We start from the raw sequence: 144,179 nt of genomic DNA, 5'->3' as shown, positions 1-144,179 counted from the left end.
TTGATCACATTCCGTGTTATGCCTGTTTGCTTTACTGGTATTTTACTGCATTTGTGATTGTGCAATACTTCTAATATTCAACTATACAATGAAACCTGTCCAACTGGATAACTGTATAATAAGGTCACCTGATTTTAACTGACCATTGTAACAGTCTCCTAACTGTGTCATTTGTGTATACAGTGACTTTAACATGTTTAATGCAACCACCTCCTTAATAAGGCAGGCCTGGCAGAGGTGGCCAGAATGAACAATTCCGCTATTACTTTTATGCTAAGCGATTAAGTAAGTTAAATTAATGTAATCTCATTAACTAAATGGTTTTAGATATAAGTAAATTGTCTAAGTTCTGTTTTCAACATCAGCTTGACTTTCTGCCTTCAATAGAGCACATGTAAAGTAGTAAATGATGGGATCCATGCCAAAATAGCCAAGCTGCAGACAGAATAGCCAAAATCCCCAAGAAATGGCTCCTGGACCAATAATTTAAATTTTAGCTAGACCAATACTTTTTACTTTTAGTTTATAGCTAACTCTGAATGATACAGTTGTAGTACCACTTCACTCTTTGCACAGCTTGACTGCTATGGATTTGTTGTAACCGAGCACTGTCCCTATCTATTCACTTCATAAAACACCGGCTGTATATGTACGTACATGTGCGCATTCAGCATGCACTATTATGAATTATTTGTAAAACCAAATTTGTACCGCATACGTGTGCCACACACATACATATGGCAGGCTGTTGCTGACCCCAATATATGCTGTTGATAAATGCAAATCATTAGTGGAGCAAATAGGTGGCAGAAGAAAAGACTAATTTTGTTTATGCAATATAATGTGATGGATGCTCTTATAGGCTGGATTTGTGTCTTCCACACGAAATTGCCAATTGTATAAATAACTTTGTTTCTGAATTTTTTTCTTCCTCCAGTGCTCTATGTTATGGCTCATAGCTGACAAAATTTCAATCAATAACTTATTTCAAATCTAAATAAGTTATGAATCATTATAAAGTGGTAAAATTCGGTGTGTGGAAGACCTTTCTTGCAAATTTGGTCACAAAATGGCTGGTACATTAAGCACTTTTATATCATTGAAGTTCTCTCCTGCATGCCAAATTGTAAGGTTACCAAAATTCTCATGCAAGAGGAGCAGCATGCAAGTGTAGGAGAATAGCACACCTTAAAGAATTTGATTTGATAGCCATTTCAGTGAAAATAACAAAAGGTACAGACAGAAGTGATTTAGTGAGAACAGGGCATGTCATGATCTATATACTGTACATAAAAAGTATTGATTAAGAGGTAGCACACAGTCATACATACGTGTGTGCGTATCATATATAAAATACAGCCAGAGGCTCTCACAACACTATTCTGGGAACCTTAAGACTCCACTATACTGTTCTTATTGGAAAGTTGTCCTGATCTCAGAGGCTTCAGAATAGTATTGTGAGAGCCTCTATACTATATACAATATAGCTGGGGGTTCTCACAATGCTATTCTGAAACCTCAGAATAGTACTGTGAGATCCTCTAGCTATATACAACATAGCTAGAGGCTCTCACAATACTATTCTGAGACCCCACTATACTGCTTTTATTGGAAAGTTGTCCTGATCTCAGAGGCTTAATTGTATGTGTGTTTTATACAAATAGGATTTTATACAAAATAATATTCTGGTTATCATGGTGTCCACATTTCAGGCTATATAGGGGGTACAAGAGGCAGCTGCTGTACTGCATGGATACCACATATGATGCCCCAAATAAAGCATAACTTCCATTATTTCTTGAAAATAAGCTAAGTGAGCTAGATGATAGCAGAACTGGTATGAAGAATCTAAACACCAGGCAGTTAATAAGCATAGATGAAGAACACACATATGCTATTCACTGTATAGTGAGTGCTTTATGACATACTCCACAAGTATATAGCAAGTACTAGTTATTGAGCTTATACAATTGATGATCTACATACATGTACATTAACTTCTTTATGTATAAAACTCAAATTCTATCTTTAGCACCAATGTTATGGAACATTTTATAATATTGCATCTTATACACTTCATGGACTTTAGCTGGAGAAAGGGTGTATTAACTGAGCTTTTCCACACCAGCAAAACCATAAAGAGGCAAATCATTATCACCGAGACACTTGATTCATAATGATTTAGAAGCATTCAACAGGAAAAGGCCAGAATTAAATTTCCTACCAGAAAACTGTGTTTGTTCTCTCAAGTCTAAAAGTAATGGTAACCATTGTAGTATAGCTTAAGCTGAAACATAAATAAGCAAACTAAAGAAAGTCAAGAGAGCAAATATGACTGGGCCTGTGAAGATATTATAGGGCATGTAGGCACTTAAAATTTGCCTACTTTTCAAACTTTAATCGTCCATAACTTTATGTACCAATGTGCTTTGAAACTTTAAGCAGGTATTAAGCAATTGATTTGCTTTATAATACAAGTAGCAGAATGTTACTCCAGTACTGAGATATGTCCTGTTTTGTGATTGGGTGTAGTTTGTGTCCGCAGGGCCTATGACAGTTATTGAGACATACGTAACTACGGTATGCATAATGATTCCTTCAGGGGTTTATGGGACTATTTAGTTATTCAGTTTTTTCTGACATTAATTGTAATATCTCAGATTTGTTAAATGGTCAGGTTATCAAACAATTTTGGGTAACACTGAAACCCACAGAAGCTATTTTGTGAAATTTGTATGGTTACTATGCAGATAATTAAACTTTGGTTGCTATGGCAAAATGCCCAAGGCTGACACCTGTCCAGCAGGTGGGATATTGTTTTAGGTATACAGGACAATCCAAAAATGCATTAAAATAAACTATAGACCATTTTGCAAACTTCACCCTGCTGTCTACCAGACTATTACTATTAATTAAATCATAGCACATAACTGTAGCAGCTCCTCCCCTGCCTCATCACCATTCCCCACCACACTCCTAATTAGAAACAAGGACTCCAACCCTAGCATGGAGTCTTCAAGCAGCACCAGACTAGAGAATCATCTTGGGGGACAACATCAATGGTATACAGTTCCAAAGATCACATCTAAACCTTCTGGAGGAGCAGCAGCAGTAGGTGCACACACACACACACACACACACACACACACACACACACACACACACACACACACACACACACACACACACACACACACACACACACACACACACACACACACACACACACACACACACACACACACACACACACACACACACACACACACACACACACACACACACACACACACACACACACACACACACACACACACACACACACACACACACACACACACACACACACACACACACACACACACACACACACACACACACACACACACACACACACACACACACACACACACACACACACACACACACACACACACACACACACACACACACACACACACACACACACACACACACACACACACACACACACACACACACACACACACACACACACACACACACACACACACACACACACACACACACACACACACACACACACACACACACACACACACACACACACACACACACACACACACACACACACACACACACACACACACACACACACACACACACACACACACACACACACACACACACACACACACACACACACACACACACACACACACACACACACACACACACACACACACACACACACACACACACACACACACACACACACACACACACACACACACACACACACACACACACACACACACACACACACACACACACACACACACACACACACACACACACACACACACACACACACACACACACACACACACACACACACACACACACACACACACACACACACACACACACACACACACACACACACACACACACACACACACACACACACACACACACACACACACACACACACACACACACACACACACACACACACACACACACACACACACACACACACACACACACACACACACACACACACACACACACACACACACACACACACACACACACACACACACACACACACACACACACACACACACACACACACACACACACACACACACACACACACACACACTGTACAGTAACCTAGACAGTAACTCCTACGATCATAAAACGCATGTGTTCACTATTACTTCCAGTCCAGTGTAGATTGGCTACTTGAAGTAACCCTCACCAGCTTGTCTCCATGCATGCTGTGTGCAACAGCATCCTCCTCAGGTAGGGACATATCTAGCTATCCAAGTGGAGAAATCTGTCAACTGGCCAAACATCCTTACCAAACCACTTGTCTCCTGAATACCTGCAACACATATTTGCAAAGATGCATGACTTACGTACCATGCATGTCACAGTTTAGTTGATTGATTGGAAAAGAATAGCTACAGGTGTCAGTCTTTCTTGCATTTGGCTACTGATTGCTGAATTGGTCTAGTGCCCAGACCTTCCCAGTATTTCCTAGTTATCAGCTTATCGATTGGAAAAGAGACGCTTTTACGAGACTATTGCTTATTTATTTATTTTTATTATCATTAGCTACTGTACAAACCGGCTCAAAATTGAGTATAATTGTACAAAAAGAAAAAGGGGAAAAGTAATTAAGTAATTAAGGTAGTTACAATTGCTGAATAGTGTGTAAGGTATGTGACGTTCTTTTTACTGTAGCAGTGTAGCTTGAGCTTGTACTGAGGCTGAGAAACGTGTGCCACTTCCGTTCATTTGTACGCTGCCTGCTGGACTAAAAGGCGCCGCGCACTTTGATCTTTGACCTTATTAACTTCAAGGCGGGCCTGTTGCAAGATGGTCCTGAACAAAGACGTTGCGTTAGGAGCGAGTTTAGTACTATCACTAGTTAGTCTAGTTCTACTGTTTGGTGTGACTTGGTACTTCCAGTCATCACTGGATCTACTACAACAACAAGTAGAGTTTGACAGGGAGCAGTTGTTGAGGTTACAGGAACAAGTTAAAGTTAGTAGTGTTGTGTATAAATTTTAATGCATTGTTTGGTGTGTGCTTTACTTACTTAATGGTGCAAAGTCAATTGCATGTGCAAACCCAATAAAATTAATTTGCGGCGGGCGACTTAGCTGCATCAGCATCAGCAACCACTTAGTTTGGCATGCATAGTGCTTTAAAACTACATTTTTTTCTCCAGGGCTCCCCATACATTTCAGAGAAAAAATAAATGGTTACTTGAAATTGCAAGCAGTTGCACATTTGTACATGTACGAAGAGTAACTTTGACCTTTGTAGCTAGTGCCTTGTGGTGAGCACAAATGTTTCACCTACTGGTACACTTGTCTCACATAGGTAAGTGGCCATCTCAATAAATAAAAAGATTGGAAACTAGCAGCTTTAAATGTAAACAACTGAAGTGGAGGCATCACAATGATGCAACAGTACCTATGCAGTGGGGTTGCGGGTTTCAATTGTCTCATTGTTATACTGACTTTGAAGTAGTTTAGCTATACTTTTGGGTTGGTGACACAACCATCAGAAACAAATATCTGGTAACCCAGGCAAAGTAAATGTCACACTTTAAAATAAGCTCTAGTGAATGCCTTCCATCTAATTGTACGTTTTTAAAGTTTAAGTCTCTGCATACACTACTGGTTCTTAAAAGATTACAAAGCTTTCTTAAAATGTATAGTATACATAATAGATTTCCATAATGATCAGCATATCTATGGACAAACTTTGTATCAAGTTTCTTATTTATAGGTGTTCTGATGGCAGAGCAACCACAAGTTGAATATGCGTTAATATTTATGCTGCTATGGGAATTTACAAAAAAAATAATCAGATACTGGAATGCCTATTTCTTTACTGTCTACAACATGACAGTGGAACTTACTTACATTGTCAAATCTAATGCAGCTGAATTGCTCTGATCAACGCTAAAAGACTACTAGGCACTCAACTGTTATTCTAACTAATGGCCCAGCATTCTGCAACAATATCACCACATTTTTTAAGAGCCAGGCAAACTCGATCCATATACTGTAGATTCCCTAAAATTTTGGCATCTCTAAATATTCGGCACTCCCCGTGCTTTGAACGCAATGTGCTCTAAATTTCGGCAAGCGCAGGAAAGTTTCTAGTTATAAGCGTGCTAATTTTTCGGCGCTTGGAATACTAGTTGATGAAGGTCTCTTGAGTACTGAGGATTCCCAGTGACCTCACACAATATTCTACCTCGATGCTGGATGAAGCACCAAGTGTGAAATTGTTCAGGGAACGTACCCAATGATATCATCGTGTGACATCACTCACAACTACCGCAAAACGATCGTTTCTGTCCACAGAATAAAATCTTTCCTGGCTTCACATCTCCTTGTATAACATGATATACCCTCAGATAATGTTATGTTAAGTCATGGAGCACTTCATGCAGCACCTGCATGGTAGCGAGATTTATCATGAGATAGTTTAATAATATTACTGATTGTGGTTTCTATTTTTATTGTTGAAATCCTTAATATTACGTCTGGGCATAGATAATATATACTACGTACCTAGTATATGTTATCTATGGTCTGGGTGATTGTATTAAAAAGCGATGTAGTAATGACATTGACCATCCCTCCTGGATAATGTAGACAATCATAGTAGCTATATAGCGCTGTGGCCAAGTGAATGCTGTGGAATCGTCAGCTCCACCTCAAGGCGTTCCTGTTGGTTCCTGTAGAAAGAAATCCAGAAAGTAAGCAGTAAACGGATTGCAAATAACATAGCCATGAAGCATGCAGACTGTATTAGGGATAGATCCCTAAAAATTTGACAATAGCACAAGGTTGGTACATTTTTTTTCTAATTCTTCGGCCAGACACGAACTGAATTAATTTATTTCTGCCGAATTTTTAGGGAATCTATGGTAATATTATGTAGCTTATCATTATTACTGCTCACAAGGTATTTCAAGTTGCGAAACGAATTATTAACTTTGTTATCATGTGGATGTCAGATCTCTTAAACTATTCATACATATCTAATATTAATGTAACAAAAGCGGCTTGATAAGCTGATGGAGTCTTAGCCATTTACTTCTTTGTAAGATCAAGATTTACTCTAATACTGCAGTCATAAATGTTCTAATAAAATAGTCAGGTTATGGTATGTACAATTACAAGGTAAAACTACCTTACATGCATGCCTATGCTATAGTACGTTCACGTTGAGCTGAATCCTCAAAAACATTTAATAACTCATGGATGCAATTACACACGATCTTGAAATTTGGCTCATTTGTAGTACTGCTTGATCCGCTAAAAATATTTCAAAATCTTTTTGTTCAAATGTTTGACATAATATTTATGGCCAATCAAAATTTTCACAGTACATTTCCTATGGGGAAGCCATATAAGTACAGTATCCATTACAGCCCTTTCCCGAACTTGTAATGGAGCCAAACCGTACGTGTCTGTTGTTGACACCTTTGCTGTTACCAATAATCATCTGGTTAGCTGAAATGTTAACTCGGTTGAGAAAAAAATCCACTTTTAATTTTTAGCTGTTTTTCAGGATTCAGCTCAACGTGAACATACTATATATGATTCTAAGATTCACAAGTTATACTATTAGGGTCTTCATACTGGATAAACATTGTGTTTCATTGTGTTATTTATTGTATTCTTGCAACCAATTTACTCTGGTGCACACTAAGAAATCAACACTCAGGTCCAAATATAGATGTCAGGTTCACTGATTAATTTAATTCCTGGGCTACCAATCAATAGAACACTTCAAACAAGAGCTTTTTGATTACACAGATATTAACTTAACCAGGCCAGTAAATTTTTTTACCAATTCTAGAATACATTTTCATTGGCAACACGTTGTAAGTGGGCCAGGTCATCCAGATTATCTGGGTCATTTGGCACGTTTTGTCCGGATCAAGTGGGTCTTATCCACTTCACTGAATATGTAGGTCTGACCAGGATGAGATCACATGTGACAAGCTCGATTGTATTGGTGGAAATGAAGCCTTGTTGTAAACACTCAAGAAACTTATGTGGAGCCACACCCATCATTCAGGAATATGCTTTGCATCAGGAATATGCTTTGCTGTTTGTGTAGAATATGTAGATCCATGCCCACTGATCGGAATTGTATCAGCTGTTCTCTGTGGGCATGCATGGCATCACTGGATCTGTGTTGCTACTTGAAATGTAGGTAACTAACTTCTGGACATTCCTAATTGCTGTAACTGCATGTAGACTTACGTAGAGCCACACCCACTCTATAATATGTAGCTACTCGCTTCTTGCAGACAATACTTTCAATAGTGTAAAAAAATGCAGGGCTAACTAATGGAACTTGGAACTTGTGGACTTTTAATCTAGCTCTTGAGGTACACCTCTATTTTAATTAAACCGGGTCACATGTGGGTTAGATCCGGGTCCCATCCAGATTACTATTTGGGTCAGTGGGTGAACCCGGTCAACAGTACTGACCCACTTACAACGCTGATTGGAAATTGTGTCATCACAGTGCTTTAGCGAATGGCACAAAACATGTTATTATGCAGAAAGTCGGGGACAAGGACAATCACGGTGTATTAAGGAGGCAGGTCTGTGAGTGTGATCAAGGACCTCCCGGCCCTCCTGGGCGTCGTGGTAGAAGAGGTTAGTATTGACTGTGCTATGTGGTTACATTATAATATCAACAGGATTTCTGTGGTCAGTATTTGTATCTAGTGCTGTATATAGCTGGACAAGCTTCTAATGTGTAGCTACTTCTGTAGTAAATGTTCTGTTGTACTTTATCTACTATTTAATTGTCATTGGGAAAAAGGGTGTCTTTTATTTTCCACAAGGTATGGTTTATCTGTACAATCATCACATGACTTAGTCTTTAAAATGGTAGCTATACAAAACTATATACCACTGCAAGCCCATGTAGGTTGGTTTCTCAACACAAGTTTACATTTTGTTGTGTTGTTGGCCACACTTTAGGCTAAACTCACAAATAACAATTGAGTAACTATATTAACTATTCATTGCACTGCATTTTTTTCAATCGTTCTTCTACAGTTTTCAGTAAATTCCTAGTGTCAAGTATTGATTGACAGACATTTATGTAGTATTGTAATTTAATCTTTCATCACGTATTGCTGTAGATCATATGCGCATAAGACAGACTTTTATTTTGTATGCAGATACTATGTATACATACTTTAAGACAGACTATTGCGTGAACACGTGTTGCAGCTTTCCTTTCGCTATTGTCAAATACATCCACTATACTTCACACCTAGTCATCAGTTGGTACTAGTTTCTCCCAGAGAGACTGTAAACATACACTGTGATGTTCCAGGTCTGTATAATATTCCTTAATTTCATCCTACCTGGATCATCCATTAAGCCACAATGCAATAACAGGTAGGTTTTTGTGGTTTTGTTTGAAACTCCCTAGCTCAGTAACTATGTGGACCAAATTCAGTATAGCAAAAAAAAACAAAAAAACAATGTTACTCTATATCACCTACATACATGCAGTTACATTTAACTAACATCCATTATAGCTACTAAACCCTCAGCAACACTGCACTTTTTATCTACCATTTAAAAACAATCTAGTTACTCTAATAGAGCAGTCAAGTGAATATATAAAGCATTAGTACAACTACACTGTATATTGCTCTATGGTTAGTTGGTTTTGCTTTCAGTTTAAAGCACTGTGATTATTAACTAAAATCCAATCTCAGAGCTTTTAAAACCTCAAATTTAACTTTCTGCCTGTTGGATACATGTCCTTGAAATTATTTCTTAGCTATAATACATTGTGTATAAATTTCAGAATCCCCCCTTTTTAAAATCCTAGATTCACCACTCCAATGTACACTTATGCTCTATGAACAAAGATCACTCAAAGGTGATCCTTATCCAGAGTACAATATAACGGTTGGCCATCGGCCATTTTCCGACCAAGTGATGCTGTTGACCGATCAATGTAGCCATTGGTCGGTCATTTGTGCCGATCAAATTTTTCACAACAGTAATTATTTATTATTAGTCTTTATAACATGTATTATTACAGCTATCGTTATTGTCATATCGTTACCTTTCCTTACCGAAGCTATTTAATTGCTGCGTGAAGTCTTGATCCCGTTGAAGCATCGACTCGATGCACATGTGTAAGCTAGAGCACTGCACCTGGTGTTTACCACAATTATCGATTGTGGGTTACAGTCGATGTTGTGAAGAAGCGATCACTACAGGGGCGGTGGAGCAGGCCAAAGAGTGAGGGAGCCAGGCCAGCTGTAAGCTGAAGACCAAAAAAAAAAAGATAAGAAAAAAAAAAGGTAACTACCTACTGACGACAATAGCTGCCCTCCACCAACTATATCTCCTTATTTATAACTACACATATGTAGCTAGCTACACTGCTTTTCTGAATACTGTGACTGCTCTATTAGAGTATCTAGATCCTGACTTCTATTAGAGTATCTCAATCTTTGCTTGCAAACATTGTCCCATAAAAGTGGGGGGGCCACGGCCCCTCCGTCACCACCGCCTATGGATCATTACACTGACTACACGAGTGGTGCTTTCCAGGAGAAGAAAAGAAAGTAATGTTTGTGAAGTGGAGGTACGATATTAAGTATAACATGGCCATTTCGTGGTTAGAATGTGTAGAGAATGTACTGGCTGGAGAGAGTGGAATGAAAGTTAGGTGATAAAAGTGTTCTGCACATGGCAAGTCAGAGAGTAAGTGTTGATCTATTGCTATTCACAAGAGAAACTTTAGCATAGCTAGTTGGATAGTTATAATTCAATCTGTGCTGACTCAATGCCACTTGTAACAAACCATTTAGCCCAGCTATAAGTCTACAAACTGGCTGTACAATACATTGATTCATAGTTGTTTTTGTAAAATATGTATGCAGCAATACAAATTTTGTACATGTATTACTATTAAACACAATTAATTGTCTGTAAAATGCATGTGCATAAAGTTCAGTGATAAGTAGCTGAAAGTGGTCTCAGATTTAATCTCAGAGTGATCCGTTTTCAAAATTTCCTTGGGGAGGGGGCATGCCCCCAGACCCCCCTAGAAGGTTTGTGCTTCGCACTGCGGGGTGTGCTTTGCACATCAGGATGGTACACCTCTATCTTATGGCCATACAATTTCAGAAATGGCCAATCAAATTTACTTTTGATTGGCCATTCGGTCCAAGCAATAATTTTCCCTTATATTGTACACTGTTATTCTAATATTACACTCAAGCCTCGTACTATAACTTTCATATTGAATTGCTTTAGCTATTATGTTGTTGTGTCAACTGTTTGCGCGACAAACCAATTTAACAACTATTGAATTCAATTCTCCTTATCAAACACTGGATGTCTGTGTACAATTCCCACAGGAAACGACAGATAAATACATTGTATAGGATAGCAGATACTATGTATACAAAATAAAAGTCGTCAGAAATTAGTTGGTGTTCTGCATATACAGTGTATATATAAATACTTGTTAGTAGCAACAATTGTGTTCATATTTTTTGCAACAAAAATGTATACAGTGTACACAGTGTTACGCACTGACACACTCTGTGTGTCTTGACAACATGCTAGAATGGACGTGGTGACTGACTGGTAACTTTCAGCATACTGTGCATGTACCAACTTGTGCATTATATTGGAGCCTGTACAAGATATTGCACAATCTTTGTGTTCAGTGATATAGTCAGCCTTACATAAATACCATGCAGATTTTCAAACATGCAGGTCTTCAAACAGTCACCTGTGCTCTTGGATGACACATCACATTGATCTATAGTTATCAGGGCTTATGCTGTGATTACCTGGGCTATAGACCTAACTAGTTAGCTACATCACTGTCTGTGTTATGTTTGAACTGTTAGACTTGTCTACTTAATCAAAATGAGTAATGCTAGTTAACTTATTTTGTGCTCCACAGGTTTCAAGGGAGAGACAGGAGACGTAGGTATATCATTGATAAAACTGTCATAATAACTTGTTATACTGACATTTGCAGGTCCTGTTGGTTTTCCTGGTGTGAAAGGTCGGAAAGGAGAGTTAGGTATATATAGATGTAACTATAAAAACAATTACATTAGTTCAACAATAGGTCCTGCACCACCTCCCGGTATTCCAACCCATCCTCCTCAGAAAGGAGAGAAAGGTGATCCGGGTTTTCCTGGGGTGCCAGGTGCACCTGGACCAGTAGGTATGTGGTCAGAACACAGCTGGGAGTTGTCTGGTATATATAACTAACCAAGGGCTATGAGTCTAGAGACAATTATTGTAATAGTAGGAAAGCTTCAGTTTATGTTTATTGTGATTATGTTTCAAGCTTACTGGAGCAGCATGCCACAACAATAAAGTAATTGCCTTGTGTACTATGTGGAAAGTAAAGCATCAAAGCCAAGTGCTGTTATAGCTAGCATAAAAGAAGCAATAGAAGCAATATAGTGCTTTTTGGAACTTCTCTATGCATTATGGGTTATGAGTTTATAACAACTCTTTGGTTATACGTGTTAGTTGTACTCTCACATGTGTTCACACTATTTAGACTGTGTTTGATTAGTAAATATTTGCTAATTTACTATTGACTTAGCTGCTGATTGCTGAGTTTTGGTATTAATGTTGGTACCGTACTGTCCTGGGGGCTATTGACAACTAACTGCTGACACCTCTCATTAAATTACTATCGTACTTTATTAAGCTTTGAAGTTTCACAACATACAATTGATGGAATACACTTTACACCTCAACCGTACTTTATGAAAGATAAAGTATGGTTCTCCATTTGATTACACCCATGCAACATTCAATAAACATACCTACACATTCTTTAGTTATACTAATTGCCATGTGTTACAAAGATAGTACAAAACATCTTATCCCATTTACTGCCTTTGAGGACAATTGCTATGTAGTGCATACACTGAGTATAGGGCATAACTTTCCAAAAGTGAAAATAAAGTGCTGTCTGACATTGTTATAATATAGAAATCTCCATGCAACACTTCATGCTTTAATTAAAAATGGGAATGGAAATTGGCAAGCCACCTTTGAATTGGTAAATCTTTCAACTATATTAGTTATGTGATGGTTATAGGTGCTGATGGTGTCCATGGACAGAAGGGTCAGAAAGGTGATACTGGAGGACCACCAGGTATATAACTGCATGCTGTTCTTTATACCAACTGTTTCCTAATTTATTACATAATGTTTTACCCACCAATCTTATCCCATACAGCTACCTGCACAGTTTAAATTTTTTGAAATTGGCATTTTATATATATATAGAGTTAAAGCACCGCCGCACATGTGTACGGAAAATACAGTACAAGGGTGTGTGTCAAGAGGCTAATACAGTACAAGGCGAAGCCGAGTGCTGTATTTGCCTCGAGACACCCCCCCGAGTACTGTATTTTTCGTACACACAAGCAAGGTGGTGCTTTTAGTGTTATATTGTACTTCATGGTCACGTCTGGCTCGGAGCAATTTTATCTAGTACTCAAACTGCTGCAATTTTCGGTTATAAGGATGTCAGTAAGTGTTCATATAATCTATTTCTAGTCATAGAACGAACTAATAAGATTAGTTTGGTTAGTTTTAGCGATTTACAATGTCACACACGTGATCAATCGTGCTGTCTTAGTGGAGTCATGTTTAAAAGCTTCGTGATCAGATGATCAGTAAGTGTTTATACAATCTATTCCTAGCCGTAGAACAAACTCGTAGGATTAGTTTGGCTGGTTTTAGCGATTTACAGTGTGTTGTTTACATAACATTCCTTAAATAAATTCTCCGCATAACTGTACTGCATTTGCCCAAGTGTGCTGTATTTGCCCAATTGAGTGTATAACTGTACTGTATTTGCCCAATTAGCTACATAACTGTACTGTATGACTCGTACAGTACAGTTATGCAGTTGATCAGTACTGTATGGACAATACGATACGCGGTATCACTTTGATCCTCCCACGCAAAGTACAATATATATATTAACAATTTATGTATTTCCTTGCACTATACTACAATAACAATTAATGCATTATGAGCTAATGATATATTACTGTATAATTTTAATACAATTGCTGGACATAATTGATGGTCATGAACACAACAGGGTCTACTTCTTCTCCCTCATCTCAAAAAGGAGAGAAAGGTGATAGTGGAGTGCCAGGTGAACAAGGAGCACCAGGGGTTCCAGGATTACCAGGACCAGCAGGAGCACAAGGACCAGCAGGAGTACCAGGACCAGCAGGAGTGCCAGGACCAGCAGGAAAGCCAGGTAGTAGCTTATCGTGAACATTAGACTATTACTGTTTGTAGGTCATGGTCAAAAGGGAGAGCCAGGTAATTAACACAGTATCACCAATGCTGTTTATATATACAATAGATAGTGGCCCCGATAATTATCCCTTTTTCATGCAGTGACTATTGTCAGATTGTTACAATGTTATTGCTAAAGAAAATATTTTGTAACACATAAGCTAGTATGTTGTATTTAGTTGGTGAAGTCACTCAATGAATTGGGATAGGCAGATAGCTAGGTTGCATAATGTTGTAGTGGCAATCACTTAATGCATCACACATTCTATGAAAACATAGCACTTGAAGGTGTCTCAATATAAGTGCAGCGCGTGCCTTTGACCTCAGGCCATGTTTATTTGTTGATGCACTCCTCATACTGTATTTCTGTCTCCACTTACAGCAGTTCTTGAATTAGTAATATTGTATATTGCATGAGAGGATTAAAGTGTTGAAGTGTGCAGTATTTTCCATACTGTATATTGTATGGGGCGAATATAGTACAGTTGGTGGATTATGTTGTACAGTTGGGCAGATGCAGTGCAGTGAGGAAAATGCTAATTTTTGTATGAAAACAACCTCACTAAGACTGTATGGTTGATCAACACTTTCTGATAGTCTGATTGATGAAAACTGAAATGGTTTGTGTAATCAACTGAAGATGACTATAAAGCATAAATTATAATTTTTAAAGCACTGCTTATGCATTCGGATGTCTCGAGGCTTATAGAGCACTTGGCTTTGCCTGGTCCTGTATTAGTTCCCTTCCGTATACTTTTGTACACACACACATATTGCTGTAATTTAAAGTCATCCTCAATGTTGCATGCTTGGCTAAAGGCATCAATCAGTTAGTCAGTAGAAAGTTCAGTTTCATTGCCTTCATCTAACCAATACTGCCAAGCTTTTGTAAAGGAAAACTGGGGCTGGGTTTTGTGTGATATTTTTAGAAGGAAAATGCAAACCTTCTTTATCTCTACTTTTGAGATATATAACCACCTAATAATTTGATGATCATACACACAACAGGTTCTGCTCCTTCCTCATCTCAGAAAGGTGATACTGTACCAGCAGATCCAGTGGGGCCACGGGGACCACCAGGACCACCTGGTGCTCCAGGTTTTCTAGGGCCACAAGGACCACCAGGCAAACCAGGGCCAGTAGGACCATCAGGGTCAATAGGACCACGAGGAGCTACAGGTATAGTGGTTGATCAATCATGAAGTTGAGATGTGTATCACGTTACTATTTGTAGGTCCTCAGGGTCCAAAGGGAGAGTCAGGTAATTGTACAGCATATGTTGTTTGTACATATAGAGCAAAATATCCCCTTTTTCCTACAGTGACTATAATCAGATCATTGCACATTCAGTTACCCCAATACCATTGAGCAGTCATTTTTTTAAAAAAAGGTGCCCTGTGATGTGTGAATGCATCAATAATCAGGATATTTTCTGGCTGTCTTTGTGTAGAAGTGTGCATGTACATATGGACCCTGGTTATGGAAAAGAGTGTCCACTAGCTGTACTTCATTACAGCATTTTGACATATAGTATAGCGGCACAACCAAAAAATTGTTCACTTTTTCATAAAGCCATGAAACTTTCCACATAAATAGTAGTCCTCAATACATGTAATTTTAGATATAGTGCCATCGCTGATTTGACCTTTGGTGACCTTTATGGCCATTTTTGTACAGAAAATTGATCATTTTTGTCTTTAACTCCCTGAGGCAGTAATTAACTTGTTAGAACATGGTACCAAGCAAAAGATCTTGCTGATAGAAACAACTTGGTTTTTATTTGAAGTCAATAGGTGATTCATTACAAAGTTATGATCATATTTATTAGCTGCAAAATTTGATCTATTTACCTGCCCTTGAGGTGTGAATTACCTGTGGGCAGATAATTATGCATAAATTTATCAAATTTTGCAGCTAATAAATATGATCATAACTTTGTAATGAAATCACCTATTGACTTCAAATAAAAACCAAGTTGTTTCTATCAGCAAGATCTTTTGCTTGGTACCATGTTCTAACAAGTTAATTACTGCCTCAGGGAGTTAAAAACAAAAATGATCAATTTTCTGTACAAAAATGGCCATAAAGGTCACCAAAGGTCAAATCAGCGATGGCACTATATCTAAAATTACATGTATTGAGGACTACTATTTATGTGGAAAGTTTCATGACTTTATGAAAAAGTGCACAATATTGCCAATTTTGGGGGCTACGCCACTATACTAATACAGCTGATTGGATGGTTAAATACAGTGAAACCCTATATTACGTTTGTCCACTGTATGACATCCACTGCTCTATCAGCTACATACCGTACTTGGGAAGTTTTCGTGGTATGTAATTTTCACTGATTTCATGGTTAACACAGCAACCATGTAAATAAGATTTTGCAGAATGTAGTTTAGGTCAGGGGGCACAAGACTAGTGCTAGCTATGATTTTTTGATATATGTCCTGGTGCAATACAACATAGACGATGAATTCAAGCAGTTTCACCATCATTAGATGTCATAAATCCTCCATTTGGAGAGACACTAATAAATATGAATTGAATCTAGAAATACAAGGGACCCTACCCTTTCAGTAGCATGAAGAAGGATAAATCTGGGAATAAATTGATTGTAGGCCCCATACCATGATTGTTGGCAGCTGCAATGCTTGCTTTTTTGTTAAAGCCATATTTGCATGTTTTGCAGTGCAAAGTAGTAAACGCCAATGGGTAGCTCTCCTTGACCACCATCCTGGCTGGCAAAGTGCTTGGCTTGGCTGGCTTAATGAGTTTAGCTGTACTTATACTATCGTAACTTAGCAATGTGACATGAGCTTGAACACACGAGAACTCTTCCAACCACAAAAACTGCAGGTACGTGATTCATGAAAATAAAAACATGAAAATGTAGCACTGGACTGTATTATATAATGACATAATATGCATGTAAGATCAAAGTGCTAGTGTACCACAAACATAGGTAATTTTATGGGGGGGCAGTGCTCCCTGTTGAAAATTATGTTTGAGGGAAAGTTGCAGCAAGATATTAGTATAGTAAATATGTTATTTTTAACACAACAGGTTCTCAAAAAGGGCAGAAAGGCAAGGAAGGAATACAGGGGCCTCCTGGCCCACAAGGTGAGAAGTTGTATACCATTACCTCACAGTCATGCTAATCTCCTTTTGTGTCCGGAGTCGTGTTTAAAAAGCTTCGTGATCAGACGATCAGTAAGTGTTTATGCAATCTATTCTAACTATAGAACAAAGTCGTAGGATTAGTTTGGCTGGTTTTAGCAATTTACAGTGTGTTGTTTACGTAACATTCCTTAAACAAATTCTCTGCATAACTGTACTGTATTTGCCCAATTAGCTGTGTAACTGTACTGTATGACTCATACAATGCAGTTATGCAGTTGATTAGTACTGTATGGAGAATACAATACGCGGCATTGCTTTGATCCTCCCACGCAAAGCACAATATATGTATGTGGAGTCCTAGCTGTGCAATGTGTGTGTATGGTGGAGCATATTTTTAAAAATCAGGTCACAATTGTCGTAATGTTCATTTCAAATGTTTTTAAACTTTTATTGCTTGTCATCTTGATCAGTATGGCTAATACATGCAATGGGTACACACAGTTGGAGCAAGAGCTTATAACCTTTGAAACAAGTAAAACTAGCATATCATAGTAAAACACACAAACCCCATTGCTGTCTTGCCCTGCAGCTCTGTTTGAAATGCAAAACAATATAGTGGTCATGAGGTTGAAAGGGATGAACACATATAATAGCATTGCATATAGCCTGTCTGAAAGTGAGGAATAAGCCACTTTGATACTATAGCATGCAAATTACCATATATGTACAAATTTTCAAGGGATGTGATTTTCACGGTTGCTTTGCTTTCCGCAAAATTTTTATCCTTGAAAATTAATGATTATCAAGGTTAGCTTTATGCTTTCTAATAGATAACCTCAGTGAAAAACAACTGATCCTCGAAAATGAAACCACGAAAATTCTGAAATTTGTTGATCCGCAAAAATTACGTACCTCGAAAATTTGTACGTATGCAGTAATTTTGTGATCCATTATTGCTACTAAACAAACACTTAAGGAGTTGGCTTGGCTAATGTTTGTTCATTGAAATAACTTTAACTGGTCCTAACTTTAAAATGTTGAAAGTATATATATAAGAAACCACTATAGGTGTTCCTGGAATGATATTTATGTAATTGTGATGGCAAACTTGTCTATATAGGTCGTCGAGGACCAAGGGGCGGAAAGGGTGAGATGGGAGAACCAGCTGCAGGTTAATTAAAAACTAATATGCAACTATGCCAGTGTTATAATGTTATGATGTTACAGGACCTGCATAGAGAGGAGGATTTTTACAGTGTTGTTTTGTACTAGACATTATTTTGCATGCACATTACTATCTACTATATACAGTTAGTCTAACATGCTTAGTATAGCCAATTTATCTGGACACTCCATGTGCATATAGTTATAGCCACATTACATGCAGATGTATGTGTAGCGTTAGATAAAATGCAATAAAATTACATCACTCAGTTTTCAGAGCAGAAATATTCAGCCAGTAGTTGTAGTAATATTTGACTAGCATCTATTAAAGTACATGCCAAGGTGCTGTTTCTTGTCATCAACAGGTCTGTTATCACCCTTATTTCTGCTGGATTAGGAGGTGACTATAGTTGTATTAATATATTTAATAATCACACAACAGCTACACATTACCAGACTGAGGTCTACTCCATCAAACCGTGGACAGTTGACCTCTGGGAGTATTCCAGGTAAACCAGGAGGGCCTGTAGGGCCACGTCTTCCTGGTCTACCACATTCTCCTCGTGAACCAGTGTGACCAGATAATCCAGTTTGTCCAGGATCTCCTCTTGGTCCCCGTTCACCTGCTACTCCTGTAAATCCACTTGGTCCAGGCTGACCAGAAGCACCTTTAGGTCCACGTAATCCTTTAACACCCTGATCGCCCTTCTCTCCTTTACTAGGTTTTGGGCAAGATACCCCACCTGAATATGACTACATGTCAGCAGTATACACTGTAATGTGTTCTTACCATATGATAAAAATCTTGCTTGTCGTTGATAACGCTGGGTGTTGCAGTTTAATGATTTTCCTGTTAATCCTGGAGAACCAGCATCACCAGGTAAACCGGGAGATCCTGGAGTACCCCTAATTCCAGGCCTTCCTGTAAAACATGTCTGTTATGGTTTTAAAGGATGCATACCTTTATATCACCTGTACTACCAGCTGACCCATTTATTCCTACATCACCAGGTATCCCATCCAGTCCTTTTGGTCCCTTGCTTCCCATTTGTCCTGGTTGGCCGCTTACACCAGAAAAACCTGTTTGACCTTTTGACCCAGCACTTCCTTTTATGCCTGCTCTTCCTGGTATATAAACAACAATATGATTTTGATATTGTTGAAACTGACCTACCAGGTATACAATAGCTATTAGGAGATCTCCCAGGTGGCCCTGGTAAAATAATATATGATGTATTCCTAATGACTGTTTCTTCCATTACAGCAGGATTTTGAACTATGAAGCCAAACTGATCTAGAAGATTTTTAAATATTCGACATGTACATCCTGGGGGCCCAGGTGGTCCAGCAGGACCAGGATAGCCACGAGGTCCTTCTACTCCAGGGTATCCTTTTTGCCCTGCTTGACCAGTCAGACCTGTTTTTTTTTTGTATACATTAGTGGTAAGTGAGAGGTCATATAAACCTTGTGGTCCTCTAATTCCTTTATATCCTTTTGGTCCTTGTGGGCCAGTTTGGCCTTGGCTACCACGAGCACCAGTGTCTCCTGGATTACCAGTGTCTCCCTTGATTCCTTGATGACCTGGGTCACCCTTGATCCCTTTCCTTGAAGCTTGATAGTAATCAGTGACTATCTATATATAGAACACTTGTGTTGAATATTTCATTTGAACCATGCAGCAATGCGTGGTGACCTTCTTGCCATAAATACATTCTCCAGGAGCTCCCACATTGCCTGGCCTGCCTTGCCTCCCAGGAGGTCCCCTAAGACCAACAGCACCTTTTGTTCCACTAATACCTTTACTGCCCTTACTGCCTGGAGCACCCCGTACACCACGATGACCAATTGATCCTGTAGTAACATGATCACAGCCATACTAACACTACTTCTATTACCTGGTAATCCAGGATGGCCCTGAACACCCTGTACACCATCCACACCCTTAGCTCCAGGTTGTCCACGATTTCCAGGCAAACCTTTAGGTCCTCTTGGACACACCGATGATATGGGACGAACAGGACGAATATTTCTCTTGTTAAGATCACCAGAAACACTATTAAACAAGTCATGAACATAATAGTATTGTATATCATTCTTACTGTATTGTAACACAGCTGTGTAACTGTGTATCTTACATGTTTTCTGTCTGTTTGTGGATACTTCTTATGTTTCTTTTAGCTTCATCTTTGCTGTTGGCCCATATTGATATTGTTAGACCTCTTCTAACTTTAAACATATTTTCATCATTAAAATGTTGGCTGTTAGCACCATTATTGTTATTTTCACCCCTGTTTTCATTTGTATCAAAATAATGCCTAACAACAAATCCATCAGGTGGTGGATTGTTTGCTCCACGCCATGAATCAAAAAACTCTTTATTATCTGTGATGTCAGGACTTTTCCCTTCCAAGTATGTGTACAATTGGTCAAGGTCTCGTTTGGAAAGTTTTCCAGTGCACTCAAAGAGACCAGGAGGACCGGGTATACCTGGAACACCAACAGGTCCATCTGGACCTGTATCACCATCTTCCCCTTTAGTACCCGTTAGTCCAGGCAGACCACGATCCCCTACAAATTGTGATGCAGTAGTGTTGACCATGTTGTCATTGCAAGAGTACCTGGTGCTCCCTTCTCTCCAGTCATCCCTTTATTACCAGGAAACCCTCTAGGTCCTTGATATCCAGGAATTCCTGGATCACCTTTCTCTCCGGATAAACCTTGATCACCTTTTGATCCTGCTGTAATGTCATCAGGTCATGGTATGATACATATTTCTGTCTACCTGATGTGATGCACACACTGCTAGCTTGTCTACCATGTATGGAATGTATTCTGTATTCTTCACATATGCAGTCTCTGCCTGGTGGACCCATAACACCTGCAACATCAGTCATTATTTGGTGTTGTTTCTTGTCACTGAGCTACAGTTATATACTTCAGCATTACTCAGTTATAAGTGTGTGTCAGTTAGCATTCATGTCCATCGGGTTTTACTAAGTGTGAGCTCTTAGCACTCAGAAAAAGTCAATTCTTCATAATGGCTTTGTGCATTATTAAAATGTATTTATATTATTAACACCATGAAATGGCTTCCACCTTTGATTTCACAACTTTTTTCACCCAGGCTTTTGAAGGCTACACCCTTCTAATACAGCTTAACTGATTTTGCATAGATACACTCATACATACAACATAGGTATGCATACAGCTGATACAAGCAGTACACTACATAGAAGCAAGTGGAATAAAGGTTTGTCACAGCTATTCTCACTAAACATATATACATACAATCATCCTACTCTATATACTCTTTGGAAATTTTTATCATATTTCAGGTTGTATTTGTTACAATGAAAGGTTCCAATTATGTCAACACAATAGTTTCCATTGATATATCAGCAGTAAAGCCCACTACAGCAATTACTTACTCTTAAGTTCATTAATCCTGTCACCTACATTACACATAAGGAAGAATTTTATTTATTGTTCTTGTAAGGTGGCGATGCGTTACAGTGTATTGATTCTATTGAAATACTGTCTATGTAATAGTATAATAGTAGCAGTAATCGCAATAAAATTGTAAGAAGATAGTGTGAACAAAACTTTAGTCTATTGGACAAGACATGACACTGTTACACCCAAAACTAACAAACCCTTCTTTCCTTTAAATCCAGTTGCACCTGGTTCACCAGGTTTACCAGGATCACCCTGTCGCCCTTGGTTACCAGTGATTCCTCTAAGTCCTTTAGGGCCTTGATCTCCTAAAGGTCCTCTTACACCTTTTAACCCATCTTGTCCAGTCTCTCCATTGTCTCCAACTATTCCTAGCACTCCCATTTCCCCTTGGACACCAGCTTCTCCTTCAAACACTCTCCTCTAATCAAGACATGAATTTCAATGATGCTATACTGTATAGCTATGCATAGTTTACTACTTGTTTAACTTAAGTTCATACCGATGATGGATACTCTGTAATAAAAGTCAATCCACCACTCCTCCTCCCACTTGCATCAGACCTGAACTCTGCTTTAATATCAAGTGGAGTAGTTTCTCTCCCATTAATATTGTTGTCAATACCAATTCCACATGTAACAAACTCAGAGCGACCATTACGGAACAGATGTCGATATAAAAAGCAATCATTACATCTTTTATTGCTTCTGTCTTGCTCTACATCTTGGGCAGGGTCTTGAAAGTACGCAAGCACACTGTCTGCTCTCACTTTTCCAACATTGTAGAAACATGCTTGATTATTGGGATAAAGTCCTCCTCTTCCCTCAGGATTTTTAATATGTTTAACAATTGCCCCATCATTTAAAATATCTGTTTGAATATCAACTACTTGTCTTCTTCGTAAAGAGCATTGATTTCCTGTTATGGTTGTAGTGAAACAAGTTCGCGTTGCATCTCTATAAACATTGAAAACACCATAGTTTATACCAACTAGTCACCATACTATTGACAAAATAATAACAGTTAATATAACTGTTCATGCATTTATTCTTTAAGGGCATAATAAGTGTGCCACATCAGTTACGCATAATCAAGACACACGGTAGTGTGTCGTGCGGCCCAAGAAGCCGGCGTGTCACCCGTGAGTATATTAACAGGAAGAAAGAAAATGCAAATTTTCACACCTATGTAGCTCTGTGATCCCTTATCCGAATGAACCAAATTTGCTACAGACGTGCCGGCCAGCTAGGGGAGTCTACACACCAAATTTGAAGAAAATCGCTCCAGCCATTTCCGAGATACGAGCGAACAAAATTTCGTTTTAATTTCTTCGTTTTTTTTCGTCTACTTCTTCATTTCGCACACTTCGCAAAATCCGACATAAAACACGAATGCGTACTCGGATTGGGCTAAAATTTGGTACACTTAAAGGGCTCATTAAGGCAGATCTCTGTACCAACTTTGGTAGAAATCCGATGAACATTCACGGAGTTATGACCGATTATTTGCGTAAAATAAGGTCGAAGGTCTGTCACGCCTACAGGGTAAACTCCTTTGAGGAATCAGTTGAAAATTGATATGTAGATGGAGCAACCATCGTAGGAGTGCCTTTTTGTGATTTCAAAGGAATCGGGATAAAGACCATGGAGATATGACACAAAACCCAACCTGTGTCAAAATTACGCGATCGATTTTTATGAATAAAAAAACTATTAGTTTTCGTGTCTACCAGGCAAACCGCTTAGAGCAACGAGCTGAAAATCAGTATGTAGCTGGAATAATCATCATAGAAAGTCCTTGCTGTAGTACAGAAGAATCGGATTACAAACCACTGAGTTATGATTCGAAAGACAACTACGTGTAACAAATGCGAGATCGAGATACTCTAATAGAACAGTCACCCTAATAAGTATTTAGCTGCATTTATAATTTACTCAATTATATTACATTGCAAGTTATTCTGTAGGGAATTCAGCTACAAACAAGTCACCCTGTAGTCAGATCAGCCAGAAGAAGGTACCTAATAGAGAGTTCAGCCACAAAGAAACCATCATGTAGAGAGTCCAGCTTAAACAAATTTCCCTGTAGAGAGATCAGCTAGAAGAAGTTACCTTGTAGAGAGTTCAGTTACAAAGAAACAATCATGCAAAGAGTTCAGCTGCAAACAAATCACCCAGTAGAAAGTTCCGCTATGAACAGATCACACTGTAGAGAGTTCAGTTAGAAACAAGTCATCTTGTAGAGAGATCAGCTAGAAGAAGTCACATTGTAGAGAGTTCAGCTACAAAGAAACTACCATGTAGAGAGTTCAGCTGCAAACAAATCACCCTGTAGAGAACTCAGCTACAAACAAATATGCCCTGTAGAAATATCAGCTAGAAGAAGTTACTTTGTAGGGAGTTCAGCTACGAACAGATCACCCTGTAGAGAGTTCAGCTACAAACAAATCACCCTGTAGAGAGTTCAGTTACAAAGAAACCACCATGTAGAGAGTTCAGCTGCAAAAAAATCAATCACTCTGTAGAGAGTTCAGCTAGAAGAAGTCACCTTGTAGAGAGTTCAGCTGCAAATAAATCACCTTGTAGAGAATTCAGCTACAAACAAATCACCCTGTAGAAAGATCAGCTAGAAGAAGTTACCTTGTAGAGAGTTCAGCTACAAAGAACCACCATGTAGAGAGTTCAGCTGCAAACAAATCACCCTGTAGAGAATTCAGCTACAAACAAATCTCCCTGTAGAGAGACCAGCTAGAAACAAGTCACCCTGTAGACAGATCAGCTAGAAGAAGTTACCTTGTAGAGAGTTCAGCTGCAAACAAATCACCCTGTAGAGAATTCAACTACAAACAGATAACCCTGCAGAGAGTTCAGCTAGAGTCAAGTCACCCTGTAGAGAGAATCCTGTAAAGAGCTCATCTACATACAAGCAGATCACCCAGTAGAGAGATCAGCTGCAAATTATTCTTGTGGGGATTAATTGACATGTAATAAATATATGCAAGAGTTCATAATATAATGAACTCTTGATATATGCATTATATTATAATTTGTACATTTACTGATAAAATCAGAATGAGTTAAAGTATTTATAAAATCTGCTTCATCTTTTTCTTTTTCCTGTGGTAAAGAAAAATATATAGGTTAAAAAGTCCCAAAGCTGGCCATAGGCCAGCTTTGGGGTATACAAATACAAAAAGAAGTGAAATCTAATCCAAAACAGCCAAGCTGTAAAAAAAGTGTGCAGCCCTCAAAAAGGCTATGGTGAAAAAAGATGTGAAATCCAAGGTGGCGGCCAAGAAATGGCTATGATGGTAGGTTAAAGGTAAAAATTTTAATAACGACAATTCAGGTGAATTTGTGCCAATTGACCAAGCGGAACCAAATTCACCTGAATCGTCGTTATTAAAATTTTTACCATTAACCTACCATCACAGCCATTTCTTGGCCGCCACCTTGGATTTCACATCTTTTTTCACCATAGCCTTTTCAAGGGCCGCACTCTTTTTTTTATTACAGCTTGGCTGTTTTTGATTAGATTAGGTTTTGTTGAGTAATTGTGTACAAATATTTGTATACTATATATATACATAAGAAATAACAAACAGATTGTTATGAAAGCTATCACAATGTGTACCTCACCTGCGACTAATTCTACGTCTAGCAGCTTGCTCACAAGATATCAAACTACTTCCAGTGTGTTGAAACTGACAGTTCACAATATCAACAAACAAAATTAGAATAGTAACAATGCTTAAAATTTCCATTCCTGTAATAATGGTTTTGTTGGAGGATGTAATGATAAGCGCTAAAGATAAGAGTATACTTATCAAGACAGCAAATTTATCAACATGTTACTATATTGGTCAGTGACAACAGTCAATACAACAAAAACCTACACACTTTTAGTCTATATTATAGAGCTAAAAGAATATATGATCTTCAGTACTATCCAACCTGATTTGGGCACACACACAGCAGCAGCAGCAAAGGTCTGCTGTTTTTGCTGCTACAGCATTTTAATCTGTGATGCATGTAAAAGCTCTTTGTAAATATACAACTATTAAATTTTGTATACTGAGATGTTTACAGAAAATCAAAAAAAAGTTCATCAAATTATAACCTACCAGTATGTAAACCAACAATCTTCTGACCAACTGCCCATCACTTACCAACACAATAGATCACTCTCCCTACTTCACTATGACACCAGCACCATTTCACAATCATGTCATCACACTCAAGGTGCAATCATTTATACAATGTGTGAAAGTCATAATAGCAAACTGCAGTGTGATTGCTATTCAATCTCAAGACATAACTTATGTCTACATGTAATAATAAATCTTGTAAGGGTTAATAATTACAAGTCAGACATTGACTTTCAATAACACAATTACTTGAACACTTTCAGTGTACACAGTTGCTGTAGTAATGGTTGACTATCATGTAACAGCATATTCACTTTCCTACCTGACAATCAGTTATACAATGACAGCCAACTCAGATTGTTTCTGCTGGACAACTGCTAATAGTCACATGTGCAGACAACCAAGCTGTATAAAAAGAGTGTGGCCTTCAAAAAGCCTGGGTGAAAAAAGTTGTGAAATTAAAGGTGGCAGCCATGAAATGGTGTTGATGATAATAATTTCATTAATGTACAAAGGCCACTATTAAAATTTATTATCATCCACACCATTGCAGTGATTTCATGGCCACCACCTTTAATTTCACAACTTTTTCACCCAGGCTTTTAAAGGCTGCACCATTTTTATACAGCTTGGCTGTTTTTCCGTGGATACTCACTGCTGTAATTATTGTAATCATGTAGTGATTTAGTTTGGCCATACATTAGTTCCAATAATATGTAGCCAATCAAATTGACTGACAATATAAAAGTGTAATATTTTGAGTATTTGTTGACAGTAGAAGCCTTTATGTGCAACAACTTGTGATATCACAGTAGCCAATCAGATTCGGAAGCCATTAAAGTACTGAAAGAATGATGCTATCACCACTTAGAAGCTGTTGGCCACACAGAACTGGATACATGTTCACTACAAAACATGAAAGATGGTCACTAAATATGATTAGTAATCAGTGACACACATTTGAGGAATATTTGGACTTGTAACAGCCAAAATTGCACTCAGCTTTGCTAGTGCAATTTTGACTGTTACTCATAACCTAAGACTAAAGCTTTTAAATACACAGAGTCAGAATCTTGACATCACAGCTCAATGTCTCAGACCCAATGGTGACTTAATGCTTCAACAACATGCAGTCTAGACACATCACAGTTGAAAATCAAGCCACAACAGCTCTCTAAAATTGTGGCAAACTTAATAATGGTACTATAAGGTGTATACGTTTTTGATACAACAGACCATGATGGTTCTGGGAAAGGCACAGGAGATGCTGTGGCACAGTGGCCACTACTCTTTGCTGCCCTGGCCAGCACCAGACATGTATAAACACAAACATTTTAATGTCCAAATAAGAGGACCCATTTTATAGATTTCGTCTGTCTGTAGAGTTGGACATCAGTAAACAGGCAATAATTAAGTAAAAGCGTATGTAAATGCTATAATCAAGCTACATTTAAACTCTCTTTTTTGTGGCCACATTTACAAATAGCACAACTTCAACACAAATTAAGAACAGTTTTATTTTGTTAAGTATGCCCCCTTGTTCTTGTGCTGATTTTTACTAAATTATACACTCCTTAGTCTACTTTCTGTGACCATGTCTCTGCAGACATACAATCCACAAGTGTTAATCAGCTGGCATATTTGGCACTGTTGGTATAGATTGGCCACGCACGCTGGCAGCAGTTGGCTGGTTACAATCCTTTAATTCTTGTGTGTTTCTTACAAGTATTATTTTGCATGGGCCTTAAACTAAGTTGATGTACACAAATATTGCCACACATGTGAAGGTTGTACAGAGGAGCTTTAACTGAAGGTAAGTGGGCGACATGAAGAATGCTAATGCATCCACATTGAACCCACCCTAACATGTGCCAGCAATAGGCCAGTACTGCTATCAGGTAGTTAATATATGTGTTTCTGTACAATGATTTGTAAATTAATTTTAGTGTATAAATTCAGTGTCACTGCTGTGAAACCTACTACCAGCACTGAGGAGCATTGCTATCACTGATTACATTATACAAGCCACTAATATATACGCTGCCATGTTGTTGTATATCAATACCACAACGATGAGCTGCTTTTCATTGGCCTATAAATAATGATCTTAGTTAGTTTTAACTTTGCAAAATTTGTCCACATTCAGTTTTGGTCCAGAAACACACTTGACACATCCAACATCACCTTCACAATGGACACCAAACCCATTGCTACTGCTGAATGTGTTAAAGATCTCGGAGTGCTAGTGACACAGGATCTATCCTGGGATAGTCATTGTAAATTAATATAAGGTAAAGCATACAAGATGTTGGGTCTCATATGAAGAAGCTTCTCAGTTAATTGCCCAATTTCAGCTAGAAGAAAGTTATACATCAGTCTTGTGAGATCTCAGCTCCTATACTGTTCCCAAATTTGGAGACCCTCGTTAATCAAACACATAAACATTCTTGAAAGAATACAGAGGAGAGCAACAAAATTTATTCTCAATGACTTTTATTCAACATACAAGTCTCGACCCTATATATATATATGAAATCAATGATATCTTATTTTTCATCAAGTCGTACAAGTCACCAACTTCCCATTTCAATATTAAAAATTATCTACAATTTAGCTCATCGAACACTAGATTTGGTTCATCTGCAAAGTTGGTTCACCACAGGTGCTCCACAAACTTAACTCATCATTTCTACTTTCACCGTATACCCCGCCTGTGGAACTCTCTACCTACAGTGGACTTAACAGCTCAAATAACATCTATCAAGCCACAAATTGTACATCTATATGTGTAACCACTTCATACAAGAGTTTAATGACAATGATGTACATACCTTCCACTACCTCTGTCCCTGTAGCCAGTGTGTTAGAACAACAAAACTTCCACTTTACGACAAACTACCATAACTTTACCTCCCCACTTTTCCTATAAGAAACCAATCAGTTCTGTAACTAATTAATTATCTAATTTTATGCTAGTGTACTTCAAGTTTTGTAGTTAATTAATTTTATGTTAGTATAATTTAGCCCTTGGCAGTACTTGCCATTGGCTGTCAGTACTTATGTGTTGTAAAACCTAAATAATAATAATAATACTAGATGTACAGTTAGCATGTGCTCAACCTCTATACTCATAATAGTATATTATAATTTCACCACAATGGTCAGGATTTATACCTTTCTCCACACTTGTGGGCCTGTGTCTTTGTTTCTTTTGCTGTTTTTACCTTCAGCAACTGCATGTGATGCCAACGCTGAGTGATATTGTTATCACAGCAATTAAAACACAAGTATAAGCCACTGTCTGTCTACTAACTGTCAACTGTTTGTCTGCCTGTCTATGTAACCAACTGTCTCTATACATACTACCATCTCTATATTGAAGCACAAGTGTACAGTAGCCTCTACTGGAACATGAGTGTGTAACTGCCTTATATATAGCATAGAGAGAAATAACATGATACTTTGATTGTATAGCTATCTATTCCATTGCTGACAGTGTATCTTAAAAGACTCCTCAGTACCATACGACTTCATTTTTAAAATAAATCATGAAGCCTAAGCTATTAAAGATTTCATTTTCTGATGTTTGCAGTAAAATTGGGTTACAGTATACCACCCATGCAGGCAACGTAGAAACAGTCATTAGTTCACAAGTAATACTTTGCAGGGTTGGGCAACTTGAAGTATGTTCACTTTACTGTTGTGTATATAATTAATTGTATACTCATTAGTGGCCACTGTAAGCACAGACAAGTATAATAATGTGAATAAAATAACTTTAGACTATTAAGCAAGACATGACTAAAATATAACACTGTTACACCCTCTACATCAAAAGTAACTATATAATTCAGGTTTAGCAAATTTTACAGGATCAATCTGTTGTCCTACGTTACCAACAATCAAAGTTAAGCAGCATTTTGATCCCCTGTAAAATTTCTGAAACCCTCCATCTTGCTCAGTCACTTCAGTGTCATCCTTTTCTCCTGTACATTCCCCTCTCCCCTTCAAATGCTTTCCTATAATTATTGCATAGTTGCATCGACTACTGTAAAACTATTTAGCTACCTGTTGCAACATATTTAGACCATACACAATAAGGCAGAACTTAATATTATAGTCATTTTATTAATTGACATGCACTTTTACGGGCTACTGATAGACAATATATCAGTACCAATGGTGCATGGATATTACATATTTTGCAGTGTGATCCTGTTGCATTTTTTTCAATTGTTGTCACTTGACTGGAACTTTGCTTTTGACAATATATATTGTTTCTTTTCCATGGGTATTTTAGTTGCACATGTTCAGGGCGACCATTAGGGGTATAATACATGCATGTCAATATCATGAACTTGAATTAATCATGCATGGTACCTATTGACATTTCACTTTAAATCTTGATCAGAATGTTGCATGTATTAAGTATACTAGTTACTCTTATTTATTACTGTGGATACAAAAATCATGCATGCTTGATCATATGTTGCCCACGTGTTTTTTTTCCTCTTTCTCTATAAGTAACCTCTTGCAATGGCTGTATAGTAAACCAATAAGACATGTTAAATGATAAAAACACCATTGTTTGTGAACAGTAAATTCTAGAGTAATTCAATCTTTAAAATGGTAAAGCAAATAGGTACTCTAGCTGTATGCACATGCAGATCTTGTTTCTGCATATAATTATATGCACTTTATTAAACTCTTAGATAGCTACATACTACTGGCCAATTTAATTTTTATTATCTATGAACATGATGGTACGTGTGATTCAATAATTTAATGTATAGCAAGCTATAGTATACATGTGACCTATTGTTTCAGTGTATTCTATACTTAAGGTGTGACACATGTTGTATGATAGCAAGAGTAACTATTCATACTAGTGGTTACTGTACCTGTGTGGCAGAGAACATAAACACTGGCATGTTCTGTACATGAATCTATACACTGCATTAGTCAAATGCTCTATGATGACATACCATGTACGTAGCTATTATATTGTTTTATCTTTACTTTTGTTGAGGCACATCATTACATTTGAGGAAGAATGTCATATTATTCAGAGGAACCCCCACCGTTGCTTTGTGAAGAGGTCTCTGTGTACAAGCTACTAATACTGTGTTTTGGGACCTAGATAGATGTCCCTTATAAAGGGATTGTGGGTGTACAGTTTATGACGGAAGCATAAAAAATCACAGTGGAAGTTTTTTAATGACACTCCTGAATTCTGGATTATAAAGGACATCTAGTGTCTAGGCCCCAACTCAATAGTACTACTAGCTTGTAAACCTTTTATCTGAGGACACCTCTTTACAAAAGACAAATATTAGGCCCACAATGGCTAGTGTCTTAGTGGAGTTAATATACTGACATCACCGAAAGTACTGAAAGATAGACATAAAATTTCCCCCAAAACTACATATAGCACCACAAATCACAGTCACAACATTGGTCACAGCTCTAAACAGCAGGTTGATTTTCCATAATTTTACAAGAGGTTAATTGCTATCCCACTATATATACATATACAGCCAGAGATTTGGGATCTCCTTTCCATTCAATCTATAGAGCAGCTACTATACATAAACTGATTGCTGAAAACAAGTCTAAAGAGTCAAAGATATGATTCCACTTGCCACTGGTAGCAGGGCCGCCCACGGGGGGGGGGGACTGGGGCATTTTTCCCCGGGTCCCAGCCTGAAAGGGGCCCCAGAGGCCCCATGAAGGGCCCCTTGTTTAAAAGATCGATATACTCTAATAGAGCAGTCACAGTATTCTTCAGAGGAGCAGTGTGGCAAGCTTATAAATGAGAAGATATGGTTGATGAGGGGTAGCTATTGTCATTGTCAGCATGTAATGACTTTTTTTGGTCTCCAACTTACAACTTGGGTGAAGTTGTGATTCAGAATATAAACCTCCTTGCTCCTGGGGCCCCACTTTAACTCTTTGCCCTGGGCCCCCTAAGTTCTCTGGGCGGCCCTGACTGGTAGTCACAATAGGTTTTGACCTTTCACTTTAAGTTGAATTTGCAAGATAGCATGATGCCATCTGTCACAGGAACTGCTTATCTTGTCGCTCTGATGAAGTGGCAGTTAGTTCAGTATCCATCTATGTGGAATTTTATGAGTGATTGGCATGTACTGTAGATGCTAATGTGGACTGATGGACTGGACTGGACTGGACTGGACTTGTGAACTGGACTGTGTGTGCGGACATTAGTCATTTGGACAACACTTATCCCAAAATTACACTTTGGAGGCTAGACACTCATGCAGAGTAATAGCAATATACCACAATACTGAACCCCTCATTAATATATTGAACAGAGCATATGCGCTCCTATCAGAGTGTCTTGAATAATCCCTAAACACACACTTATACAGTATGGTTATTGATCAATGCTTTCAGCAACTCAGCAGTGATTTACTGCAGTCATGTCTCTTAGGAACATTATTAGCTACAGGTATAACTTTCAGATATACTTTATGCCTTTTTAGTTGCTAAGAGTCACATTTCAGTACTCTCATCTACGTATGCAGTAGTCTATGTAACTGAGTCAGCTTGTAAGGACACCTTGTAAGAATTCTCAGTACTAGCAATATATCTGCAGTTACATCCATAGGCGGCGGAAAGGGGGGGCTAGGGGGCTAAAGCCCCCCCTCAGAATGATATCACACCGAAATTATCTTTCTTGGAGTGGGGCTGAAAACCGTGATAAAGATCGAGATACTCTAATAGAGCAGTCACTCTAATAAAGTAGTCAGTGTGTAGCGAGCTATGAAAGGATTTTTATGTAGTTTATCAGCTAGAAATGGTAGTTGGTGAGGTGGAAAGCTCTTGTCAGTTAGTTGGTTGCGACCTTTTTTTTTTTTTTTTTTTGGTCTCACCTTGCCAAACCATAGAAATAAGTCTGGGTCAGCCCAGCCCCCCCCTCATATTAACTACTTCCTCCGCCGCTGGAACTTACATCACATAGCTTTTCACAATTTTTTTGCTTTCAAGAAATTTAATGTCAAGACTTTGATTCTCTGTACTTAGCTAGGCTTTAGCTTCTCACAGGTTTCTATATAAGTGAATATGCCTCACATGTAAATCAAGCACACACTAAAGAATTGTCATACACAATAGAACTGCAACTTCTTCATATATGAGCGATCACAACTGTATCAATGTTCAAACATCCTGCTGCTAAGCCTTTTGTAACTGTAGGGGCATTATGGCCACATAACCACTAGAATGATTACCACCTGTCGTGATTTGTCTTATTATGATCGACTACCCTATTTAAATTTTACCATCTTTTCAGTACCAAAGGCTCAGAGGAGATCTACTATTTTTGTACCAAATGATCAACAATTTCTATAACATATATATAAATACAGAGAGCTATTTGTCATTCTCCACAATTACAACAACCACAACAACAAGAGGAATTCCCAGTTGACAAAGTAAAACAATTATACTCTAATAGAACATGCATTTAAATGCTAAAGCAGATTCATTAATGCGAAAAGTAATGTAGTGTTAAATTTCAGGATGTTTCACTGAAGAAGGAATATTTCTAGACTAGATATTGTAGCATTATAAATGTAATGTCAGTGCATGATGCAAAGCTGAGCTATAGGTTTAGCTATATATTAATGGTATGGAAATAGATGGACCTTCAGTGCTCATAATATTATACTATGTATCCTTGATACATTTCATTTTACTGTAGTCAATTAGAAATCATAATTCATTCCATTTTTGTCAGTGGATTCACATATATATGCACTAGCTATGTAACTGTGTCCAGGGGGGATTAACTATCACAGGGGTGGAGAAATAGGGAAGGGGGGGGGCAACTGCCCCCACTTTCAACAGTGGAGGGGCAGTGCCTCCTCACTTTTTCCAATTCCCAGTTGCCAAAGTAAAGCAATTATTGTAGCCAATATTTCTGCTCAGATTATGCAAGAATGGAATACTGCATGAATCAGTATCGATATACCCTAATAGAGCAGTCACCTAACTACTCTAATAGAATATTCAGCGGAATCATAATATAAGCTATGAGATTAATTTGATATGTCTTCATTAACACATAATTATATCTATACGTAATCAAGAGCACGAGTCTATCTGAAATGCCTTCACTTACTGCCGATGTATCTAACTATACAGTATCTTAATGATAGTCATTGTATTTATAGGAGTATTCTATTCAAGTACACATGATTTTTTTTATGTTTAAATACAGGTAAAGGCATAGCCTGTATACCCAATGTATTATACAAAAATAAATCTTGAATCTAGTACATAACTGTATGACAACAATTTAAAAGTATTAATTACAACACATGTACCACTAAAAATGCTCTCAAATTCAATCTCAAAGCATTCAAATCACAAAATTTTCCTCTCTCTGTGTGTGTGGGGGGGCATGCCCCCAGACTCCCCTAGTATTGGCATGCTTTTCATGCTACATAGACACTAACTTAAGGTATAGTTAATGAATTTAAAACACTTTGTAACTTACCCACATGACTTGCTCCCTCCCCCACTTTCAAGTACTGTTCTCCACCCCTGAACTACTGTATCATATATGAAATACAGCAATCTGTTGAGTTTTGGACTATTGAACTATTCAGCAGCTGTGAACTGTACCTCTAGACCCCTGCTGCTGGTAACTTAATGAAACTCCTCCTAGCTAGCTATATCCCTGCAGTTATGGACAATCCCTAATTGTGTTTGTACGCATAGAAATTTCATCTAACTAGTGACTTGGTCATCATTTTATTCCCACCCTTAGGGGCATAGGAAAATGGGTTTCCTGGGGTTTTGTAAACCCTTTTGAAATTTGTATTTGTTTGTAGCAGGAACACTTGTAAGTGTCAGGGTTTAGTAGTCAATAGCAGAACAGAAAAAGCAAGAACAATAAATCTAACATGAATCTTACATTTGACTTTTCAGGGTATAGTGGAACTCTAACACTGAACATGATTAACCCTGAACATAAACCCTGAAATGAGAATTTACTTTTTGTCCTTTGTCAAGAAGAGTCCTCAGTTAAGGGGTGTATATGTACTAATACAGTGGAACCTCTCTTGAAGGACACCCCTGAATTCTGTACAACCTCTTTATAAAGGACCAAATGTCTGGTCCCAAATCAACAGTGTTAGTAACTTCCGTACCAAAGGACCAATGTTGTCCATCTCTGAAGAGTTATAATGTGATACTGTTGATTTAGGACTTAGATAAACGTCCTTTATAAAAGGACTATCCAGAGTTCCAGGGTGTGGGTTTTACTTACAACCAAAGGGGGTGTCCACTGACAAGGAAAAAATCTGAATAAAGAGAAATACTCTGAGAAGTGAAGTACGAATATTCTCTCACACTAATGGTCAACAGAAGAGTCCTTGTAAGAAAGGTGTGAATTTGGAAACAATTTTAAATGATTAAGATATCTCTAGTTTTTCTTATTTTTATTCGCTAAGAATCAGAAATTGTGTGTTTGCATTTAACTGAGAAGTTCAAGATCCTTTGGGATATGCTTAGACTGTGTGTTGGAGTAAATAGTAGCTATTATAATGCACTTAGTTGGTTAGGTCTTAGTGATAATTGTAACTGCAATTAATTTTATTAGGTTAATATGATGACAATAAAATAAATTTTGAATTTCAACAACACACAATTATTTTAGTATGATAATCTATACATCAGTACAGTAATAAGATGCAATCTGCTGTAGCAATGGCTGACTAGCATCTAACAGTGAACAAGCATATTCACTTTCTTTCTTGACAACCAGTCGTATGATGGCATCCAACTCCACAGGATTAGGTTGAATCTGTTAGACAATACATAGTAATCCTATCGTCTATTATAATGGCAAGAAAATTTCATAAGCAAAGAATATTTTACATTTTATACTTGCTCTAAAATACTTGCTCTAAAACATGGTAATAGCCTAGCCCCATGTATGTATTTTCATAAAAAATAGCAATGCTGAAAAAAAATTTCTTAAAGCATTAATGCAATAGTGCATAACAAATATGTTACTTGTGACTATAAATTTAGAAAAAAGTTTACTGGTATGGTACCTTAATATGTGTATATACTAGTTCACACATATTGTTCATAGTATGACTATAATTGTAATAACCAGAGCAGGTCAGCAGGCAGACAACAAATGTTACAAACATGCGTATATTATTCCGCTCCTGGTGTAGTTTAACTGCCCCCAAAACTATTAAACTTCGTGTATAAGCATGCATATTCTGAAGAGCTTGAGAACAGTCTCAGAATTATTCTGCCCGGAATGATAGCTACTACCTTGGGTCTACCACAATAGGCAGAACTCAGCGGTTTGTTTCATCTCCTCATGATTCATCAAATAAACAATAGAGTAAATCAACAGTCAAGCTACTAGCTATATACATCTGTACATGCAAGTATAGAATGCCATCATAGGTCATGTATATAGTCATTTAATAGATCACTAAACTTTGTATAATGACAGAGCCTGCTCCTACAGAGTTCTTATAATAGACACAACAATGTGGAGTAGAGGTTTAAAGTATACCAAATAATTTATCATGTGCAACATGTGTACGTACCAAGCTTAAGTCAATCCCATCAAATTCAGGACACCCATCCCTGTTGCCAATAGGGCCAGGTAATCCAGGTGGGCCCCTTGGTCCACGTTCTCCATGTACACCTGTACGACCTCTTCTGCCGCGACGTCCTGGGGACCCTATTTGACCTTTAGGTCCCTCAGCACCAGGAAGTCCTGAGACACCTGGCAATCCCCGAGCACCAGGAAAACCAGGACGTCCAGTGTATCCACGAACTCCTTTAATGCCTTTGATTCCCTTGCTTCCAGGAGGACATGAAGCTAAGTAGCAATAGTTTGTATAATTCCATATGTGTCTTATGTATACTTACTGGCTCTAGTGCTTCTCCTGTTACGATAACATACTATGTTAGGACCAGGAGGACCAGTAATTCCTGCATCTCCTAGGGAGCCTCTGTCACCGAATAGTCCATTATTTCCCACAGACCCTACAGAAAATGAGCTAGCACTCACCAACAATCATAAAATGACTTAATTAGAATACCTTCCACACCGGGTGGACCTCTGTCCCCTTTGTTTCCCTTTATACCAGCAGGACCTGGCAGTCCTCTAACTCCAGTAGGACCAGGTACTCCCCCATCACCATTGTAACCAGCTTCTCCTTTCTCTCCATGATAACCAGGACTCCCAGGAGGACCTGTGAGCAAGTTAACATTAGCATATACTATTAGAATTTAGCATACCTTGAACACAGTAAGAATTAGCAACAGGGCCAGGTGGTCCAGGTAATATGATTTGTGTTTCTGTATTAATCACTGTCTCATTGGATTTATCATCAGGAGGTACAACAAGACTAAACTCATCTAATAGAAACTCAAATACTTGACAGACACAACCAGGAGGACCGGGTGGTCCAGGAGGGCCAGGGTACCCTGGCTCTCCTTGTAATCCTAGAAATCCTTTAGGTCCAGTTGGTCCATCAATACCTACAGGTTGTGTCAAGATGCATTACCAACATATTTGTTGGATGCATGCCATACCAGGCTCTCCTTTCCTCCCTTGTGGACCATCATTCCCATTTAGTCCGGGGAATCCAAAAGGTCCTGGGATTCCTCTGTGACCAGTAAAACCAGGTGGACCATGATTGCCCTTCTGTCCCTTTTCTCCTTTCCTTCCACCATTTGGATCATAAGGTGGTCCAACTTTACCAGGTGGCCCTGTTTGCCTAGTACTACGGGTACCAGGGGGACCCCTTGAACCAGGCATACCAGGCACTCCAGTGGGTCTCTATGTGACACAATATTTTAACAATTATTACATAGTAATACAGTGAAACTCCTCAAAAATGACACTGGACACCTTGACAATCAGAGCAATTGACCTTGGTGCCTTTGTATTACAGTACATACATTTAAACCACTGCAATTGGGACATCATCTAATAAAAACACTTTAACATTGTCCCAAAGTGTCCAGAATAGAGACGTTTCACTGTATATCATTATACATACTACTCTAGTGATACACAGACCAGGTGGTCCTTGTGCTCCTGGTGCACCTGTTAATCCTGCTAAGCCTGGAGGTCCATCAGATCCCTGAGAGCCAGTAGGCCCAGGATACCCACTGTCCCCATTTTCACCACGTGACCCATGAATGCCTTGTAGACCTACATTGTATTGTACAAATGATACACAATATTGTTCCTGTGTCAAATACGTCTTTGACTTATGATCCCTATTACTACAGTCGGGCATATACATAGCATTGGACCATAGCTAGGAGAATACAAGTATTCATGCATCCATACCATGTGGCCCTGGATACCCAGTATATCCAGTCTTTCCTTTCCTGCCACGTTCACCTGACTCTCCAGGCAGTCCATGTGATCCAAGAGCTCCTTTGTGACAAAATGATGACTGGGATGGAAACCCTCTCTGATTTGCTGTTCTACGAATCCTTTGTTCATTGACTGGTGCAGAACTAAAACAATATCAATAATAAAGCTACACACACACACACACACACACACACACACCACACACACACACACACACACACACACACACACACACCACACACACACACACACACACACACACACACACACACACACACACACACACACACACACACACACACACACACACACACACACACACACACACACACACATTAAACACACACACACAAACACACCACACACACACACACACATTATACACACACTCACTGAAACTTGTCAACTATTTCTCTCTTGTTGTGGTCTGTCCACACTGATAACACAGGTCCCCTCCTAATTTGAAAATGACTCTTGTTAACCAGGTGCTCAGTAAAGTTGTAGATATTTTGTTTTTCTGTTTGCTTTGAGTACTGTCGTAAAATAAATGAACTATACTGTTGTGTGTTGTGATTGCCTCTCCATGCATCAAAGAAGCCTTTACTCATGGCTATGTTTGAAGACAATACATTACCAAAATGTTCAATATCTCTCTTAGTGATGCCTGGACAGTGAGATGGCCCAGGTAGTCCTGGAGAACCAGGCAAGCCTACTGATCCTGTTAATCCTGGATTACCACGTGATCCAGGACTGCCTGTTATTCCTGGAGAGCCAGATATACCTGAACAGTATGTACATAGTAAATCAATAAATTGTAAACATATACTATATCTCACCAGGAGGTCCATCTATACCATCTACACCTGGAATACCACTTCTTCCTCGTACACCATTAGCTCCTCGTTGCCCTTTTATTCCAATATCACCAGGTGATCCTTGGTCCCCTTTCCCTAACAATTGATGTCATTTACATGTAACTACATGGAGTCTCCTCTCACTAGCTGAACAGATGGATCCTTTAGGTCCAGTACAGGAACATGTTGTTATGCCAGGTGGACCAGGGATGCCTATGTGATAAATTCAATGTAAATAACTTAAATACCCAAACAACAGCATGACAGCACTTAGCTACCTCTATCTCCCTTTGGTCCTCTTGTTCCTTTTCTACCACGCTGTCCCACAATTCCTTGTGCACCTGGTAGTCCAGGAACACCTCTTGATCCAACCTCACCAACATTCCCTCTAGGACCTGGTAACCCACGAGGTCCTCCATCACCTCTAGGACCAGGTTTTCCACTCCTCCCCTTTTCACCTACTTGCCCTTGATCTCCAGGAGCACCATTCTCTCTTCTATCCTGTAACACTGGCATCAACTATATTCCACCACACCGGCATTAAATACACAACACAATATACCTCAATGGCACTTTCAAGCACAAAAAAGTTAGCTCCTTTGTGCTTTACTTTATTATTTGATCTGAATGTCATTGATATGATGTCACTCATTACATAACCACTCTTGGGTACATGGTTACCACAAATCAATGTTCGTTTTGTTGACATTCCCTTCACAGTATGTTCATACAGTAGAGAATCCAAACATCTAAATGGTATTATGCTCTCTTCAATGTCCAGTGGGGTAGGATAGAGGAAAAAGTACTCATGATTAAACTGACGAGGGGGAAGGGAATAGGTGCACAATGTCTTGTCAGGATATACACCACCATCCTCAGTTGGTGTTTTAATGTCATATACTGTTGTTTTTCCTATAAGTGTAGCATCAATGAGTTCAAACTTTCTATTCCGTAATGTACAATTGTTGTTTTTGAACTTGGTAGTGTAGCACACCCTGTAACTATAGGACAATATCACATGACACAACAACATGACAATATCATTAATTACTTCAGTCCTTTATTGGCACCATAAGCTGCTTCTTTTCTATGGTCCTTATCCCCCTTTGTACAGGTGATCACATTCTGGCCAGTGTGATGGTACTGTGATCCACTAGCTATAGCAGTTAAGGCAAGCAAGACAAGTACACTAACATAGACCACTCCAACAGCCATTTCTCGACATATGGCACAGATGAGAGAGTCACTGGTATTAAATATGTGCCAATGGCAGCCATGTACTGTTAAGAAGCCAATTATCTCTCTAGCGTAGGTGATGTAGTCTGGGCAACTATGGTTCTTTACAAATTAGAGCATGAAATCATCTGCTAACAAGATGAGATAATTTCCTTTTTAAACTATAGTGGTTACTGAGTGTGGCAAAGAACATAGACATTGGACAGTAACATGTTGGTGCTACACTAGTCAATGCTATGATGACTCTATTGTTTTATATTTCAAACACTTTCAACACTTGACAAAATTGAGGGGAGAGTGTAACTACTATAAAATGGTTTATGAAGGAAGTAAACAATTAGCTAATAATGTATTGACATCACCAAAACTACCTGGTACTGGAAGGAAGACACAATATTCCCCCTTACAACTATGAATGCTATAACAGCACAAACCACAGTCACAACATTGGTCACATCAAAACTAACCACTGTTACCCCTGTTGATTTCCCTACTCAGTTGCTGGTGTGTAATTTACAAGTATCCCAGTGGGGACCCACAAAGTTGAATGCAGAAAAAATTTTCACACCATGATACCACACCAAGTACGATCCCCAAACAACTTGCAATCTCTAGGTAATACATAAGTGCTTAGGTAGCCAGCCACCGTGGCACAGTCAGGAATTCAGGTCCTCAGTATCCAACCTATAGCACAGCTACATAAGCTGCATAACTTCTCAAGCATCACAAGAGTTGCTCCAATCACCACACATATATCACTGATAGCAAATCTGAAGAATGTCAAATGTACAAGTGACATTTAATTCTTGACCTTTCACTTTAGGTTGAATTTGCAAGTTAGCATGATGCCATCTGTCACAGGAACTGCTTATCTTGTCACTCTGATGAAGTGGTAGTTTAGTTCAGCATCCATGTGGAATTTATTAGTGATCAGCATGTACTGATGGACTGGATTGCAGGACTAGTAAATTGGACGAAAACAACTGTGTGGGTATTAGTCAGTCTGACAACACTGACTGACGCCATAATTATAGTATGAACTTAGAAGGTAAAAAATTTGACTCTTAAAGTAATTAGAGTGATAGCAATATATGCATTACCCTCACAAGATTCTTAATTACATATCTTGAAACAGAGCAATCAAAATATATTCTCTAAATGCTCACTGTAAGGCTATTGATCACTCTTAACAGACACACACTCACATACAATAAGCTTTTGGCAACTCAGTAGTAAGGCACTGTATAGGCATGTCCCCTATAGGAAGATTATCAGTCACAGGTAACTTTCGGCTGTACTGTATGCGTGCTTTTCAGGTATAATTATTATTATGAACTCAGTAGTACTCTTTATAGCCACTAGGACGCCTTGTAACTCTAGCAGAGAAGTATACCAAAATGTCTATGTTTTAAGGTTTTACCATGAAATGTCAAATTGTCCCCTGGAATGCACCATGAAAGTCATTTCATGGGGTATCATGGATTTTTATGGGCCATGAAATGCCTATTAGCATCAGAATTTCATGCATTTTCATGGCACTGCAGAGGTTTCATGGGTGTAGAACCCATGAAATGAGGTAAAACCAAGGGGGTATTTCATGGCAATTTCATATGTTGTATCTGGTAGTGGATCTACAGTGACATGACATATCTTATGGCACATAATAGTGATTTTTGCATCCAACAAAATATCTAGATTTTGTCAGGTTTTTATGATGAGAATACACAACACTTATAAAGGGATCAGGTAGTACACAAAGACTTTATAACTGCAACTTCTTGATAATATACATCCATGAGGGATCACAACTATCATTATACAATCACCTTACGTACATAAGTACTCTGCTGACATCGGTTCTATAACCTGCTGTTAGGGACAATGTTGATATGTTATGCCAAATACCATCTAAGTGAGTTGTCATTGCATCTGTTATTAAAATTCCCTCAAGGGTATAGGAAACGGGTTTCCTGGGGTTCTTCATGGAAATTTGTATTTGTTAGTTTGAGGCAGGAAGACTAAATGTCAAAGTTTGGTAGCATAGAAAAGGCAAGAACAGTCAACAGTGTAGTCCAAGAATCTTTCTATAGTACCAAAGGGGAAACAACTTGTCCACAATTGGTGGCTGAAAGGAAGAAAAATCTGAATAAAAGTCATTAGTGTACTCTAATGAAGCAGTCACACAAATATAATTATAGCTAATCAGTTGATAAATGTAAACACATTTTTACCTTTCTAATACAAGGAGTTTTCATTAGCTAGTAAATCAGAATTTCAGTGTGTGTTTGCAGTGTAGAATATTCCAGATCCTAGTCCTTTGGCATATGCTTATATAGACTGTGCTGCACTGCTGGGTGAGAGATTTTTTTGCTCTGCATTCAACAGTGTCAAGCTTTTTTCTCACAGGTCACTAGTGGGATAACACATTAGAAGTACACCATTTACTATGTCCAAGATACATGTGACTGTATGTCTTAATTCCTTCATATACGTATATTTAGAATCTCCCACACAATACCTCTATTACTGATGGTCAACTTCAGTAAAGCTATAGGAGTGAATACTTTAGCAATTATAATGTATGCTTGCAAAAAACTGAACTTTCGGCTTGGGTATGTAAACCTATATATATATATACATATAATTGTACACTTGTGGTATGTGTGATCTAGTTTGCAATGTGTTGATTGTTTGCTCTCCTAGTAAGAAGTCCTGAGTTTTACATATATATATGACACACCGTATATGACACACTACATACATATATATGCGCGGCAAGGCTATCAGCCTGAACCGGCTTGGTGATCGATCATACTGGCACCTGCCACAGGCTATTAGCCTGCATGACATGCATTAGTGTCATGTGCCTCAAACCACAGGTGAGTATATATATATATATATACAGTACTCACCTAACCGCAAGTGAGTATACATATACATATATGGTCAGGTAGGTGTGTATATATTTCAGGCTGATAGCCTTGCCATGCATATATATACTCACCTGTGGTTTGAGGGCTATATGCCAAAATATACACCTTTTTTGATATTTGTTCCAACCCTTATGTCTTACGATTAGTTCCTTTGTATCATCAAGAGTTACTCTTGGTATCATGCATAGAACAATCAAAAATGGATCTACTAAATTTTTAAAACTATTTTTTGAAATATTTCAGCAGCTGGGCACCCCTGTAACTGTCAAGAGCAGGGATTTCTAAGGTTTTCATAACTGATCTTACAAAAGTACAAAAGTTCTGATCGAGATATTCTAATAGACCAGTCAACTACCCTAATAAAACAATCACATTTTATATCTCTTAAAATTCCGCAAGTAGCAGCTACACAGTGAAAATGGTCTAAAGTTGGAGTGTTTAGAATCCTGGGGGAATGCTCCCCAGAATAACATCCACATGTGTTGCATGCTTCAAATTTCACATTGCCACACTCTGACCTGCACCCTGATACTGTGCCAGCACAATATGTCTTAACAGATACTGAGAAAATGTCAGTTTTTTTGGTGCTACTGATTTGCTATCATTCAATTCACACTACATAGTTTTCAAGTTTCCTGGGGAGCACACCCTTTACACCCCTCCAATGTAGCATGCTTCACGTGCATACCTTTACAATCCTTAGATTTAGCATGCTTCACATGCTATGAATGTGCATGCAGTAGGATGTGATTCACTGTTGCTAATAGAAACTCTTTTTTATGCTTGACATCCTCATCCTCTAAAAATCTATCTAAAAAGAAAGCTAGATCTTAATTAAAAGTACACTCTTATGCAGACCAAAAAATAATCTAGAGTAACAGTGACTGCCATCATTTTCACTGCATGCCGTCTCACCCTTGCTCCCCACAAGACTAGCTGCACAGACCACAGTAATCAACAGGCATGTAAGTACAGTCTCTGAGTAACTCTTTTCATTATCCCATTTGTTTGCCAAATATGATGCCGAGACATTTGAGAAAATTCTTATGTAGTAGTCCAAAGGTGTAAAACTACTGTGGCAATCCTCCACTGACCTGCTCTATAGGGCTTCAGATGCATTAGCAGTTTAACAATGTTACTGCCAATGACACACACACACACACACATGCACACTCACACACACACACACATCAAACAATGCTTCACCTGTAGTTGCCAAACACCATGGACAGCCAGTCTGAAACCATTATCCCCAGCGACTGCATTATATATTCTCTGTCCACTGCACTTTGAAGACAGATTACTTAGTAGTGCAGTTCCCTAAATTCATTCAGAGATAAATCATAAAATTAAACTGTTCAGCTGACAAGAGTCAGTAAAAGTTCTCCCCTTTCAGTCACTGACCTCTAGACAGCAAATTAGAAAAAGATGGTAAATGGATGTTCAAGCAATTTATCACTGAAGGATTCTCTGTCACTCTGTCTCCTGGTTAAGCAATTCATATAGCCATATAATGGTCCCACAAATTTAGTCAGCACAAATGAAGATGATCTGGCTGTGGCGAAGCATCATAGTTTAATAATGCTACAACAGAAAACATTAATATACTAAAATCAATGGAGGATTAGTGAAATATGACTACCACTGCTGTTGAAAATCCCTGCAGGGATTCTAGAGTGAGAATATCAAAAGTTACACAAGTATTCCCCCAAAACTTCAAGTGACAACGAAACCTTACTTATCACAAGTTGTCCTGCCAGGCGTGGCTACATGATTAATCCATTAAATTTATATAAACCACTATTGATCATCAGACATGTATAAAAGAAACCGAGTGAGCGCTTTCACCTATCAGGTGAGTGTGCCTAACACTCATATACCAATTAAGGGCCAGTTTTGCTGATATATACATCTTTAGCCCTCAGGCCTGTGTCCATCAGACTATACTAGTAAAATCCCTCACAGCCATGGTGTAACTATTACATAACATATGCATGGCTAGGCAGGTCCATATAGCATATCTCATTTCAATTGTTTCTGCTGTTGTATAGCAGCTAAACTTAATATATAAAACAAAATCACTTGATATTATCAACAGCTCAAAAATTTATCCTTTGATAATTCCCCCCTTTATGGCTGCAGGCAAATGTTCCACAGGTTGCTACCACTGTTTGCTCTATCCTGTTGTTTCTTTTGTAATATACTTACCCATATATGGGTAAAGAGCTTCATTCACAAACAACACAAACTAGCTGTTGTAAACACACCTCAGTGTTATTGTAGAAACCATTTAAAATTGGAACCCAATAGTCAGTAAAGCGACGACCACGCCAGTGTAGCTAGCTCTATTCACTTGATCAAATCATCTCTTGTGGCCATAATTCCATAAATGATGAAAATTTGGTGAGACCAAACTTCTAACAATTCAGTCTATAAGTTGCCAAATTTATTGCCTATATGATCAGCTTACTGACTGCCCCGTCACCTGGATACAGTATATGTTATGTGACCATAGACAATATAGCATCCATTCAGACAAGGATTAGCATTTAGCAGCTCAGTGTAAAAGTGTGACCATAATTTATAATGTTAGATTAGTTATAGCCTTAAAGTCTTAATGCGTGCAGTATTCCCTAATTTCTTAAAAGGTCATTGTATCTACTCAATGTATACTAAACACTTCAAAACAGACTCTATACAAAATTAGCATGTTGTATAAGTGTATTTACACTGTAGGAATGTACTGGGTACAATATTTATATACTACTCAATAGTTTGAGTCATTAGCTATTTTCAATGAAAACTTGTAGCTATTGAGGGATTGACTGTCATTGCCATTGATTCAATGAAAATGTTGAAATTAAATTTTGTTACAAGGCTTGTTTGCTTGCTAACCCACTTAATTTTCACTATCTCAAAGTTTCTATAGGACTCCATTCTATGGTGCGTATTATATTATTTAATGTTGGCAGCAGATATATTCTCTTACACCAAGCATCCATAGATTTACAATAACAACAGTGTTAAATTATTATTATTTTGGTCAATTAATGTTTTACCATCACATGTGAGTCAAATTAAATGAACAAACACCAAACTGTAAATTCCCCACAACCACTTGAACTATAATGCATTGAACGTGGTTACATCCCATACCATAGACAAGTTACAGCCTCAGTACATCACAGTCACCAGCTAATTGTTGAGGAAGTATTACACTTCCTGTACCATATTTGGCTAAGTGTGTCTGTGCATGATATGTCAGGAAATGTACTGACCACACACAGAGATCAGTTTTTAACTATGATGTGTGCATTGACAACAATGATGTATGGGGGGTGTATATGTGTCACAAGCATGTGTTGCCATGTACACTGTATGAGTGCGTGCATGTTTGAAATTGCACACATGCACTCAACAGATTTAGTGACCCCTAGCAATATAGGTTCTCCTGCAGTGTTGTATGGACAGCCTGTTTAGGACATATTCAAAGAAAGGTGGTGTCAGTAAATTTTGTTTAGTTGGGCACACCTTGTACTGTTGCCGAACATTCTTCCTGTCACACTATCAATAGAGTTAGCCCGAATCCTTACCACCAGTGGTGAACCAATCAACTACACAAACTAAACACAATCTATATGCAGCAATGTTTGGTGGTTTAGAATACTGGTAGTTATGTAACACTCCTACAAGAAAAACCTCCTAATAAAATTTCATAAGTTGGTCATGATTTGGTGATAAAATGCCACAGATTTTTGTTACAAGCTCTATATTGGTTTCTGCATGATCAGCAAGACAATCTATTGGTTGGTATAGTACAATTACAGTCATTGTTTTGTGTGGCTATACATTGTATCTAACCAGGAAATATTTGCATTTTGCAATTCTGACTACATTCCCCTACTATACTAATTGGTACACAACTTGTTGTAGTGGAAAGGAAGAACAAATTAGTACAGGGGAGATTCAAAATGTGACTCATCAAAAAACTGAAACTACAGTGACCCACACAGTGTGTAAGACCAACAAATTGCTACATCCCAGATTTTCCCATTACAGTGTATACCACTTGCACAGTATATTTACTGGCAAGTATATAGCTAGCACTAGTTGCCTTCTAAAGTTTAAACCAGCCATTCAGGTGCACTCTAGAAATACCTTATGGCATTCCTAAAGCACTTCTATTGCAACAATGAACCAAGTATACAGAAAGTTATGTCACCTATATGGCTAGCGTGCACTCTAATGATGCTAGGAATTCAAACTGAAGCACACAAAATTAACGATACAATATATGCTAGGAATTCAAATTGAAGCACACGAAATTAACAACAGTTTTCTGCTCGTACAACATCATATCCAACAAGTTATCATAATTGGCTGATTACATCATGTAACAAGTCCATATAATTGGACACACCCACAACAAACACTGATAACATTATAATATACCTAATGACCAGTGTAGTGATGTCACTAATCATCACTGTGACCTGATAATACACTAGATTATGTCACTGTGATTATATAATGTTGATGAGGAATAATTTGCAACACCATCACTACTGACTGTGTGGGAGAAATCCTTCAACATAAGCAGGTGGGAGATTGGATGGAATGTTAACACAGATGGGCTATAATAGGAAATGGCAAAAAGGAAATTCTAGTACAGGGTGTGTCAAAAGGTGTTGGTTTCTGTTAATCACAACACCACAACTTACAAGGTAAAGACCAATTAAAATACTTCATGTGCCAATGATAATTGTAAGTGATGTCTTAGTAATGTAACCACATGCTAGAGTAACTTTTGTTGAGTCTACTATGTACATCTAGAAAGCAATCTTGATGCCTGTACCGTAAAATATCTCCATGACACCATATGAAACATAATGTGATGGAATACTCATCTGATGTGGCTCTCAAGACACTGGCTATGCACATGCACTACATTAGCCAATCAGTAGAGGAAACTGAAGTACGTACTGGATAGTCAGTTTCTACAAGTTTCAAGAATGCTTTACTGGCAAATATCTACATACTTCAAGTGCATACACGTACGTAGCTGTACATGTGACCATTGTGGAGATTCTGTTTAGAGGGTAATAGCAATATCAGCAAATTCAGTAAAACAAATACTTGCATTGTTGGTGTACAGTACAAGGGTCTGGAGGAGTGGTGTAACACGGCCACCAGTTCATGACACAATTTGCCGGTATATAACTAGTGATAGTGCCCACACACACACATACACACACACACACACACACACACACACACACACACACACACACACACACACACACACACACACACACACACCATATATCCCCCTGAGTACTATAGTTCCTTTATGATAACACTGTATACATCCATTACAGAGACTTCAGTTCTAATATAATAACCTACAACAACCACCTGTTTACCTTCTGTGAAACCATAAGCATGAATCACATTGGTTTTGAGGTAGATAGAAAATGTCGTTAGCAAGAGAACAATGAAAATGGTTTTAGGGATGACTCCCTTACACAGAGGGACATACATCAACACTGTTGGAGCAAATTGGCAACAAGCAAATGCCAAACATGCAAAAGTTTCGTCACATCTTTTGTTTCATCAATAGTACCTTACACCCCCACTTACCAGTGGGCCAACAATTATAAACTACACAATGCTAGGAAGTTATGTAAGGTATATTGCTGTTTCATGTGGCATCTAAATGTGGTTTGGTATGTGGAATACCTACACACTACTGTATACACTAAGTTTCCTGCAATTTACAAACACAAAAGCTCAATGAATTCTACGTTAACTAGAGACATGACCATAAAAGGAAACACAGCCAATGTCTAGGCTATCTGGCTGGATGGCTGACAGCACATCTTTAAACCATTCATTAGAAACCATCCAATATAGCCACTTAACTTATTAACGGTAATACAGCAAAGCTATAGTCAAAATTCACTTCAGAGATTAATACCATAAGCCATACAAGCACAGCGTAGGGTTCACCATGTGATAATATTATTATTTGACCACAAGTGCACCTAATGGCCAACTAGCTAACACATGTCATGAGAGGAGGAAAAGTTCAGTGTTACACTTGCAATACAGGAAGTGAAAACAAAAATTAATTTTATGGTAGATGTGATCATGCTATAGCTACCCTCATCCACTCTCAACTACTGAATAGAATAGGACAGTTGAAAATGAGGACACCTAGCTGTTTAATCTGGCACTTGGTAATCCCAATGTATCCCTTTGCAGTTGGTCCTAAGGTGTCTTTAATACACAGGTTTCCCTGTATTGCATTGTACAAATATGGAAGTAACACCTCATGATTATTAGCTAATTAGTCTAGCTAATATAATAGAGTACTGTGGATATGTTGTACGTGGATCTTACCTTCTCTAGTTTGTGCTCAGTACAGGGAATCGTACGCGCTGCTTTTGACTACGCACTGCTGCTGCTGTCCCAGGTCTTCACGTGATCCGGCTTACCATTCAGTGGTGATGTACGAAAACCATACAAGTACGTTATACGCGGGTATTTATTGGTGGCAGCAGAGCTGGTAAGACAGTTTAGCAGTTTAGTGTGAAGAAAGAAAAGAAGTAACTCTACAGTTTGAATTTTACTGCCAGAAGCGGTACGTGTGGTGTTATCGTGGTCACGTAGTTTATCGTGCGTTATCTTTGTGTATTCTCACGTGTTGGTGGGTGTGACTGTGTGAGTATTATAGTAGTACTCCTGAATTACAGCTGATATAGAGGTACATGTCTCAGGTTGAAATTTGTGATGATAAAAAAATTACAATATCATTCAGTCTTGGGGGTCCAAGCCAGTGTTATTATGCAGGAGGAGCATATCAATAGGAGATTATGAGCATCCACACAACTTAATCTCTAATAGTCCCTCGTGCAAAAATGATGATGTGACTGGCTATATAGGTACTAACAATCTTAATGTTTAACACAGCTCATCGATCATATTAGTGACACTAGATTAGTTTAGTAAGCAGGTGGTATTGGTGGGGTAATATATGCCTGGTAGTCATATCATCCACACTTGTGGTTATACTCAGACATTAACTAGTTAACAGTTTGTTTTTACCAAGTGTAAACAGACCACTGTGACCTCATGATTAGTTAGTGTTAACTAATAATCTTCCTTGTATTCTGTTTGACAAGATTCCTGTATTATTTGCAGATGTTGAAGTGTTTGATATTGGTCATGCTTGTCACTTTGTGTGCGGCACAAGAGGTTGGTGATGATAACTACATTCCTTGTGAATCGTGCCGTGTCCGGAAAGCAGACCGTCCCGCTGAAGGGTAAGTAAAAAGTTGTTAGTGGTGATAACCCTATCACAACTATGCCACTGTATAGGAAGATGGCTTGTTTTAATGTGAAGAGAAAAGAAAAGATGGTGACGAGAAGAATCCAGACATGTTATCCTGCGGTTGTGTGTGACTTTAATGTGAACCCCTTTTGCGTGTAAGTATTGTACATGTATAGTACAGGTGTTGTGTAGGAAGCTGGTAATGTGTGCTGTATGACTTTTTGTATGTTTCAGTCTAGTGAGCTTGATATCTTGTATAGGTTACCATGGCTATAACCTTCTATGTGTATCAGTATTGTCCATATTAAGTAACTCAATGCATTGGACGGTAGCATCTGTCATGTAACCAGATTGTTGTGTAAACTTGTTTTATAAATGTTGAAACAGTCTTTGAGTGTAAAACAGAAATATGGGCCACCTGGCACAAAATATACCTTATATAGTTCGTTGACAGTGGTATTCTATACTTCATGCAGACCAAAACCAGAAGAGTGTAGATTTAAGAAAGGAAAAGTTCTGGAGCAGTATTGTGAGTTGGAGAAGATCAGGACTAAGTCAATCGATCAGAGAAATGTAACTCATGGTATTATCCATCAGATCAATTCTCCCAATTACTTCTCAATGAGAGAATATCCCAATAACTTGTACTGTATGTGGAATATCGCTAATGATGGTTTAGTCACTTATCGGATAGTTGACCAGCAGCTGCAGAATGCTACTGACTGTGAAGAGGATGGTTGTGATTGTCCTGATTTTATGAAGATCAAAATGGGAAAGAATGAGATCAAGCTGTGTGGTAGCAGTATGCCTCAGTTGACTAACCAGATCTCATCTGATGGACTGCACGTATCATTTTGTTCAGACAGCCATAACAAATCTAAGGGTATCCTAGTGATGGCTTACAGGCACAAGAGCCTTTACAACGTCATGCCATTAACGCCTCTTGGTGCTGTTGGTGATCCTGACAGCCAGCAGCAGAAGAAGAAGAGAAGGCAAACATCACAGGTCAGTTTATTCTCTTGCCATTATTGGTACACTTCATGCTGTTAGTATAATAACCTTCCTCATATAAAATAGTTGTCGTCTTAGGTTTCTTGTGTACACATTCAGCACATAGCCCTTTACTGTACACTGCTACTCTAATAATACAACCAGTCTCTGTAGTAATGACAGTAGGTCAGTATTGATATCATACCTTGTAGCAACCCGGCAGTTGTAATGAAATGGAAGCCAGCATGGATCAGATGTCAACTGAAATGAGTCGTATGGGATGTCAGTACGAGTACATGATGCGTATGTCACAACCTGGTACTCCCTGTCCTGATGACAACACCATTAAAGCAGTAGTACAGTATCATGACTATATGATGACTCAGTATGTACAGGAAATGGATATGTGCAATGGAATGGACCGTATGTCCAATGCAATGGTAAGTATATATCATGTATGGGTGATTAACTACACTGCACACATGTGTGCACACGCACACATGGCACCTTCACTGTGGTCATACCAAAGCAGTTATGCATATGCACAGTTGGAAAATATGGCATTTGATGCATGCTCTGTAAGATTTAAGTGCAGACAAGAGTCAAACCATGCAACACACTGTAATAAATTATGCAGTTGAGCTAATTGATGCTTTGCATCTAGAAACCAGTAAATATTACATTGCTTGTTTGTAATTTGAACATGTGTCTTTGCTTCTTGTACACAAACAAACTGTTCTATGGTTGTCAATTCTACCCCTACACAACTAAAATTTATATTAGCCCTTGGTCATTCTAATAATTAACAATCCTTCCAAAGCCTATGTACCACACCTAATTATTTAACAGTACAAAGAAATGACCTCACAACATGTAATGGACTCACATTAGTACCAACAGATTAATTATTATGCACACTTGTGAACTAAGGGGAATCTCCAAGTATAGGATAACACTTAGAGGTAAAGTATTATACATAGAGATAAAGTATCTTTGCCTGTTGAGGTCTAACTCTTATCATCAATCTCTCATAATCTCTTACTTAGCCCATGCAACCTGTCAATGGTCACAGCCTTAGGGTGATGCCCACACACTGGGTACCACAAATTACATTAATAAATAAGCAATGTGATTAATTAAGACTATTTAATTAATGTGATTAAACAGATTGTGTTGTTTACTGTGTGATGTGTTCCATTTAGCCAATGATGAATACTATTGAAGACTGTGCAGTGGACTACCTCTACCGTACTAGAGACTGTGAGTTCGCTAAGATGTTGGTTAATGCCACTAACGCAGAGCTGAGTGATGTTGCTCGTATGATTGTTGAGAACAACTTTCCAATCCGTGTACCACGATGGATGAACACAACAACAACAACTAACTGCAAGCGTAGAAACAACTAACTAGTGTTGAACATTGAACTTTTTAATTATCAGTTTACCACGTCACATACATTAGTACTAATACCCCTCACCTATACCCCTATCCCACTCTGTATTCATTTTTTGATTACTGTATTGTGTGATGCTGTAACTGACTTCACTTGTAAACAGTTTTTTATATAATAAATGATATTTATATTTACACAACTAATAACATCAGCAAGTACATAGTGCAATCAAAATGTCACTCAAAATTCATTTAGTAACGTGCACAGGAGTAGTCAACAGATTCTGGTACATAGCTATTCACAGTTTCCATAGTGAATCCTGTGCCAGAGTATCAATTGCAGGATTTAACACATGTACCAGATGAAGGACATTGAGGTAAAAGTGCTGTACTTTTTTTATGTGTATGACCATGTTCCCAGGATGTATTGTGTGTATGTGTAATCAGTATCCCATTCCCCACTACGTGGTAAATGCTTGCCTTGGAATTCCTCTGATCTGAGGTGTGGACGTAGTAATCACAAACACATGCTAATATACATTACCTACACTACATTTCTTCCATAAGCGTCACTACTAACACGACTGCAATTACTTTTGTTAGCTTCATCACATGATTGAAAATTTAAATCGCTAACTACAAATAATATTATGCCTTTATAGTTTATAGGTATACTAAAAGTACCTAATTCCTTCAAAACAGCCCTGGTATGGCAAATGTTGGTCTTGTAATACATTTTTTCTCAAAAATTTGTAGTGTGCAAATACCATATAAAAAAACATTTTGTCACTAACTCCAAACTGAACTTTAACAGATTACTGAGATAGCTATTATGTGAGAGAAAAGTTTAACATTTTTAGTCAAATACTTTTTGTAGTTTTAGTGGGTGGAAAGATTTGGTGGATTTTAGAGGCTGGACAAAATACTACATGTTCTCATTGCATTAGTAGCTATATACCAGTAGACGAAATAGATGCTCAAATGTAGTGCAGCTGGTGAGCTAATTATGTATCTCTTTGCCAAACTATAAACTAGGGTAACTATTTAATGACACACCTGATTAGTCTCACCCCCAGACCTGTATCTTCCATGAAAATACAGTCTTATAGCTACTTTTGACCACATATAAATTGTTTAATATTATGTAATAGTTATACCACAGATAAGAATGCATGTACATCATCAGGCAAAGCATGAGTGCCTGTATATTGGATCGCTTTCCTAGTAGCTAACATCATAACAAGTAACTGCTGCATTCTAAACAATTTCTAAGCAACAGCCACACAGGAAAAAACTTAATGATAGTGTTTGTAAAGTGGTGACCAGCACACATGCCACTGGTCTCACCATGGACTTATATATATATATATATACCTTTTGTTTTTTGATAGGGAATTAAGGTTTCTATAAAAAGTCTAAATTTGATTTTCTTTATTAATGGCTCAATGAAGGCATGTGCACATCATGATAGGTGATGGATCATCATAATGCCATTTCTGTGTGGTACAAGTCTAGCAACAAGTGATATGTTACAATTGAACACGACACTACCTTGACACAACATGCTATGCTGTACCTTTGTAAGTGGTCACACCAAGCAGAATAAACATGGTCATAGTTTATTGAGAGTAACTGTGTGTGCAGTGAGGCTGAATATGTGGTACTTTAAATACCCTAATAGAACAATCAACTGCTTGAACTACTAAACATTCAAAAGAATTTCATTAAAGCTCTGCTCTATAAAAAGACTACCGAGTTGACTGGGATTATAACTGCTCACCGTTGTATCAAATTTCCTGCCATATCAAAAGTTATATTCTATATCTTTTAAATGAACCAATCCTGTAATCCATTTCCTTTTGAATCAAAACTGAATGATTTGAAAAATAAATTCTTGTGAGCAAATAGTTTAAAACTCAGGTGAAATGATTTATGAGTATATATACAATATTAAAACTAACATGAAGGTAAAGCCCCAATGTTCTGAACTTGACCAACCCCCACAGTCAACACTTATCTAAATGTGGATAAGAATTGATAGTGACACTTAATGTGACTACTGTATATCTCTAGAATATGCTACTGCAAAAGATTTAGCACTCCCTTATGAAATCCTACACATATACTGCATGTTTACGAATTTTATCAATTGGGTACTGGAGAGCACAACAAGGCTTAGCCTCTGTAAGAGGCAAGTTTAGCGTCGTTCTCTATATACAAGCATCTCAACCTTAACACTCCACCAATTATAATCTGCATACAGAAATTGACCACATACAGTATGCACACAAATATGTACACACCAGTTACAACAATTACTATCAACCTTCTTTGTGTGACTGAAATGTAGAGTAACTGAAAGCACATGGAGTAAATACCTTTAAGATTGTGCACAAGATGTCGTGTACATGGCACAATGAATTTGCTGTTGTGGCTGTGTTTGTAAGGACTCAAACTTCAATTTATATACTTCACTGAGTCTTAAGAATGATTGGTTGGATGGATAATGTAATTTGTTTATGAAGGTTCATGTTAGCCATTAAGGAATTAACAATGAGATTATGCTATTGTCATACATAGTGCTCACAAACAGTAGCAAGAGCTTCTTGACAAATTAAATTTTCCAATAAATAGATTTGTTGAAATGGTTATATAGCCAAATCCTTATGGTTCTTGTTAGTATACGTGCATAATTTCGACAAAAATAATGCCTTGTAATTAATAGGATTTATACAGCATCATGACAAGTCATGATAAAGTGGAGATTGTGTAGAACTATACCGTAATTCAGTATCTGTGCATGGGAAGATGAATAAAACACACATTTAAATATTCTATTGGAACAGTCAGATACTTTTGATGGTCAGATAATTGGATAGTAAGCTCTCAGCTGTTTACTGAAAGTTTTAGTAAATCATATAGTTGAAATAAATACTGCAGGTCATTATTAGCGATATATTTAATACATGCATAGAAAAATGAAAACATTTAAGTGAACGATTCATCATTTCACTGTTTGAGTTCCCAGTTTATTTTTGCTGCAAGACTGTGAATTACTTGCTACTTAGTAACATTGACCTCTTCCTGGCAAAGGGTTCCACCATAAGTGCTATAAATTCCACTGCATATAGTCTTGTGTGGCCAGACCTTTTTTCTTTATGTGTATGTAGGTTTCCCTACCTATATACACAAAAGAAAGTTGTGGATTAGTCACATGAGACTACTGACTACATGCGGCAGCCTGAGCCACCTGACTAATGAAGACTGATTTTAATTTTTGCTTTGTGTGATTGTCACTAAACATGTACATGATGTAACATGAGTCCATACAGAGATCATCATATTTAAACTTAAGCTGAAACTGAAAAGGCTGCACCAACTGAAATTAAATGCTGAAAAAGCAATGGTCAGCTAATCGTTAGGTAGGAACTGTTTGACAAAGACACACAGTAATATCTTTGAATTAATTACACGCATTTTGGGGACTATTGCTACTAGGGCTGTAAGTGACTGACTAATAGTTCATGTTCAGTATGGACAACTAAATCCCTTATAGTTTAGACTGACGTTATAATTAAAATAACTAATCTATATGTACTTGACTTAATAATGTACTTTTTGTGAGATACCTGGTCTACTGGACATATCAGTAACCGTGTCAGTCCAGAATCAATAAATAAATTATACTAGTGGTCTCTATACCATACAGATCTCCGACTGTATAGCAGTGCCTGCTGCACTTTACTGCCATCTCCACAAAGCTTCATCTTGAAATCCCAAACCTCCACACCATCTCACCATATCTATATACCCCCAGAAATAATGGCTAACTGCATGAGCCACAGCAAATGACAGACATACATGCACATGTACACAGTAATCTGTTTCTGAAATGGATGGGAAAGGAAAAGCCTATTTTTTAGATACAAAAGTTCCCCCAAAGTTTTGCAATATTATGTCAATATGGTGACATCAACATTGAAAACTTGGCCAAAATGGGAAGGTGATGATAATCTCATCAAGAACTAGAACTATTTTTATGAGATTAACATTGTTGTTTTGTTAATTACCTGACATATAATATTGTGCCATGCCAAAAGATGTTTACCATAAATGGTCATCTTGCCAACATCCTGTAATGAGTGCAGCCATATCTCTTAACAGTTTGGTCAAGTGATCTTTTATGTTACAAGTTCGTAAAATTCTATATACTGATCATGAGAACTATTAGCGCAGTGGAATGGACTGCATGTTTAATGATATGGTAATTAGTACATAGCATATATTTGCAAAGTGCAGTATATGTTTCATTGTTTCATGAAAATTTGAAATGCATAGAATGTACACAGGTTATTATTAGATACTAGGAATTCCAAGTCATTGATTCTAGGACAATTAATTTGTGACTCAGAAAACTATTTTGGAGTACTTGTGTACAATACGTATGATATGAATTACATTGTGCATGATACATAATTCATATGAATGCACAATGGCATTGGTGTGCATGCGTATGTGTGTGCGTGCATGTGTGCTTGCATGCGTGCTTGCGTGCATGCATGTGGGCATGTGGGCATGCATGTATGTGCATCTATGTGTGTGCCTGTCTGTCTGTCTGTCTGTCTGTCCATGTATCACATTTATATTGGGTGAAGGTCTAGATGTGTTTGCTGGGGAAGCAAATGCCCAACTGTCCTTGGGTCATTGTGGAACTTCAGGTTCCACAACCTCTCTCCATGATGCCTCAGTCCTCCTGCAAGTTACTAGTCCTGCCCCAGGAGGATTTGCTTGCACAAGACTCAATCAAGTACCTGAGTGGTGCACAGGTATCTTACTTTATTATTCACTATATTACAGCCATTAGTGGACAAGATCACAGACTGTGCATTGTATTACTGATACCCAAACAAGGAGCTTACTCAACAATAACAGAAAAAAACTGTCACACATGTCTGCAATGACTTTTTTACATCTTTGATATGTTTTTGGTGTATTGGGTTTGACGTATTGGAACAACTACTATATTTATCTCTAAGTCCAGTGGCCAAAAGTGACACAGATGCTTGGCTTGCCCAACAGTTGATCATCACTGTGGGTAGACTTCCATAAGACTCACTTTGAACAAACAGTCAACAATTATCTGCTAAGTTAGAGGATAAGAAATAAAATGCTAGTAGTGTTGCAGTGCAGCATCTTACAATCCTACATAGTACACAAGTAGCTACATTTATTCTGTCACTGAATTACAGCTAGCTACCAACTGCCAGCTACAGCTGGCCATAATGTATGGCTATAGCATTCATATAAATCACCAAAATTTGGTTATTATACAATGCTAGATTTCCCACATTATACATACTTCAGTTGCTGTACCTGACTTTGTTTAGCAGGGATTGTATTGTTTTGCATAGACTGCATGGCTGTGCTGTTTTGCTGGGAATGTGTTTTTTTCTTCTTTTGTTTGAAGGGGTTGCATTGCTTTACAAGGACTGCAGGGGACTGTGTTGCTTTGAGTTGTTTTACAGGAACTATGGTTGTTTTGTTTGTTTTTAATAGGTTTGCATGGACTGTATTACTTTGTGACAACTGTGTTGTTTTGCAGTTACCATGTTGATTTGTGGGAATTGTGTTGGTGAGTGGCAGAGTTGCTGGGAAATACACACTCAGCAGTTTATAGCAGTAACTATGGTCATTGGTTTGTAGCGCTTCCTACACTACAAGCTGTTGTAAATAGAGTCCCCATAGATTACATAAGAAAGGTAATTGCTATCATTAACACAGAAGTCTTGCAATTGTGAGCCGAGTCAGACATTGATTTGGATTTGCCGTGTAAGCACTGTTGAGGGAAAGTAAACCAATAACATGGACCTACCATCTGTCCATCTCACAATTAATACACTCACTCTGTTACCTTATGTTGATATGTTGCTTACATGACTGCTATGAACCAGACACTACTTGTGTGGGTAGACAAATAGGAACTTACAACATGTCCATAGACACTATATCCTGACCAGTATCTAGTAAACCCAGAAATTATACAAACTTGTATATAGCATACAAGATTACTTGACCAAACTGTAACTGATATGGTTACACTTAGTAGCCAGGATGACCATATATGGTAGCTGTCATTTGATATCTCATATACACATCAGGTCAGTAATGATTAATGTTGGGAAGTTAGTTCTAGTTTTGTATAATTATCACTATCTATTGTTGGAAGTTACCTTATATCACTTAACATTTTCTAGGGAAAATTTTTGCAGATTGCCCATAACATCAAACTTCATGGAGCACTCCTGTGGTTGCATAGTTTACTTGCAAAATAAAAGCCATGGAAGTTTTGATTCTTGACTGTTTAACATCACTTGGGACTTCCAGCATAAGAAAACAACTTGTTCAATAATGTAAACACACACATATGCAGGTCGTAATATAGATGGGTGAAATTAAAGCTTCTAAAATTTCTTTTTCTTTGTTAGATACACACATCATGATAGGTAATGTATCATCACTGTGTCACTTTGGGCTAAGCCAATTGCAACAAGTAATTAACAAGGATGAATAAGAGGTGGTCAAATCAATATGTAGTTTATAAATCAAAATGCTCTAATAAAACAGTCAAATAAAATGTCATTAATTAGCTAAAGTTCTGTTCATAAAAGGCCAGTGCATGGACTGGAATCAGAATTCATTTTCTTCTGCACAGCTTTCTCACCATTGTGTCAAACTTCCTTATTCTAACTATATGTACATTTCATTTGAATAAAATCTTGTAGGTAAATAGTTTAAACTCAATTTCTGGCTGAAATGGTTTAATAACACAAATCGCTAGCTATACATAAACCTCCAGTTTTTAAAAAACCTAGACTTGATCGGCCTCCACAATTCACACACAACTAAATTTACCATAATCCTCACAATATTACTGTGGGAAAGAATAGTGGCACAAATGTCACCACTGCATCTCTACTATGCTACTGCAAAGGATTTAGTACTTCCTTGTGAAATCCTAGGTCCACTGTAACCTCTATACAAATGGAACTATACATTTATTACACTGCCAATTGGGTACTGGATAGAACACCAGCTCAACAAGGCTTCATCCTCACCTCTAGTTTAGTGTTGCCTTTGACAAAGATGTTGTGTACATGATGCAATGAATTTGCTACTGTAGCTCTGTGTTTGTAAGGACTCAAGCCTCAAATTATACCATTAACTGAGTCTTAAGAATAATTGGTCGGATGGATAATGTAATTTGTTTAGGAGGTTGATGATTAGTTAAGGACTTGCTAAATTAACAATGGGATATGCTTTTGTCATAGTGCTCACCAGCAAGTTAATGGGATATAATAGCAAAGGATTCTTTACAAATGTAAAGTTATATTTCAACTGATGAAATGGTAAACCAAGTCCTTATCATGGATTCATACATAATTTTGACCACAATGATGCCTTGTTTTTTTGTAGGATTTATACAGCACCATGATAAGCCATGCATGCTAAAGTAATGCATGTCAGATAGTATACAGTATTATAGCCCATTGCTGAGTAAAGATTATGTATACTCAGTATCCGTGATTTGCAAATTCAATTGTCCATAATAACACATGTGAATACTCTAATTGAACAGCCAATTATTGTGGTGTTCAATGATGGTCTTGGATAATTAACTCTCCACTGCTTTATTGAATGCTTTGAAGCTATTCTTAAAAATCATGCTGAATGAAATAAATATAGCAATATTAATTTGTACAAATACATTCGACATAGAAAAGGAACAGATTTAAGTGAGATAACCTAGATTCCAACATTGATTCATCATTTTGCTGTCTGAGTCACAGCTTCTTGTTGCTGCAAGACTGTAATTTTTGCTGCTTAATCACTAGAGCAGTGGTTTGTTTGAAAATATTGACTTTTTGTCAGCAAAAGGTTCATCACACCCTCAAGCAATGCTTATATATAATTACATGAGCCACAACAAAGGTGTACACAGCAATCTATTCCTAAATATCAGCCATTTGTACATATGTTATAGTTTTCAAAATTCCCCAAGACAAGGTAACATCAACAATTTGGGATGGATGGTGGTAATCTCATCCAAGAACTAGAACTAATTTCACAAGATTAATTGTTCCATGTTGTTAATTGCCTGATGTATATGTGATACAAAAATATTTACCATGTATGGTCATTTTTCTGACATCCTGTACTAAGTGCAGCCATATTACTTAACAGTTATTGTAATCTTATATGTTACAAGTTTGTAAATTTCCCACATTAAACAGATCAGAATTAGCTATAGTGCTGCGGAATGGAGCACGTGCCCAATTCCATGGTAAGTTAGACAGTTCAGAGTATATCTAATTTTCTCTTAAAATTCAAATGCATAGAATGTATACAAGCTGTTATATATGCTAGTAATTCACTAAAATTCTCCAATTAGCGAAAAGTTGCACTATAGCTATTACAGTTTAATATAGTGTGTGAGTGTGTGTGTGTGTGTGTGTGTGTGTGTGTGTGTGTTATGTGGTGTATATAGTGTGTGTGTGTGTGTGTGTGTGTGTGTGTGTGTGTGTGTGTGTGTGTGTGTGTACATGTGTATGCGAGATGCATTGCGTGTATGTATGTGTGTGTGTGTTTGTGTGTGTGTGTGCATGTGTGTGTATATTATATGTTTTCCTTGAGCAAGAAAATTTACTCACATTGCTTCAGTCTATCGAGCTGTATAAATTAGGACCTGGTGACCTGGTGTCAACTAGGGAAGGAGCCCACCCAGCTGTAACATCAATGTTAACTAGGGAAGCAAATACCCAACTATCCTTGTCTTGCTTAGTGGTGTTGGGGTCATTGTGGAACTTCAGATTCTGTGGCCTCTCCTGGATAGCTCTCCTGTGGGTTACTAGTCCTGCCCTGGGAGAATTGTCTACGCAAGGTTGGAGTGGTGCACAGCTGGTTCGCTGGGCAGCTATTCTGTTTTTTTGCATGGCTGCCTTAAGCTTTTTATGTTTGCATGCTGTGTGTGCGCGTGCGTGTGCGTGTGCGTGTGTGTGTGTGTGTGTGTGTGTGTGTGTGTGTGTGTGTGTGTGTGTGTGTGTGTGTGTGAGCATGTTTAGCATGCTTGCTCTATGTACGTACATGCGTATTACACTACTAGTTCACATAAACACAAGCACACGTGTTAGTGTAACTGAAGAGGCCAGCAACAAAAGGGGACAAGTGTCATTTGAAAATTTAGGTGACCACGTAGCGGGAAGTAAACAGAATTTTGTGACATAATTGAATTATTGTAACATTTGCTCAAAAATAATTTGAGACTGCCACGAAATTTTAAATTCTGTTATTTACTTAGTAGCAACATTATTAACATGGTTAAAACAAGCCATTCTAATTTTTAAAAAAATTTTAAAAATCTAAAATGACACATGTTCCCTTTTCCACTGACCCCTTCAACTGTTAGTACACTGGATTGCCCACTGTTACGTGGTAAGTAACCTATACACTCAATTAGGTAATTAACTGATACCATGACTTTGCATGTCAATCTGACAGTGTATAGGGTTACCATTAGCACTGGGCAACATGAGGTTTTTACCAGCTTATGTTATGAACAACTGAAAACAGACATTGTAAGGAATAAAATCAACTTTGGCTTTGAACTAGAGTATGTTGTAACTGATATGTCAGTATAGGCTACCAGCTAGCTATAACTTAACATATTAAGCTGTAAAAGGTTTATTAATCTACCCGGTCGGTTTCAACTGTTTGTCAGTTTCTTCCTTGCATATCAAATGCACATGATCTCTACCATGATATGACGGTATATGAGTTCGTAGTATTTATTATGAACTCTTATATTGATATTACATTACCCATTCATACTGTATGTCATAATATGATGTTGCATTGTTCCCTAGCACTGAGTTTTTGTGCTGGAATTTATGTACATATGTACTGTGGTTCTGACTGTTTGGAAGTAACTTACTAATATTTTTATCACCACTATTAGTGGACAAGATTGCAGGTTGTGCAGAACATGGAATATCTCTACTTATACCAAAGCAAGAAGCTGGCTCAACATTACCAACAAAGAACTCAAGGACACTGCACATATGATCACTGTAAACAACTTTCCTATTTATAAGCAAAGTTAGCACCACCTTCTTTCATACCATCATTGTAGGTATGCTTTACGTACTTTTGTTTGCTGCAAAACCCACTGAAGCAATATAGTTGTCCTACCCAGCAAACATGTAAACCACTACATTGCAAAATCAATGGTAGCTGATTAGAGGTGGTTTAATGACACATTGGCCACAATGACTTTGTTGACATCTTTGATACATGTTTGGCTACTATATATTAGAGTGATCAGCTGTTAGGTGAACCAAGCATCTGTTGGTCATGTTCAGTCATGAATGGCTATGTTACTACACTTTTGGTCACTTAACTGAAGTTTTTACATTACAGTAGCTGAGCACACTTCTAAGGTTTACTCTGAGCAAGCACCTCAGTGTAGTTAACTATACAGTTAGCTGTATGATACGTAGCTGGAATCAGTTTTACAACTTTCAAAAGAATTATGAAGTTGTACTAAAATGCTAGTAATGTTGCACTGCAGCATTTTACACTCCAATAAATATACCATAACAAACAAAACAACAAAAACCACATTCAGAGTCATTCTCTGCTTGTGAGTCAATAATAGAAACACCCCAATATGAAAAATTAAGACGCTTCTCAATAATTATTTCAATTTTTATTTCTACAAATTTGTTTAATTCTGAATGGCAAAATGGAGAAAAATCCATAAATGGATATTCTATCCATTTTGCCAGTCATTAAGTACAAAATGGATATTCTGAATCAAAAATTAAATTTCAATTAAAATTTTTAGATTCACTGAACACAAAATTGAATCAATTCAATTTCGGTTCAGATTCTCCATTTTACATTCAGAATGGAATCACAGCTGCCAGCTGCCTGTCCAGAACACATTAATATACCATTCATACTAATCACCAAATTTTATTTGTGTCATTATAGGACACTAGATGTCCCACATCTTTATATGCATTTCAATTGCCTGACTTTGTTTTGCTGAGATTGTGTTGCAGGAAATTTGTTTTGTTGGTTTGTCGTGGTTGCGCTGTTTTGGGGATTGTGTTGGTTTGCAGAGAAATGCACACTCAGACAGTGTAACTATGGTAATTGGTTTGTATTATAATGCACAGGGGAATAGAGATCTTGTAGTGCTTCCTACGGCACTACAAGCTGTTGCAGAATCTTGTAAATGGAGTCCCTATCGATTACAAATTAAATGCAATTGCTACGTATCATTAACACAAAAGTCTTGCAATTATGAGCTGAGTCAGACATTAATCCATGTTGAATTTGCTGCATGAGTACTGTTGAGGGAAAGTAAGCCAATAACATGGACCTATCATCTCATGATTAATATACTTACTTTGTTACCTTATGTGGGTATGTTGTTTACATGACTGCTATGAACCAGATGCTACTTGTAGGGGTAGACAAATAGGAACTTCCAAATGTCCATTGACACTATATCCTGACCAGTTTCCAAACCCAGGAATTTTACAAACTTGTAGCATAATGACCAAACTGTAACTGATATGGTTGCACTTAGTCTGCAGGATGACCATATATGGTAATTGTCATTTGATATCTCATGCACATCAGGTCAATAATAATTAATGTTGGGAAGTTAGTTCTAGTTTTGTATAATTATCACTAGCTATCCCATCCACCTTGTTATAAGTTACCTTTTAGCTATCACATAGAATTCAAGGGGAAATTTTGCAGGTTGTCCACAACATAAAACTCCATGGAACATTTTAGTGGTTGTATAGTTTGCTTATAAAATGAAACCATGGAAACTTTAATCCTTGACTGTCTTAGCCTCACTTAGGATTTCCAGTATAGGAACAAAAACTTGTCCAATAATGTACATACACATATTATACAGGTCGTAATTAGTGTAGCCTAAGGCCTTAGCTAACTTGTATTTTCTTTGTTAATGGCCCAATGAAGGCATGTACACATCATGATATATGTAGATAGGTGATGAATATCATCACTGTGTCACTGTAGTCTAAGCCAACTGCAACAAGTGATCAACAAGAATGAATAAGAGGTGGTTAATTTTTTTACAATAGTTTAAAAATCGAAATACTCTAATAGAACGGTCAACTAAAAATTGAAAAAAAGCCTTTAATTAAAGCTCTGCTCATAAAAGGCCATTGTGTAAAGTGGGATTAGAATTCTTCTTCTCACCACTGTGCCAAACTTCCTATCATACAAAAAAGTTACATTCTATATCTTTTATATGCACTGATCCTTTGATCATTTGAATAACAACTTCTTGTAGATAAATAGTTTAAAAACTTGATTTCTGGCTGGAATGGTTTAATAACACAAACTGCTAGCTATACATAAACTTCCAGTTTTCAAAAAACTCTAAAATTCTATAGCCCATTGCTGAGTAAAGATTATGTAGAATCAGTACTGATCTGTGATTTGCAAATTCAACTGTCCAAAATAAACACACATTTGAATTCTACCACATACAATTATTAGCATTACATTTCAAAATAGAAAAAGGCTGGAACAAATTTATGTGATAACATTTGAGATAACCTGGATTCTGACGTTGATTCATCACTTTGCCATTTGAATCACAGCTTCTTCTTGCTACAAGACTGTAATTCTTGCTGGCTAATCACTAGAGCAGTGGTTTGAAAACATTGACTTCTTGCCAGCAAAGGGTTTATCATACGTACATAGCTGCTATTCCACTACATTATAAATCAGAACCACCTGGGCTCTGATCATTGAATAGATTTTACTCTTTGCTTTGTGAAATTAGACCTGTGTGTATGCACACATATGATGTAACTATAGTGATGAAACCATATGCAATGTATAAACAATTATCGTAACTAAACTCAGAAAAATACATTTTACTGATAAGTTGAAAGAACAACTGAAACGCTGCACCAATAAAAAAGCAATGGTTGACTAGTCCTAAAGACACTCACACATCCTACACATATTACTATGTAACTCAGTGAAACAAGCCTGCAATAAATTCAAGAAATGTACTTGTGGCAACTATATGGACCTACAAAGAACCTAACTACAGCAGTGCCTGCAGCCTCAGCCCTCATCACAGTGAGGACAGCGCCATCCTCAAATCCCTGATCTCTAAACCATCTCACCCTGTCACCCCCTCAAACAATGCTTGTAACTACATGAGCCACAATTACAGGTGTGCACACACAGCAATCTGTTCCATGAATACCTGAATATCATCCATTTGTATATATATATACATATGTTATAGTATTCTAAAATACTAAATTCCCCCCAAGTTTTGCAATATTATGTCAATACAAGGTCACAGTAGTATCAACAACTTGGGATAGCCGATGGTAATTCATCCAAGAACTAGGACTATTCACAAGATTAAATTGTTATAGATAATTACCTGATGTATATGTGATACAAAAATATTTACCATGTATGATCATTTTGCCGACATCCTGTACTAAGTGCAGCCATATCACTTAACAGTTTGGCCAAGTAATCTTATATGTAACACGTTTGTAAATTTCCCACATTAAACTGATCAGAACTAGCTATGGTGCTGTGGAATGGACCACATGCCCGATGTCATGGTAAGTTTGACAATTTATTTTCTCTTAAAAATTTCAATGCATAGACTGTATACAAGCTGTTATATATGCTAGTAATTCACTAAAATTCTCCAATTAGTGAAAAGTTGCACTATAGCTGTATACATGGTTTACTGTAATTATATACACAGCGTGTGTATAGTGTATGTCGTGTGTGTACATGTATATGTATTGTGTGTGTGTGCGTTATGTGTAGTGTGGTGTGCATATATATATATAGTGTGTGAGTGTGTGTATGTGTGTGTGTGTGTGCGTGTGCGTGTGTGTGTGTGTGTGTGTGCGTGTGTGTGTGTGTGTGTGTGTGTGTGTGCGTGTGTGCGTGTGTGTGAGAGAGAGAGGGGGGGGAGAGTGTGTGTGTGTGTGTGTGAGGCAGCATAGCCAAATAACTGGAACATTGGCATGGTAATTGAAAAATTTCAGGCTCTGTTATGCCAAGTTGCATGGTGTCGTCGTTTCATTGAGCAAGAAAACTTTACTCACATCGCTCCAGTCCACCTAGCTGTTAAATGGGGACCTAGTGGCCTGGTGTCAAGCCCACCCAGCTGTAACATCAATGGTTAACTGGGGAAGCAAATGCTCAACTGTGCTTACCTCTCTTAACGCTGTTGCTTCTGTGACCTCTCTTCATGATACCTAGGCAGTCTTCCTTCATTCTACCCCAGGAGAATTTGCCTGCACAAGACTCGAATGCCTGAGTGGTACATAGGCATCCAGTGCTGGTTCACTAGGCAGCAATAACTGTATTTCTTTCACACAACTGCCGGAGACCTTTTTTGTTTTGCTTGCTTTGTGCATGTGTGTGCCTCTGTGTGTGTGTGTGTGTGTGTGTGTGTGTGTGTGTGTGTGTGTGTGTGTGTGTGTGTGTGTGTGTGTGTGTGTGTGTGTGTGTGTGTCCCATGTTGATCAGCGCCTCCATGAGGTGATCCATGGGCAATGGCTTTTAGCAGGCTAAGCTGATGACAATCATGAGGTTGGGTTACTGTGTGCCAAGCCCAAGATGGTATCACTTGGTACACACCAACCTGGTGTTCCTGAGGAGGTTTTGCAAGTCTCCTAGGGGATACTGAAGTCTGCACTAAAGACAGGTACAGCTTGGTGGACATTGTCATAATGCCAGGGCACATGCTGCTGCTAGAGTTCAATGGCTCTTCTAGTTTTCGTGCGGCCGTGTCATGACTTTTGCCAATAAACCAGGTGTGCATTGGTGGCATGACTGTCCATTTTTGCTGCTATGTGTCCCTTTCAATTAGGAAAGCTGCATCACCCAGAGGAGGTAGTGGAGAAGGAAGGAAGAAGGAAATGTGTTTGTGTGTGTGTGTGTGTGTGTTAGAATTGTACTGAGAATCGGTTTGCTAATTGGCAGAAGCCAATAATTAGCTGTTTTTACCATAATTGGAAATCAGTTGTAACAGGCTGTGGCTGGTAGTCTATTCAGCTTCAGCAGCTGCAGTTGAAAACAGTGGAAATGGAAACTGGAAACGGAAAGTGAAAATGGAAAACGGAAATGGTCAAATCATCATATAAATGTATCCTAGAGTAAAACCCTTGTTTAGTGGCCACCTCTTAAAGACCACCTTTATAAAGACCACCTCTGTAAAAAGACCACATTGTAATTAGATCTAAAAGATGTCTAAGGACCATTTTTTGGTTACCTTTGATAAAGACCACTTCTTTACATGGCAATATTTGGTAAGCTTCAAACATATATTTCATGACTTATAACAGTGTGATTGTCAACACTTCACTAAAGTCATATACCATCATCACGTAGTTTGTACCAGCATAGATACAGATGTAATACTATGGTACCAGAATGTGTCATACCAAAAAATACATTCCATGCAAGTGAAATGTAGCTATCATGCTACAATCTTCTGTATCAATGAAAAATGAGGTCTCATAGGAGATGATGACCTTAAGAGCCAAGTCTTTGTAGTTGTTTTGATAAAGTGGTCATGACAGGGTGTTTGGAACCTAGCTATTATTGCAATGTGAAAAGGTGGTCTTTGTAAAGAGATGATCTTACAAAAGGTGACCATGACCGACCATGAAGCGGTCAATATGCCGTAGCCATCTTTGAGATCTAATCATAATGTGGCCTTTGTATAAAAGTGGTTTTTATAAGAAGGTGATCTTAAAGAGGTGGCCACTAAACAAAGGTTTTACTTTAGGGTAAATTTATATGACAATTTGACCATTTCCGTTTCCATTTCCACTTTCTGTTTCGGGTTTCCATTTCCACTGTTTCCAATTGCCCTATCATTGGAGGGCTGGTGACAAAGACTCTGGCATGTACTTTAGGTAATTTGTTTATGTTTTGTAGTAATCACAATAATAAACAGTGATGGTTGGAGCCCTAGCCCACTTGTCTGACTAGCAACTTTGATATAAGGTAAGTGTACAACCTCACAGCATTGGCTTTACTAACTGTACTTTTATTAGAGTATACACAAGTCACAAGTGTAACTTGTAAAGACCTACAAATGGGTATTGGTTCATTATTGGTAAAAAAATATCGGATATAATGGTTGTGCCATCTAAAACGTGGGAATTGGTGCGTACATGTGTGCGTGTATGCGTGCTTGTGTGTGTGTGTGTGTGTGTGTGTGTGTGTGTGTGTGTGTGTGTGTGTGTGTGTGTGTGTGTGTGTGTGTGTGTGTGTGTCAGACAGTGTATGTGTATGTGTGTGTGTATGTATGTGTGCACACATGTGTGCATGTGTGTGTGTATGAGGCAGCCACAAGTCGACCTGGTAATCAAAAGATTCCAGTATGGATGCCCAGTTATGCCAAGTTGGTGTTGTTGTTGCATTAAGCAAGCAACTTTACTCACATTGCTTCAGTCTAACCAGTTGTACAATTTACCCGGTGTCAAAACTGGAGAAGTAGTCCACCTGGCTCAGCTGTAACATCAATGGGGCAAATTCCCAACTGTCCTTGTGGTGTTGGGATAATTTTGGAGCTTCGGGCTCCGTGGCCTCTCTCTGTGATACCTCTCTGTGGGTTACTAATCCTACCCTGAGAGGGGCACAAGGGCTTGAGTGGTGCACAGTTTTGATTCATTGGGCAACGATAGCTTTGTTTTGCATGGATGCTAAAGGCTTTGCACGTGCGTGTATGTGTGTGTGTGTGTGTGCGCATGTGTGTGTGTGTGCGCGCGTGTGTAAGCATGTCCATGTGTGCATGCACTATATATGCTTGTTATACTAGTAGTATACGTGAACACAAGCACATGTGTTAGTGTAGTCCTTGATGCAAGTACACAACTGCTGGATCTTCCGCTGGCACAAACATACATTTTAACACATTTTTAAAGACATAAAATCAATTTTGGGTTTGTACAATTGTATGCTGTAACTACTGAAATCTGATACGTATAGGCTACCAGGCTGGCTATAACTTAACAAGTTCAGCTGTAAAGGCTTTTTAATCTACCCAGTTTCAACTGTTTGTCATTTTCCTTCTTGCATATCAAATGCACATGACCTTTATCATGATATGATGGTATGTATTATCACGAGATCATAGTATGTATTATGAACCCTTGAACCTTTGACATATGTCTTAATATAGCGTTACATGTTCCACAACACTGAGTTTCTGTGCTGGAATTCAATGCACATACGTATGTACTGTGGTTCTCATCACCATTAGTGCACAAAATTGATTGTAGGTTGTGCGGTGCATGGGTTGCCTCTACTCTACTAATACCCAAGCAAGATGCTGGCTCAACATTACCAACAAAGAGCTCAAGGACATTGTACATAATTATTATAATCACTGAAAACAACTTGCCTATTCGTATTCTTTATATGCCATCATTGTAGATGTACTTAACATTTTTTGTAGCAAAACTGACCCACTGAAACAATTATTTTGTACTTGTTATACCAATAGCATGTCACCTGGCTATACTGTATGCATACTGCTAGCTACATTACAAAAAGTCAGTTTTGTTTTTCAGTTTTAGCCAATTAGAGGTGATTCAATGACACATTGACCACAATGACTTTTTGTTGACATTTTTGACGAGTTGACGTGTTGTGTTTGACAACTATTGTTAGGTGAGCCAAGCATGTGTTGGTCATGTCTTGTCATGTCTGCTTCAATATTGACCACAATGACTTTGTTGACATGTCTGATATGTGTTTGACAAGTATTAGAGTGATCAACTATTAGGTGAGCCAATCATCTGTTGGTCACATCTAGTCATGAATAGTTAGTTTACTATATTACTTAGTTTACTATATTACTTAGTTTACTATATTACTTTTGGTCACTTAACTGAAGTTTTTACATTACAGTAGCTAAGTACACTTCTAAGGTTTACTCTGAACAAACACCTCAGTGTAGTTAACTATACAGTTAACTGTATGATATGTAGCTGGAGTCAAAATTTTACAACTTTCAAAAGAATTATAAAGTTGTACTATAAATGTTAGTTGTGTTGCAATGCAGCATTTTACAAACCTACATAGTACCAAGTAGCTACACTGAATCACAGCTGCCAGATGCCTGGATGAACATGCCATTCATAATAAATTACCAAATGTTATTTGTGTTATCATAGGACACTAGATATATGACATCATATGCATTTCAATTGCCAAACCTGACTTTGTTTTGCAGGAATTGCGTTTCAGGAAAATTTTGTTTTGTAAGAGGACTAAGAGCTGTGGTTGTGCTGTTTTGGGGATTGTGTTGTTTTGTAGAGAAATGCACGCTCAGACAGCATGTAGCTGTAACTATGGTTATTGGTTTATATCATAATACACAGGGGAATAGAGATCTTGTAGTGTCTCCTACACTACAAGCTGTTGCAGAATCCTGTAAATAGAGTCCCCATGGATTACACATGAAATGTAATTGCTATCATTAACACAGAAGCCTTGTAATTATGAGCTGAGTCAGACATTGATTCATGTTGGATTTGCCGCATGAGCACTGTTGAGGGAAAGTAAACTAGTGACATGACCATTCATAATTAATATACTCTCTCTGTTGGGTATGTTGTTTACATGACTGCCATGAACCAGACACTACTTATATGGGTAGACAAATAGGAACTTACTAAAATGTCCACTGACACTATATTCTGACCAGTATCTAAACCCAGGAATTTTACAAATTTGTAACATATAAGATTACTCATTACTGTAACTGAGCATGATATGATTACATTTAGTAGGCTGGGTGACCATCTGTCATTTGATATCTCATACACATCAGGACAGTAATAATTATTGTTGGGAAGTTAGTTCTAGTTCTGTATAATTATCATTAGCTATCCCATCAACCTCGTTAGATCACCTAAGGGGAATTTTTCCACAATATCAAACTTCATGTAACGCTTTAGTGGCTGCATATATAGTTTACTTGCAAAATGAAAGCATGGAAGCTATTCCTTGACTGTTTTAGCATAACAAAATAGCTTGTCCAATAATATAAACACACACATACGTATATACAGACTGTGCTGAGCTGTCTGTAGAGCTATAGTGGTACTTCCAATGGTCAATCTCCCAACTGAATATTTTTGTAATGTTCAAACATGTATGAACTAGGGAAGCAGCCCACCCAGCTGTAACATCAATGAGTACCTGGTGTAAACTGGGGAAGTAAATGTTCAACATATAGCAGTTGAAGGTCTAGGTGGGACTTCGGGTGCCCACACCTTCACCTGTGAGACATGGTACAGCCTCCTGCAGGTTACTAATCCTGCCCCAGGAGGGCATGCCTGTGCTGACTCATAGCACCTGAGTAGCGTACAGGTGCCCCAGTGCTGGCCACTGGGCAGTGTGACCGCGTAGCGGCAGCTGGGGGCTTTGCTTTGCTTTTGCGTGCGTGTGTGCGTGCGTGTGTATGTGTACATGTACGTGTGTGTGTGTGTGTGTGTGTGTGTGTGTGTGTGTGTTGCTGTCAGTGTGTGTATGCTGTCAGTGTGTGTATGTGCACATGTACATGTGTTTGCTTCGCTTTGCTTGTGTGTGTGTGTGTGCGTGCGTGTGTGTGTGTGTGTGTGTGTGTGTGTGTGTGTGTGTGTGTGTGTGTGTGTGTGCGTGTGTGAGTGTGTGTATGTGTGTGTGTGTGTGTACATAGGTGTGGTGTGTGTATGTTCATGTGCATTATACACAAACACATGTACAATTATGTGTTAGCAGTTCTGTGATGCAAGTACATATACACAACAGCTAATGTACTGGATCATCCATAACATAAGTGACCCATACATTCAATTGGGTAGTTATGTCATGACTTGTCAATATGGTGTTTTCATATTAACAACTGACAAATATATGATTTTTGAAGATGTATTTAATAAAATAAATTTGGGCTTCGTACATACATAAGCTATCAGCTAACTATAACTTAATAAATACAATGGTTCAATCTATACAGAAAGTGTATGAACCCAGGGAATGTACAAACTTGTGTTACTTAACCAAATTGTAACTAATATGGTTGCACTTAGTAGGCTAAATGACCATATAAGGTAACTGTCATTTGATATCTATGTAGATCAGGTCAGTATAATAATTAATGTTGGGAAATTAGTTCTAATTCTGTATTATTAGCTATCCCATCCAATTTGTTGGAAGTTACCTTATATCACCTAACATTCAAGGGGAATTTTGCAGGTTGTGCTCACATCAAATTTCATGGAACACTTTTGTGGTTGCTAAGTTTACTTGCAAAAAGAAATTTGTGGAATCTAATACAAATTTGTCTGTATTCTCTGCCACAGCTAGGTTCCATGGCTGGAATAGTATTACTCCTATAGCTAGTACTTATATTTTACTAGCTAGCGTATCATTTTCAAACAGTAATGTTGGCGGCTCATCAAGAGGAATTCCTTTATTGGTACTTAAGGCTCAATGGTGATAGATACCATCATTAACGTTTGGTTATGCAGCTAACTAAGGAAAGATTGAATCAGCTTACACACGTAACAAGTCTGTCTGCCAGGGATACCATCTATGCACTGCTGGTACCAGAAATGAGCTATGACTATAATATGACACGACACCGTTTATCAGCTAACAACAGCTAACCCGTATAGTACTTATTCATTGTTGCTTTACTACACCAGTGCAGAAAATTGTGACATATACATGTGAACACAACAAGAATTTGGTGGCAGGTACTCTGGACACTTGGCCGGCAGCTAGCTACGTAGCTACGTGCAGGAAAATGTTTAAAATGGATGTGCTGATCTGTTCCTCATAGAATACCTAAATTCCTATAATTTTTATGCTGATCTAAATCATGTGCATGTTCATTGGTGCAGTGGATAGGTTCCAGGTAATGGAGCAGCCTGGAGATAATAGAGCCACTCAATTTTTGACTCAGAAGATTGTTATTGATGTTCAGCGTGGTAATGCTGCATCTGTAATGAGAACAATTCCATCATCACAGGATTGGGCAGTCTGCCTACTGTTTGAGCAAGGCAAAGACTTTCCTTTTCTTATAATGCTGTTGTTTGTTTTGTGTTTATTTAGCTTACTTTTTTATGTGCTCAAAAAAATTCAGTGCTAACTGCCAGCTGCAAATTATAAAGTGTGACATGGAATTTGCAGCTGGGTAGAGAATGGAGCAATGTAGCTAGCTGGCTATGTAATACAGTTTCCTGCTGAGGATACAACAGCAATCGTTGTGCCATGTAACATGACTGGTAGCTCGGCATATGATGTCACACCGTCGACCACAATGTTATAATAATTTTACACGCCACAACCAAGAAACTGGCGGATTTTTGTGGTTTCTTTTGTTTAGACTCCCACTCGTGCCGCTTAGGATAAATGTCGAAGTTTTTTTCCACATCGGTGTAGTGTTATCGACTGAAGAACTGGTCAGGATCTACTGCAGCAGCAGCAGCAGCAGCAGGATTGAACAAGAGTAGCAGCAAAACCACTGTAGAGTACTTGCAGAACTGGTTTGGAGCTCGTAGCTAGCTATCTAGAAGAGAACAGTTACATTCCTCTCGACATTCGTGGTACGTCACGTGGCAAGAACGCTTTTCAGGGCGTTTCCGTTTGCGTTTTTTCTGTGTTTATGTGTTTGTGTTTGTGTACATGTGCAATATAACTAACATAACAGCTGATACTGATGGAGAGGCGCTGTACTGATTTTTCGCTTAATTGCGTGTTAAAATATTTATTAATCGTTGGGATTTCCCGAGTGGTTAAGGGCGTCAGCACAATTACAACAAGTTATCTGCAGTCATAATGAGATTAGTTCACATTAGGTGTTACAACATTCTAGCACGTTAGCTAGATACTTAAGCTAAATCTGACTACGTGACACATGAGTCTCCTAACCTTAGGCCAGGTAAAGTAGATTCCTTGTTTCTCATCAGCCACTTCCTCGATTTAATGCGGGCGGGCATTCATTATGGCATCATGTTAATTCCATTTTTTTTAATACCATATGTCACAAGAAGCATGTCATTGAAAAATCATATAAACATTTTTACACAGCTGCCCATCTACGGCAGCAGTGAGACAAACAAACGTCATTGTTAACACAAGGTGCATCACGTGTGTTAAGATCACGTGCGAAACAGGGGGCATGTCATACTAGAATGTAGTGAAAGTTGAGGCGGCAGTGTTTTGGTAAAAGCGGGAGGCTGATGAGAAACAAGGAATCTACTTTGCCTGGCCTTATGTACATGTGTATTTGTGACAATGTGATCATTAATGGCTTGTAGCTATCTGTGCGATCAAATTGAAGCTACTAGAAACAAAGCTATGCAGTTAGCTAGTTATCATACTCAGATGGTGTGAAGTACACATAGCTGATATAGGCTAGGTGGGTACACATATTATTAATGTTGGTCAGACACAATGGCTATGGTAGTTTCTTTCTGGTGCCAATTTGACTATATTCATTAAGAAATGTTATGTCTGCTGTGTACAAATCAAGTTAGTTGTATATATCACTTGATGGTATTTGTAACAGGCGTACAATACAACACTATCAATAGGGTTTGATGTTTACACAAACCATTGGCACCAATGGCCATTATCTCATTATACTCAGTTGCCACATTAATTTTTGTAAACAGCCACGTGAAAACATGCATGTGCATGTATGTATGTGCATATACATACATGCATACATACATACATACATACATACATACATACATACATACATACATACATACATACATACATACATACATACATACATACATACATACATACATACATACATACGTACATACATACATACATGCGAGACAGCATAGCCAAGTAGTTAGGGCATCAGTGTGGTAATCGAAAGGTCCCAGGTTCGATTCCCGGTTAAGCCACTTTGGTGTTGTTGTTGTTTCCCTGAGCAAGAAACTTTACTCACACTGCTCCAGTCTACTCAGCTGTTTAAATTGTGGCTGGTGTCAACTGGGGAAGCAGCCCATCCAGCTATAACATCAATGGGTACCTGGGGAAGCAAATTCCCAACTGTCCTTGTCTCACTTAGTGGTGTTGGGGTTGTTGTGGAACTTTAGGTTCCGCGACCTCTCCATGAGACCTGGACAGTCCTCCTGCAGGTTACTAGCCCTGCCCCAGGAGGATTTGCTTGCACAAGGCTCAAGTGCCTGAGTGGTGCATAGGCATCCCAGTGCTGGTTCAATGGGCGGCAATAGCTATGTTTCGCATGGCTGCCGGAGGCTTTGCTTTTGCTTTTTTGCTTTGTACGTACGTGCGTGTGCATGTACGTATGTGTGCATGTATGTATGTGTGCATGTACATATGTCAGAGTGGTTCATACTATATGGCTCCTACTGGAAAGTGATCAAATTTTGCGGCAACAGTACTGGCACTGACTGAATTTGCAGGCCTGCATATACCTGCATGGTTTTACACGTTTGTGACAAACTATGCAATGACTTATATAGCTCAATGATAGTCATACATTTGAAAAGCATGACAGTTTTGATAGTTTTAGAAATTTCGTTGATAGAGCATTGTCATATAATGTCATAAACAGAATTGAGAACAAAGTTTTCAAACTTTTAGCAAAAAAATATTTTAGGAGATGAATATACAATCACGTTTTACCTATAGTGGGTTGTTATAGCATCTATAATTTCATGCAAGGTAGTAACACAAAATAAGCAATCAGAGACTCAAAGACTGACGTATATGCATGATTCTTGAGGGTGCCTAAGGTAAAAGTATGCTATAGACCCTTTGCAGGTGAGCTGCTGCCATAGCAACATCCACCCTTTGGAGTACAACCCATTTTTCAACTCTGATAGCGTAGGGGAGAGCGTACTTTTAACCTGGTCAACCTTTGCTGTGGAATGCAGAAGAAGAAGCTCTACTTCCTGGATATTGTTTTACTCTTATAGAAAGTAATGCTATCAGGATTGCAAAATGGGATGTACTCCAAGATGGTGGATGTTGCTATGGCAGCAGCTCACCTGCAAAGGGTCTATACTGTATTTCAGGAAGCTATTGTAAATCTCACTTTGAATGATAGCATGTACACAGGTGCAATGTAGCCAATATTGCAATAGAAGTACAAATCAGTTCTTTTAAGGTAGAATGAAAGTATGTTTCAATTCAGTGGGTATGTGGTGGTGCTGCTGCTGTTGCATTATTTGTGTTGGTTGCCTTTTGTATCACCTGCCAGAACTTTACTAGACCCTCTGCTGGCAACTTGCTAGCTAAACTTCATATTCCATAGTTTGATAAACATGCAGCTAAATGTGCCCTAGCTTCGAATCACATACCATTTTATCATATGTCTTCTCTGAGTACTTGGTGATGAACTTTCAGCACCATGTAACCTGTAATAAAATTTTTTATCATGGCTTCAAAATCCTCATAAGTAAAATTTTAGCAAATGACCATGAACACTAAAACTATTGCCCTGCTATAGATACTCGCTATACTTGATGATAACCCTACTGTTAATAAAGATGAATTTTTAAGGGTTTAGTGTAAAATAGCAAAAACATCAAAAATTAATTCCTTGAAATATGTAGTTGGATTGATCATGGACTATTATCATCATGTCAAACAGCAAGGTAATATCATGCAGCTCCTTGGCAATGTATGAAACATCTGGGAAGACTTGTATTTGGTTTGTTGATTAATTGCAGCGGTACAACCAGTGTAATTACATTGGTATAATGTTATTGGAATGGAGAGTTAAGTATATACTTAAAAATTTCCCAGAATATTGTAGTTATTCCAATAACATCTTAAATGTTACCTGTCCATCTGTTATTGTGTCTAATAACTTAATGGTTTGAACTATATATACTGCACAGTCATCAGTATAGGCAGTAAGAAAACTTACAAGTATCACATCAGTTGCTTTGCTTACTTAAAGGGGCATCCTGTTAGTATTGAAGCCATTCAACCATACGTTATTTCACATCTCATTACATAACCATAATTATACACACTTTTATAGGAAACAGCAGGATTTGAGCTAATACATATAGGCACCTAAAATACAGCCTAATGTGTCAGACTCTTCCCAGCAGCACAACAGTGTGGCAGACGATTAGACATGTGCCTCTTGGCAATAGCTGCATAGTGCTTTGATAACCATGATGGTTACACTCTGATCAATCACCTGGTTTTGATACACAGACTCAAGTTACTACATAGTGTTTATTATGTGCAGCTGTATCTCACTATCCTTCAGGAGCACAATATTACAGCAGGTTTTAGAAATGGTCCACCAATATATATTAATTTTCACGTCTTTAAATGAGTAATAGACTTAAACAGCTTAATCAAGCGTCATGATGTAAACAATATGCTGATGGAGCATTTCTTTAATTATTCAGACATTTGCTGCCTATTGCTTGCAAGGCAGGTTAAAATCACTTGAAAACAAGTTGCAAAAGTTTATAGCTATTTTCATCTACGCTTTAAAATACATTACATGCTGTTTTATTTGAATTCTGAAAATTTTGTAATACCAGTTTGTTAAAATTGAAGGTGGCTAGAAATAATTTGTATGAGTTGTAGTGTGTATAGAATCTTCAAGCCATGATCATGTAATAGTCATTATATGGCAAAAGATATTTTACATAAGTCAACCGTACTACTGCAACTTTCCCAAGATGCCTTTTAATCTACACCCCTCACTCTAATAAACAGTCACCAATAAGTAACTAGATCAGAGAGATGTAATCAGTGATTAAAATAGTCAGACTGAGTCATAAGTTTTGATTTATATTCCACGTTTACAATGTGTACAACTAACATTATATTTTTGTGTGTTGTTTTTTACAAAGGTAGTTGTGCGCAGTGATGCTGAGATTGGTAGTGTTGAGCATTTTCTTTGCCATTTGCTTGGCTAGTGACAAGATCAACATTGGTGGTGAAAATTACATCCCATGCAGATACTGTCGTGTTTCTAAAGATCTGTTTCCTGATGAAGGGTAAACCAAGTTTAAATTAATCATGTTTTGATCTTGTTTGTTGTAGGAGAATGGCATGTTTTAGAGTGAAAAGAATCAACAAGATAGTGCCAGGAAGAGAAGTCAGGGAATGCAAGAGTATTTGCAAAGACGATGGCTTTGGAGGCTGTAATTATGTGTAAGTTCTGTAGTTGATGGGATAGCAAAAAAAGAGGCTCCTTGTGTCACTATTATAGTAGCAATATTAAAGAGAGATAGTTTAATGATGTCTGTATATTAGCAAATTCTGTCATTTTAGTAATGAAAATATTTACCTAAAGGAATAGAAAACTGAATTTTCTTCTCTATAAGCTGAATACTTTGATAGCTTCAAAGTACGAGCAACAGTTTGTAGGTTGCAAAACTAGACTACGAGCATGACAGACACTATTAGATGCAACACTAGTGGGTCTCATGTTTTGCATGATCAGGTTTCTAATGACACATAAATATGAACAAAGTAAAGTAAAACTGTGTTCCATTTCTAAAAAAAAATGAAGGGCACTTAAACTTCTCTATCAGTGATACCGGTTTTCATACATTATTCAAAAACTTTACAACTAGAGTGAAACTTGTGTGTGAACTGTAGTTATAGTTTGCACTGATTGAATGTTTTGATTTTTTCTGTAGGGAGAAATGTATCACTCGAAAGGCAAATGTTTCAATTCCAGACTGTAAACTAGTATCACGCACCCCAGATAAAGAGATTAGCCAGCGTGCAGAAGAGTTTGGTACTATTTATCAAATTAATTCCCCAAACTATTTTGGATACAGAGAATATCCCAACAACATGTTTTGTGTGTGGAATATTGCCAATGAAGGTCTGGTTACTTATCGTGTAGTTGACCAGATGCTGCAGAATGCTACTGATTGTGAGGACGAGGCCTGTCAGTGTCCTGACCATATGAAGATTTCCATGGGAGGAAATGAAATGACACTATGTGGTAGTAGAAGGCCTGACATCAGTAACCAGATGTCATCTGATGGGTTACATGTTAAGTTCTGTTCAGACAATGCTGTCAATTCAAGGGGAATTCTAGTGATGGCTTACCGTCACAAAGGAGAAGCTACTCCACGTCCTCCACTACAGCAAATCAGTAATGATGACATGTACAGGGGTAAGAAAAAGAGACAGGTTAGTACTATAATGAACCAAATAGTAACTCCATAGTTTGTTCAACTAGGCACCTGAATCTTGTGAAGACATGGAGGAGAGAATGGATGAGATGTCAACTGAAATGAGTCGCATGGGATGTCAGTACGAGTACACGATGCGTATGTCACAACCTGGTAGTGACTGTCCTGATGATAGCACCATCATGAGTCTGGTAAACTATCATGACTATATGATGACTGGGTTTGAACAGACCATGGACATGTGTGATGGAATGGAAGTGATGTCCAGCAGGATGGTATAACAGTTTGCATATCTTTGTTATGTGCTGTGATCAGTTACCTACTAGTGCCTGAGATGCAGTACAACATACAGTGCAGATCACTGTTGTACCCATATTTGGTTTATTGCTGAGCCTTATCAATGACTGTGTAGTATTTTATATGTATTAGTATATTGAGCTTTGTTCCCTCATGTAATACAGTGAAACCTCTACTTAGTGGTGACATCATTAATAAGATCACCTCATTATATTGACCTTGTCAAGTAGGTCTCAAATTGTACTTCATGAAGGCCACCTCAATGTTGAGGCCAATTTTTGTTATAAGGGTAGCTCTAGTAATGATGACGTTATGTTGTGAGATGTTGTGAGATGTTGTGGTGGTAGATACACGTTCATGCTAAATTTAAATTTAGAATAGCTACACTTTCTGCTACATGAGTTTTTGAGATTTTCACTGGCCTCAATTTTTTTACAAGTGCTCTGCACATGTTAAATTAATGTGAACCATTAGTACTAGTATTTTAAAAAAAATTGTTTTTCTCAAGATATACTCTAATACAACAGTCACACTCTAACACAACAATCACAAGTTACATTGTAGCTAGCTGTGCTACAACTAGTATTTTTAAAAATAGTTGATTTAAAATGAAGTAGGGATCTATGCAACAAAAGTAGTGAAACAAGAGATGAATGATGGTATTACAGCATAGCTCAGTGGGTAAGTCCCTACTTTGGCATTGAGCAAAATAATTGTTACAGATGATGAGCTATGCTCATTCATCTCCTGTTTCACTACTTTTTATTGCATAGATCCCTACTTCATTTTAAATCAACATTTAAAAAAAATACTAGTTGTAGCACAGCTAGCTACAATGTAACTTGTGACTGTTGTGTTAGAGTGACTGTTGTGTTAGAGTGACTGTTGTGTTAGAGTGACTGTTGTATTAGAGTATATCTCAAGTCAGCCAAGAGATGTGCAGCTAGCTAGACCAATAAGGGGTGAGGTCATCTTGTTTACTGTCAAGTAAACAGCTAGATTGGTTAAGAGGTATGGTCTCCATACTCTATCACTATTAGTCCACCTAGATTTTTATTTGATGGGTGTAGTCACAAACCTATCGCGAACGGGATCCCAATCGTGAACTTGCAGATATCTAGCAAGTGTACCTCTTATAATAGCACTGGGACTGTCTGAAATCCAACTCTGAAATAATTTTGTGGTGTCTAAATATGCTGCTAAAAGAAAGTGTTGATACGGAAAATTAACGCCTCGATATGGTTTTGTTGGATGAAGAAGACAAACAGCCTGATTGAAGATTAAGGAAAAGACAAGGCGCAGGGAGCCTACACTTGTTGGAACCCCAAAAGGCACATCCCACTGGTGAGTTTATTATTGTGGCGTAAAATGGTGGCCGTGTGCTATTTCATTTGGCCTCTAGCCTTGTGACTGGTCAGTGAGACTAAAATTTGAGTTTTCGGAAATTCTTTAAAATTTTATATCGGCCACCTGTAAGTGTTTTATTGTATTAAATGTTGTTTTATGTATTATATGGACTAGTACTATTCCATAAAGGTGATTTTCATGTTGTTAGGATAATTTTTAAAGGCAGAATTTTGAGTGGCGCACGAAATTTTCACTGCGATCCCTACTTAAGCGGTACTACCGTACCATTTGATAAGTACAGAAAATAGGCTAGTGATTGAAAAGCTGTGTGTATGCAGCCTTGCTAGTGATGTATACAGCATAGCCTTAAACACTCTCCCTTCCTTGTGAAAAAATAGATCTTTTCCCTTATAGCCTATGATGAACAACATTGAGAGCTGTGCTGTGGATTATCTCTACCGTACCAGAGATTGTGAGTTTGCCAAGAGGGTGGTTAATGCCACTAATGGAGAGCTGAGTGATGTTGCTCGTATGATTGTTGGGAATAACTTCCCGATCCGTGCACCAAAGTGGATGAATGTTACACGTACCAAGTGCCAGTGATCTCCTTCACAGTGATCACAAAGGACAGTGTTATTAGTACTCTTAGCAGCTGTTTACCCCAAACTCATTGACAGTATTGCTATTGTATGTGCTATCTTATTACCAAGTGCACATGTACACCATTGTGTTATATTTATTTGTATTATCAAATAGTTATCCTGTGAATTGGGCTACTGTGTACATTTCCTATCTGTTGTTCTGTTGTCACATGATTATCATCAGTGTGAACTGGTGACACTTGTGGCACAGCACCAACATAGTCCTATTTTTACCCTAGAAAATTAGCATATATAGCATTGTAATACAGGTGTCACAGTGTAACATTTGGTTGCAGATAATACCACCATTAATATTAAAGCCTGTGTGGCAGGGAGTCAACATATAGGACTACCTTTTCTATGGCCATTTGAATACTATATACTGTTAATTTATTCCACACTGAATGAACTTATGCTTTGTCATTTACCGTTTTCCTCACAGACCTCATTTATATGTGCAGAACACTATGGTTGTGTATACAATAACTTTTCTGGTTAATTGATTTGCTTTGAAGATAATCAACTGAGGGACTAATTTAGGAAAGAAGCTGTGCATGTGCTCTGTCTGATGTAACTGATACACCTCTCAGTACTTGTTATTCCCCATATATCATACAATCTGGGTGACAACACCAGAGGTGTAGCTATCCACCAGCTAATTTGTCATTGAGTTAAAGGTATAGGGGTCTGGGGACATAGCCCCAGCCACTGACAGATTTTGAATGTTTTTAGATTCATAATTTCATGGAAAGGATTTGTTGAAAACCTTTATAATAAGCCACTTTGTTTATGGCCAGATTAATGAGGTTGTCATTAATAAGGCCAACTCACTAATAGGGCCACTTATTGTGGGTCCAAAAGGTGGCCCTATTAACGAGATTTCACTGTACTGTGTTAGTTATCATACACGTCAACTTTCATAGTTCAGTCTCACCAACTTAAGCTTGCTCCCCAAGTGTCTCTAGTTTTGATTATAATGAACATATACAAAAATGGTTTCAAATAGTTGCTTACAATACTGTAGGACATGCATATAGTAGGGTTAGGCAATATTTCAATATTATCGCCTGAATGTAATATTACGGTGTGCAATACTGAGTACCGCAGCTATTTTGAAAATACTGCAATACCGTTTGTGCAATATTATTACATTTTCTGCATAATTGCTAACTTATTAGTACTTTATGGTGACTACAGGACTGAGTACAGACTAGAGAACTGGACCTGAAGGTCTGACAGCACCTTGTGCTACAATTACATTTCAGTATCTTATTTGGATATTGTAGGCCCATAATAATGCACTAAATAAATAATCTTGATTGATAACATATTCTCTTACCAGACATGGCAATAATTGCAATAGACGATATGCACACTTTATTACTCGAATGAAAAATGATCAATTAAGCGTAGACGGTGCAAAACTCGATGGTAACTTAAAAGCGGAAGTTCCATACAAAAGTATGGGGAGCAAATGCGGCTCGAGCAATAACTCACCAGTCGATCTAAGGACAGGCCATCTCGCTTGCCATACACTTCTTTCCATGCAAAAGAAGTGTATGGCAAGCAAGATGGCCTGTCCTTAGCTCGACTGGTGAGTTATAGTTTGAGCCGCATTTGCTCCCCATACTTTTGTATGAAACTTCCGCTTTTAAGTTATCGTCAAGTTTTGCGCCGTCTACGCTTAATTGATCATTTTTCGTTCGAGTAATAAAGTATGCATATCGTCTATTATCACACAGTCACCTTGTCGCAATAACCGCAAGTAGAAATTACCAGTACCGCCCAACCCTAGCATATACTAGATTCCTTGTTTCCTGTCACCCGCCCGCATGGTAATTTTAGAGCTGCGTGCAAATTTATTATTGCATTTGATAGTCACATGATCTAATTATTTTTGTTTATAAGTACTATGTGAGCACATGCACTGTAAAAACTGAAGTGTCCCCCGGACACCATTATCACCATTGGTGCCGTATCGGGACATTTTGGTGTCCTGTCAACACTTAAGTTTTACAATTAGCTATTGGATAGGTAGCGAGTTTCTGATGTTGTTTAGTGCCAAAAAGCATGGATAACTACATAGTTTGAATCCATTCCAACCTTAGGCTGCAGCAGATCTCTTCAAGTAGCCATTGGTGAATGAGATACACTTTTTGTTTGTTTGCACGAGATACACTAATGAACAGGAGTCCCACTCATCTGACAATCTGTTATAATGTGTGTGGAACATATGGAAAATTTGTACTGTTGCAGTTGATGGCTAAATTAGTGTTATGACCACAAGCATGATACACCCAGCCAGCAAACTCTATAAAAGCCTTTAAGATTTGGCGGTTGCATGCTCAGAGAATATGAGGGGTCTGCAACACTTCCAATCTAACCTTCTATGCGATTTGAATCTTGATGAATCCTAGTGAAATCACAACAAGTCTTACACCTCTGCTAAATCTGAGAGAAAAGGCAATTAGGAGTTAATGGGCTCCCTTTAATAGTAAATAATAGATTTTAACAATATAATAAATAATAACCGCCCGCCCACATGGTATTTTTTGCCTGACTAGGATGGGAAACAAGCAATTTACAATTGTTGGCCTAAATATGATATATAGAAAAGTTGACTAATTAGTGCATTAAGTGGGGCATACTGTATTACTTACAGTAGTATGCAGTACATCTAGGAAACAGTTTTTCAAAGAATATTGTATTTATCATCATCATAAACACCATCTAGTATGTTTATCCCTGGTATTTATCTCAACATACTCTAATACAACAATCAAGCAAGGAATAAGCTTCAGTCCAATAAGCTGAGAATTTTGCATAAAATGCTACAGAATATAGTAGGAATTTTTGGATGCTCTTAAAGCTAACAACGTTTGTAAATAATCATACGCAGTAATGATTTGAACAGTGAATGCTCTATTAGATAATTGCACTGCAGAGTGACTGTTCAATTAGAGGCTAGGCCACCAGTAGCTAAGTGACGGTACATCATTGATGTAGTAATGGCATTGTGATGTGCACACAGTATATGCATACAAAACATAGAGGAGAGAGCTATACATTATTGTAGTATTGTATGCAGCAATACATTATTGGCAACATCACCAAAGATGGAAATTATTCAACTATGTAGCCAATATACAGCACAATATCAACTAGAGGTCACTGGTAACTAAATGGGGTTCATCAGTAGTGTGGAGTGATGGGTGCACACTATATGTATACACAACTTGTAGGTGATACACAATACTGTAGCTAGTAGTCAGGGGCGTACCGAGGGGGGTTTCAGGAAACCCCTTTGGATTACACACCACTTGAAACATTAAGAAATTGAAACTTCAGGTTTCCAGAATCTGAAATCTATCATGGAACAGAACACATTTTAAAACTTTTATCTTAGTAAAATAATAGTTTCTCACCTGATAGCAACGCTTATAGCATTATTCTGAATTATGACTTTGGTGAAAGATCGAGATACTCTAATAATGCAGTCAGGCAATATAAACTACTCTAATATAACAGTCACTTAGCTGTAGTGGAAACCCCTTTTCAAAATACCTGCATATGCCCCTGTAGTAGTTAGGACTCAGTCAAGACTTATTATGTTCTATAAAATTATTCATAAGATAGTGGAAGTTAACTTTAACTCCTATCTGCACCCAACTGGATTAATAACTCGTGATCATCAGCTAAGGTTTAGGCAAAGGATAAACTCATATCATCACTCATTTCTGCCAGCCTCTATACATGAATGGAACTCTCTACCAAGAGAAGTAGTTATTTCTTCTAGTTTACATGAATTTACAAACAATTTGTCCAATTTATATATGCACACATATACACCCATGTTTGACTGAGTTCTGTGCATTACACTGAAATAATTAGTTAGCTAAGAGCATCCAAGCCAGGTGAGCCAGATAAATAAAAGAAAGACAGCCAAGCCAGCCAGAGCCTAGTAAGCCAGGTAAAGCAAAATGTGCAATACAAGCAAACACTTGTACATACCCTGCACGCTGTTTACACTGAATAGTGGCCAATTAAGCTAGCTAATTACTGAAGCCATGCAACCAGAGCCTAGCTAGCCAGCCAGGTGGAAGGATAATATAAAATACAATACAAACAAACAAACAAACGCACTGCTATTAATCTTCTTCCTCTTTTGTCTTGTGCAGCTGGCATGGTTAACTTCCTTCGTATTGTGTCGGGCGTGGCCGCCCGGCTTAATTAACTGTTCAGTGTAGTGTGCGTTGTATGGAATAACACGGCTTTTTAGTCACCAGCCCGAAAATGAGCAAGCTTTATACGTTTGTGCCTTCGTTCAATGGGTTAGTGCATGTCTGTACGCCTTGTAGTTTCACGCACCGCATTAATTCATTAATTAATTCATCAGTCATTAGACCAATGATACTTGATTCAGTAGTGTTTCGCGTCATCGCCCGCATGCTTTTGATCTACACCCGCATGGAATTTCATTATTGGTATTTCACATCGAAATATTCTAATAGAGCAGTCACTCTTATTCTACTAGAGCAATCAGCTATATTCTAATGGAAAAATCACTTGTTTAGGAGTTACAGAAATAGCTGAATATTCTAGTAACGTACCTGAATTTAGCTACTTAATGCAAAAGTAATCAATGTAGATCTCACTGTTTCTTGGCAGAAATCTTCATGTTTGGGATGTGTGTTGTGCTTTTGGAAAATAATGAATAATAAGTAATAACTGCCCAGCCCGCACCAAATTTTCAAAAATCTGAGCGAGAAACTGGTAATCAAGTTTCATTGGCCTTAGGCCATGCAGGCAAACTTGGTTACTTGTTTCTCATCCACAACAATTTGGAGTTCCATGTGGGTGGGAGGTCATTTTTCATTAGTAAAGAAAATACTCCAAATCAAACTGTCTGTTACTATAAAGGTTAGCTAAAGCCTTTTAAGAACTAGAGTACTTAGCTACATTTCACCACCATTTCTGGGGTGCAAGTGACATTTGCTGTGCTGTAAAATGATAACCGCCTTCTTAGCATTAAAATAAGTGTGCACGTAATAAATAACAGCAAAAATGAAATTAGAGGTAGTGGGGTAAAAAGGATGTGGGCAAGGATGAGAAACAATTAATCAACTCATTTATAACAATTAAGATATATGACATAGCTAATTTTGACCGCATTTCTTATTATCTACTTGGTTGTATAACTTGGTTGTATAATTATTATTAATGCTTTACAGTGACTAGCACTGAAGGTCTGACAGCAACATAGCTAGGCTCTTTAAGATTGGAGACTTGATGGCTGGCAGGTGCCACACTTGGAAATCATTTCTTCATGCCAGGCCAAAACACAACATCTCATGCTCTTTGCTTACACTTCACAATGCCTAAATGATTTGATTAGAATTTCTTTTCTCATCGTTGCTGGTATCACTAGTCTTCCCCCTTTCAGAATCAGGCCATCAGCTTCAGTGAGTTCATCACAAAAAATCCAGAATTCTCTAATTTCTTTGGGAACCTGTGATATTTTGTGGGGCCAGTCATTGCATGTTGTTGAGCATAAAATGGTCATGGAGTCATCTTTAGTCAGTTCTTGCCTTATGTTGACTCAGTTTTGTATTTGTTACTGGAGCAGTACTGTACTAACCACTAAGTGTACAGCACATTTCAACTCTTTTTCTACCTCATTATCTCCTTCATCAGATATGTATGCATGGGACAGAGTATCTGCTAGAACCATGTCCTTATAGCTGGCTTGAACTGCAGGTGGAAGGAGTGTTATTGCAGTCATACTACGTAACATATGCTACAAATGTGGTATATGTAGTGCTGCTACTAATGCCTTTTTGGCTATCATCTCCAGTGGCTTGTGATCTGACTCAACAACTACATCTTTACCATACACATATTGGTGAAACTTAGTGGAAGCGAACACCACTGCTAGTAGCTTTTTTTCTATCTGAGCATACCGCATTTCCGCATCTGATAGTGCCCTCGATGCATATGTCACTGGCTTGCCTTCTTGCAACAATAGTGCTCCCAGGCCTGACTTGGAGGCATCACAGGTAATGATCACAGGCTTTGAAACATCATAAAAAGCTAGAACAGGTGCTGCTGACAGGATATTCTTGATCTTAACAAAGGTGAGCCTTTAAGATGACTGCCATTCAAACAAATTTTCTTTCTTCAACAAATCTCGTATTGGTTGTGTCATGGTGGACATGTTTGGAATGAACTTAGCAAGGTAGTTGATAGCTCCCAGCAGGTACTCAACACCTTTCTTATCTGTTGGCGGCGGTATATCTCAAATTGCTTTCACCTTTTCTGGATCTGGGTGAATTCCTTGAGGAGTTAACTGTGACCAATGTAAGTCACTTCAAATAAACCAAACTGACACTTCTTATTCAAGGTAAGATGAATGTCTTCGCATCTTTTCAAAATATCATTAAGATGTTGCTCGTGTTCTTCGGTGTTGGCTCCCCAGACTAAGATGTCATCAATATCTGTCTCGACACCCAGAAGGTCACCAAACATCTGGCTGATGCACACTTCTTGTGCTGATTTGATGCCAAAAGGCATTCTCATAAAGCAATAGCGTCCAAATGGACTGTTGAATGTTGTAAGTAGTTGACTGGTGTTGACTATATAAGGGCTCTTGCCAGTAACCATGATTCGCATCAAGCTTTGAAAAAACTGTTGCACCACTTAATCTTGTTGCTATGTCATCCAGTTTAGGAATTTTAAAATGCTCTCTCTGAATCGCCAGGTTTAGTGGCCTAGGGTCTAAGCAAATTCTAAGCTTGGCTTTTCCACCACTACTAGTCTGTTTACCCATTCTGTTGGTTCAATTTTTCTTATCACATTCATTCTCTCCATTTCATCCAGTGTTACCTTCAAACAATCTGAGGATGGTTTCTGACTGGGGTGATAACCAGCTGTACCGTGGGGTCAACTTTAATGTAATATGGCTTTGCTCAGACATCCTAATCCATTGAACACAATTGGATATTTTGTTAGGTAGTACTCCAGGAATTGGATTACATTGTGGACTATTTTGATGATGTTCAAATCTTGTGAGGCTTTAAGACCCAAAACCAGATCTTGGTTGGTGTCCACCACAAAGAAGGGTAGGTCCTGTCCATGGCAGCTAAGTACACACTGGCCCTTGACACACATATCCTCACCAGTATAGCTAGTTAGTCTTGTTGCACATCTCTTGATCACTGGCTGTTGAGGCAAAGTGTTGAACATTTTAACTGGAATTGTATTTGCTTGTGATCCTGTGTCAATCTTGAATTTCATCTGTGTGCCCTGAACTTCTAGAGTTGAGTAGCACTGGTCTGACACAATCTCTGTGGACCCTTGTTTTTTGACTGCATCAATCACCAGCACCTCACTCTCAGCTACTGACAACTGATCAGCCTGTGTTTCAGCTGTTTTGGTGATTTGCTCCACCATCTGTACTTTTTCTTACAGAATTCTAGCGATGGTTTACCGTCACAAAGCAAGTGAAGCTACTCCACGTCCTCCACTACAGCAAATCAGTAATGATGATATGTACAGGGGTAAGAAGATACAGGTTAGTACTACAATGAACCAAACAGTAACACCATAGTTTGTTCTACTAGGCACCTGAATCTTGTGAAGACATGGAGGAGAGAATGGATACTGAAATAGGTCATATGGATGAGTACACGATGCATATGTCACAACCTGGTAGTAACTGTCCTGATGATAGCACCATTAGTCTGGTCAATTATCATGACTACAAGATGACTGGGTTCAAACAGACCATGGACATGTGTGATGGAATGGAAGTGATGTCCAACAGAATGGTATGTGTTGCTTTTGCATGTAATGCATTGTGTCTGTTACTGATGTGCAATGATTGTGTATACATGACCAGTACATGAAATTGTACAGCATACAGTGCAGATCACAGTGGGTGGTACTTGCATGTATTTGGTTTATTGCTGAGCCTTATCAATGACTGTTCAACCTTGGACCAAATTAATCAATTGTATTTGCATAAATGTCTCCCTCTGTGTAAAGTCTTTACTTCCGAAGTTGACACAGTAATAATAAATAATAAACTATCATTGCATTCCTGTGCTTTGTTTCCTCATGTAATAATTTTTGTGAAACTTTACTTAGGGGTGACCTCATTATAGTGATCTTGTCAAGTAGGTTCATAAATTGTTCTTCATGAAGGCCACCTCAACGCTGAGTCCAATGTTTTGTAATAAGGGTGGCTCTAGTAGCAAGGTTACAACCTTACTATCACTAGTCCATTCTTTGTACTTACTGTACTAAGACATTGAATGATTCACACTAGTTTGATGCGTGTAGACCACTTGTGATGAACTCAAATTTTTAGTCACTGAAAATCTCAAAAACGCATGCAGCAGAAAATGTAACTATTGTAAATTTAGCATGAACGCGTGTAGAGCTGCTTGCCATGCATCACAACATATCATCATTAGAACCGTACCAGAGATTGTGAGTTTGCCAAGAAGGTGGTTAATGCCACTAACGGAGAGCTGAGTGATGTTGCTCGTATGAGTGTTGGGAATAACTTCCCGATCCATGCACCAAAGTGGATGAATATACCATGTAAAAGTGCAAGTGATCTCCTTTACAGTGATCACCAAGAACAATGTTATTAGTACTCTTAGCAGCTGTTTACCCCAAACTCATTGACAGTATTGCTATTGTGTGTGCTATCTTATTACCAAGTGCACATATACACCATTGTGTTATATTTATTTGTATTATCAAATAGTTATCCTGTGAATTGGGCTACTACAGTATGTACATTTATGATTATTGTTCTGTTCTTGTGCAATAATTATTATGATACATATCATTCATATGAACTGGTGACACTTGTGGCACAACACCAACGTTGCTATTTTACTCTAGAAAATTAGCATACAGTGTAGGTAATGATTTGATTGCATGCAGATAACATATGTAGAATATATATAATAAGCAGATCTTGGCCATTAGAATACTATGCACTGATCTCTACTAATTCCATGTTGTGATATTGAACTTTTGCTTTATACTATACTTATTTCCCCATCACAGACCTCATTTATAAAACACAATGATTTTGTATGTAGTTTATGTAATAACTATTCTGGTGTGCATGTGTTGATTTTTCTTAAAAGATAATCAACTGGAGAGCTGGTTTAGGAAAGAAACTGTTTCATTAGTGTGCACTGTCTGATGTAACTGATGCACCTCTCGGGACTTGTTCCCCAGGTACAGCACATGTTGTTGTAGACCTTCAGTGCTGGTCACTGAAAGTGTTAATAATAAAATAATAATAATATCTTTGGATTTGTCAGTATGATACAACTGAGAGAATTAAAACCTCAAGTTCTCCTACATTTTTGAATAACATTGTCTTCTCTGTTTAGTCTGTCTCTCTGTGACAACATGTTACTTGAGAGGTGTAACTATCCAAGGTGTCCTGGTTTCCAAATTTGTCAATGTGCAGGGGTCTGGGGCCCCAGCCCCAGTTGCTGATAGATTTAAAAATTTAAATATGTCAAGATTCATAATTTCATGGACAGCTATGTTTAATATTATCATGATTGGTTCCCTAAATCTAAATGTCAACTATGGTTTATGGTGCTGGTCATACAAAACTCAAGATCCAGTTAGCTACTAAATTATTCTTTCAAGTTAGTCTTACCATTATGATTGTTCTATTAGAGTACTTTTGACTGCTCTATTGGAATACATATGAAGAGTACCTCAATCATATCCTTGTTCTCCATTACTACACTTTTGAGAAATCAATGTAAGTTCATATTACACTGTAGCTACACTACCCTGCTCTGTTCCCTGTATATTTGTGCTGCCAAACTAAGTCTGGTGTTCCTGCTATGGCAAGCCTATACAAGTTAAGTTTCAGAATGGGATTTCTGGAGCCCTCCCTAAATGTGCCCCACATATACAGTCTGAGATTACATATTGCTACTGTATATTGTGGGGAAATTGGTCCAACATAAAAAGCCATCATTTTTCAAATGAAAGTAAGTGCATTTTGTGATAGGCCAAGTGCATTTTGTGATAGGCCAAGTGCATTTTGTGATAGGCCAAGTAAAACATTTGCTTCATTTTGCAGTTACCTGCCCAAAGGATTGACACCATCATCATCAGTAACATTGTAAACTTACACATGTCAACATGCATGTTGAAGGTGACATGCACATGGCCAATGGGTTACATTGCATAAGCTATTTGTTTGCCCATTACAAAATATGCAAGCCATTTTGAAGGAATTCAGAATCACATATGTAGGTAGAGTGAAAGTGATAGCATAATAAAAATTGTCTGCAATAAATTGCAATATAAAGGATAAGTTTTGATGAATTCACATTAGTGTTGATCCATTTATGGCTCCCTTCAGTCTAAAAAACAATCCATGTGGCCTGTACTCAATTAAAATTTGATGAGCTAACAGGAATATAATTAAGATGGTTTAATTCTCAGGGACCTTGGTAGAGACTTCTGTGATGGAGTTGACATCAGCTCTAATCTGTAGTCCATAATCACTTGGATCACCCATTAATCGGATGCTATTTTGTGCCAGTTGTGCAAGCAAAGCAAAAGCGATGCCTCCATATTTTGCAGAGGCGCCCTTTTCCAAAAAGCAAAGTGATGGGAGTAACTTGGGACCATGCCACTCGTCTCCTTTTCTGCATGATTTGATGTAAGGCACTTCCTAAGAGGATCAACGTGCTGCAGCTACATAGAATGGTATCCTTGGGATTAACAATAGCATTCCGATAGGGAAATAGTGGGAGGTTATGCACCTCCTGCAAGAATTAGAAAGTACAGTGTGTGGGGATTTGACCAGTCGTCATGTCCCCAAGTGTAGGGAATTTAAAGTCAAATTCCACCATCCCCCCATCCTTGTCCAGGAGGGGGGAGGTGGGGAATAATACTGATAGGTGCTTAACTACCCACTATACATAGAGGCACTTACATTACAAACTGTTGTAGACCCCATCTAATGGATTTCTTGTTACTGCTAACTGGCACAGGAGAGTAAAACAGAAGCTTTGCAATGACAAGCTCAGTCCCATAATGAATTTATTTGTCACTATCGAAGAACCTGTGCCATCACATATATTATTACCTTATGTGGAATTCACTGACTTGTGACATACCAAACTGTTAAGTTGGTATGGCTGCACTTATGCAGGATGTGGCCAGCATGGTCATATATGGTTGTTGTATATTTCAAATGCATCAAGTCACTAACAATTAATTTTGTGATAACTAGTTCTAGTTCTGTATTGTTATTATTGTGCATTAGCTATCCCATCCGACTTGTTGGAAGTTACCATATATTGCAAAATAATGTATGGTTGTCTCCAAACCTGACCTGACTTAAAGGAGATTTTTGTATTTTGTCTTTATTGAATCATGAGTGTCTAGTATTGTTCATGGGTGAACTAATGTACTGAAAAGCCATGCATTTTCTTAGCTATTTGGTATCATTGGTAGTTGTGAATCTATCTATCGCTACTTTGTTTAATGACATATTTCTTCATATTTTTACCATTGCCCGGCCATAATGTATATCTATAGCTCCACCCATTACTCTTGTTACTGCTGCCTTTGAACAATGGAACCATAGATGTTTCTATGGTGGAATTACTGTAGTACAAAATCATAAGTGGATCTTCGATAATATTGTTGAAAATCTCTTTTTAGGTATAAATTTCTCAACACCTGCATGGCCTAGTTGACTTGTAAAATAGCATTTTTGCTTTATCTTTATTGAATACAATTTGCAGCTGTGTAGCATTGTCCACGAGTTAACTGATGTACTGAAGAGCCATTCGTTTTCTTAGCTAATTGGTAGATCAGTGTGAATAATCAATTGTTGAAAATCTCTTTTACAGTAAAATTAAAGGGATGTCAGTATCAGCCAAGTAGGCTGCTCTTCAGCTGTGTCCTGCATAAAATAGACAATAGCTATGTGTCCCGATATTACAGCTGGGTGGCTGGAGCAATTGGAGTAAAGTTTCTTGCTTAGGAAGCAGTGGAGGTCATAAGAACTCATGCAGAGTCAGCAAGTCCCACATCACATGTATATACATTCAGTAAAAAATGGACCATGAATATCTCCCCCTTATGCACCTATCAATGTATTGCCCCACTACCCCCCCCCCCCCCCCCCCCTCGGGCATATATGGGGCTATAGTGGGGATTTGACACAGCCGAATGTCAAATCCCCACCGTTGGCCCCAGTTGCAACGCGGGATTTACTCGGGATTTGACATAGCGAAGGAAGTTACAACAAAAAATATTTGGGTGCTTACTGAACGATCGTCAAATGCCCCACAGTGGAGCAGCAGTTTCGTGTCAATTCCCCCTGTAAAGTCCCACTTACGCCCGAGGGGGGGGTGGGGCAACTGGCAATACATTGATAGGTGCATTACACTAACTACTACAGATGAACAGAGTTAAGCAGCCTAAGCAGGTTCCTTGGTTAAAAGAAAACAGTAGTAGCAGCAGCTAGCTAGCTTAGCAGCTATACTTTATATTTTATTGACTGTCACAGAATTGTATACGGTACATGCATGATATTAGGCCAGACAAACTTGAACAGGCCGGGGCAGATCTAAGAGCCAGAGGGGCACAGTGATAATGGGTACTAGCTCTTTTATTGGAGTGCTTGACTGCTCTATTAGAGCATCTTGTTTATTGGCAAAACAGTATGCATCGATCATTTATTTATATTCAAGTTGTCCGCAGTACCTCATCCCAGACAGGTGGCAAACCATTCCTAATACGGAAGCACAGTCGGATCCGCCCGTGGACTTCTCGCTAGCGCCATCGTATCCCAGTTACGTCATTACCTGGTGCATTTTTGTGGTCTCTTTTTGTTCAAACCCCTACTCATGTCGTCTATAAATTTGGCAATTTAGCACTGAGTGTAACTAAAGCTTAAACCAGGATCTCAGCAGCAGTATCAGTAAAGCCACTGCAAATTCAGAAGCTGATTTGGCCTAGCTACAAGCCTAATATTCGTGGTAAGTAGATTTTTAATACAAGGTAGCTGTTTCTGTGTTTGCCTTTGTGTACGTGTGCAACATAGTACTAACTTAGTGGCGTAGCCAGGAAAAAATTTTTACCGAGGCAAAGTTTTATACCAGCATTGACCTAATTGAGAGGGTCTGCTTCTGACTCAACTGATTCACAAAGCATGGGTGGTACAGCATTTGCACATTGGCTCTGGTTGGATGGAAGAAACTATTTCAGAAGACGCATGACACTTTTCTACATGTCATAACTTAAGTAATGCTCCAGCTTAGTTACTGCCCCACTATACCATGCTTAATTTATTAGACTAGTTTAATTGCATTCAACACGAAACTGAAAAACTTGATTTATTCCGGAGATGTTTTGAGTGGTCATGATCAAGCCATTGCAAGGACTGCAACAGAGGTCATAGTTATGCACACTACTCTTTATTGTTCTGATGTGATGTTTAAGTCAAAGATTATCTTTTTCATGTGATGCTCAACTGCATGTGCTAAGCATGTCAAGCTAGGGAGTCTCAATGGTGGATCCAGGATGGGGCATTTGGGGCAAATGTCCCCCCTCCCACCCCTTCTGGAGGAGCCATGCAGCCATACTTCTGATTAAAATACTAAACTTTGTCAGGCCAAGATCAGTTTATAAAACTCATGACAATATGCACATTTTACTACCATTTATTACAAATTCACCTGAAATTAAAGCATTAAACTAGCTGTGAAATTGTCACCCCAACACCTCCGTGCGTACTAAGCGCCTCTAAAATAATTACCGTGTTGCTGTTGTTTAAGACATTCTGAGCCTTGTAAAAAGTTTTTAAGACTTCACAACCATCTGCCAAGGCCATAATGGCAAAATCAACAGTGAGACACTACTAAGAAGTGATTATTTGCTGCTTCAAAAATGCAGCAACGGCTGTTTTTAAAATAAGATTATCTGGCTCTCCCCAACCACTAGCTTGGTTGTGCCCCTCCCCTTGCCAGCTCCTGGATCCGCCCCTGAGTCTTGGGGAATTCTCCCTTAAGAAAAACTTTGAAAATATATGCTTGAAATGGCATGTGGAGGCTATTCGTTTGATTGTAACTGCTAATGCATGATATGCATGATCAATGCCATATAGTTGACTCATTGGAACTTTTGCAAAGTAATTTTTAAAGACAATTAACATAAATGTAAATGATTTAAACCAACCAATGTAATGAGAACAGTTGCTATAATCTTTACTGAATGCTCTATTAGAGTATATTACAATGACTGCTCTATTAGAGTATCTCGATCTTTTAGCTGAAAAGTGGTCCAGCATCGCCACCGTGGGTTCCGGCCCTGCTTACTACTACAGCCATAGATTCTATTATGTGTGGTACAGTAATGCTGTCCAGTAATGTTTGAGTAGCTAAAATCCGGGGTGTCAAAACTCAGGCCTGCTCAGCCTGTTGTTGAGCATTCAAGGCAGCTGCCTCGGTTGCCTCAATGGTAGCTACGCCGCTGCTAACTAACTAACTACGAGAGCATAGCGACTTCTGAAAATCATACAATCTTGAAATGTAACAAAAAATTTTAAATGCAAAAAGAATCTACCTAGCTAGCTATTATATAATTATTTAAAATTTACAGTGCAATTAGCTATTAAGCTAAATGTGCAGACTTTTAAATTTAGCTACTATGCAGACTCACTAAATGTAGTAGTGTCACTGCATGTGATGCACAACATATCCAAATGATGTATAGGTCTATATATATATATATATATATCAGGGGCGGATCCAGGGGGGAAGGGGGGGTTCAAAGGGTTCCATGGAACCCTCCTTTTGAAAGAGCCTCTCTTACTCGAGATACTCTAATAGAGCAGTCAAGATCGAAATACTCTAATAGAGCAGTGATAGTATTCTTAAGAAGAGTATATAGTGTAGCAAGCTATGAATGTAGTTATCAATAAGGAAATATAGTTGGTGAGGGCATCTATGGTGATGGGAAGCTATTGTCAGCAGCTGATGACCTTTTCTTTTTTTTTTTTTGGTCTTTGACTTACAGCTAGGGTGAAGTTGCAATTCTAGAGTGGAACCCCATTTTAAAAAGTCTGGATCTGCCCCTGTATATATACATTTTTTGGATGATAGACCATCTTGTCATCCAGATTCCAGAATCAATCCATCTTTCAATATCATTTGATTCATTCCATTTAGCTATTTTGACAAGCTTCTATTCAACATTTTGCCAGACTTAAGTACTTGCCTGTAGCACTCTTGATCTGGTAGTATTTAGATATTAAATTACCAACTCCTCACATTTACAAACTTTAGCTTTCTTGTGCGTATTGGGATAGTGTGATAATTGCTAACACACATGAGACAAATCGAGCCGATGAGCACAATGACTACCATTTGGAAACAGCTGTAATGAAATTTGATATTCATTGAGCCCAGTTTAACTATAAGGTGAACCATAGGGGGTGAAGATGGGGGGGCCCACTTTATGGGACAATGTTTGCAAGAAAAGATCGAGATACCCTAATAGAACAGTCAGGATCTAGATACTCTAATAGAGCAGTCACAGTATTCAGAGAAGCAGTGTAGCACGCTACTTAGCTACGTATGTGTAATTATAAATAGGAGATATAGTTGGTGGAGGGAAGCTATTGTCAGCAGGTAGTCATCTTTTTTTGTTGTTTTTGTTTGGTCTTCACTTACAGTTGGCCTGGCCCCCTCACTCTTTGGCCTGCTCCACCACCCCTGAGGTGAACTATTACTTGTAATTATGTGATTAATCACAAGGGGTCATAAGTCCTAACCATTATTTATGCAAGATTGTCAGGAAGTTTTAGCCACTTCACTAACAACATAGCTGAGGCTGTGCAAAGTTAACTATATGTTTCTAGTCCTAGCTACCAACTCTCCAATATTGACCAGGTGACCAGGCTTCTTTTTTTGATGTAGTGCACTGCATTTGACATAGCAGTACATGAAATATAGGTAAAAACATAGTTGATACATAAAGTTAGTGTATATCTTGATACAAGAAAAGAGTGATTACAAGATATAAAACCTCAGTTTAACAGTATAAAACTTAACTTTTGACAATCATTGTAATGGTGATTGCACAATTTACTCAGCATTAAATCCACATGAGTACATTGGAGTAGGATACTCTCTTTGTTAACTCTTAATTTGTATGCATGTTATGGTACTGCATGGGCACCTTAGTTTTAGGTGCAGGGACAGATCCAGGGGGAGGGGCACAAAGAGGCAAGTTCATAGGTGGTTATACTTTGAGGAAGGGCCAGATCCTCTTGTTAGTTGCTGCTTTTTGAAGCAGCAAATAATACACTTCTTAGTAGTATTTCACTGTTGGATTTTACCATTTTGGCCTTTGCAGATGGCTGTGCAGTCTTTAAAGCTGTTTAAAAGGCTTAGCAACTTGATAATTATTTTAGAGGCACTTATTACGCACTTAGTACACATTAAGGTGCTGGGTGACAATTTCATAGCTAGTTTGACTTTGGTTTCAGGTGCATGAATTCGTAATAAATGCTAGTGAAATGTGCATATTTTCGTGAGTTTTATAAGCTGATCTTGGCCTGGCATATAGTTTAGTATTTTAATCAGAAGTATGGCTCCTCCACAAGATGAGGGGGGGGGGGGCATTTGCCTCAAATTCCCCATCCTGGATCCACAATTGAGATGTAACCACTTGTTATTTACTATCTCAAAATTTTTTTTCTAATTAAACAGGCAACTATACTCTAATAGAACAAACAATGTTACAGAGAATAGTCTGTTTGATTTATGCTCATAATTTAATGCATTGCTAGGGATATTTGACTTAAGTATAGTATTTCAAATTAATTCCAGCATATCTTCCTTCTAAGGCAATGAATTTGCTTGCAACAGTATACTCCTAATAAATTGTCACATTTCCAGGTGACATGCCTCCAGATCCCTGCTAGCTTTGCATCACATTCTAAACATTCAGTATAGTAACCAATTCCCTTTTAATCTGAACTGTAGACTTAAAGCTTTTGCCTACAGCATATCATTCTCTTATTCTAATAGTCACCAATCTGAATGGTCTGACAATTTTTACATGTGTGTACATAAATAAGACATTACATGTGCATCCTGTTTATCAAGGTAGTTGTGAGGAATGATGTTGAGACTGGTAGTGTTGGGCATTTTCTTTACCATGTGCTTGGCTGGTGATGATGACAACATCGGTGGCAAGGATTACATTCCCTGTGAATTATGTCGACCAACTAAAGAACAATTTCCTGCTGAAGGGTAAACCACACTGGGTTACTAGTTCTATTGTTCACTTGTTATTTGCAGGGAAATGGCATGTTTCAAAGTGAAGAAAACTGCCAAGATAGTACCAGAAATTACAGAGTGCAAGCCAGTTTGCAAAGATGATGGCTTTGGAGGTTGTAATTACAAGTAAGTTTGCTGTATGTAGTTAATGGGATTTCATGTGTGACTATATACCTGATGGCAGTATTAGACAGAAGGATTACTAAAACATTGTTTTCCCTATAGTGACTAAAATATTAGTTTTAAATTGTATAAAGTCTTTAGCTTTAAGAAAAGAAGGAAGACAGGGAAAAAAGGATATACCGTATTTCTATAAATATAAGCTGCGAGAAATTTTCACGAGACAAATTTTCGTGTTAAAAAATTTTCACCAGTGTCCTCAAGCGACGAAAAATTTTTAACAATGAATTACATAACTTTATTAATTCTATACAGCCATTTTTTGAGAAGCAGAACGACAAGCAGCGAAACTGAAGTGTGGCATCTCCGTTCCATGGAGGCTGTGCCTCAGATTTAGAAGTTGTCCGTCACAAATCAAGCAATGGACTGGAGTGGTAGAAGCTCATTCCATGCAACTTGCATATTTGTACATATATACTTTATTTAATGTGTCCTGTAGTAGCTGTCTATCACGGAATGGCATCATTACCAACGTGCAGCGAAATAGACGAAGCGAGACGAACCCCTCTCAGGGAGAACTTTGTTTTTAAAAGACTGCAGCAGGCATATGTTTGACACGCCAATGGCCAAGTCTCGATCCAGGTGGCCAGAAAGTAGTTTACCGAATTCGTTCAACTTCTCGAATATTACGTTGGTAAAAAATTTTCGTGTAATTAATTTTCGTCAGATGTTACCTTCGACGAAATATTTTTAACGGTTTATAATTATAGAAATACGGTATATTTGCTAGCCTTAGAAATGTGTAGTTATTATCATTAGATTAGCACTTCACCAAAAATTGTGGATTGCAAAGCAATTTAATCAAAATAATGGACTACACCTGTCGTTGCTATCACAAGATTGGATCATGTATTGAGGCACTTTTACTCTTTAGTAGAGAATTTCTGAATATGCGTAGCTACATAACTATAGTTAAGGGTGTTCACATTCACCTGAGCCCCTGCCAAAAACTGCATATCGAAGAGGTGAGCATGTGTCCATACTCAATGTATGGGATATTTTTAAAGCCTCATAACTCACTTGTTCAACTTACGCCTGTTTCAAAGTGCTTTTTGATAAACAGTTTTGGAATTTAAAGGGCTTCACAGTAGTACTAAGTGTTTGGGCAGCTGGCTCATGTAACAAGAGTTATTAACAAGAAGCAAGGGCTCAGGTGAATGTGAACAGACTATGGCTACTTAACTTTTGGCATTATAGCCACAGTGAACTTGCTATGTCAGTCTCAAACTTTTTGAGCAAAAGATAAGTTTTACTTATTCCATTATTCCTCCCATATTCCACATTTTACTGATTTTTACAACTAGTCCCATCATCAATTTGCAGCTATTAAATGCCATCCTACTAGGGACCTGTGAGAAGGCTAAAGCCTGTGAACACAGGGAGTCAGAAATATGAGTTGAAATGTTGAAGAATGCAGAAATAATCCCAGACCCAGTGGTGAATTGATCCCCTACAACATGCAGTCATGTTGATATCTTTGTGTGTTATCAATTACAAAAGAATAAAGTAAGGAGATTAAATGTGCAGATCAGGTGATGATTACAACACTTTAATTGCTATCAGTTTCCTTCGTGATTCTTACACTTGCTTGTTGACTGTTTGTGACATAATTTAACATAAGCAAACTTTTATTAATATTCATGTGCCAGATACATTTAACTATTGCTCACTATATAAAGTTATTTTATCGCACAATGACTACTTACTGACCAGCAAATTAGTTACATTGCTTACTATGTGCTGTCCATTACACTGCCTTGTAATAAAAAAATTCATTCTTTGCCAAATCTGATCCTCCTTGACCAAGTATGCTGCAAAAAAGAACTATCTTTTTGAAAATTTAATCTGACTTTGTTTGTATGCTGTAAAGGCATAGTAACACTCCTCATGGATAAGCAGTAGAAAGCAGCCTCCCCCACCCCATTTTTATTGGTCAATACTTATAACAACAAAGATACTGTAATAGAGTAGTAAATCACTCTAATAGAACAGTCGCAACTCATATTTTAAGTGTAACAACACAGTCTGAAATACTATTTTAGACTTTAATTTAATTTTCTGTGGGCAGCACCATGTATTTATGTATGCAAACTCCACTGTGTAATTTTCATTGTTAAAGTCCTCTCTCCCTATCTCCCTGCATGCATGCACACTTAAACTATTTATCTAGCAGGTTGAGGGAGCATAAAGTAATTTTTGTTTTGTGCAATCTGGTCAATTTGAAGCAAGAAATCAAAAGTGAATTTGATCATTTTTTTCTTTTCTCATGCCAATCACAGCAAACCATACAGTCAGTAGGTATAGATATAATAGCAAGACTTTTGAAAAGCTTTTGATATCCCCAGCCTAATTGTTTTCCTTTTTAATAAAAATGAATAAATGTTAAAAAGGAAAGTAAGTGTACTTCTATAATCCACCAAAGGGATATGGTATACAATAATTCCAGTACCATGCACTTTTATCAGTATATGGTAAAACAATAGCTATTACTATATTTGTGGTAATTTGCAATTTTAAAGTCGTATCTTTACTTTGCAAGTTGTAAGACAATGAAGTGATTAGGAGCTGCTGCTGCCGCCGCCACCTACATAGTACATTTCATGATCTCGGTCAGTTAGATTTTGGTTTCTAGATTCTATGGCACAAAAGCAACAAGGTTTGCAGCAGTGTACATCACATGTAAAATTACCACAGCTTTTACACTCATTCTTTAAAATTATGTAATTCACTGCATGTCTCCAGAAGATTTTCTTGAAACTACATGGAGTTTTAATCACATTGAGGAAATTCGGTACGAAGAAATGTAGTCAGCTATACCCCTTGCAGAGACTGTAGACGGATCCCAAAATCACATACAAGCAGTAATTGCTCTATTGAAATTTAGACCACAGGGGCAATACAAGACATGGCAATTACGCACCACAAGTCAACAGAGAGCCTTTTGGGTTACTAAATTTTGTAGAACCGTCTGTTTCAATGTCTAACAATTATTATTTAGACTGCAGCTAGATGAAATACTCTAATTTCATTGGCTACTTACAGCTATCCAAATCCTGTAGATACCTTAAATTGTTTCCCTGTCTCTGAGGCAATACAAAACACGGCTATAACATTGGCAACGCATGGGCGCTTAACTGGATAGCAAGTGTCGTACTAATTATGGGGAGATGTATGGGCTTGTTAACACTACTCAGTGCTACATTTCTTATGTCACAAGCAGCTGTGAAGGTACAACAAGAAGCTGTGGTCAAAATAAGTTAGACATCAAAACACAGGGTTCTACAAAATTTAGAAACCCTCAGACCCTGTAGTAGCAGGGCATTAAATTCTGTAGAACCCCGTGTTTCAATGTTTAACTGTTATATAAATTTTGACAGTTCTGTTGAAGGCTATTATCTCAATCTTGCATACAAACACCTCCAGTAGGGCAGCAGTTTTTTTGTTCACTCAGGCCATACCTGTAACTGATGATACACTACTACATATAAAGTATTACATTATGAATTAGATAGTTCATGGCAAAGGCAGGATCAGCCACAATTTATCCTCCCTGACTGGTTTTCAATCTTGTTTCTTGCAGATCAAAATTTGCAAAGCAGGCTAGTTATGTGGGATAGCACTGCTAAATTTGGTCTGACGGACCATTCTTGCTGCCAAAATTGGTTGGGTCGACCAAATGTGACCTCATAATTGGTCATCCTGGACCACTCTTACTAAAGGGGATCAGATTTAAAGTGACAGCCCTTTGCCTGGGAATAATTTCCTAACTTTTGTGATAACTGGTCTAGTAATAATTAATTAACATAGCGTGATATAATTGAAACATGTACTACAACATTTATACATAATGGCCTAGATCACATAATCTAATTAACTACATACTACTGTTATTATATCTACTGTCAACTATTTCCTACAACTTTGGCTACTGGATCTGGAGGTGTAGTGTGGTGAAACTATTGACAGTTTTAATATTAGTTATGCTGGTTTAATTTTATTTGAACTATAGTAGTGCCACAAAGCAGCTAGGTGCTGTTGTTTCAGTAGTTTAGTTATAAAATTCCTTATTTTCTAATTACTATTTTGTAAATAATCACATAGTGATTTAATTTGCCATACATTAGTCTCAATAGTAGGAGTGCAATTAATCCCAAATCGCATGGCCTTGTTTCTGTAATTGCACTATAAAGTAGCCAATAAAATAGCAGAATAACAGAAGCCTTTTAAGTGCAACAAGAAAGTGATATAATGAATAGCCAATCAAAGAAGCTGACAATAGAAGCCTTTTAAGTGCAACATATGTAGACGTTTTGAGTAGCCAATCAGAATGGCTGACACGTGAAGCCTTTAAAGTGCAACAACACATGATGTAATACAAAGAAGGATGATGCAATCACCTGGTAGAAGTTAATGGCCACATAGAACTGGATAGATGTGTACTACAAACCATGAATGGTGGTCACTATGTGATTAGTAGGCAATCACACGTATTTTCGTGCAATTATGCAATAATTGCACTCAAATGTGTGTAATTACCTATACGAATTGCACAACTTATAAATGAATTGATTTGCAAAGGGGTAACAAAATTAATGAACAATTCATACAATAGCTAGCTAGTTTGAATGGAGTACTGTGTGTTGTATTTCTTTTTAGGGACATATGCGAGACAAGGGTAAATGTTACAATTCCATATTGTGAATTGAGACCACTCCGTCATAAAAACATTAGCCAGCGTACAGAAGAGTTTGGTACTCTTTATCAGATCAATTCCCCAAACTACTTTAGATACCGCAACTATCCAAACAACATATATTGTGTGTGGAATGTTGCCAATGAAGCTCTGGTCACATATTGTATAATTGACCAAATGCTGCAGAATGCTACTACTGGCTGTGATGAGAATTATGAAGATTGTAAGTGTCCTGATTTTATGAAGATTGTGATGGGAGGAAACGAACTGAAGTTGTGTGGCAGTAAAAGGCCTGTCGTAACAAGCCAGATGTCATCTGATGGACTGCATATCAAGTTCTGCTCAGATAATGCTATTAGATCAAGGGGATTTCTAGTAATGGCGTATCACCATAAAGGAAGTGTATATAATATTGGCAGTGGGAGTCTCTCATGTGATTTAACCATTGATGGAGATCCTTTACAGTGATCACCAAGGACAATGTTCTTTGTGTGCACTACATATCTTATTACCAAGTGCACATGTGCACCATTCTTATTCATGTTAATCAAATAGTTTTCCTGTGTATTGGGCTACTATGTAAATTTCCTATCAATCAAATTTCCTATTGTAGTGTCGGCATTAGAATAATAATAGCACTACAACACACAACTACAATCTAGCAACTACAATAACAACTAAGGTTATAACAACTAAAGCACACACAGAGGTTCTACAACTACATATGTACATGCACGCATACAATTACAGCATAATGTATTACATCATAGTGCGTGCACGTGTCCAGATACTACACCTATCATGCATGATTATTGTTCTATTACAATTTCATAGATCTACCAATGACTGTTCTAGAGTATTCTGTGTGTGTTCTATTAGAATTCCTTCAAGGAAATAATAAAAAGATCTATTAGAGTATTACAATAATGTTACCAAAAAGTCATACAATTTATTTATTTATTTATTAAGACTTTAACAGCACAAATGCTGAAGTTCTGTAGGACACTTGGTCCTACAGCTTGTTTAAAGTTGTTATATAAAGTAAGTTTGGAAAGTGCAGAAAGGAGATGACTGAACCTGGTCAGCCTTGAACCTGCAGCCATCTGAGTAATGTTCAAATGCTTACAGGAGTCTGCCAAACGGTCAGGATGTTTCCTTATAACTTCAGTAATCATTATTGTGTCTGTAAATAAGAAGAAATGTGGGTAAAAATAAATTCTAAAACCTTTGGCTGGCTCTGGGGCCATATTGTACAAAAGAAATGAAATTGTGCACAAAAACAGCCAAACTGTGAAAAAAATGTGCGGCCTTCAATAGCCTAGGAAAAAAAGGTTGTGAAAAATCAAAGATGGTGGCCAAAAACTGATTTTAATCCTAATAAATTTTAAATGGTGTGCATTGTTAGCATTAACATCAGTACAGCCATTTCTTGGTAACCCTGCATCAAATATGCTAGCATAATAAAAGCATAATAGGTTGGAGTGCTAGTGCTATATCAATCTGTTTTCATGCAATTCTGGTTGGCATATGCCAGCCATGTTAGGTGGATATTTTAAGCTATGGAATTTAATTGCATGAAAACAGATTGATACTCCCTAATAGAGCAGTCAGTGGAAACTGCAGTAGAGCTGAGTAAAGCTCTCAAATGCATTGTACATAGCTTCTTGGATTGATACTCTCTAATAGGACAGCAACTTTATAGTGAAATACTCTAATAATAGAAATGGTTAAATTGCCCCAAGATAATCAAAAGAAATGTTGCTAACTTAGTCACATAATGCAAGCATAATGGGAACACTGAAGAGTATAAAAGGTGAAAAATTTGAGAAATTCCTGAAAGTATTTAGGGCTAAATTTTGAGCATATTTGACTCAGGCCTATTTCATGGCCACCACCTTTGATTTCACAACTTTTCCACCCAGGCTATTATTGAAGGCCTCACCCTTCATTCACAGCTTGGCAGTTTTTGCTGTTTTTGTGTGGATAAATTTCCTTAAAGCCATTATCATCATCAGTTACAAACTTTCAAATGCCAACATATAGGTTGCAGGGGCGGATCCAGGAGCTGGCTAGGGGAGGGGCACAAACAGGGTAAGTTGTAGGTGGTTGCATGTATGGGGAGAGCCATATTCTCTATAGCTCAGTGCTGCTTTTTTGAAGCAGCAAATAATCACCTCTTAGTGGTGTCTCACTGTTAATTTTTGCCATTTTGGCCTTTTCAGATGGTTGTGAAGTCTTAAACTGTTTAAAAGGCTCTAAATGTCTTAAATAACAGCAACACGATAATTATTTTTAGAGGCGCTTAATACGCACGAAGGTGCTGAGTGACTATTTTACAATTAGTTTGACTTCAGTTTGCTTTGGTTTCAGGTGAATTTGTAATAAATGCTAGTAAAATGTGCATATTTTCATGAGTTTTAAACTGATCTCGGTTGGCCTGACAAAATTTACTAGCTATTTTAATCAGAAGCATGGCTGGCTCCTCCACAAGGTGGAGAGGGGGGGCATTTGCCCCAAATGCCCCATCCTGGATCCGCCATTGGGTTGAGGGTGGCTAGCTACATTGCATGCATTTGTTTGTCCATTACAAGTTTTAAAGGAATTCAGAATCACATGTTTGTAGACAATGCACTTCAATATTAAACCCAAACTACCCCCTCCCAGGCATACAGAGGGGAATAGTGGGAGATTTGTTCCAATTTGACATTTAAATCACCCCACCAGTGGGGCACTTCACCATTCAAACATTTTTAATTCTTTCTTGACCTCCAAAAATTACCTGCAGTTGTTTCTGAAAATGGGTGTGGGGATTTGTTCATCATTATTAATGTTTGACAGTCTAGCAGCTAGACTTTACATTTTCATGAATGGTTAGTTACATGCATGATCATTAGGAATAGGGGCAGATCTAACATCCAGAACAATGGGTACTATAATGTAACAAGTAATGGGGAGTACTCGGCTTGACTGCTCTATTAGATCATCTTGTTTACTATTGCCAAAACAGTATGTGTCAATCTTCTAGATTCAGGTCACTTCAAGTTGATTCAAGTTGTCCGCAGAACCTTGTCCCAGTGATCAGGGTGACAGATGTCAAACCATAGATATACTAACCCCAGGTATACGTACCTGGGGTTAGTATATCTATGGTCAAACCGGCCATTCCTAATACGGAAAACACAGTCGGTCCACAAAACGCCATCCCCTGAGTTACATCATTAGCCCGTCTTTAACCGAAATGGTGGTTCAGACTCCAACTCATGTCGACTCTAAATTCGATGATTTTGCAGCATTGGTGTAGTGTATTAAACTGAAGCTTGAAACAAGCTCGTCAGGATCTACTGCAGCAGTGAGACTACAGCAGCAGCATCAGCAAAGCCACTGTAGAGTAGTTGCAGAAGCAGAAACAATATTCGCGGTAAGTGCATGCTGGGAAAAGGTAGCATCACATTTTGACTTTCTGGAAGGAGCCCCAAGGGGGCCTCATAGCTGCACAATAGATAGCTATATTCACACATGCAGTAAAGCTGAATGAACATACAACAGTGTAAATCTCTTCGATAAGATCCATAGTAATGGGTATATTTGTCACCTGCACATCTTTTCTTAATTGTAAAGCATTGAATTTGCTTGCAACAGTACACTAAAAAGTAGCCTAAAATAAAACTGTATAGCTAATGAACTGTCAAACATCCCTCTGGATCCCTGCTAGCTTTGCATCACTTTCTATACATTCAGTATAGCTAGTTAGCTAGTGAAAAAATTATACTTTCAGAAAAACATCCCTTTTAAAAATCTACAGAAATCAAAGCATTAGGCTACAGTATATCATTCTCACATTCTAGTGAGTATGACATCACAGTGTGCATTTTTATTTTTTATCAAGGTAGTTGTGAGAAATGATGCTGAGATTGGTAGTTTTGGGCATTTTCTTTACCATGCGCTTTGCTAGAGATGATGACAACATTTGGTGGTAAGGATTACATCACCTTTGAATTATGTCAACCAACTAAAGAACAATTTCCTGCTGAAGGGTAAACCACACTGGGTTACTACACAGCAAAAACAAACTTGTTAAATTAACACAAAATGTTAAATTGACAATATGTTGTATAAACAATTATTGTCATTTTGACACATAAAATATCAACACAACATACAGTTTGTTATATGCAATCATCCATTGTCATTTTAACAGAAAATGTTATTTTGACAGTATGTAAAATTAGCACTAGTTTGTTACTTTAACATAATCCCTTTCAATATAACACACTAATGTTGAAATAAGCATGTACTTGTCCAATCTACAAACACTCGGTTATATTTCAGTCAGCATGTTGTTTTAACAATTTTCTCGCTATTCAGCAGGTAAGCCCTTGCTATAACATACCACATGTTAGCAGTAATGACCATCTGTTAAGTTAATATGGCAATATGTTAATTCAGCACTACCTTGCTATTTCAACATGGGGCACATTAAAGTGACTTTGGAATGTTGCAGTAAATATGTAGCTGCAATATCTACACATTTCATTTATTTTAACTAATTTAGTTATCGTTTAACACATAAACTCTCAATACAGCATGTTAATTGTTATAGTTAGTAATCTTGTATTAAATGTCTAGTGCACTGCAATGTTTGGACAATACATTATAGAATGCTATGTAAATAAGGGTTAAGCTGTGCTGGTATTTGTAACGTTTTCACATTGGTTATTTATAGTTGAACCAATCAACAAGAGACTATATAAACACTAAAACAATAACCATACCGCATCAACAATGACACTGTAGAATACAGTCACCATACATTACACTTTGCAGACAATGTACATATTTTATTCTATTTTCCTTAACAGTTCTGCTTCAACTCTAGACCGGAGGGTGATGTATAGATTGCCATCATCAAACGTGTGTGCAGAATATGGATGACATTCCACAAGGCTTATTAATGACACACAACAAAAGTGCAGTGAAAGTAACTCATCAAATGATTTATGAGTCCAACAGTTCTGCAGACATTAACTTCAGCTACTGGGTAGTCAACAATAGCCATCAGGTCAGTGATTTTGGCAAAAACTGGAAGATCGTCAGTTTGCTTCCCAATTAGGATATAATCACCATGATGATATTCTTCTCCATGGATCTTAATCCAATTGGAACTGCAGAAGTTATAACGCCAAAAGTACTGAAAATGCATGCATACACACATACATCCATGTTCATTATGATAAGAGGCCAATGTACAAGAATGTGTAAATATAGAACTTCTACCGAGGGGTCTGACACTAGCTGGAATCCCATACACCTCGCTTGGAATCCCCACATGGAATCTGGTTGAATCTGGAATCTTGGCTGAAATTTTAAACATTAAAATATTCCAAATATTTCTGCATATTTTTGTTACATTCAAATTTACAGATGCATTTATGATAAAAATACTGGAATCTTTGATGAAAGAATCCGGAATCCATAATGGGATTCAGAATCTCATACAAAATTTTGGCTAGTGATAGATCCCTTGGCCTCTACTAATTACATTCAATATGAAAAGTTAAGTTCCTTCCCTATAAGCATGAACTGGACTTGCAGTGACCAGGCCAGAAGCAGCTTCTTAATGATAATCCAGACATTATCTGGCTTTCGCAATGCTGGAGACACCAATATCGATCTACAAATGCTGAAGCTGCTCTTCCTTACAAGTTTCAAAAGACACACATGCACTATAGTTTGTTAGAATATTTGCAAAAATGTCATGTTGTGGTTTTAGTTGGGCTATATAATTCTATGTGGTAATACATAGCTATTCTTATAAGGTTTAGCCATTTAACATTTGAAGATAAACATACTTCGGTATTAAGCATGCAGCATGAGACTACAGTAGCAGACAAAAAATGTTCCCTTTCCTTCAGTGATTCTGTTCCATTCAAAACAAACGAGCATTTTATTTCTTTTCAAAGGCATCATTCCATTCTGTTTAAAACAAATGGAACGGAAACAGTTTTGTCTGCTACTGTAGCTAGTTACATGCATAGCTATGTATTAAATTACTTTCTGGTCATATGTCACTAGCCTATTCTCTGGAGCTATGGACATGAGCAACAAGGGAATCAACTCAGCGCTATAACCAGTACATATATTAATACACCTGTTTCATAATTAGTGCACGCGCAACCTTCATGACTCATAATAAAAGCAGCTTCAGCAATTTTAGCTCAATAACGGTGTATCAGAACTCTGACGACACTAATATCATACAAAAATTTATTGCACAACTTACTGTCACAAATTACAGTGTCTGGGTGCAAATCCCAGAGGAAGCTTAGTATCTTGTCTTTTTTTGGATGTGCAGAAACTGACAGGGATCCTTGACCTACAAAATACATAATTAGCATTACACATTCACAGCATTATTATCACTTACAAGGGTCACACTGCAATTCATCACATCCAAAAAACTTGCTAGATTGCAAATAACCACAAATCAATTTTAGATGACGGGAGACTACCGAGAATGCAATGTTTTAAAAATGTGCAATCCTTCCTGCTTTCTTGAAATACGAATTTTTGGCCTCCATCCGCATACACCAGGAAGTTACAAGCGGCCCCAATCTGCCTGTCACATAATACATAATGTATATAAGCACATAAATAATATACCTGCAAATTTGTTTTGGGAAATGTATCAAGTAATGTGCCTTTGGGATAAGTTTAACACCTGGATAGCAACGAACAAACAATTGATAGTGCTGATCAATTAGAGCTGCTAAATAAAGAAATGATGGCTCTGATGAAACTTTTGCTGTTGAGATCTGCAGTATTTGCAATAACAATAAATAGAATTCCCAATTTAGATCATCTTCAGGAATTTTGTGACCAATCAATAATGGTAAAATGGTAGCAAAGGTCCAAGCTTGTGATGCTTAAAATGTAAACGAATAATGAGTACATTAATACACTAGCTATATTACTAACCAGACAACCCCAAGACGGCATCACCCACAATATGTTTTCGCTCAAATACTTTTGGAGGATTAGTTCTGGACTCAATTCTTCCAAACACAAAACTATTTAGTCATTCATTCAGATCATCCAAATCAAAATAGTTCTTCTCTGAAACAAATGCTTTCAGCATTAGTTTCAATTCAAATGGAATAACTCCTTCAAGCAAAATATGTATTGCGTCCTGCGGCATTTGTCCATTTGCCACATTAAAATCAGGAATCTCATTCAGGACACTGTCATAATTAACACCATAGGTAGTAGAATCATATTCTGCAAAAATTCATTGTAGCAAAGAACAGTAGTACTTATGGCTCCGAGGGTTTCTTAAAGTAAATTCAGATTCATTGAACTAAAATAGAGCTACTATTGTGATAAGCACTATATAACATGCACAAATATACCTTTGTTTGTATCATGGTGTCAGTAGCCATGCATACTCTGCATTTGCAAAATGCAAAACTTGCACCAATCTTAAACCCACCAATTTCATGGGCAGCAATTGTGTCTGCCAAAAAGGCGATAACAGTGCCATAAAAATGATGCTCATGTCCATTATTCATCACAACGATGTCATTCTACAATACCAAATTAACAAGGAATAGTCTACATATGCACTGTACCTCATATAGCGTGTTGACATCATTTACAAACTGATTTAAAATCTTTGTAAATCCATACTTTTTCAGCAATGGGTGTGTAACAACCGCTATAAGCTGGATGCAGTGATGGGTGGATCGCAATGCAGGACGAAGATTAGCGATGGTATAGTAAAACACACCTAAAAGTACATGCAATTGGTACTGGTGCAGAGACTGCATGTAAAAATGTATTACCTACTTGTGAACACCCCTGTGACTGGCCAAAACATCGCAAGTTTCAACTTCGTCATAGCTAGTACATTACCAGCTGCAAGGCATTGGGTACCTCTTGAAAGTAAGAATTACCAGTAATCAAATGGCCATCGCAGTAGTCACCAAAAGTCATCACATCTTCTATTATCCCGTAGCACCTACATTAACAAATAATGGCCAAGTTGCACCATCTATGCACAATATCACATATATACTTCGTCAAACACTTCTGGATGCTCAAGAAGTCGTTGTAGTCCTTGGCACATACTGAAAGTTGTCATCCCCTGATATTGGGTCTCCAAGAATAACTGTAACAGGTTCCTATTATAAAAGTACTGGCAAAGTTAATGGGTTAAGAAATAGGAGTATACTTACCACTAAGTTGAAATGTTCATGATAATACTTGTTTTGCATATATTCTGTTTGTACATGCAGAAAAGGGTTTCGGAAAGACTCCAATTGTACTGTGAATGGAATTTCACTTGCCCCCTGCATCTGCTCACTAAAACATTTATGAGCAACCTCAGCAATTTCATCAATAGTAAAAGAAATCATTTGTTGTATTTGCTGAGTAATAAAATTAAGAGAAGATTGTGTTAGCTGATAATGCTCTTTAGCATTAAATAAAAACAATGTAGCAAAATGTGGTTTGTGCAGAAATTCCCTTTCTTGAAAGAATATGTTAGTTGATAATGTTACTGTTACTCCTGGTTTATTTGCTTTATCCACGCAGAATTCCTGGGCACAATTCATATACGTTAGGTGTCAAATTGTAACAGAAAACTACCCAACACAAATGAGCCAAAGCCAAAAAAGAAAAAGACGTCTGACAATCATCATTATTCTACACTCATTGGTGAACCTAAAGATGAGGAAACCCACAAATGAAACAAGGAGCTGTTGGAAACAGAGTGGGCAAAGTTCTCTAAGGACAAAAGGGCTTCGGCTGATGGTGTAAAGGAGTTGATGTCCAGGACTTTTTATACACCGAAGAGAATGGATACGCCATTCAGAGCGGCCAGTCTTGGAAATTGTGAAGGAGTATCGATGTTTGAGCAGACTTATATTTGTATGTTCCCTCTTTTGTATTGCACTTATTTATTTTATGTGCTTCTTGGACAGGTTGCACATGAGATGGACATGATTTGTCAGTCTGAAGATATGTTGGAACAGTTTGAAGAAAACTGGAGAAAATTTGTTGGAGTTATTTTGTCGTACAGCAAAACAATACCATTTCAAACTAAGGAACTAAAGCAAATTCTGGAGGAGTTAGGTGATGATTATGATGGTAAGTTTGATAGCATGTGTGTGTGCATTCACATAATTATGTTTTTCAACAGTCTCCACAGATAATCTCACTGAAGTTGAACATATAGCAGCTCTGAAGTGTGTGGCATCATTTTTAGTGCCAAAAAGAAAGAAACAGGAGAAGAAAGATCATCACAGTGTTATACCCTTTCTTCTAATTGATGTCCCTGTAAGTTTTGTTTACTGTGATCATGCAGGTGCCACGGTTACAATGCATTTGTGACCGGGCCTGTGAAAATAGAGGATGTGGGCACATAAAAATTGCTTGCTTTTAAGACTTTCATCATCCATAACATTTTGTTCCATTGTGCTGTGGACCATGCAATGTTCAGAGCATATTTATCATTTAATTGGCTTTATTATACAAGTTATAGAATGCAAATATTTTATTTTAGTATCAAGATATGACCTGTTGTGTGATGGTGTTGTTTGTACCCACATTCCCTATTTTTGCAGCCCCAGTCTCATTTTGTAATGCTTCTGGACTCCTGCTGTGACACGTGTAACATACCACAATTTTTTAAAAGCCCAGGCAAGGTGTCACAATATCTATAGGGGTGTATTCCTATTTAGAGACTACTTTTTTTTACATGTTGGCTAGTGGTACAATGATTTTCTTTATTTAAAATGTTTAGTTATAGTTCATATCATTTATGCATTGTTTCAATTCAATGCTGACTATGCAGCTGCTTTGAGCCTTTCTTGTATGGCCAATTAGAGTTACCAACCACAACAGTAAGCTTTAATTGTGCTTATTATTTTGATTGAAAGCAAGATAGTGGGAAAATATACTAGACATTTTGTTTAAATCACATCCACAGATGCTGACAGGTGTATGCATGTCATGGTTTAAATGGGTATGTTCTGGTGTTATAACGGCACACTAAGGTGATCATGCGTCACAGTACTTGTGTTATTAATTAAAACCTATCTGTAATTTGTGCACATGTGCTTCCAGTGAAAGTCTTTTATTGTGTTTATACTCCTACAGAATTTAACACCAGAAAGGGAGTGTGTTGATAGTGCTAGCACTTATCCTTCCATTGTGAGGAAGTTTGATGCAGACAACAGCATTGCTGCTACTTATAGTATCTACGTTGAAGAGGAAGATATCATCAAATGTCCAGACTTTATCAGTGCCCTGTACGTGGTGTTTTCACTCCATTATATTTTCAATATTTCCTATCACCCAAAATTAAATGATTTGTTTACATTTCTACAAGAAAGAATTTTTGAAATTCCTGGTGATCAGAAAAGGATATCTCTTACTCTTTCCAACTTTATGGTTGCAATTTCAGTAGCCAGCAAGGACTGAACAATGACTATACTACACTGACGTTTTACAGTATGTGATTTGTTATCATTGAAATATGTGGAAAAAAGTATCACAGATTGAGTCAATAGTATGAATGCATATCAATTGCTAAAATGAAAGTGGAATCAACATAATATATCATGTCAATACTGCAGCAGCATTGATGTAGATTTCACATAAGTCTATGCTAGAATGACATGTTGAAGTAGCTGTAGTGACATCTGTATTGCTAAATCAAAACATATGTGTGATTATTGAAGTGTTAAACTAACCTTTAGTGCTTGTTAAACTTCTGTGTTGAAAAACAACAGTGATTGTCATAATAACTGACATCAAATGTACCAATGTGTGGAACCTTGTTGTTATTCAAATTTGGTGTGCTACTTTTACAGTTTCAATGTTAAAACAACTAAATTCTTTATGTAGCTTTTACATAATAATTGTTGAAGTTACATTGTGCAAATTGTTATTCTAACAAGTACAATGTGCTAATGTTACAAGAGCTACATGTTATATGAAATGCATCAATATGACATATTTTTTATGTTAATTTGACAAGTCCTTTTTTTGCTGTGTAGCTAGTTTTATTGTTCACTTGCTATTTGCAGGAAAATGACATGTTTCAAAGTGAGGAAAACTACCAAGACAGTAGAAGGAAGGGAAATCATAAAGTGCAAGTCAATTTGCAAAGATGATGGCTTTGGAGGTTGTGAATACGTATAAGTAAGTTTACTGCATGTATAGCTACGGTTAGTGGAATTCTGTGTGTGACCATACAGCTGACGGCATGCAGAATGGATTACTAAACTACTGTCTTCCCTAGTGAATAAAATATTGATCTGTAAAGCCTTTAGCTTGAAGAAAGGGAGGGGTCAGGTAAAATGGATATATTCATTAGCCACAGGAAAATATTATGAAATGATATTAGGCACTTTAACCTGGATTGTAAGACAATTTTAATTGAATAGTGGAGTGCACTTGTAAAAGAGAACCTTGTTGAAAAATAGCTATCACAGAATTGGATATTGAGATGCTTTTACTCTTTAGCTAGTAGAAAATTTGGGAATATGCATATAGTTACACAGCTATTTAACTTTTGACATTATAGCTACAATGCAGCTTGCTAAACTCAGGCATAAGACATCATCTACAAACACTTGTACTTTTATTGTATATCAGATTGTGGAACAGCTTACCGATAATCGATCTATCTTACTCCCTTCAAACCATTAAAATTTAAACTCAAGGATTACTATTGGAATGATTTTATCAATAATTTTGATAGTAATAATTTATGTACTTTTCTCTACCACTACCCTTGCTCCAAATGTATGAAGATTCCTGCTCCTACAAACTATTCTATTCTATAACTTGTATCCTTTATATATCCCCTTGTAAATAGTTGTATAGTAAATGTAATTAGTGAGTAATTAATTATGGCTACCAGTTCAAGACACTGGTAGACCTTCAGGACTGTAATTATGTGTTTACTGCATGCTAATTATATATTCCTTGATCTGTGTATACTGTCCTTTAAAGTACTAAATGAAAAAAAAAAACAATAAATAAAGCAATATGCAGTGGTGTATCATCAGCTACAGGTAGGTAGGCCACAGCCTATAGTAGGGCCTGAGTGTACCAAAAAACTGCTGCCCTACTATATAGTGGTGTTTGTATGCAAGATTGAGATACTTCAATAGAACTGTCAAAATTAATATTCCAATTGAGCAATCACTGCATGCTTGAATGTAAATTTTGCAATTGTGCCAGTCTCTGCTTGGGGTATAGTCCTAGCTGACTACTTTTCTTCGTGCCAAACTTCCTCAATGTAATTAAAACTCCTTGTAGTGTCAACTTCAGAAAAAGTCATGCCTACAAAGTCCATTTCACAGTCTCTCACTATAGTTTGTTCAGTTAGATTTCTGGTTTATAGATTCTGTAGCACAAAGACAAAAAGCAGCAGCTACAAATCACTTTATTGTCTTGCAATTTGCAAGGTAAAGATAATACCATAAACCATTAATTTTTCAAAATTGCAAGTTACCACAAACAGTAATATTATTGTTTTACCATAACTGACAAAAGTGCATGGCACTGGAACCAAAGTATACCTTATCGTTTTTGTGAATTACTGTAAACTAAAAGTACACTTTTTTTTTTTTCTTTTTCAACACATAAAATATATACTGTACCCAATTAAATATTGTACTTAGTACAGTATTTAATGTATAAAAAGGAAAATAACTATGTGGCTCTAGGCTGGGGATATTATTGAAAGTTTTGTTATTGTATCTATACCTATACTGACCCTACATTTTGCTGCAATTGGCATGAGAAAGACAAAAACTCCATTTTTGATTCCTTGTGTGTAGACTGTTTGGTATGAACTTGACCAGACTGAACTAAAATTATTTTATGTACCATCAACCTACTAGCTTAATTTAGCGAAGTGCACATACATGTAGAGAGCTTGGGGCGGTGGAGCAGAAGTGGGAGAGGACTTCAACAAAAAAATTTTACAAGGTGGATAATTTGTATGGATACAGGCATACATACATACAATCTGCTGACCTAGTGGGGCCAGCTGTAAATTGCACAATTAGACAGTCAACAGTGACCAATTTTAGCAGTGACCAATTGAATTTCATTCCTTGCAGATCAAAATTTGCAAAGCAGATTATTTTTGGAGTAGTCATGTAGCCAAATTTGGTCTGAGGGACCATTCTTGTTGCCAAAATCTTTTGGCTGGACTGAATGTGATGACAGCTCTTTTCTGAGATTAATCTACTTAATTGACTACTGTAGATGTAGTGTGGATAGTTTTAACATTAGCCATGCTGATTTCAATTTTATTTAAACTATAATACAGCCACAAAGCAGGTGCTGTTGTTATTGCAGTGATCAATTTTCTACTTTCTATTAAGTAAAGAATTGCACAATTTATGAATTGTTTTGCAAGCAGTAACATATTAATCACTAATATTAATGACAATTCATACAATAGCTATATATGTGTGTGTGCGTGCGTGCGTGCGTGCGTGCGTGCGTGCGTGCGTGCGTGCGTGCGTGCGTGCGTGCGTGCGTGCGTGCGTGCGTGCGTGCGTGCGTGCGTGCGTGCGTGCGTGCGTGCGTGCGTGCGTGCGTGCGTGTGACCGGATTTGCGAAAAGGTGCCTCTTCCACACATTTTACATATAAGCAAATGAAATGTTACAACAGTTGACTCCTTATACTGATAAAGCTACTTTTGTATCAAAATATAGCCAGATAATGTAGCTTCACTCATGGAAAGTTTCAGACAGCTACATGCACCTATTAGAAAGTTAAGAATTTTACAAGTTAAAAAAATGGGTCAAATTTTGTGTGTGAAAAGGGTACTTTTTTGCAAATCCACTCACATATATGGAGTACTGTGTGTTGTGTTTCTTTTTAGGGATGCATGCACCAAGAAAAGAGCAAATGTTGCAATTTCAGGTTGTGAACTGAGACCACTCCCTCCTAAAACCATTAGCCAGCGTGCAGAAGAGTTTGGTACTATTTATCAGATCAATTCCCCAAACTACTTTATACACCGGCACTATCCAAGCAAAACATATTGTGTGTGGAACATCGCCAATGAAGGTGTGGTCACTTATCGTGTAGTTGATTTGATGCTGCAGAATGCTACAACTGACTGTGATGAGGATGATAAAGATTGTAAGTGTCCTGATTTTATGAAGATTGTGATTGGAGGAAATAAATTGAAGCTGTGTGGCAGTAAAAGGCCTGCCACTACAAACTAGATATCATGTGGTGGACTGCATGTCAAGTTCTGCTCAGATAATGCTATTACTTCAAGGGGAATTCTAGTAATGGCATATACATCGTCATAAAAAAGGAAGTGAAATTACTGAGGATCCCTTGCTCAACTTAATCAGTGATGGAGACAGTAGGAAGAAAAGACAGGTTAGTACTATATTGAAATCAATAGTAACTCCATTGTGTGTTCCATGCACCTGAAACTTGTGAAGGAGAGAATGAATGAGATGTCAACTGAAATGGGTCGTATGGGATGTCAGTATGAATGCATGATGCGTATGTCACAACCTGGTAGTGATGATAGCACCATCATGAGTCTGGTCAACTATCATGACTACATGATGACTGGGTTTGAACAGACCATGGACATGTGTGATGGAATGGAAGTGATATATAATCTTGTTGTATTGGTGTGGTTTCATGTGGCCAGACTACAATACATCTTGCCTCCCTTTTTTCTTTGTATATAACACCACTGATTGTGGTCTCTGGTGAAGTTTGAGTTATGTTTGCAGTTGGACAGCTTATTTCAGGAAAAATATTATTACTGGCATTGTTCAAAGTTTCATGGTAAAGATTTTCATACCAATTAAATGAATTCACTAGCTAATTCATTCAAATTTTGGCAGGAATGTACGATTCTGCCTGTGGAACTCTATCTTTCTGACCAATGGTGTCATAAATATAGGAGCTCCTAAGTTACGTATCCATGTCTTATAAGTTGCAACTGAGTACATATAATACAACACACTGCACCAGACATTTGTGCTGAGTACATTGCTATACCAGTCAGTGATCGATCATTGTTAGTAGTACAAGACTAATGTGTTCTTTCAATGTAGCCGATGATGAACAACATTGAGAGCTGTGCTGTGGCTTATCTCTACCGTACCAGATATTGTGAGTTTGCCAAGAGGGTGGTTAATGCCACTAATGGTGAGCTGTGTGATGTTACTCGTATGATTATTGGGAATAGCTATTCAATCTGAATGAATGGTACACGTACCAAGTGCAAGTGATCTCCTTTAAAGGACAATATTATTAGTACTCTTAGCAGCTAACTCATTGACAGTATTGCTATTGTCTTATTGCCAAGTGCACATGTACACCATTGTTGTATTATTTATGTTAATCAAATAGTTTTTCCTGTGAATTAGCTATAGGCTGCTATATAAATTCCTATCATGCATGATAGATAATTATTGTATCATCCATGTAAACTGGTGACACTTGTGGCACAGCACAACACAGTCCTATTTTACTGGTGTATAGCTATGATCAGTGATGGAGGTAATGCTTTACATAACTACTTTTGTGGTAACGAAGTAATATAACGAAATATGCTGTAAAAATAGATAATATAACTCAAGTTACTTTACTTGCAAATGAAGCGCGTTACCTAAGTAATGAAGTTACTGTAACGAGTCTAATATTATGTAATATTATTACTTTAAGCAACAAAGTTACTAATCTTGTTAGTAATCCACTGAGTAACGCCTAGCCACTACGAAATAACGAAGCCTACTGAATGAAGCTTATTCACCAGCTTCTTGCTTATAACCAAGATTTGCACATTGTCCAACAATGCAATCATGTCACGTAGTTTCACACATGACAGCTTAAGGCTGTGGACACAAAGTAATATAATATGTAATATTATTATAGTCACTTTATTTTATGGGTATTATGTAACTGTAACTAAATAGTTCAGTTGCAAGTAATATGTAACTAGTTACTTTAAAAAGTAACTGTCCCAACACTGCACTGGCTATAATGATGTAAACATATTTTCTGCTTGTAGGTATATACATCAAAGTTTAAAGATGGTACCATTTTATCACAATCAACATGATATTATAGTATTGTATATCACTGAAGTACAAAGTATACGTGTCCAGTTGTGACCTTATATTGTAAACTGAACTGACAAGTAATTTAGGCCTATGCATGTAATCCAGGTGTTACAGTGTAATATTTGATTGCAGATAATTGAAGTTTAGGGATTCCAAGTAGACTACTTAAAGTCTGTGTAGCAGGGAGTCTTATATTTATAGTTAGCACCAAAACCCTTGTTTTTCATCACAACATATTTTTAAATGCGTAGGGGAACAGTCAAAGCACTGTATGGGTAGCTACTGCTATAACGTGTAGAAATATAATAGGCAAAGAACTACTTTTTCCTTGACCATTTGAATGCTGAGCACTGATCTGCTAATAATAAATTATTTCATACTTCGATATTATATGAATGAACTCTTGCTTTATCATTTACCATATCCACAGACATGTGCAAATCACAATGATTACAGATACAATAACCTCTCTGGTGTGGGTGTATTAATCAATTTGCTTTGAAGATAATCAACTGAGGGAACTAATTTAGGAAAGAAGCTGCATTGTTACTGTGCACTGTCTGATGTAACTGATACACCTCTCAGAAGTTGTTATTCTCCAGGTATAATAATTATAAATGGATTTGTCAATAGACACACTCTGGTATATAGGATGCAAATCTACACTGGGCCAAGCCTTTTACACACATATTTGAATACATTGTCTCCTCTATTAGTCTGTCCCACTGTAATCAATTGACATGTCACTGCATAGCACTCCAGAGATGTAGCTGATTTTTCCAAGGTGGTTTCCAGATTTTCCAGTACATAATAGGTGCATGCAGGGATCTGGGGTCACAGCCGAAGACTCTGAGTTTTAAAATGTTATAAAATGTTTTAAAATTTACTAGATTCGGAATTTCATGGATAGCATCAACACATGCTTGGTTCTCTTTAAGTCCTAAATGTCTTATGGCTGGTCATGATCAGGTATTGCGGTGGTTCAAATACAATCAAAATGCTCCAATTGAAATGAAGATTTAACTACTAAATTATTCTTTAAATTTCAAGTCAGTCTTACAATTAGTATTTTAATTGTATTTTATTCAATTAGAGTACCTTAGAAAATGCTCTATTAGAGTACATATGAAGAGTATCTCGATCTTTGTAATGCATATCATTGTTCACCTTGAGGAATCAATGTAAGTTTCCTATTACACTGTAGCTATGCTATCCTGCTCTGTTCCCATTTATTCTTTCTTTGTGCTGCCAAACTAAGATAGTTAGGTGTTCCTGCTGCATACAAGTTAAAATTTCAGAAAGGGGTTTCAGGAACCCTCCTAATATGCCTTTGTACTCTATCACATATACAGTCTGAGATTACATATTGTTACTGTATATTGTGGGGAAATTGCATGCATGGTCCAACATAAAAGGCTGTCACTTTTCAAATGAAAGTAAAGTACATTAATTTTTGTAGTGCACTTGTAGAAGACTAAGTCAAACATTTGCTTCATTTTGCAGTTACCTACCCAAGTGGATGGGCTACATTAACTTTGAGTACCGCACCTGTCAGCTATTGATTATTTGATATAGTCAACACTAAAGTATACAATTTCTTCATTATTGATTGACACCATCATCATCAGTAACATTGTAAACTTACACATGTCTACATACATGTTGAGGGTGACATGCACCTGGCCAGAGAGTTACATTGCATAAGCATTTTTGCAAGCCATTTTGAAGAAATTTATAATCACATATGTTAGTAGAGTGAATGTAATAGTATAATAAAACTCATCTGCAATAATTATATGTCAAGTACAAAGGATAAGTTTTGTACACACAACTAATGTATTCACAATTTCACATTAGTGTTGATCTATTTATGGCTCCCTTCAGTCTGAAAACAAATTCGTGTGGCCTACACTTTGATGAACTCAGCAGGAATATAATTAAGTTGGTTTTACTTTGGTTTGTGGGAAACTGACACGGTGTAGTTGTGAATATCATTATTAACTTGTTGTGCAAATCAAATATTCTGGCAATATAGCTAGTATCTTACCTTGAAGCAATGCATGAGATTAATGCAATATTACCCTCCTCCCAGGCAACATGCATAGGGGAATAGTGGGGGATTTGCTCTAATTTGACCTTAAAAATCACCCCACTATGCAATGCGTGGGGGCTGGGCAATTGACTACTTAATTATTTGAGTGCTTGCTGGTCTTTATAGGTTATGCCGAGAGTTATGCACCTCCTGCAGGAATAACCTTTTCTGAAAGTAGTTACAGTGTGGGGACTGGGATTTGACTAGTAATCATGTCCTCACAGGTAGGGAGTTTTTGAAAAAGTCAAGCCCACATTTTCCCCCACCCTTTCCCAGGAGGGGGGAAGTGGAGTGTAATATTGATAGGTGCACAGCCACTCGCACAACACACAGGGGGGCCCATGCACTACGTAGAAGTACTTGCATTTGTACACCCAAATTAATGGATTATCTTTACTGCTAACTGGCACGAGAGAGTAAAACAGAAGCCTTGCAATGACAAGCTAGGTCAAACATTGATCCATGATGAATTTGTCACTATCATAGAAAGGTGAATCAGTAGTAACATGGAGGTACCTGTACCATTAAATAACTATACCTTATGTGGATGTGTTGTTTACATGATTGCTGTGGACCAGACACTACATGTATGGGTAGACAAATATGAACTTCCAACATGTCCATTGGCACTATATCCGTGCCAGTGTATTAATGCAGGAAATTCCACTAACTTGTAACATATAAGATTACTTGACCAACTGTTAAGTTGGTATGGCTGCACTTATACAGGATGTGGGGAGCATGATCATATATGGTAGTTGTATGTCATTTGATATCTCAAATGCATCGGGTCACTAACAATTAAATTTGTGATAACTAGTTCTAGTTCTGTATTGTTATTATTGTGCATTAGCTATCCCATCTGACTTGTTGGAAGTTACCATATATTGCAAAATAATGCAACCGTCGCAACGGATGTCTCCAAACTTGACCTCACTTTTCAAAAAGGAATTTTTACATTTCAATTTTATTGAATCGTGGTTATGTAGTATTGTTCATGGGTGAACTAATATACTGAAGAACCATGCATTTTCTTAGCTATTTGGTATAACTGGTGTGAATCATCACTTGTTGAAATTTCTTTTAAGGTAAAATTTTCTCTTTTTTCAGGGATGTCAGCATCAGCCAAGTAGGCTGCTCTTCAGCTGTTCCCTGCATATACAATAGACAATAGCTATGTGTCCTGATGTTACAGTGGGGTGGCTGGAGCAATTGGAGTAAAGTTTCTTGCTTGTGAAACCAACATATAACTCGCCCAGAGTCAGCACATCCCGTCTAAGCCTCATCACATGTATACACATTCAGTAAGAAATGGACTGTATCTCCCCCTTACACTAGCTATTGCAGATGAACAGAGTTAAGCAGCATAGGTAGGTTACTTTTTTAATAGTGTAGTAGCAGCTTGACTATTTAACAGCTGCCAGAGTTGTATATGGTACATGCATGATTATATGAGAATAGTGGTAGATCTAAGAGCCAGAACAAGGGGAGGGGCACAGTAGTAATGGGTACTGATGCAACAAGTAATGACTGTTCTATTGGAGTACTTGACTCAGTTGACTGCTCTATTAGAGCATCTTATTGGCAAAAAACAGTACATGTCAATCAGGCTACTAGATTCAAGTTGTCCGCCGGTACCTCGTCCTAGTGATAAGGCTGACAGGTGACAAACTATTCCTAATACGGATCCGCTCGTGATTGTCGTTTTTGCGCCATCCCAGTTACGTCATTAACTGGCGCATTTTGTGGTCTCTTATGTTTAGACTCCCACTCATGTCCACTATAAATTCGGCAATTTTCGCAGCATCAGTGTAGTGTAACTGAAGCTTGAAACGAGCTGGTCAGGATCTACTGCAGCAAGACGACAGCAGCAGCATCAGCAAAGTCACTGTAGAGTAGTTGCAGAAGCTGATTTGGAGCTTGTACAAGAGAAAATATTCGCGGTAAGTAGATTTAAGGTATAGCTGGGAAGTTCCCGATGTTTCTGTGTTTGCATTTGTGTACGTGTCCAACTTAGCTAACTAACTAACTCAGCTACGAGGACACAGCAACTTCTGAAAATTAATCTTGACTGAATGTAGCAAAAAAAATCTACCCGCTAGCTATTATATAATTTAAGTCTTTGCCACACCCATGTTTGCAGTCATAGCTATAGCACGCTACCCGATATGCATGTGGCTGTGTGTGTCCCCTTACTGATTAATTGTAATCATAGCTAGCCACACTTTGTAAAATACTTTAACAATTATAGCTAGCTGCATATATTTTATCCGTTTCTTAAATGTAACAGTGATACTGTGTGGACTCACTAAATGCAGTAGTGTGATGTACAACATGTCCAAATGATGTATAGGTCTATAATGCATTAAAATTGGCTCACTGGCTGTGCTTTGATCTCAGGGTATATAGAAATTTGGTAGCTTTGTACAAGAGTGGAAACAAAAATGAAAGGTTGCTATTACGATACATTTCTGAATTTCTGGTACACAGGCTTTCGGTAGCCTTCCTGTATAACCGCTATTACCCAGCCCATCAATGAAATGCACTGCAATTATTTACTGGCAAAATGGTGAATGGAAATGGAATGCAAAATGCTGAATGAAAATGGAATGAATTGAATGATGTCAAAAGATGGATTGTTGAATGACTACTTAAGTACTTGCCTGGCTGGCACTCTTGGTCTGAATAGTTAAATTGCTAACTCCTCACATTTGCACACTTTAGCTTTCTTACACGTATTGGGATAGTTTGATAATTGTTAACATGCATGAGACAAATTGAGCGAGCACAATGAGCCGTTTACAAACAGCTGCAATGAAATTTGATATTCGTGGTGCCCAGTTCAGCTGTGGTGAACTATTACCTGTAATTATGTGATTAACTTCAAGGGTACAGCAAGTGTCCATAATATATAGAGGGAGGCTCCCTCTATATATAGTATGAACTCCTGGGTACAGTAATAATAACAATAATAATATTGTTCCTCTGCAAGTTAAAATATAATAAACTGTATACCATAGTTGGGATTTCTGAGCAATTGATGGTAATGAAGATATTTGTTGTATGCATTCATGATGGCGATGTGTAGTAACAATGAATATAACATGTTGCTCTAGGAGTCACATTCCATGCCTATACGTGGCTAATAGATTTGCAAGCTTTTTTTACATACAAAAGTTAAATTAAGATCTCAAAGTATATCTATTTCAGTGAAATGTAAATGAATATTTATTTAGCTAGTAGCTATGTGCATATGTGTGTGTTGTTATTGTGTTGTATTGTGACATATCTGTACACAAGGATCTCTATGTGACAGTGTATATACAATCAACTCAGTCATTTTGAATAAAAAATAACCCCTGTAATATTTACTAACACAATTGTCACTGGAGAGGACTAGAGAATACCTCAATAATGTGAGGTATATATCTGGTTTGTGACACATTTGATATTGGTGAGACACAGTGGCTATGGTAGTTTCACTCTAGTGCCAGTTTGACTGTATTCATTAAGAGAAGTTATGTCTGGTGTGTACATTAGTCATATAACCACTTGATGACATTGGAAACATGTTCAATTGAACAGCATCAATAGGGTTTGATGTGTACACAAATGATTGGCACCAATTAATCTCCCATAGACAATGTGTCATAATCGTCATTATCACATGCATGTTTGCAAATATGACTGGGCTCTGTTGTGAAGACATAGTTTGTACTGCTCCTAGTATATAGCTCATAATGAAAGAATCACTTTTTTAATAGTGTATAATATACGACCACTGGATTTGCATGTCTGTTCATAAACAGTATTATTAAAGTTGACAAAGTATATCTCATACATGTACCATATGGCTAGAAATTATTGAGGTACGGTACAAAATCATAGAATAACAGTTGAAATTTGTACTTTCTTAATCATGGATAAGAAAATGACTATGATGTTATCAGGTCATAAGATGATGTCATGCAGCTACTCACAAGGTGTTTGAAGCATCTGGGAAAGATTATGTTTGGCTGGTTTAATTGCAACAGTACAAGCAAATCATTATTATAATTTCATTAGAATGGAATTATAGTATAACAGTTAAAGAATTAGTAACTAGATTAATATTTCCATAGTTATTACAACAACTGACATCACTACTGACATCTGTCCATCTGTCATTGTGCCTAGTAGCAACGTAGTGTAGTGTTTTTTTTTTGTTAATCAGGTGCTGTAGGTGTACACCAAGTTTCCTGAATTTTCATGTCCAGCTGTGTGTATATGTGCATGTTTGTGTGTGTGTGTGTTGTCCTTGCATGTATTTGTGTCCGTCCACATCCATTTTACTCTGACTCTGAGGCAGTTTCTTACCAGTTTGAAGTGCACGTGTAAGATACAATAACAAGCTTGATGAGCATTTTAGCAACAGAAAAACTATCTACATTACTCACCTTGTATATGTCTCTTCCAACTGAAATGGTCATTCCCACTACTTGATGAGCTAAATATATTTCAAAATCTTTTTGTTTAAATGTCTGACATACTATTTACAGCCAATCAAAATTTTCACCATACATTTCCTATGGGGAAGCCATACAATACAGTGTCTATTACAGCCCTTTCCCGAACTTGTAATGAAGTTAAACTGTACATGTCTGTTGTTGACACCTTTGCTATCACTATTAATCATCTGGTTGGCTGAAATATTTATTCTCTTGAGAAAAAATCAACTTTTAATTTTTAGCTGTTTTTCAGGATCCAGCTCAACTTGTACATACTATAGTTAGTTAAAAGTGGTAACTAACGCCCCCAGTAAATACTGTAATCATGAGTTCTCACCTTGAAACTTTATATTTCCACATTATTACTGTACAAACATTAATTAATATGTTTATGTGTATTGTTTATAAAGGAAGTTGTGAGCAATGATGCTGAGGTCGGTAGTGTTGAGCATTTTCTTTGCCACTTGCTTGGCTGGTGATGAGAACAACATTGGTGGTGAAAATTACATCCCGTGCAGATACTGTCATGTTCCTAAAGATCAGTTTCCTGATGAAGGGTAAACCATGTTGAGTAAGTAATAATGTTGTGAATTTGTTTGCTGTAGGAGGATGGCATGTTTTACAGTGAAAAGAACCAACAAGATAATACAAAGAAAAATCAGGGAGTGCAAGGCTATTTGTGAAAAAGATGATTTAAATCCGAGTCAGTGTTCTTATGTGTAAGTTCCATAGTTAATGAGAAAACTAATTATCAGATGAAACACAAGTTTGGATTGTAATATTGGCATAGTGGTCTTAAACCATCATGTTTTGTATGATCAGGTTTCTAATGAGGAACAAAGTGAAAAAGCAACAGTGATAATAGCTGTCGGTTGCTAGTGTGGCACTGCACAATAACCTTACATGCCCTTCAGTGACAGAGATGAAAGATACTCAAACTCTGTAATGGCAACTAGTGCAATAAAAATTAAATGATGTTGGGTTCCAGGGATAAAAAGAGAGATAATGGTACAGTAGCTATGAGAGAAGAATCCCTAGCTACTTGGCCATGTAGTAATACCTGCTTTGGCATTACTCCTACAATACCAAGTAGGGATTTTCCCACATTCCTGCAATGCCAAGTATTTCCCTCATTGCTATACCATCATCTCTGGTTACATCAATTTTTATCACTGGAACCCTACTTCATTTTTAAAGTAATACTAGTTTGTGTTAATTTTTTGTTAGAGCATAGCAATGAAATACATGTGTGTGACTGTTACAGACTGCTTCTCTTTTCTTTAGTGCTGGGGCAGAGAAAAAAGTGCAGCTTAGCTGCTCCTGATATTGCAGTCCATTAAGTGCCTCAAATAGTTTTGTGGTGTCAAAATACACTCCTTCAAGGAAAGTGTCAATACAGAAAAGTAATGCCTTGGTTTGGTTTCCATGAAGAAGAACGATCATTCACTTGAAGATAAAAGGAATGGCAAATCGCAGAAGGCAGACATTCATCTGAACTACAAAAGGCACATCCCACCATTGAGTTTATTGCTGTGATATAAAATGGTGGCTGTGCATTCCTTCGCTTGGCCTCTAGCCTTCAAACTGAGGCAGACAGGCAGACAGACAATGGCAGGTAGGCAGGTAGGCTGGCAGGCAAAATTTCAAGATATGGCTTTTTTTAAAAATTCAATATCCGGACACCTGTAAGTGTTTTTGCTGTAATTGATGCTGAATGGTGTAAGACTATTTCACAAAGGTGATTTCATTGCATATGATATTTCCATAATGGTTTTTAGATGCAGCTTTTTTTAGCAGAACTAGTCACTACCCTACTAAACAGTATGATTATACTGTTTGATACCTGGGTTTTTGTATTAACACTTTCTTCAGTTGAGAAAAGGGCATTCAGAAACTTTTCAGCTAGATACACATCTTAAGTGTGAATTGTAGTTATAGTTTGTACTGTATGTTTGGTTTAGGGAGAAATGTACCACTCGAAAGGCAAATGTTTCGATTTCAGACTGTAAACTAGTATCACGCACCCCAGATAAAGAGATTATCCAGCGTACAGAACAGTTTGGTACTATTTATCAGATCAATTCCCCAAACTACTTTGGATACAGACAATATCCCAACAACATTTTTTGTGTGTGGAACATTGCCAATGAAGGTCTGGTCACTTATCGTGTAGTTGACCAGATGCTGCAGAATACTACTGACTGTGAGGATGAGGTTTGTAAGTGCCCTGACCATATGAAGATTACAATGGGAGGAAATGAAATGACACTATGTGGTAGTAAAAGGCCTGACATAAGTAACCAGATGTCGTCTGATGGACTACAAGTCAAGTTCTGCTCAGACAATGCTGTTAATTCAAGGGGAATTCTAGTAATGGCATACCGTCATAAAGAAAATGAAGTTACTGAGATTCCTACATTAACCCCATTTGACGATGGAAACAGTAAGAAGAAAAGACAGGTTAGTACTGTGTTGAAATGAATAGCAACTCCATAGTGTGCTCCAGGCACCCGAAACTTGTGAAGACATGGAGGAGAGAATGGATGAGATGTCAACTGAAATGGGTCGTATGGGATGTCAGTACGAGTACACGATGCGTATGTCACAACCTGGTAGTGACTGTCCTGATGATAGCACCATCATAAGTCTGGTCAACTATCATGACTACATGATGACTGGGTTTGAACAGACCATGGACATGTGTGATGGAATGGAAGTGATGTCCAGCAGAATGGTATGTGTAACCTTATATGTAATGCATTGTGTCTGTTATGTGCAATGATTGTGTATATAAATACCCATAACCAGTACATGAGATTGTACAGCATACAGTGCAGATCACAGTGGTACATGTATTTGGTTTATTGCTGAGCCTTATCAATGACTGCTCAACCTTAAAGTGATCTTGTCAAGTAGGCTCATTAATGCTGGTAGTAGGACTAATGGTCCTTGGATACAACCTCCATCCTAGGATGGTGGTGGGGTTTGGTAAATGTACAGGTTCCCAGAGTCCCACTGCAGCACTTCCAGTATTCACAAAGGCCTTTCTACTGGTATAATACTGTAAACCCAAGTACCACACTGGTTTCATTTACCTGGCTTGGAGGATTGCTACAGTAAGACCCTATTGGGATCCTGTACTGTCACATTCCACAAGGGAATGTGTGGTCAACTTTAAAGGTCTTACCAGGAAAATATACATGTTATCACTGTGGTTAATGCGTTTACACTGATCATACCTGTACGCACATGTACTAAAACAAAATGTATGCGTACCCACCTTCATTATTTACGTATATTGTTAGGATAATCTTGGGTTCACATAACATTCGAATGATCAAGGTCCCACTGTATCTATATACCCTGTATATTTGGCATAATTCATATGTGCTGCATGCTGTTAAATACTATTTTGATAAAACATTTCAGAGTACAGAGTGTAAAGCTACCTCGATCTGGTGAAATGAGAGGTGGGTGGGCAGATTACAAGCTGTCTTCACTCCAGGCCACTGCTATGACATGTGGTGCTACTTATCACATGACAAGTGCACACATGTGTGAACATGATGTAATTGCAATTAGCAACACTGACTCACTCAACGCTACTGTTTAACTGCAGCCCTACCCACATTAACTTGATTTAAGGTCTTAAATTGTACTTCATGAAGGCCACCTCAACGTTGAGTCCAATGTTTTGTAATAAGAGTGGCTTTAGCAGCAAGGTTACAAATTTACTATGACTAGTCCATTCTCTGTACTAAGACATTGAATGATTCACACTAGTTTGATGTGTGCAGACCACTTGTGATGAACTTAAATTTTTTTAGTCAGTGAAAATCTCAAAAAAAAACTCACGCAGCAGAAAATGTAGCTGTTGCAAATTTAGCATGTACATGTAGAACTGCCTGCCATCACAACATATCATAATGAAACCTCATTAGTAATATACACTGGATAGTCTTAATTAACATGCCGATTTGTAGAGGCCTCCAATCTACCACTTCTAAACTGCTATAACTTACACACCATACCATATAATTCTATAAAACTATATATAAATTCAGGCCAAGATCAATTTATAACTCATGAAAATATGTACATTTTACTAGCATTAATTTTTATTGTTACAAATTCACCTAAAATCAAAGTGAATCAGTCAAACTAACCGTAAAATTGTCACTCAACACCTTTGTGCGTATTGAGCACCTCTAAAAATAAATATTGTGTTGCTGCTTTTAAAGACATTAATAGCCTTTTAAACAGTTTTTAAGACTTCACAACCATCTGCAAAAGCCAAAATCAACACTGAAATACTACTACAACTTAGCCTGTTTGTGCCCCTTCCCTTGCCAACTGCTGGATCCGCCCTGCAATTTACTCGCTATAGAACAAAGAAGTCAATTATATCAAGTTGCTGTTTACACAAGAGCAACCGCAAAGCCATTATATAACTTTAAAGTGCAAAAATCGGCCTAAGTGAAACCAAACGTGAAATTTCACTACTTTACAGGCTAGAACTGTTTATAATAAACATCACTAACCTGTTTACAGTTGAAGCAATGATCATCAAGTCTGATTTTCCAGCACTTGAGCAAGTGCGCATGCGTATAGAGACACAAGGTCACTGTTTCATGTTGTCCCTTCTAGCCAATGATGAACAACATTGAGAGCTGTGCTGTGGATTACCTCTACCGTACCAGAGATTGTAAGTTTGCCAAGAGGGTAGTTAATGCCACTAATGGAGAGCTAAGTGATGTTGCTCATATGATTGTTGGGAATAACTTCCCGATCCGTGCGCCAAGGTGGATGGATATACCACGCAAAAAGTGCAAGTGATCTCCTTTACAGTGATCACTATGAACAATGTTATTAGTACTCTTAGTAACTGTTTACCTCAAACTCATTGACAGTACTGCCATTGTGTGTGCTATCTTATTACCAAGTGCACATGTACACCATTGTGTTATATTTATTTGTGTTATCAAATAGTTATCCTGTGAATTGGGCTACTACAGTATCTATACATTTATGATTATTGTTCTGTTCTTGTGCAATAATTGTTATATCATCCATGTGAACTGGTGACACTTGTGGCACAACACCAACATTGCTATTTTACTCTAGAAAATTAGCATATAGTGCAGGTAATGATTTGATTGCAGATAACATATGTGACCGGATTTGTGAAAAGGTACCCTTTTCACACACAAAATTTGACCCATTTGTGGATTTTACGACTTCATAACGTTTTGACCATTGTATAAAGTCATCTGCAATTTTCTATGAGTGTAGCTACAGTATCTGGCTGCATTTTGATGCAAATTGCAACTTAATCAGTGTAAGAAGTCAACAGCTATGACATTTTGTTTGCTGGTATGTAAAATGTGTGGAAAAGGTGCAAATCTGGTCACATATTATGTAGAAATATAATAGGCAGATAACTACTTTTTTTTATTTGAATACTATGCACTGATCTCTACTAATTCCATATTGTGATGTTGAACTTTTGCTTTATACTTATTTTCTCATCACAGACCTCATTCATACATTTGTGCAAAACGATGTATGTAGTTATATGCAATAACTTTTCTGGTGTGCATGTGTTAATCAATTTTCTTAGAAGATAATGGAGGACCGGTTTAGGAAAGAAGCTGTGTCATTAGTATGCACTGTCTGATATAACTGATACACCTCTTGGGGCTTGTTCCCCAGGTATTTTGGTGGATTTGTCAGTATGACACAATCCGGGAGAATTAAAACCTACACTGGACTAAAGTCTCATACTATAAAATACACATAACATTGTCTCCTCTGTTTCTGTCCCACTGCATACAGTTGACAACATGTTGCTGTCCAGAGGTGTAGCTATCCAGGATTTTTCCAAGGTGGTTTCCAGTTTTGTCAGTATGTTATAGGTACAGGGCTCTGGGGGCAGCCCCAGCTGCTGATAAATTTTGAAAATTAAAACAAGGCAAAATTTAGCTACTAGATTCATAATTTCATGAACAGCATCGACTATGTTTAATACTGTCATGCTTAGATCTAAATGTCAGTTATGGTTTATGGCACTGGTCATACAGGGATTCAATTACAATGAAAAACTCAAAATCCAATTAGCTACTAAACCATTAGTCTTATATTAACAACACCCATTATGTAGTTTTATTAGAGTACTTTGATTGCTTTATTAGATTACATATGAGGATATGCGGAATGAGTATCTCACTTCTAAGAATCAATGTAAGTTCCTATTACACTGTAGCTATGCTATCCTGCTCTGTTCCCATTTATTCTTTCTTTGTACTGCCAAACTAAGATAGTTCAATGTTCCTGCCGTGACAAGCCTATACAAATTAAAATTTCAAAAAAGGGGTTTCCGAAACCCTCCCCAAATATATATGCCCCCCATACTCTACCACATATACAGTCTAAGAGATTATGTATTACATATTGTTACTGCATGTATCTATATTGTGGGGAAATTGATCCAATATAAAAGGCCGTCACTTTTCAAATGAAAGTAAAGTGTATTTTGTGACACATTTGTAGAAGACTAATTGCTTTACTTAGCAGTTACCTGCCCAAGTGGATGGGCTACATTAACTTTGAGGACTGCACCTGCCAGCTATTGGTTTATTTGGTGTAGTCAACGCTGAAACGTCACTATACAATTTCCATCACTGCTATCATTATCAGTAACATTGTAAACTTACACATGTCAACATACATGCTCAGGGTGACATGCACATTGCAAATAAATCACATTGCAAAAGCATTTTTGCAAGCCATTTTGAATAAATTTAGAATCACATATGTTAGTAGAGTGAATGTAATAGCCTGAGTATAATAAAAATTGTCTGCAAGGATAAATAAGATGCATTCACACTAGTGCTGATCCATTTATGGCTCCCTTCAGTCAAAAACAAAAACAAATTCATGTGGCTTACACTCAATTAAAATATAATGAACGAGCAGGAATATAATTAAGATGGTTTTACTTCAGTTTGCGTTGGCTTGTGGGAAACTGACACAGTGCAGTTGTAAATATCGTTATTAAAATGTTGTACAAATCAAATATTCTGGCAGTATAGCTAGCACCTTACCTCGAAACATGCTGCACCTATCAAATTACCCCCCTCCTAGGCATACATTAGGGAATTTGCTCCAATTTGACCTTTAAAATCACCCCACCATGCAGTGGGGGTTGGATGTTTGACTACGTAAGTATTTTAGTGCTTGCTTGTCTTTATAAGTTATGCCAGGCCGCGGTTTAAGCATCTCATACAAGAGTAGTGGGAATTTGACCAGTCGTCGTGTCCTCATAGTTGGGGAATTTTTAAACCCACACTTTCCCCACCGTTGCCCAGTAGGGGGGAAGTGGGTGATAATATTGATAGGTACATAACCACTTGCGCAACACACAGGGAGGCCTACTACATATGCATTATAGTTTATTACTGCTAACTGGCACAGGAAAGTAACACAGAAGTTTTGCAATGGTCAAACATTGATTCACGATAAAATTTGTCACTATCAAAGAGAGGTTAATCAGTGGTAACATGGAGGTGTACCATCAGATTCTTAATAGCTGTATTACCTCATGTGGATATGTTGTTTACATGACTGCTGTGAACCAGACACTACTACTTGTATGGGTAGACAAATATGAACTTAATATATCCATTGTCATGGCTGCACTTATACAGGATGTGGCCAGCATGACCATATATGGTAGTTGTATGTCATTTGATATCTCAAATACATCAGGTCACTAACAATTAATTTTGTGATAACTAGTTCTAGTTCTGTATTGTTATTATTGTGCATTAGCTATCCCATCTGACTTGTTGGAAGTTACCATATATTTCAAAATAATGCATGGTTGTTTGCCTGACTTAAAGGGATTTTTGGTATTTTGTCTTTATTGAATCATGGTTGTGTAGTATTGTCAATAATTTTTTGTGATGTACTGACAATCCATGCATTTTCCTAGCTATTTGGTATCATTGGTATAGTTGTGAATCATCATTATTATAGTTGAAGATCTCTTTTAAGGTATAATATTCTCTTTCAAAAGGGGATTCTTGCTTCATCTTTATTGAATACCATTTGCAGTTGTGTAGTATGGTCCATGGGTTAACTGATACACCAATAAGCCATTCGTTTTCTTAGCCATTTGATATCATTGGTAGATATGAATCATCACTTATTGAAAATTTCTTAAAGGTAAAATTTTGTGATGTCAGTATCAGTCAAGCAAGAGTAGGTTGCTCTTCAGCTGTGCCCTGTATACAATAGACAATAGTTATGTGTCCAGCAGCGGCGGAGGAAGTAGTTGATATGAGGGGGGGCTGGGCTAACCCAGACTTATTTCTATAGTTTGGTAAGGTGAGACCAAAAAAAAAAAAAAAAAAAGGTCGCAACCAACTGACAAGAGCTTTTCACCTCACCAGCTACCATTTCTAGCTGATAAACTACATAAAAATCCTTTCATAGCTCGCTACACACTGACTACTTTATTAGAGTGACTGCTCTATTAGAGTATCTCGATCTTTATCACGGTTTTCAGCCCCACTCCAAGAAAGATAATTTCGGTTTGATATCATTCTGAGGGGGGGCTTTAGCCCCCTAGCCCCCCCCTTTCCGCCGCCTATGGACTGTCCAGATATTACAGCTGGGTGGCTAGAGCAATTGGAGTAAAGTTTCTTGCTTATGAAACCAACACAGAACTCACCCAGAGACAACAAGTCCCACCTAAACTTCATCACATGTACATTCAGTAAAAAATAGAGTGAATCAGCATAGACAAGTTCCTTCTTTAAAACAAAACATGGTAGCAGCAACTAGCTATATATGTATAGCTAGCAGCTATTAGACTTTACATTTAAAGAACTTGCAGTTACATGCATGATTATGAATAGGGGCATATCAGCATCCAGAACAAGGGGAGGGACACAGTGGTTATGGGTACTAATCCAACAAGTAATGGCTGTTCTATTGGAGTGCTTGACTGTTCTATTAGAGTGTCTTGTTTATTCGTAAACAGTCTGTGCAGTGGCATATCTAGACTTTCCCTATTGGTAGGGCACAGCTAGGGCCTCAGCTAGGACAATGTATATGCTGCTGAAAGCAGAGGCATCCCCCACCCAGAAAATTTTGAATTTCAACAGCTGCAAAATGGCATCTGAGGCCATAAAAATATGCTTTTAGATTTATGAAGTATAGTTTATATATTTAACCTGTTCAAATTGTACAGTAACACAAACAACATTAGGGAAACACCCTCGTGCAGGCCTAGTCTTTCCCTTCCAATTCAAGTTGGATGAATTAGATAGCTAGCTATACTAGCTACATATTAGGCCACTCCAAATAAATTCTCTGTTTCCCGTCCACCACCCGCATCTGGTTACTGTCAGTTCTGAATATTCCATTATTCCGTATTCTTCCATTATTTCCGGTTATTCTTGCATTCTGTACAGGCTCAGTAATAGCTATCTTTTAACAGTGTCAGCTAACATGTCAGCAGTGCTATCAAGTCGGCACAAATTCACGTGTGTTATTTTTGCAAATTAAAAGGAAGGAACAAGCAGCTTTTTATGGTTGTGCCAGGCAAATAATGGCTTGAAAAGCTGCTAATCTTATAATGAAATAATGGAAATGAACCGTCCGCCTGCATGCAAATATGCCCGAGTCCAGGACGGGAAACAGAGAATTTATTTGGAGTGGCCTTAACAAGACAACACTATACACCTTGTACATGGTGAAACGCTACAAGGATCTATAGATATGATGATTACAAACTACAAGAACACTAGGAAGACACGTCCTTAATATCACCAACAGCAGCTAGTTTAATCACGTGCTTAATTGGTGGGCGTTAATTAGAATCATCGTAATTATTGACTTCGTGACAGCTCGAATAATTTGGTGAGTAATTTAGTATAGAATCAAGACTCACGGTAGTGAGGCGCGCGGCCAAGAAACTACGAAGCGCACGCCCAATTAAAAGACGCGGCCACTACTGCAGGGGCGTAGCTACACCCGGGGCCTGCACGGGCACAGTCCCGGGAAATCATTGCTGGTGCCCAGGTAGCAAGCCTGATGATAGCGGCTCCCGCCTGGGCGCGCCCGTAATTACTACACACCAAAAAATACGCACTCACCATCTTTTTGTAGCGATTTGTAATACTTTCCATAATAGTATCAAAAATCGCGTATACTTGAATTTGTCAAGATTCCTCCGTCAATTTTCTATGTAATGCCCAACATCACGTGATAACATTTTAAGATTTGAGCGCGGGTTGAGAGTTAAACATGTGCTGCAATTTGGTGAGCCCATTCAGTGGACAACACTACTCAGATATAAAGCAGTTAGATGGTAGTGGTGCAGATTGATGAAAGACGGACAACAGCCAATTCCCAGCAGGGGCGTAGCTAGCCAGAAGGTGATGGAGGGGCAGGCATGCCCCCACGAAATGCTCAAAATCATTCATGATTGCAAAAAAGGCTAATGACCCAATGGTGGGCTAGCCAACATACGGTGTTATATTATTACAGCTTAAATAACTAGCTATACGTAACTATTTCAGTACTGACTGCTTCCAATCGAGGTAGCTATATTCGTCGAGCATCATCGCACGTGCCACAACTGTACTCCAACAAATTCATCCACAGTCCGGTAGAGCTAATACTTTAGTGCAAAAAGAAGTTACTTTACGTTAGCCACAGCCTGTGCTGCAGTCCTAGCACACTGCTGACAGGATGACGTATTCACTCACTTCACTCGGCGAAATTCATATGCCATGTATTGCACGAAATCCCACTTGTCTTGCTAGCAGAACTTGTAAGCTTGACTCATCCACCTGGCTGACTGACAAAGTAAAAACAGACTGCACTGCCGTACGTACAAAGGTCCAGTGTGATCGACTCTAAAATAAACTTGGTACATTTATTTAGCTAACACTTTATCACCTCGTAGGCAGCAGGTTCGTAGCGTCATCTGGTCTCCTTTGTCACTTGTGAGTTGTGACTCCTGCCGCGGAGAAGCGGGTCACTCTATTTAGATTTAAAAATGTTCTATCACGCGAGTAATCTAGGCTAAATATAGAAGTATGTCTCTAATATTTTCGTTCGATGGATTCACGAGCGAGTTGAATGTTGTGTGTGCGCATTCACTAGCAACCCCTGGTGATACCGCGTAGTAGTGTACATAATTTAGTCATTTGCGTGTCAGTTTAATACTGGTAAACATGTGACGAAGGTTGTAAAAAAATCATTTAGTGATGGGGGGGCAAATGCCCCCCCTTGCCCCCCCTTAGCTACGCCTCTGATTCCCAGTCGGTTGTGGTGTCCGTCATACTGGAGGCAGGACTCAAGAGGATCCCGGCGCAGCATTGTTTAAGCTTGTTATGCAAAAGCGCTCAGTGTGTGCAAGTCGAGTCATCGCGGGTGCAAGTAGAGAAGACAGAAGAGTGGAAAAGGAGTCAATGCTGGAGCTGGAGTTGTCACTGGTGAAGTATTATGATGCTTAGCTATAAAGCGCTGTATCAGGCAGACGGAGGAGTGAAAAATAAGTCAGATATTGGGTTGGAGGCTAAGTTAATCCAGCATTGTTTAGTTTTAGCTTCTATATTATTCATGCAGTAGTATCTTAGTCTAATAAGCTGCACAAACAGCAGTGTATCATAGTAACTAGCTAGGAGGCACATGTATATATTAGTAGTACACTTTTAAACAGTTTTTGGAAGCAAGTGTAATAAAGAGTCCATAGAGATGGGCTTGCGTTTCTTGCTAAATAGTTTGCATGGGGACAGTCGGACCTTGTGCCCGGACAACCCTGAAAGTGAGCTACGCCCCTGCACTACTGTGAGTTATTTATGTGTAGGGTCGGTTTTGCAATATTAGTCCTAGATTATGCAACATCTTAATGGATTTGTATTGCGTTATGTAATTAGAAAATCTTTAGTCATTTTCTTGCGACTGCTAAAATATAGCCGTATTTAGACATATTTCTCTACCTTGTGTTACACGTACACTGTAAATTGATGGTATGACTCCTGCGGTCACATAGTATGATGATCACACTAAGCGACCGCAGGAGTCATACCATCAGTATGAACTTCACTTTTGAATTTACAGTGTATCATCATGTTATACCAGTCATCTTACCTGTGTTTGTACTGGCCATCTAGGCCTGACATAATGATCTAATTCTACACGTATTTTCTCCATTCAAACCTGTAATCTATCCCTACAATAACTTTTAAAGACATGATGTGGACACAAGCCCTAATGCCTGACAAACAAATTGTAAAAGCGTGCAGACCGTAAGTTCCCTAGGGAAGGCGTTTTGAGCAGAAATCTTTTAGAGTCCATTTAGTGCCACGACCTATGCGAGCGTTTATAATCAACAGATGTCGTGAAAGCGTGAAGAACGTACAGACACTAGGGAAGGCATATAAATCATTAGTCAATGCTCCATTTAGTACCATGCATCACTTATGATACAAGAAATATTTTGCAAGTTGTGTGGGATGACCAAAACTCATGTTCAGTCACGAACCAGATTCCAGACAAAACTTTGTTGTCCTACATTACATACATAATGAAAGCCACTACACAAGCTCCACCTTAAACTGATGGTGCTTTGTGGAAGTGTGAACTGCCGTGACAGAACAAATGAGGCAATTCTAATTGTGGATAAGATGGCTGCAAAATTCATGAAAATTTCTTGCAGTAGAGTAAACATATAACACAAAAAAATTTTATAAACATCAGTTTAACACCAAACGATTATTTCTTGGATATCTGCATGATGACATTAAGTGAGCCCTGTAAAAGAACAAGGAGGCACTGAATTAAAGATTTTAAAAGTTATATTCAAGACCATAAGTGAATCTGGTGTACCAGTGGCAGATACAGGAGAGTTGCAATGGTTTCAGCTGAATCCCCCTCTAGAAATTGCGAGCGCCCCAAATTTATTGACAAGTCATCGTGTGGGTGTAAAATGAAAAACTTTATACTTTAGCCTTTGAAATCACAATTATGACATTCTACAGTAGGTTGTGACCTTTTTTTTTTGGTCTTTGACTTACAGCTAGGCTGAAGTTGAGTGGAATCTGAAACCCCCTCTGAAAATTTCTAGATCTGCCACTGTACCAGAGGTAACGTAAATGTGTTTTGGTGCCTAAGTACATAAACATGAACACAAGGAGACCTGTCAAACAACAAGTGGCCACCAAACAGAATGTAAAACATGGTAAATTTATTTCTTAGCTATACAACAGGAAATTCAGGATTGCAATTGTATCGATTCCCACTTTTAAGCTAAGTGAATACCTGATAATATTGTTTAACCCATTTTACAACCAATACCTGATCTTAAGTTACACTAGTGCATAAAAGTACAACTTATAAAGCAATTGCTGTGAGCTTGTGCACATACCTTAAGCCAAAGCTGCTAATCAGACAACTGGCCAATTATCACTAGGGCTGGGTGTGTGGTCACCACTAAACACAACTTGCTTGGTAATCTGACAACACAAGAGACTAGTCCTGTAAAACAACGAGCAAGCATTTTTGCCTGGTCAAACGTGACTTACCATGACTACATCCGGCTGCTAGTACGTGAACTGCTATGACCAGATGGCCTGCAAAACCGACGGTGTTACTAATACATAGAATACACCAAAAAATCTGGGTACTAGAAAAACATTAATACTATACGCACAACACATAAACTTACCTGGGTATTAGTTTGTTACCATCATATGAGATAGTACAATATCAACTAATTATGTAGAAATTCATGACACCTTTTGACGTCACAATATTGAGCACTACAAAAAGAACACACAATATAATTCCTCGAGCTCTGTATGTAAACTGATATGAAATTCACAATACCAATAAAGGTCCTACCTGGTCCAGAGTTGAGTATTACAACCACATCCACTGTTAGTGGGTGAATTACTATGACTAGATTGCCTGTAAAAACAGATAGGTGAGCATTAAATGCAATGCACTTAAATTTGTTACTTTTTACACAAAATAAACATTTGGGGATTTTATTCATTTAAACAGTTGACATTGTCACACAGAGACCTGAATAGACAGGCATAGAAGTAACAAATTTAGAAGTTTGCGGACATTTGCTATACTTTTGTTCATGGCAAAAATGCCAGCATGTCCAATACATTTCAATTGAAAAATCATTAAAAATTAAATTAATTATCGTGTACCGCCTACCTCGAGTCTGTTTAATAACTTTCCGAATTTGATACATGTAGAGAAACTCTCTGCGTGTACAATGATGCCAAAAGAAGTCCAATTCATGGAAATTTTGACTCGTCAAAATGGCCTAAGCTGACCGGGTGTAGCAAATTTCCCCATACATTTTGTATTAAGTGTTTTGGGGTCATGCAATAAAAGGCGTAATAATCCACGACACATGATAGATTCCGAACCAGATTTGGAAATAGCAGTGAATAGTGATTAAGATGAGCTATAGCAGAAGGAAATCAGGAAATTTAAGCTCATCATTTTAAGGTTGAAAAGCACTTACTTTTTCTATGGTGAATTGAATGCCGGATATTTGGAAAAGAACGCTCTGATCTATTTTGATGTCTTGACAGCCATTATTAACCTTCACTACATTAGTGTTACAATGAAACAAAAGCACATACTGTGAATTAGTTCTGCAGGTTAGTTTGTGAAAATTACAGTGTTCCGTGATTAAGCAAAATAATGTCCATGCCATGCAGCAAACTTCTTCACATGTTTCACTGTACACAAATTCAGTAATTTAGACCAGAACATGTGAATGGTATACTTTTTCATACAAACATTGATATCTGACATAGATTCGCTTACTGACTTTTCACCTGCAGCCAAAGTTCCAAGACTTCTGATGATGATGTAAGTGGCAAATGATAAGATAGCCATGGTTTTTTGGTAATCAGTTCATACACCTTGTCAACAATCTCACCATGAAATAATACGAGCTAGTGAAGCTACTAGGAGTTTTCGCCTGGTGGGTCTTTAAAATACTGTAAATGCAGATAATCAGTGTGTGTCGATGTTGATCTAATCCTTGATCTAATCAGTTTCGTTAACCTCCACTACAGACTCTTATTCTTTCATACTTCAGCAATGGTGTACGGCCTCTGCATTAAAGTACACCTCACCATGAAATGAAATCCAGTTACAATAAGACTTAATGTTGATTATTCAGTCTCATTACTTCTCTCTCACTGTCCTTGGACTGCCATTTTAAACAACATTAGTTCAATTTTAATTAAAACCGCGCATCACATGTGTCCACTTGGGGTGTTGCAGGGACATTTCAATGGACTTCCCCTATAGATTATGTGATAATTGTCAGTCTTGTGTGGTACTTGTCCTTAGTCATGGCTCATGTACGTATGTACTATAGCCTAGCTATAGGATTGTTTGTGTGCTGCTAATTTTTTGTGTGGTGATGCATATGGTCACATAGAACGCATGATGGTAGGGCCGAAATGCCCGCCCCTATGGCTAGCTATGCCTATGGCATTAACTAGCTTTTTCTATAGCTACTCTATTATGTTGCTGATACATCAAGGGCACCAGAGTAAGGTGAAAGTGGTAGCTAAGGCTAAGTCAACTGGTCTATATAGTCTGGGCCTCTGGGGCATACTCCCTCAGAAAATGTTAGCTAAGTATACTGCAACTTTTAGTCCTTCAGTGACCAAATTTGCTTCATCAAGTTTGAAAGTTTGTTTAATTCAGGCTTGGATCTCAATGCACTAGTTGTATCTACTGTACCGGCTCTGATGCCCTATATATACATTGTTCAAAGATAGTTAGAGTCCCACATTAAAATGAACTCTTGTTATATACTTGCATGGACTCTTGATAATAATGACTGTATTTAGCTTTCAGGTTGCATATGCAAGGTATTCTTTCATTTGCCCGTATATGCACTATGAGGCCTGGAAAATGTAAGGCTCTAGCTCCACACTAAGAATCAAGTTATAGAATGTTCAGCACAATAATAAGATAATTGTCAGAGCAGAGTTCATGCATGATTATTGTATCAGCAAAGAGTTTTGAATATTAATTGAGATATTTATTTAAGTGCATTTTGACTGTTCCTCCTATAATTATTGTTCAATTATCTGATACCTTGTTGGTTTCCCTCCATCCTCTTTACTGATCCCTCTTTATTGATTCTATATGACTAGAAAATCTGTAGCTACACCTTGTCAATCCAGTTACAACAATTGA

General features: G+C 37.8%; 8 protein-coding genes and 2 long non-coding RNA genes across 17 annotated transcripts; 7 read left to right on the top strand and 3 right to left on the bottom strand.

Annotated features, from left to right (window-relative positions):
- Positions 1-4,720: 4,720 nt before the first annotated feature.
- Positions 4,721-18,940, top strand: LOC136260657 (collagen alpha-1(XXV) chain-like). 2 transcript variants are annotated; one of them, XM_066054483.1, is made up of 13 exons: positions 4,723-5,037; positions 8,597-8,693; positions 11,995-12,021; positions 12,073-12,117; positions 12,166-12,264; positions 13,159-13,215; positions 14,176-14,340; positions 14,382-14,405; positions 15,390-15,560; positions 15,616-15,642; positions 17,451-17,507; positions 18,628-18,678; positions 18,735-18,940. In XM_066054483.1, the coding sequence occupies exons 1-13, from the start codon at positions 4,870-4,872 to the stop codon at positions 18,743-18,745; spliced, it is 999 nt and encodes a 332-aa protein (XP_065910555.1). In that variant the 5' UTR covers positions 4,723-4,869; the 3' UTR covers positions 18,746-18,940. The 2 variants fall into 2 exon arrangements, with proteins under 2 accessions (XP_065910556.1, XP_065910555.1); XM_066054484.1 differs by lacking the exon at positions 14,382-14,405 and having other exon boundaries at positions 4,721-5,037.
- Positions 18,924-26,318, bottom strand: LOC136260654 (collagen alpha-1(I) chain-like). Its single transcript, XM_066054480.1, has 15 exons — positions 26,294-26,318; positions 25,764-25,890; positions 22,628-23,081; positions 22,326-22,548; positions 21,455-21,550; positions 21,291-21,410; positions 20,808-21,240; positions 20,568-20,725; positions 20,366-20,523; positions 20,137-20,305; positions 19,846-20,088; positions 19,644-19,796; positions 19,462-19,593; positions 19,125-19,414; positions 18,924-19,075 (listed from the first exon to the last, which is right to left on the bottom strand). The coding sequence occupies exons 2-15, from the start codon at positions 25,886-25,888 to the stop codon at positions 18,938-18,940; spliced, it is 2,892 nt and encodes a 963-aa protein (XP_065910552.1). The 5' UTR covers positions 25,889-25,890; positions 26,294-26,318; the 3' UTR covers positions 18,924-18,937.
- A 9,554-nt stretch (positions 26,319-35,872) lies between these two features.
- LOC136260653 (collagen alpha-1(I) chain-like) lies at positions 35,873-43,471 on the bottom strand. 2 transcript variants are annotated; one of them, XM_066054478.1, is made up of 15 exons: positions 42,988-43,471; positions 40,572-41,717; positions 40,083-40,521; positions 39,799-40,021; positions 39,665-39,733; positions 39,503-39,616; positions 39,060-39,447; positions 38,637-38,809; positions 38,341-38,495; positions 37,871-38,117; positions 37,574-37,816; positions 37,375-37,527; positions 37,202-37,318; positions 36,874-37,151; positions 35,873-36,104 (listed from the first exon to the last, which is right to left on the bottom strand). In XM_066054478.1, the coding sequence occupies exons 2-15, from the start codon at positions 40,733-40,735 to the stop codon at positions 35,967-35,969; spliced, it is 2,901 nt and encodes a 966-aa protein (XP_065910550.1). In that variant the 5' UTR covers positions 40,736-41,717; positions 42,988-43,471; the 3' UTR covers positions 35,873-35,966. The 2 variants fall into 2 exon arrangements, with proteins under 2 accessions (XP_065910550.1, XP_065910549.1); XM_066054477.1 differs by lacking the exon at positions 42,988-43,471 and adding an exon at positions 42,592-42,875.
- Positions 43,472-50,171: 6,700 nt separating this feature from the next.
- On the top strand, positions 50,172-53,639 carry LOC136260656 (uncharacterized). Its single transcript, XM_066054482.1, has 6 exons — positions 50,172-50,332; positions 50,893-51,014; positions 51,070-51,177; positions 51,499-52,027; positions 52,225-52,452; positions 53,215-53,639. Exons 2-6 carry the CDS (start codon positions 50,893-50,895, stop codon positions 53,416-53,418), a joined length of 1,191 nt encoding a protein of 396 aa, XP_065910554.1. The 5' UTR covers positions 50,172-50,332; the 3' UTR covers positions 53,419-53,639.
- Positions 53,640-67,012: 13,373 nt separating this feature from the next.
- On the top strand, positions 67,013-70,982 carry LOC136260650 (uncharacterized). Its single transcript, XR_010703625.1, has 2 exons — positions 67,013-67,107; positions 70,798-70,982. It is a non-coding gene; the product is annotated as an uncharacterized lncRNA (long non-coding RNA).
- Positions 70,983-74,915: 3,933 nt separating this feature from the next.
- Positions 74,916-83,100, top strand: LOC136260649 (uncharacterized). Of its 2 annotated transcripts, none has more exons than XM_066054473.1 (6): positions 74,916-75,117; positions 79,391-79,533; positions 79,580-79,690; positions 80,182-80,686; positions 80,736-80,963; positions 82,747-83,100. In XM_066054473.1, exons 2-6 carry the CDS (start codon positions 79,403-79,405, stop codon positions 82,933-82,935), a joined length of 1,164 nt encoding a protein of 387 aa, XP_065910545.1. In that variant the 5' UTR covers positions 74,916-75,117; positions 79,391-79,402; the 3' UTR covers positions 82,936-83,100. The 2 variants fall into 2 exon arrangements, with proteins under 2 accessions (XP_065910545.1, XP_065910544.1); XM_066054472.1 differs by having other exon boundaries at positions 74,917-75,117; positions 79,387-79,533.
- A 12,786-nt stretch (positions 83,101-95,886) lies between these two features.
- On the top strand, positions 95,887-105,761 carry LOC136261915 (uncharacterized). 3 transcript variants are annotated; one of them, XM_066056010.1, is made up of 4 exons: positions 95,887-96,025; positions 100,164-100,306; positions 100,355-100,459; positions 105,170-105,761. In XM_066056010.1, the coding sequence occupies exons 2-4, from the start codon at positions 100,173-100,175 to the stop codon at positions 105,672-105,674; spliced, it is 744 nt and encodes a 247-aa protein (XP_065912082.1). In that variant the 5' UTR covers positions 95,887-96,025; positions 100,164-100,172; the 3' UTR covers positions 105,675-105,761. The 3 variants fall into 3 exon arrangements, with proteins under 3 accessions (XP_065912082.1, XP_065912081.1, XP_065912080.1); XM_066056009.1 differs by having other exon boundaries at positions 95,893-96,025; positions 100,160-100,306; XM_066056008.1 differs by lacking the exon at positions 95,887-96,025 and having other exon boundaries at positions 100,045-100,306.
- An 8,152-nt stretch (positions 105,762-113,913) lies between these two features.
- Positions 113,914-120,224, top strand: LOC136260648 (uncharacterized). Of its 2 annotated transcripts, none has more exons than XM_066054470.1 (6): positions 113,914-114,131; positions 114,185-114,350; positions 114,403-114,539; positions 115,362-115,773; positions 116,294-116,408; positions 119,117-120,224. In XM_066054470.1, exons 2-4 carry the CDS (start codon positions 114,197-114,199, stop codon positions 115,683-115,685), a joined length of 615 nt encoding a protein of 204 aa, XP_065910542.1. In that variant the 5' UTR covers positions 113,914-114,131; positions 114,185-114,196; the 3' UTR covers positions 115,686-115,773; positions 116,294-116,408; positions 119,117-120,224. The 2 variants fall into 2 exon arrangements, with proteins under 2 accessions (XP_065910542.1, XP_065910541.1); XM_066054469.1 differs by having other exon boundaries at positions 115,362-115,715; positions 119,117-119,648.
- A 139-nt stretch (positions 120,225-120,363) lies between these two features.
- LOC136260647 (uncharacterized) lies at positions 120,364-132,914 on the top strand. 2 transcript variants are annotated; one of them, XM_066054468.1, is made up of 6 exons: positions 120,364-120,381; positions 128,324-128,470; positions 128,519-128,632; positions 129,875-130,373; positions 130,420-130,647; positions 132,561-132,914. In XM_066054468.1, exons 2-6 carry the CDS (start codon positions 128,337-128,339, stop codon positions 132,747-132,749), a joined length of 1,164 nt encoding a protein of 387 aa, XP_065910540.1. In that variant the 5' UTR covers positions 120,364-120,381; positions 128,324-128,336; the 3' UTR covers positions 132,750-132,914. The 2 variants fall into 2 exon arrangements, with proteins under 2 accessions (XP_065910540.1, XP_065910539.1); XM_066054467.1 differs by lacking the exon at positions 120,364-120,381 and adding an exon at positions 125,209-125,369.
- A 5,414-nt stretch (positions 132,915-138,328) lies between these two features.
- Positions 138,329-139,200, bottom strand: LOC136261457 (uncharacterized). Its single transcript, XR_010703910.1, has 3 exons — positions 138,885-139,200; positions 138,692-138,841; positions 138,329-138,603 (listed from the first exon to the last, which is right to left on the bottom strand). It is a non-coding gene; the product is annotated as an uncharacterized lncRNA (long non-coding RNA).
- Between the last annotated feature and the right edge of the window lie 4,979 nt (positions 139,201-144,179).

This window comes from Dysidea avara, chromosome 7 (genome assembly GCF_963678975.1).
Source record: "Dysidea avara chromosome 7, odDysAvar1.4, whole genome shotgun sequence".
In the NCBI taxonomy this organism is placed as follows: Eukaryota; Metazoa; Porifera; class Demospongiae; order Dictyoceratida; family Dysideidae; genus Dysidea; species Dysidea avara.
The sequence above is the reverse complement of the archived record's forward strand: the minus strand, read 5'-3'. Positions and strand labels throughout refer to the sequence as shown.

What these genes read in the sequence shown, in the direction of transcription:
- LOC136260654 (XM_066054480.1), bottom strand. Translation starts at nt 25,888, where the DNA reads ATGGAAATTTTAAGCATTGTTACTATTCTAATTTTGTTTGTTGATATT. An exon ending in AGACGTAGAATTAGTCGCAG is followed by an intron (nt 23,082 to 25,763) that starts GTGAGGTACACA and finishes CAATGTTTATAG; the next exon opens with AGATGCAACGCGAACTTGTT. An exon ending in TTACAGAGTATCCATCATCG is followed by an intron (nt 22,549 to 22,627) that starts GTATGAACTTAA and finishes TGTCTTGATTAG; the next exon opens with AGGAGAGTGTTTGAAGGAGA.
- LOC136260648 (XM_066054470.1), top strand. Translation starts at nt 114,197, where the DNA reads ATGGACATGATTTGTCAGTCTGAAGATATGTTGGAACAGTTTGAAGAA. An exon ending in GTTAGGTGATGATTATGATG is followed by an intron (nt 114,351 to 114,402) that starts GTAAGTTTGATA and finishes GTTTTTCAACAG; the next exon opens with TCTCCACAGATAATCTCACT. An exon ending in TTCTTCTAATTGATGTCCCT is followed by an intron (nt 114,540 to 115,361) that starts GTAAGTTTTGTT and finishes ATACTCCTACAG; the next exon opens with AATTTAACACCAGAAAGGGA.
- LOC136260657 (XM_066054483.1), top strand. Translation starts at nt 4,870, where the DNA reads ATGGTCCTGAACAAAGACGTTGCGTTAGGAGCGAGTTTAGTACTATCA. An exon ending in GGTTACAGGAACAAGTTAAA is followed by an intron (nt 5,038 to 8,596) that starts GTTAGTAGTGTT and finishes GTTATTATGCAG; the next exon opens with AAAGTCGGGGACAAGGACAA. An exon ending in TGGTCAAAAGGGAGAGCCAG is followed by an intron (nt 14,406 to 15,389) that starts GTAATTAACACA and finishes TACACACAACAG; the next exon opens with GTTCTGCTCCTTCCTCATCT.
- LOC136260656 (XM_066054482.1), top strand. Translation starts at nt 50,893, where the DNA reads ATGTTGAAGTGTTTGATATTGGTCATGCTTGTCACTTTGTGTGCGGCA. An exon ending in GCAGACCGTCCCGCTGAAGG is followed by an intron (nt 51,015 to 51,069) that starts GTAAGTAAAAAG and finishes GCCACTGTATAG; the next exon opens with GAAGATGGCTTGTTTTAATG. An exon ending in ACCGTATGTCCAATGCAATG is followed by an intron (nt 52,453 to 53,214) that starts GTAAGTATATAT and finishes TGTTCCATTTAG; the next exon opens with CCAATGATGAATACTATTGA.
- LOC136260649 (XM_066054473.1), top strand. Translation starts at nt 79,403, where the DNA reads ATGCTGAGATTGGTAGTGTTGAGCATTTTCTTTGCCATTTGCTTGGCT. An exon ending in GGGGTAAGAAAAAGAGACAG is followed by an intron (nt 80,687 to 80,735) that starts GTTAGTACTATA and finishes TTGTTCAACTAG; the next exon opens with GCACCTGAATCTTGTGAAGA. An exon ending in AAGTGATGTCCAGCAGGATG is followed by an intron (nt 80,964 to 82,746) that starts GTATAACAGTTT and finishes TTTCCCTTATAG; the next exon opens with CCTATGATGAACAACATTGA.
- LOC136260647 (XM_066054468.1), top strand. Translation starts at nt 128,337, where the DNA reads ATGATGCTGAGGTCGGTAGTGTTGAGCATTTTCTTTGCCACTTGCTTG. An exon ending in CCGAGTCAGTGTTCTTATGT is followed by an intron (nt 128,633 to 129,874) that starts GTAAGTTCCATA and finishes TGTTTGGTTTAG; the next exon opens with GGAGAAATGTACCACTCGAA. An exon ending in ACAGTAAGAAGAAAAGACAG is followed by an intron (nt 130,374 to 130,419) that starts GTTAGTACTGTG and finishes AGTGTGCTCCAG; the next exon opens with GCACCCGAAACTTGTGAAGA.
- LOC136261915 (XM_066056010.1), top strand. Translation starts at nt 100,173, where the DNA reads ATGATGTTGAGACTGGTAGTGTTGGGCATTTTCTTTACCATGTGCTTG. An exon ending in GAACAATTTCCTGCTGAAGG is followed by an intron (nt 100,307 to 100,354) that starts GTAAACCACACT and finishes TGTTATTTGCAG; the next exon opens with GGAAATGGCATGTTTCAAAG. An exon ending in TTTGGAGGTTGTAATTACAA is followed by an intron (nt 100,460 to 105,169) that starts GTAAGTTTGCTG and finishes ATTTCTTTTTAG; the next exon opens with GGACATATGCGAGACAAGGG.
- LOC136260653 (XM_066054478.1), bottom strand. Translation starts at nt 40,735, where the DNA reads ATGGCTGTTGGAGTGGTCTATGTTAGTGTACTTGTCTTGCTTGCCTTA. An exon ending in GAAATAGTTGACAAGTTTCA is followed by an intron (nt 38,810 to 39,059) that starts GTGAGTGTGTGT and finishes ATATTGTTTTAG; the next exon opens with TTCTGCACCAGTCAATGAAC. An exon ending in TGGGTATCCAGGGCCACATG is followed by an intron (nt 38,496 to 38,636) that starts GTATGGATGCAT and finishes AATACAATGTAG; the next exon opens with GTCTACAAGGCATTCATGGG.